General features: G+C 37.1%; 10 protein-coding genes across 13 annotated transcripts; 2 read left to right on the forward strand and 8 right to left on the reverse strand.

Annotated features, from left to right (window-relative positions):
- Nucleotides 1–2,818: 2,818 nt before the first annotated feature.
- On the reverse strand, nt 2,819–5,780 carry LOC133796758 (probable serine/threonine-protein kinase At1g01540). The gene is made up of 7 exons (XM_062234405.1): nt 4,947–5,780; nt 4,457–4,561; nt 4,237–4,359; nt 3,979–4,149; nt 3,714–3,843; nt 3,419–3,628; nt 2,819–3,328 (listed from the first exon to the last, which is right to left on the reverse strand). The coding sequence occupies exons 1-7, from the start codon at nt 5,525–5,527 to the stop codon at nt 3,164–3,166; spliced, it is 1,485 nt and encodes a 494-aa protein (XP_062090389.1). The 5' UTR covers nt 5,528–5,780; the 3' UTR covers nt 2,819–3,163.
- Nucleotides 5,781–30,983: 25,203 nt separating this feature from the next.
- Nucleotides 30,984–37,678, reverse strand: LOC133796759 (CAAX prenyl protease 1 homolog). The gene is made up of 14 exons (XM_062234406.1): nt 37,490–37,678; nt 36,520–36,667; nt 36,323–36,407; nt 36,150–36,245; nt 35,730–35,795; nt 35,473–35,571; nt 35,138–35,251; nt 34,921–35,031; nt 34,279–34,341; nt 33,748–33,840; nt 33,045–33,158; nt 31,898–31,969; nt 31,742–31,807; nt 30,984–31,475 (listed from the first exon to the last, which is right to left on the reverse strand). The coding sequence occupies exons 1-14, from the start codon at nt 37,518–37,520 to the stop codon at nt 31,359–31,361; spliced, it is 1,275 nt and encodes a 424-aa protein (XP_062090390.1). The 5' UTR covers nt 37,521–37,678; the 3' UTR covers nt 30,984–31,358.
- Nucleotides 37,679–38,534: 856 nt separating this feature from the next.
- LOC133796761 (uncharacterized) lies at nt 38,535–41,255 on the reverse strand. Its single transcript, XM_062234409.1, has 5 exons — nt 40,848–41,255; nt 39,972–40,126; nt 39,733–39,799; nt 38,903–38,954; nt 38,535–38,830 (listed from the first exon to the last, which is right to left on the reverse strand). Exons 1-5 carry the CDS (start codon nt 41,188–41,190, stop codon nt 38,758–38,760), a joined length of 690 nt encoding a protein of 229 aa, XP_062090393.1. The 5' UTR covers nt 41,191–41,255; the 3' UTR covers nt 38,535–38,757.
- Nucleotides 41,256–41,466: 211 nt separating this feature from the next.
- LOC133796760 (sphingoid long-chain bases kinase 2, mitochondrial) lies at nt 41,467–44,667 on the reverse strand. The gene is made up of 12 exons (XM_062234407.1): nt 44,282–44,667; nt 44,118–44,194; nt 43,633–43,686; nt 43,468–43,527; nt 43,302–43,379; nt 43,102–43,148; nt 42,949–42,989; nt 42,713–42,797; nt 42,497–42,611; nt 42,264–42,386; nt 42,042–42,142; nt 41,467–41,917 (listed from the first exon to the last, which is right to left on the reverse strand). Exons 1-12 carry the CDS (start codon nt 44,469–44,471, stop codon nt 41,788–41,790), a joined length of 1,101 nt encoding a protein of 366 aa, XP_062090391.1. The 5' UTR covers nt 44,472–44,667; the 3' UTR covers nt 41,467–41,787.
- Nucleotides 44,668–47,460: 2,793 nt separating this feature from the next.
- LOC133796762 (large ribosomal subunit protein uL5c) lies at nt 47,461–49,939 on the reverse strand. Its single transcript, XM_062234410.1, has 3 exons — nt 49,624–49,939; nt 48,798–48,998; nt 47,461–47,967 (listed from the first exon to the last, which is right to left on the reverse strand). The coding sequence occupies exons 1-3, from the start codon at nt 49,882–49,884 to the stop codon at nt 47,626–47,628; spliced, it is 804 nt and encodes a 267-aa protein (XP_062090394.1). The 5' UTR covers nt 49,885–49,939; the 3' UTR covers nt 47,461–47,625.
- Nucleotides 49,940–101,675: 51,736 nt separating this feature from the next.
- LOC133796763 (uncharacterized) lies at nt 101,676–109,325 on the forward strand. Of its 3 annotated transcripts, none has more exons than XM_062234411.1 (10): nt 101,676–102,591; nt 102,707–102,805; nt 102,927–103,165; nt 104,410–104,603; nt 104,807–104,915; nt 105,039–105,337; nt 105,931–106,356; nt 106,946–107,027; nt 107,134–108,681; nt 108,843–109,325. In XM_062234411.1, exons 1-10 carry the CDS (start codon nt 102,521–102,523, stop codon nt 109,028–109,030), a joined length of 3,255 nt encoding a protein of 1,084 aa, XP_062090395.1. In that variant the 5' UTR covers nt 101,676–102,520; the 3' UTR covers nt 109,031–109,325. The 3 variants fall into 3 exon arrangements, with proteins under 3 accessions (XP_062090395.1, XP_062090397.1, XP_062090396.1); XM_062234413.1 differs by having other exon boundaries at nt 101,677–102,591; nt 106,012–106,356; XM_062234412.1 differs by having other exon boundaries at nt 101,677–102,591; nt 102,963–103,165.
- Nucleotides 109,326–111,767: 2,442 nt separating this feature from the next.
- LOC133795258 (protein REVEILLE 3-like) lies at nt 111,768–116,407 on the reverse strand. The gene is made up of 9 exons (XM_062232713.1): nt 116,238–116,407; nt 115,676–115,733; nt 115,373–115,496; nt 115,169–115,300; nt 114,973–115,059; nt 113,281–113,388; nt 112,955–113,073; nt 112,795–112,842; nt 111,768–112,478 (listed from the first exon to the last, which is right to left on the reverse strand). Exons 1-9 carry the CDS (start codon nt 116,405–116,407, stop codon nt 112,368–112,370), a joined length of 957 nt encoding a protein of 318 aa, XP_062088697.1. The 3' UTR covers nt 111,768–112,367.
- Nucleotides 116,408–116,579: 172 nt separating this feature from the next.
- LOC133796764 (uncharacterized) lies at nt 116,580–120,629 on the forward strand. The gene is made up of 6 exons (XM_062234414.1): nt 116,580–116,747; nt 116,876–116,984; nt 117,108–117,406; nt 118,000–118,273; nt 118,380–119,927; nt 120,089–120,629. Exons 4-6 carry the CDS (start codon nt 118,195–118,197, stop codon nt 120,445–120,447), a joined length of 1,986 nt encoding a protein of 661 aa, XP_062090398.1. The 5' UTR covers nt 116,580–116,747; nt 116,876–116,984; nt 117,108–117,406; nt 118,000–118,194; the 3' UTR covers nt 120,448–120,629.
- A 716-nt stretch (nt 120,630–121,345) lies between these two features.
- Nucleotides 121,346–125,310, reverse strand: LOC133793676 (protein REVEILLE 4-like). Of its 2 annotated transcripts, XM_062230975.1 has the most exons (9): nt 124,757–125,308; nt 124,245–124,302; nt 123,929–124,052; nt 123,725–123,856; nt 123,524–123,622; nt 122,526–122,633; nt 122,295–122,410; nt 122,116–122,175; nt 121,346–121,869 (listed from the first exon to the last, which is right to left on the reverse strand). In XM_062230975.1, exons 1-9 carry the CDS (start codon nt 124,951–124,953, stop codon nt 121,786–121,788), a joined length of 978 nt encoding a protein of 325 aa, XP_062086959.1. In that variant the 5' UTR covers nt 124,954–125,308; the 3' UTR covers nt 121,346–121,785. The 2 variants fall into 2 exon arrangements, with proteins under 2 accessions (XP_062086959.1, XP_062086960.1); XM_062230976.1 differs by lacking the exon at nt 122,526–122,633 and having other exon boundaries at nt 124,757–125,310.
- Nucleotides 125,311–136,137: 10,827 nt separating this feature from the next.
- On the reverse strand, nt 136,138–140,585 carry LOC133796765 (C-terminal binding protein AN). Its single transcript, XM_062234415.1, has 7 exons — nt 139,683–140,585; nt 138,987–139,155; nt 138,758–138,888; nt 137,657–138,448; nt 137,467–137,514; nt 137,207–137,320; nt 136,138–136,507 (listed from the first exon to the last, which is right to left on the reverse strand). The coding sequence occupies exons 1-7, from the start codon at nt 140,289–140,291 to the stop codon at nt 136,433–136,435; spliced, it is 1,938 nt and encodes a 645-aa protein (XP_062090399.1). The 5' UTR covers nt 140,292–140,585; the 3' UTR covers nt 136,138–136,432.
- Nucleotides 140,586–143,802: the final 3,217 nt, after the last annotated feature.

Here is a 143,802-nt window from a genome sequence, read left to right on the forward strand (position 1 = left end):
ATAAAAATTAAATTATATATAATTTATGATTTTTTGTAAGGGTTCACATCATTTTGAACATTGTATTTTAGCCGATTACTCGTTGGGGTCTTTATTTTTAAAAATTAACTTGTGGACCTCAAGTTTTGTCAAGATGTTAAAAATAGGAATAGATAGATTGGTTATCTGAACACTATACTTTGGCCGATTACTTGTTTTGACTTTTTATTTTTAAAAATTAACTTTTGGACTATGTATTTATTTAAAGTGTTAAAAATTATTTATAGAAAATAAACTATATATACCCACCATTTTGGACTTTGTATTCTAGTCGATTACCGGTTTGGACCCTTTATTTTTTAAAATTAACTCGTGGACCTTGTGTTTTATCAAAATGTTGATTACTCGTTTGGATAATTTTTTATATACCGCTTCAAAGATGTTATTTTATTAGTATATTATGTAGTATATATTTGTAGTTTTTTGTTTTATTTTATTTTTTGTTAGTTTATTAGGTATTTAATTAAAAAAATATCTTATTTAAATATCTAAAAAATAAAGTTTAAATAATTATTAATAAAAATAAATAAAAAATTAGATTAAAGGAGAAAATAGAAAAAGTAGTTTGGAACAATTTTAGAATGACACATCATCTCCTTATTAATAAAAATGAATAAAAAAATTAGATTTAAGGAGAAAATAGAAAAAATAGTTTGGAGTAATTTTAGAGTGCCACATCATCTCCTTGAAGCCATCATTTATATATATAGATATAGTTTATTAGGTATTTAATTAAAAAAATATCTTATTTAAATATCTAAAAAATAAAGTTTAAATAATTATTAATAAAAATAAATAAAAAATTAGATTAAAGGAGAAAATAGAAAAAGTAGTTTGGAACAATTTTAGAATGACACATCATCTCCTTATTAATAAAAATGAATAAAAAAATTAGATTTAAGGAGAAAATAGAAAAAATAATTTGGAGTAATTTTAGAGTGCCACATCATCTCCTTGAATCCCTCCTTTATATATATAGATAGATTATGTGCCTAAAATAGAATCGTGGCCTATCAATAAAGTAAAAATGCGTATTTTATTCTAAACTCTCCCTAACAAATAAATTGTAAATTTTTTAATATTCCACCGTCTTTCTAATAATAACATTTTGAGGTATAAAATAAACCAATAAACCAACAATGTATTAAATTTACAAAAAGGGGTTATAAAGAATACTAAAAGTGTATTTAGTTAGCATTAAATCATCACATGCATGCTAACTCCAAAAAAAAAAAAAAAAGTTAAACAAGGGAACTCAATCATGAACAGTTGAACACTAGAGAATGCTAAAGAAATTCTCTATTGTACTCTTTTTCATTTGTAAATAACATATGAATATTATTAAATTTTTTATATTTTCATATTTTTTTAAATTATAAGTAGAATTTAGATATCATTTATTAATTAAAGAAACTAGAAAAATAAATGTAATATAGAGTATATTTAACATCTCATTTCAACACTATTATTTGATAATTGAAAATTAAAAAAGTTTGGTTTCTGACAGGATAATAAAATAAATCTTAAATGTAACCAAACCAATTAATACAATTTTTAAACTTACAAGTAATTACAGATCACAGAGCTGGAAGATTCCAACATTGAACTTGCACCTACCAATAGAATTGAACCAATAAAGTTTATTTATTTTTATTAAAAATAACAATAATAATAATAAATAAATAAATAAAATTCCCAAACCAAGTTAAGAGATGACAAAAGTCAATCAATAGACAAATGTATTAATGGTTAATGTTTTCATTAATGGTTGTTTTTAGGGAAGTGGGTTCCGTATGGAATAAAATACAACTATGAATTAAAAAGTCTAAAACCACCTTTTTTTTTAATAAATTTATTTTAACGTGTTTTCTTTTATTTACAATCTCTTCTGCCCTTATAAGAACTAAGCGGCCACTACTTTCAAGAAAGAAAATCCAAAAACAAGTTCCACTTGAGCAACTTTCCCTTTAAACAAGCAAACAAAGAATAAAGAAAACAAAAGCTTTCATCGCTATTATCCAGCATTTTTATTATTATTATTCTCTATATTTAGCCAAATAGAAGATAGATTAAAAGTAATAATAATGGCCAGTTGTTATATAAATATATATATATATATATAGATATACTATAATTACATATGTGGACAAGCTTTCTAAAAGGGTTGCTTGATCGCAGAGCTAAGGCATAGAAAAGAGAAGAAAAAAACGTTTGGAAAATGGAAGACTGGTTCAGAAGAATGTGACCAAATGACCAAGTAATCACTTACCCCAAGTTTTTAATGTTGCAGGCTGGTGCAAAAGAACAAAAAAGACCATCCCAACAAAGCAATGATGGCCTGCTTACTGTTGAAAACTTGTCCATGACAAAATTTTAACAATAAATGAAACCCCCAAAATAAGAAAAAGAAAAAGAATAAAGGAAAAAACAAAGGCATGTTATGTCATTGATGGAAAACCAACACCATGCCCACATTTCCAATATAGATATGGTTTTTCCCATCTTGCTGGTCCTACCAGGGGAAGGAAAAACAACATGAATAAGTAAATTTGCAGCAGCATAGCTTTCAATAGATTAGCTGGTAACTTGGTCCATACCAAGAAACAATCCAAATTTTGAAGTTGGCTTTGATGTTGATGCCCATCCCAGTGCTTATCAAAAGTAGCTGGTAAAATTGGGTCCACCACCCATAATTCCAACTGGTTTTGGGGCTGGCAATGATTGTGACAGAAAGTGGGAAGCTTATGAATGACAATTTAAGATGGGGAGATACATAAGATAAGAGAGATTTGGCTCTTATAATGTGGATATTTGGAAAGAATGTATATTTGAAGTAACACTAACCATATTATGTTTTACAAGCAAAAAAAAAAAAATCAATGAACCTATGATATCTATAACAATGATGAAAAAATATTTTGTCCCAAATGTACAGATGCATCACAATCTGATGCAGGGCACATCTGAAAAGGTATAGAGGAAGAAGCTTAAGCATACAACAGATACAGATTTTGTTGTTTTTCTTGTGCGAGCGAAGGTGCAGCAAAAAAATCTTGTTGGGAAAAGAAATCGAGCTTCAAAAAACGAGGATCTTATCTGTTAGTCACCTAATCTTCCAGCAGAGTTATCTCCACCTTGTTGGCTGGTGATGAATCCTGCCACTATCACCTTCACTTGTTGTATCAGAAGTCTCTCCACCCAATTGCTTATCACCTATCTTAGCACCAGCACGACTTTCTTGTTGGGGATCGCGATTTGATTGAGCAATATCTCTCCCAGTACGGCGATCCTGCATATTGAGAACAAAAAATGGATCAAGGAACTCGCTTTGCAAATAATAAAACAAATGAATTAGAAATCACTAGGACATAAGACATACATCTCGAAAGAGCAAGTCATCTGCCTCAAGCATGTGGATAACATGTCCCATCTTTGGCCTTTTTGTTGCATCAGGATCAACACATTTAAGGGCAACAAGAAGAACACGTTTGAGTGCTTTGGAAGTTGGCATCTCAGGCAACTTGGGATCAACTACTTGCTCAGATTTTCGATTCCCGACCATAGTTTTCAACCATTCAACCATATTCACCTGCAAATATAGATTCATATTCAGCATATACTTGGCCGCAGAAAAGCAAAATACAAGGTACAAACAAATAATAATCAACACTAACCTCCCCTTGCTGTCGACTATAATCAACGGGGTTTCTTCCAGTAATTAGCTCCATGATGAGAATTCCAAAGCTATAAATATCGCTCTTCTCATTCAGCATTCCAGTGCAGGCATATTCTGGTGCAACATAACTAGAGAAAAATGCCAAATGAGAGCTTTCTTCAGAATCTTAATAACAACGCAAGTACTAAATTCTTACATAAATAACTCTCATCAACAGATTACCAAGGGAGAGAAACAAAGGATATCAAGAAGATGAAACTAACCCAAAAGTTCCCATAACACGAGTTGTGACATAGCTTGTATCGGAACACAAGAGCTTTGCAAGACCGAAATCGGACACCTTAGCATTCCATTGTCGATCAATTAGTATGTTGCTAGACTTCACATCACGGTGGACAACCTTTGGTTCAAGACCCTCATGAAGATAGGCCAAACTACACAATGAAAAAATGCAATTCAGAAAGACTTTGACACACATAAACTAAGGTGAAAATCATACGGAAAATAATTGATCGCAGTACCCTTTTGCTGTTCCCAGTAAGATGTTCATTCGGATCTCCCATGTTAGTGGACTGACTTCACCGACATCCCCATGGAGCCATTGATCCAGATTACCATTGTCAACATACTCATACACAAGCATTCTAATAAACAAAACAAGGTAAATTAATGAAATCTCTTGACTGAACAAAACCCGAAAAACCACAGCATTAATTCAGATATGAAGAAATATATAAGTACCTGTAAGCACCCTCAACACAGTATCCAAGTAACCTCACTAGGTTTTTGTGTCTTACACGCCCAATTACTTCAACCTCCACCTTAAATTCCTTCTCAGCTTGACCCCTAACAATTGAACAGTTTCGTGAGAAAGCCTGTTAGCCAATATGTATACACGGAAATAATAATTAAACATTAAAAAAAAAAATTGGGTTATAAACGAGCAAAGAGCCTTGATGAACAGTAGAAGAAATGAAAAAGGAGGACACGAAGGTGTGTAGAAGAAGGGAACAAGTGCTTAATTACGAATAAAAAGAAAAAGATGTTCTTTCTCAGGGAAAAAAATTGAGTTCACCGAAAAATGCAATCAAACAAATTTATGAAAAACAAATAGAAAATTTAAGATTAGAAAGAGACCTGCTTTTCTTATGCTTTCTCAACAATCAGATAGAGCATTTTCTTTTCCCACAGTCCAAACACTAACTCACCCATAGAAAAATAAAATGAGTACCTATTATTCAAGAGGTTCTTGACTGCGATTCTGGTACCATCGCCAAGAATACCACTGTAGACAATCCCATACCCACCTTCTCCAATCACATTCTCCGGAGACAACCCATTGGTGGCGGCTTCAAGCTCTCTCAGAGTATACCATCTTCCCCACCCAAGATGCGAAACCTCAGGACCTACGTTACCGCTTCCAAACGACGTCGTATCACCTCCACTCATCATCGTTCCCCTGCTCTCCCCACTGGATGCCCGATCCGAGAACACGACGACCCTGTGGTCGGGTTTGCCGATTTCGACATGGATTTCAGGCTGCGGATGGTGGTGAACGATCTCCTGTATCTCCTTGGAGATCACTGGGGTTTGTACATCAATGGCGGCGGCCATGGTTGAGGTGGGCTTGGTCGAAGATTTGGACTTGTGCTTGGTCCGATGGCGAGAAGTGATGCAGATTGAGAGGAGGAAGAGTGTGATGACTATGAGTGAACCCACGAGGATTCCGATGACGACCCAGAGCCGGAGCCCGAATATGGAGGTGGGCTTGGAGAGCTCGGAGTTCACAAACGCAGCGTCGTAGATTGACATCGTTATCTTATCTGGGTTTCCTTTTTTGTTGTCGTTTTTTATGGGTTTTAAGAGGCGTCTTTTTGGGGTGGAGTGAGGTCGGCGAGGTGAGTTTTGAGGGGCATTGGCTTCGCCGGAAAATTCCAAGAAATGGGTTTCTTCTCTTGGGGATTATCGAACTCTCCGGCGACCAGAGAAAGGGTATAGAGATAGAGTGATAAAGAGAGACTTTTTAAAAACTTGAATGGATTCTTACAGTGGCAGCAGTACCAGTTGAGCTGTCTATCTCTGTATTTTTTGGAGGCTTTTTAAAATAATACCCTCAAGATAATATTTAATGACATTTATGTCCTCTCTTTCTCAATGCTATATGAATGAGTATAAATATAATACTATAGAATATAAAGATTATACTTTTGAATTTTTGACCCTCCCCTCTCTTTTTGGGGTGAATAAAATACTAGTACATTATACACTGATTACTTAGTTGTAGTTGTAGTTGTAGTTGTAGTTGTAGTTGTAGAGTAGGGTTTATTATAATAATAATAATAATGATTTAATATAAGAAAGACAATTGCTTGTAGACAGCAATCGATTGTGGGGATCGGTTTCACAACCATTGGTGATAATGGTGCTGTCTATACAATATTTCTATTCTTTCTATATTTGATTTGATTGTGTAGTTAATGAGATAAACAAGAATTAGTAATATAAGAAACAAATCATGGAAAATATTTAGTGGGAGTGATATTAGAAATAATCATGGATTTGACCGTGCAATTACACTTGATCAAGATTATAGACTTAAATACAGTATTTCATAAAGCAAGTTTTTTATTTTATTATTATATATAAATATATAGGTAGTGATTAACAATTACGGTGCAATTTTTTTAATCTTTGTCACTTTGATATAATCTCAATTATTTTTATATCATGGTGTATATTATAACTATTTAGATTATTTTATAAATTTTCAAGAAATTTTAAAATAAGTTATAATACCGAAAATAAAATTTAAACTATTTGTTGCACAGGTGTAAAATTTTGACTTTATAAATTATTCATAATTTAATAAAAATTTACAGGATACCCTAAATAATTACAATGTATATTATCATATAAAAAAATTATAAGTATATCTATCCAAGTATCGAAATAGAAAAATAATTTACGTAAAAAAGAAATAGATATCTTATAATCGTTCCTGTACAAATGTGAAATATGTGAAATATTGATGGTTAGAGCACTCCCATCCGGTGTTCTACTTCAACTTTTAAAATACCTCTAAAAAACACACATTTTTCTATTTTACCTCTAAGTTTTACATTTTACCATACATCAGATTCTCTATTTTTTTTCTCTATATCATTTAAATATTATGTTTTCAAACATTTTTTATTCATTTCAAATATTTTTTATAACTATCAATAATATCCTAATATATTTTAATATTATAATATTGGGTTAAAGGATGAATAGTATACATTAAATATAGCTTGGTACTGTAGCTTTATGTAAAAATATTTGTAAAATACATCATTCAATGTATACACATTTTTGTTAGTTTTAGTTATTTTTTACATATTTTGGTAATATAACTCACTCAATGTGGGTGTTCTTAGAAGTTAGAACTTACATGGCCGGCATTTAGTGAGCCATGGCATGAGGCCAAGAATGAGTGAGTGTTCTGGTTTGCTGGCAAAGCCCCAACCATTTAACACCACACCAACCAAAAGCTCTTTCTCTTAATGTTATTTTTCTCCCATTTTTGTTTGACTCCTTATTGTGCAAGATAGATTCCTTTCGAAATGATTTTTAGTAAATAATAAAAAAATCTATATCTAATCGTTTTTTTTTAATAAAATTACTACCACGATATTCAACACTAAAAAAAAGAACATTTTATTCCAATAGAAAACATTTTGGTTCCTTTTTTTCATTACTTTGGTCTATTTTAAGTTTCAGTGCTCCACTACTGATTCTGAAGCTTCTAAAAATATCAAAACCTTTAATCATGAAATTTAAAATTGAAAATGTCAATTAGTTAGATTCTTTTGCAAAATAGACAATTTTTAGTAACTTTTAGCATTTACAAATGTTAATTTCTCAGTATTTAATTTATTAGACTGTTGTTGACCTTTTATATAGAAAGTGAAAAGCTTTGGTCTTAAATATCGGCTGTGCTGGCTCCAACTGAGCAGTGCAAGTGCCACATGGCCAGCCAAGTGGCCAACGCTTAGGCATTCAATAATGTGCACTCGAAACCATCTAAATCCAATATCAATATCAATATGAATGGGATGGGATGGGATGAGACTTTAATGTATAATAACTCACTAAACTTAAACCCATTCACTCACTCCTCTAACCAACCAATCATTTTTTTATGTACTTAATAATATTCACACTTATACACGCATTGCCTATTTAGTAGTTGTTGTATTCTTTATTACACACATACAGATTTATAATTTTTGTGTAGTTTTTTTTTCCTATGATAAAGTTTATTTGACATGCAGAGTCAATCATGTGTTTGCTTGCGTGAATAGAAAGTGAAAGTAAAACCGTGTAAGTTTAGTTTTTTTTTTTGAAAAGTTAATTAAATCAGCAAATATACTCTAAATAGAAAGTTAGTGATGAATACTTTAATTGGTAAACTGTCTAAAAATGTGAAGAAAAAAATTACAAAGTTGTGTGGTGTGTATTTATATTTTCATTTTAACAACATTTTTTTTTCTTTTGGTGTTTTTGTCCATTGAAAGAAATAAAAGTCGGATTATATGATATGGGAGTAATGATACGTGTAGTGTACATTACACATAATGTATCACTTTATTATAAAATAGCATGTCTCAATTTAAATAAAGTTTAATGATATATACACTCAAAACATGCACTTAAATATTATACTCAGTGACATATTAATTCAACTTAATTAATTATATTTATCAAATCTGAAATTCCCTATTATAAAATACATTAGTATATGATTTAAGTACATATTTTAGAAATTGAGTGTACTAATTATTATTATTAAGTAAATATGATTAGTTGACAAAAATTATCACTTCACATTATGTGTAACTTTTTAATATTTATGTCCATATTTAAGATATTTTGGTGATATCACTCGTCACATGGCTATTACAGTAAGCATTGATGAAAATAGTTGGGTTAAAGACACATAAGATGGAAGGTGGGTCCACCACATCTTAGCCTGGGATTACTGATGGGTCCCATCCCAGGAATTACATATTTGCATCACGAGATAACAGTGATCAAAGAAAGTGTTGACCGTTGATCACAATCATTTTATAAAATTAAATTATATTCCCTAATAATAAGTGAGAAGATAATCCTAATTTGTAATTTGTCAAAGCAGTTAAGTTTTCTTGTTTGGTGGTCCGTGGGTAGGAACGAACAGGAGTGAGGTGTGCATATGATTTTAGATTATGTAATGATTCATTTGGAATATTGCATATTAATCTAAATTGAAACCTGACAATACTTTATTATTCTTAATAATAATAATAATAATACTGAAAATGTACATTGAAATTGAATCCCTTCCCTTCCCTTCACATGACTCAAAATTTGATATGATTTGATTTGTACATCATCAATTGGATATTTGTTATTAATATTACGAGGGTGCTATATGGACATTGTTTCAACCATTTGGACAGACATCATTTCTACAAATGACACGTGGACAGTACTACAATAAAATAAATATTATTTTATTAGGGAAATTTTACACTATGCATCATAACATATTTAAATTTTTTAACATGCTATCATAAAAATTCTCCCCATAATGTGCCCCCTCCCTTATTTTTGACAAAAATACCCTCCTCATTCAAATTTAAAACTTCACACATCTTTCTCTCTATCTCTTTCTCTCATCCATCATTTACAGCCATTTTTTCATAGCTGCTCGGATCTGGAACGGATTGGAAGTTTCTTGGCGTTTTTTAAGAGAAAAAATCATGGGTAAGTATCATTTCATTAATCTACTTGTGAATATGAAATGCCATGGTTAAATATTAGATTCAAACTGTTCTACAGTTGAGTTTTGATTTTTTTCTGCAATTTTTGAACTGTTCTTCGGATCTGCGATTATGTGGGAGCCATTCCAAAATCGATGGTACATCGATGCCATTTCGATGGTACATCGATGGAATGTCGATGCTGAGGCAAACTTCTAATTTAGATGTTATTTTCGATGTAATATCGATGGTATATCGATGTTGAATCGATGTCATATATGTTGATTTGGTTCAGCATCGATATACCATCGAAATGGAATCGCGTACAGATGGCAACCATCAGCATCGATGATACATCGATGGCATTTCGATGGTACATCGATGCCATTTCAATGGTACATCGATAGAATGTCGATGCTGAGGCGAACATCTAATTTAGATGTTATTTTCGATGTAATATCGATGGTGTATCGATGTTAAATCGATGCCATACATGTTGACTTGGTTTAGCATCGATATGGCATCGATATACCATCGAAATGGAATCACGTACAGATGGCAACCATCAGCATCGATTATGCATCGAAATGTCATCGATGTGGCATCGATGTTGAACTGCAATACAGATTTTCATAGACATCAATTCATCATCGATTCTTTATCGATTACACTTTATTTTCATAATTTTCTTATGTTTTTTTTTTTTTTGTAAATTTGCAGGCTCCAGAGTTAATATAATTGTTTCTTACAACGGTGTTTGGGAACAAAAAGCAGAAAAATAGAATTTCAAAGCTGGTTTGAACACTATAATACATGTACCAATTGATGTTGGTTACATAGAATTATTGGAGAAGTTGTATTCAAAGTTGAAAGTGGATAGGTCATTGTTTGACTTAAAGTTGGAAGTGTTGTTTACATGCAATGATTTTTGCGTAGATCCCATTGAAATCACAAATGATGAAGGAGTTAGTGCTCTTATTCTTGAAAATTCGAAGTCCTTAAAACATCGGGTTCCTTTATGCGTTAGTTCGGTTGCAAAGAACATTGCTCTTATTGATCCATCTCCTAGAGCGAGTGTTAATATGGAAAATCATAATCAATCCTGCACGGCTGTTCCACAAACATCTCCTGGGCCAAGTGTATGCATGGGAGGTCCTAGTCATAATGAAACTTTTTTTCCCCCAACAAATCTCCCGCATTGTAATGCCCCAAATTCTCCGTTGTGTTTAACGGCGTGAACAGTAGGCCGGGAGGGCCATACTTGCTTAATTATGTTATTAATTGATTAAATGCATGTATATGCTGATTGTATTATGATATGATGTGAAATGCATGCATATGTGTCCATATTTCTTATTACAGGGGTGTGATGGTAATTTGGCCCGTTGAGGGTAAATTGATTATTTGTTCGCATGTTGGTGATATAATTTGAGACCACGTTATGATGTGGGTTTGTTCGAGCCATTTGGCATGAGACGATCAAGGAATGTTTAATGTCGGTTTGGTCATAACGGGTTTAAGCTCGGAGCTCGGGGTGAGTCTCGGGGTGCTTTTAATGATTAGAGTGTTACCGGGCATTAAAGGGTAACGGGAGGTGAAATATTGATGTTTGAGAATTTTGAGATTAGCGGGAATTGGGAAGCGTTAGTTATGATTAACGGGATTAGTGGAAAGTGTCAAAATTGCCCTTGAGTTGGTTTTAGAAGCTTTAAAGGACCTAGGGGTATAATGGTCATTTGGGATTTGGATATATATGATGTTAAGATGGCTGTAAAACAGAACCAAAAACAAAGTTCCCTTCTTCTCCTTCCCGTACATTCATCTCCATAGTTTATCTTCTTTGGAATTTTGAGCTCAAGTGTGGAGCTAAGCTAGGAAATCAAGGGGCTAAGGTTGTGGATTTAGTTCAGCCATTGGAGAGGGTTTAATACCAAGTTTGAGGTAAGCTTTGATCATTACTTTTCTGGTTTTGCCCTGTTTTAATGATAAGTTTCAGCTTGTGTTTTTATGGAGGATTGTTGGAATTGATGGAGGTTTTAGGGGGTTTGTCTTGGGTTATGATGAGGGAGAGTTATGAGTGTTGTTTAGGGGTTTAAATGGGTATTTGAAAGAGGTTTGGGTGGTGTTTAAATTGGGTTTGAAGGGTTGGTTCGAAGAGAAACACAAGGGAAGAAAAACAAGGGTTTTGGCTGAACTGGAGCTTGCGCCGCGGCATGGCAGGGGTGAGCCGCGGCCCTTGGGGGCTGCTAGGTTTAGGCGCCTCTGTCTGAGGGGCAGGCCGCGGCATGGCCAGGGAGGGCCGCGACCCTTAAGGCATTTTTGGGCAAAGTGAGCTTTTTGGCTTGGGGATTCAAACCTAAGGCCTCGGGATTGAACCTACTACCTGGTTGAGTAGTGTTTGAGGTCCCAGAGGTTAGGTTTTGGTTTGGGAACCTTTTATTATTCATTTTATTGATGGAATCCCATAATTTTGTTATGACCAGGTAACCGCTAAAAGACCAAAAGGTTGATCGTTCTCAAGGTTGTTCTTGTATTCATTCTTGCTCGAACCCGAGGTAAGAAAACTGCACCCTGTGTATGTGTGACATGCATGGATATTTGTGAGGCATGTTGATTATATAAATATGGACAGGGACTGAATACAGAATCGACAAAAGTGTTAGTATCAGCTGTGAGGCTGTGACTTATTTGTCAGGCTCGGCAGTGTTACTGGACACAGGTCAGGAAGCGCTGATTTATTTGTCAGAACGACTTTAGCGTGAGTCACGCAAGCCAACAGAGATTAGATCTAATCGACTACTAGCATTGAATGGCTCAAGGAGCATTAATGCCTGACCGACCCTGAGGGTCGATGAACAAACAAAGCCTGGAGGCTAGTGGCTTACCTAGCAGCCACTCTCCCGCTACAAAAGAGAGCTTGGAGGCTAGTGGCTTACTTAACAGCCACTCTCCCGCTAAAAACCATGTGTTATTCATTTGTTTGAAAGCTTTATGCTCAGTGTGATTATAATGATAATCATTTGATAATGTTTATGAAAAATATTATGTTTTCTTGCTGGGCTTTGGCTCTTGGGTGCTATGTGGTGCAGGTAAAGGAAAAGAAAAGCTCACCTAGCCTTGAGTGGAGAGCTGATGTGGTGATGTGTACATATGCGGTCACTTAACCACCACGGCCAAGGAGTTCTCAGAGGAACTAGGGGGTTTACCCTATTTTTGCCGCTTAGGTCGGCGGGATTGTAAATTTAAAACTGTAATGGCCATTTTGAACTGAGAACTAACTGTAAATGTTTTGTTTAGCTCTGCAGAGAAGTTTGTAATAAAATCTCCATTTCCTTTTTATTGATTTTATACCTTAACCCATTAATTACACTTAGAGCACGTTTTTTACCAAAGGACTCAGGTAACGAGTCAAATTTCTGGTCCACCGTTCACCGTAACTGTTCTGGGGTAGCCAGGGCGTTACACGCATGATGATGGATATGAGTATGAGTATGAACCTTATGTCAATGACGATCTAGTTGCCCATTTTGGTGATGATGATGAAAGAGTTGAGGGGTGCAGTAGTTCTGATGATAACTCAGAGGATCGGTTGTCGATGCTACATGTGGTTCAAGTAGATAATTTAAATGTACGGCCATTGCCAAGACGTCAAGAAAGCCAAGGACGGAGGACTGCTGGCTCAGAGAGCAGTTGTCCAACTACACAAGATGATGGAAATAGATGGAGTTCTCCAGTGTATACTGCTGAAGATATCCCATGCCCCTCATATGTTATCCCCACGTTATCTGGGGTGAGTTGTGGAGTAATAGAAGTTGGGAAGGTTTTTGAGAACAAGTTAGAGTTGAAGACGAAGGCACACTTGTATGCAATGAAGTAGAACTTCGAGTTTGTGGTGAAGAAGTCAGGAACTGAAGTTTGATATATCACTTACAAGGATCCTGATTGTGGGTGGAGATTGAGGGGGAAGAGAATTCCTAAATTTGATATGTTCGAGATAACTCGTTTCACCAACAAACACACTTGCTCACTTGACCTCCGACATAAAGGCCATCGCCAAGCTGCACCTTGGGTTATTGGTCATTGCATAAAGAAAAAATATCAGACTGGATCGAATGCATACATGGCAAACAACATAAGAGAGGAAATTATGATTATGGCATTGAGTTGTCATATGGAAAAGCTTGGAGATACCAAGAGAAGGCTCTTTCTTATGTTAGAGGGACACTAGAAGCATCCTACCAGAAGTTACCATCGTACCTGTTCATGCTTCAACAGAAAAATCCCGGGACGTTGACTGATTTTGTCACTGAGGAAGATCGATTCAAATATTGCTTTTTCTCATTCGGAGTTAGTAGAAGAGGGTTTCGTACATGTCGTCCTGTGTTATGTGTGGGCGGCATTTTTTAAAGACAAAATATGGTGGGCAGATGTTATGTGCAGTCGCGCTGGATGCAAATAACTATCTATATCCAGTTGCATTTGGTATTGTGGATAGTGAGAATCATGATTCTTGGAAGTATTTCATGTCAAAGCTAAAGGAAGCGATTGGGGAAGTCGAAGACCTGGCGTTTGTATTTGACAGGCATGCAAGTATTACATGTGCCTTGGAAACTATTTTCCCCGATGCCTATCACAGTGCTTGCTACTACCACATTAGTATGAATGTGGTTGCTAAATTCAAGACTGATCATTGTCATGTGTTGATGTATAATGCGGCATATGCTTTTAGGAAATCCGAGTTCCACGCTAACTTCGAAAAAATCAAATCAAAAGACCCAGCCATTGCTCAATACCTAGAAGGCATGGGTTTTGATAAGTGGTCCCGTGCTTACTTTCCTGGAAATAGGTATGTCATTGTGAATTGTATTTTAATTTATGAAATCTTCTAAATGTATGTTACTATTAAATGTTAGTTTTCATGGATACTAGGTATAATATAATGACAAGCAATTACGCTGAAAGTTTCAACAATAAGACCCGGGACGCTAGGAGCTTTCCAATAACTACATTCGTCGAATTTATTCGCTTCACACTACAGTCCTGGTTCTGTGATAGGAGAGAAACTAGCGAGAAGACAACTACAACTCTTGCACTGAACTATGACAAAAATTTGGTGGATGTGGCTGAGAAAGCTCGATTCTTGATTCCTTATGCAATAGGGAGGCATGAGTTCCATGTGTTAGATGGTGAGCTGAATGGTGAAGTCGACCTCCTGAATAAGACATGAACATGAGGCGTGTTTCAGATTATTGGTATCCCATGTGCTCATACACTATCTGGATCCCTTAAGCGAGGGGTGAACTTTTATTCGTTGTGTTCAGATTACTATAAAATTGAGACATGGAGGTCCTCTTACACATAATTTATATATCCTACTGGTAATGAGGAAGAGTGGATTGTTCCACATGACATTATGACAATAAAAGTGAGAACACCTGCGCAGAAAAACCTGGTTGGTCGTCCAAAGAAGAAACAAGGTAGGCCTAAGACGAAACGTCATCCTTCCAATGGAGATAAATTGGTTGTACAACGCAAGTGCATCACTTTTGGAGGTCTAGGCCATAATAGGGCAACTTGTAAAGTTCGTGTTTGAAATTTATGGCATCAATGTTAAACTTTTTATTTGGCTACTAATGGTCTTTGTTAATCTTTTTATTTGTGTATTAATGGACTTTGTTACTCTTTTTATTTGTGTATTAATGGACTTTGTTACTCGAAATGACATTTTTATATACAAAACTAAGGAGAAATATACTATTGTGTGTCATCGAAATCAAAATAAACGTTCTAACATCAAGGGTACACATTCTCATAAAAAATGTCGATGCATAATTTATCCCTGAAGTACTGAATGTTGTCCTCGATGGCATATGATAAGGGAATGTCTCTAAGAATAAACTCCAAGTGTTTGATGGCGAATACGCCGCAATCTCCGCTGAAACCAAGAAATCTTGATTGTGAGTGTATTGAAATTAAAGGAGAACAGTGTTATGAAAATATGAATTTAGTATGTCTACCTGGTTCTAGACTGTGGGAAAATATCAGTGGACATGCACCGCCAATCAAAGTTTGGAACGGTGATCTTCGGTCTAGCTATTTTCAACTTGGGGTGTCCTTTAAATATACCAGAAGCGTTGAGTAAAGATGGAAGCATCCTAGTCCAAGGCTCGATCAACTCAGACAACTTATTATGGCTAAAGTTGGAATGATCTGAGTCAAATACAATGATCATCCAATCAGCGAAATTTACTTCGCAAAGGACCTAGTGCCAATTTTCCAAGCACCAGTGGAAGTAGACCTCGTTGCAATCACCCCAAGGCTTCTTGTAGTTTTTGGCTTCTCCTTTCAAGAAATTAAGAATGTCCGAGTCCCATTGATAAGTCTTGCCATTTTTCTTGAATTCCTCATATCTAGCAGGAATATATTATGCAAATGATGAATCAAGTACGGTGGCTTTCACGGGGTACGTCTTCGGCAACTCAAAAAGACATCTCCGTATAAGATAATTCGCAGCGTCGAGATGCTGCAAATAAATAGAGTAGCGTTAAGGAAGAGTGGATTGTTAAAATGAGATAAATGTTCTAACAAACATAAGAGACTTACAGTTTATGCCAACCATTCTTTTGCCACCTTCAACTTCAAAAACCAAACAGGGGTCCCATCACAACATTCCAACTTCCTCGGTCTGCTGTTGTCAATCTCACCGAGTACCCATCGGTTAAAAGTTGTCAACATATCTTGATCCAACACCTTTAAAGGAAGGATCGTAACTGGGTCCTTGAACTTTGGTTGCTTGGCTGCTGGAGTATAGTCCGCATACCTTAATGGTCTCTGTCTAGTGCGCTTACCTGTAAAGGAGCAATTAGTATCTAATCTCTTTAAAACATGTAAAAACTCATGGATTAGTTCTACCTAAGACCGTCTGCACAGTCTGAGAAGGTGTGGCTTCTCCAACAGAAGGCTTGTAACATGTGGGGAGAATGCCGTACTCTACATCCTCTGTTGGAGTAGGTGTAGGAGTAGGTATACCACCTAGTGTTGCCAACTTCTCTAATATGACTTATTGATTTTTAAAGACGATACCTAGAGTGGCCTTAACCTCGTCCACTGCACCTGATAGTTTGGCCATCTCACCCAACACCTCCTCATAAGCCCCAGGAGCAGGTGCAGAAGTAGGTTCTATACTAGTATCTGGAGCAATCTCTGTTGGGGCATCATCCACAAATATGCCAGCCTCCACGGCTATCTCAGTCACCGCAGCAGCCTCTGCCTCAGGATCGTAAGGTCTTCCATCCTTTAGTGCATGCTGGATCATATTCTGCAGCATCGCATACCTAGGAGCATCCCTGTAATGCCCCGGATTTCCTAATATGGTTTAATGGCCGGGTTAGTAGGCCGGGAGGGCCATAACTGTTTAATTATGTCATTAAATGTGTTTATGCATGTATATGTGAATTATATTATGATATGATGTTATACGCGTGCATGTGGGTCCATATTTAAATAATTATGCTATTCTGATAATTTGGCCCATTAAGGGTGAAAATGTGTATTTGGGTGCATAACTTGATTTGTGAATGAGATCCCATTATTATGGAGATATATTCGAGCTATTCGGCATGAGACGGTCATATATGATGGATTAGCAGTTTTGTCATAACGGGGTCAATTTTGGGGTAATAGAAATGCTTATTTGATGAAAAATTGGGAATATTTGAGATCAGGGTGAAATTTCGGAGGTTTTGACTATAATGTCCCCGGGGGTGTTTTTGGGACTCCGAGCACTAGGTTTTATTTGAGGTTACTTAAGCTTGAGGTAGCTGTCAGATAGATCGTACGATAAGAAAACCTCTCGTTCTTCCTTTTGATAGCCTGTTTTACCGTTTGAGCATTTTCGGAGATATCTCGAGTTCTAGGAGTCGGAATCAAGCAAGGATTGAGGCGTAGTGATCCTAGAAAATATTATAAGCTTCTTAACCGAAGGATTTGACGGAAAACAACCCAATCGAAGGTAATCGAGGTTTAAGTTTTGAGTTTTTCCGGGTTTCTAAGCTTTGAATTGATTTTGTGAATTGTTGAGTTTCCGATTCGTTTGAACCTTGGGTTTTGAGGGTTTTGATGCATGGGGAAGCTTGGGAACTTTGTTTTGATGATTGGCGAATGTTTAGGTATGATTTTGGAGGCTTTGGAGTGATAAAATCACGTTTGGGAATGACCCAGGGTGGAGAGCCGCGGCCCTTCTTTGAAGAAGCAGGTGGAGGCTTTGTGCTTGCTGGGCGCCGCGGCCCTTGCCTCTGGGAACCCTGGGGGCCACGGCCCAAGGTGCTAGGGCCACAGCCCTTGCCCTGTTTTCGCCCCGTTTGCTCGTTTTGACCCCGGGAACTTAGTTATAGGCCTCGGGAGTGTTCCTACTACTTTGATTAGTTGGGATTGATCTTTCGGAGGCTAGATATTGGTGTGGGAACCTATGTTGATCATTATTATTAATGATGTCTCATGTTTGGTTTAATTAGGTGACCGCTAAAGGACTAAAGGTTGATCGTTCTCACGGGTCGTTCTTTTAATCTTTCTAGCTCGACTCTAAGGTAAGAAAACAGTGTATGAATACAGTTGCACCCTGTATAGGTATAAGGCATGCATGGTTTGATATTGAGGCATGTTGGTTGATATATGTGGACATGGATTGCATATTAAATGCTAGTGAACGCTGATTACCTGTTTGAGACACTGACTAGTCAGGGACCGACTCTAAATTCGATGATCACGCATTGAATGGCTCTATGGCATTAATGCGGGACCGACCCTAAGGTCAAAGAACTTATAAGCGCTTGCCTGGTCTACGACCAGATGACTATAGCCAAGGTGTATGACCCCGGTGACCGTTTGTCACATGGCTAGGGGACGTTGTCCATAGCTTCAACTCTAGAGTCGAGAGGAAGGTTATGTTGGTGACCAATCACCATGCACCTGTCCTGAGCAAACTTATGAAAGAATCACTTACCCGTTAAGGCCTGGTGACCCTATCGTCACATGGCTAGAGGGAGCGATGCTCATTATTGTGACTTTTGTCTATTGTCACCTATTCGCCTGGACTGATAGTCCCGAATGGTTATTATGATCGTTGTTGATATTATATCATGTCTTATTGTGTTTTCTTGCTGGGCCTTGGCTCATGGGTGCTATTTTGTAACGCCCCAAACTCCAGGGACCGTTACGGTGTGCCTTGTAAACAGTGCTAAACTCGCTAACCGAGTCATTTGGCCAAAATCGTGAACTAAGTATGATTAGCGGTTTAGGGATTAAACATTTTGGTTAAGATGTAACGTTTCACTAGAACGTTTAATATATACATTGGGATCCCGAAAATATAAATTTCAGAGTTTATTACAGAAAATATTTACAACAGGCCGTTCTAAGCGGCAAAACAGGGTTCAACCCTAGTTCCACTTTAAACCTCGGCCGTGGCGGTCGAGCAGCTGCATATGTACACGTCATCACCTAAGCTCTCCAACTCAAGGATGGTCCAGCTTCCTCTTGCCTTTACCTGCACCACATAGCACCCGTGAGTCGAAGCCCAGCAAGAAAACATAACACTACACATAAGCATTATCAAATGATTATCATTATAATCACACGGAGCATAAAGCTTCCAAACCAACGAGTGAACATCACATGATTCAAGAGGGAGAGTGGCTGTTAAGTAAGCCACTAGCCTCCAAGCTCTCTTTTCTAGCGGGAGAGTGGCTGTTAAGTAAGCCACTAGCCTCCAAGCTCTCTTTTATAGCGGGAGAGTGGCTGTTAAGTGAGCCACTAGCCTCCAAGCTCTGGTTTCTAGCAAGAGAGTGGCTGATAGGTAAGCCACTAGCCTTCAAGCTCTGTTTGTTCATCGACCCTCAGGGTCGGTCAGGCATTAATACTCCTTGAGTCATTCAATGCTAGTAGTCGATTAGATCTAATCTCTGTTGGCTTGCGTGATTCACGCTAAGGCCGTTCTGACAAATAAATCAGCGCTACCTGACCTGTGTCCAGTATCACTGCCGAACCTGACAAGTAAGTCACAGCTTCACAGCTGATACTAACACTTTTGTCGATTCTGACTGAAGGGTCAGTGCATACACAAGTAAGCAATGCTTTCAACATATATCATATGTCAGTTATCCAAGAATAGGGCATTCAACTACTAAACAGTTGCTAGCATAATCGTGATCATGCACAAACTCAGAGTATAACCATACTTTCATGGCTGAGTTTCCTTACCTCAAGCTTGGTTTTCAACCCCCTTCAATGGCTGAGTCAAGTCCCTAAGCCCAAACCTTGGTTTCCTAGCTTGTTCCCTCAAGTTGGCTCTCAAAATTCCAAAGGGAGAAGGAAGAGAAATGGTACACGGTGAGGGAGAGAGATAAGGATAAAGATGCTCTATTTTTTTTCTTTAAACGACTCCACAACCTTCTAAAACTCAAAAGCTGAAACCAATCCTTAAGGTCAAAAGACCAAAATGCCCCTAGGCCAATTTAAAAGCTTCTAAACATTCCCAAGGGTAAATCCGTCATTTCCAACCTATACCGTTAATCATAATTAACGCTCTCCAATACCCGCTAATCTCAACATTCTCAAATACCAATAAATCACATCCCATTACCCTTTAATTCCCGGTAATGCTCTAATCATTAAATTCACCCCGAGCCTCGAACTTAAACCCGTTATGACTAGACCGAACACTTACTTTCCCATGATCGTCTCACGTCGAAAGGCTCGAACCAATCCACATATAATGTGGTAAAATTATAATTCACCCATATGCATAAAATTACACAATCACGCCCCCAGCGGCCAAATTACCAAAATGCTCTTGCATATAAAATATGAGCCCATATGCATGCATTCACCATCATATAATAATATAATTCACATAAACATACATATACTCATTAAATATCATAATAAATCAATTATGGCCCTCCCGACCTCCTAATCAAGGTCCTAGACCTTATTAGGGAATTTGGGGCATTACATATGTGGTGCAGGTAAAGGAAAAAAGAAGCTTAACCAACCCTGAGTGGAGAGCTTGGGCGATGTTGTGTACATACAGGGCCGCTTGACTGCCACGGTCAAGGTGTTCTCAGAGGGACTAGGGGTTTACCCTGTTTTTGCCGCTTAGGCCGGCGGGGATTGTAAATTTGAAACTGTAGCGACTCTTTTGTATTGTGGATGTCTCATAAACATTTTAAAAGGCTCATGAGCAGTTTATTTACGTAATGAAATGTACCCTTTCCTTTTTACTGATTTTTCACCTTAACCTGATAATAGCACTTAGATCACGTTTTAACCAAAGGACTCGAGTAGCGAGTCAAATTTCTGGTTCACTGTTCACCGTAACTGTTATGGGGTAACCAGGGCATTACAATCCCCCTCTGTCCTCTGATATATGACATCGAAGAAGTCTCGCTCATTTGGTTGAGGCCTTAGGATAGAAATGCATGACAACTGTAATGGAAACAAAACAATCAAATTAGAAACGACATAAGTTGATTAGTATAATTCAAAAGTTCTTGAATTATTTAAATTTAATATAACTTACATGTCTCCTCGCAAGTACATCCTTCAAATGCAAATGCTTCGGCTGGCCTATGCTCTCCCACTGTAGAATCCTAGGGAACTTGAATCCACAGGGCTTGGCGTGTTCCTTCTGTAAATCAAGAATCGTCTCGTATGCCCAATATTGCAAGGCTGGTGGATACCCCTTGCAAGTGTACTTTGCCTCCACCTTAACACCCTTAGAAGACTTCACCTCAGTGATCTTCTTCACCTTCTTACCTGGTATTGTAGCACCAATCGATTTCATATCTCTATTGAATTTTTTCACAATTGTATCGAATGAAAGGGATCCCCACGGATACTTCACAAAATAATCTAAATCCTCGACCATCAACAATGAATCTCGCCAAATAGCATTTTCGTTCTTAGCGCCCAATAATATCCCCTCCACAAAGTAAACTAAATCGAGCTTGTACAAATCATCAGGTACATCGCACATACTAAAAGCTCGTTCCAACATACTGAACCGAATGTCTTTCTCGGGCTCCACACTAAAATATGTAGAGGAAGTAATGTGAGGTTGAATGTCAACGGCAAATGGTGGACAGGAGTAGCTCAGGCCGGTGATAATGGCAAACTCGTGCACCCCAAACTTATATAGGGCCCATCAAGAAGTGCATCTCATCGCCACGCGGAGACTTGACCTTCCGCAAAAGCAATGTGTGCACCAATTCCCCAGAGAACAAAAAGGCTGGGTGTAACGCCCTGGCTACCCCAGAACAGTTACGGTGAACGATGGACCGGAAATTTGACTCATTGCCTGAGTCCTTTGGTCAAAAACGTGCTCTAAGTGTAATTAACGGGTTAAGGCATAAAACCAATAAAAAGGAAATGGAGATTTTTATTACAAACTGCTCTGCAGAGCTAAACAAAACATTTACAAGTGGTTCTCAGTACAAAATGGTCATTACAGTTTTAAATTTACAACCCCGCCGACCTAAGCGGCAAAAATAGGGTAAACCCCCTAGTTCCTCTGAGAACACCCTGACCGTGGCAGTCAAGCGGCTGCATATGTACACACCATCACATCAGCTCTCCACTCAAGGCTAGGTGAGCTTTTCTTTTCCTTTACCTGCACCACATAGCACCCATGAGCCAAGGCCCAGCAAGAAAACATAACACTTTACATAAACATTATCAAATGATTATCGTTATAATCACACTGAACATAAATCTTTCAACAAGAAAATGAATCATCACATGATTTTAGCGGGAGAGTGGCTGCTGAGTAAGCCACTAGCCTCCAAGCTCTGTTTGTTCATCGACCCTCAGGGTCGGTCAGGCATTAATGCTCCTTGAATCATTCAATGCTAATAATCGATTAGATCCAATCTTACTGACTTGCGTGACACACGCCAAAGCCGTCCTGACTAATAAGTCAGCTCATCGTGACCAATGCCCAATACCACTGCCGAACTTGACTAATAAGTCACAGCTTCACAGTGATACTAGCACTCTTGTCAAACCTGACTAATAAGTCAGTGCCATGCACAAATGAGCAACATATGCTAAGCATTCCATATATAATCCATGTCCATATTCTCACATTCAACATGCCTCAGGAATATCCACGCATGTCACACTTGGGGTGCAGTTTTCTTACCTCTGGTCCGAGCAAGAACAAATAAAAGAATGACCCTGAGAACGATCAACCTTTTGGTCCTTTAGCGGTTACCTGGTCATAACCAAATCATGGGATTCCATCAATAAAATGAATAATAAAAGGTTCCCAAACCAAAACCTAACCTCCGGGACCCCAAACACTACTCAACGGGGTAGTAGGTTCAATCCCGAGGCCTTAGGCTTGCATCCCCGAGCCAAAACACTCTCTTTGGCCAAAAATCCCCTAAGGGCCGCGGCCCTCCTTGGCCATGCCGCGGCCCGCCCCTTAAACAGAGGCGGCCAAACCCAGCAGCTCCCAAGGGCCGCGGCACACCCTGGCCATGCCGCGGCGCAACGCCCATTTCAGCCAAAACCCCTGTTTTCTTCCTCTACGATTTCACTTAGAACCAACCCTTCAAACCCAACCTAGACACCACCCAAACCTCTCTCAAACACCGATTAACACCACTAAACAACACTCAAAACTCTCCCTCATCATAACCCAAGGAAAACACCTCAAGAACTCCCTTTAATTCCAATTTTCCACACCTAACTCAAGAGCTGAAAACCAAAATTGAAAACAGAGCAAAACCAGTAGGAATAAGGATCAAAGCTTACCTTAAACTTAGTATAGAACCCTCTCCAATGGCTGAACCAAAACCACAACCTTAGCCCCTTGATTTCCTGGCTTAGCTCCACACTTAAGCTCAAAATTCCAAAGAAGAGAACTATGGAGAAGATTGTACGGGAAGGAGAAGATGAATCAAACTTTGTTTTCCCAGCCATTCATACATCATATATATCCTAACACAAATGACCATTATACCCCTAGGTATAATAAAGCTCCTAAAGTCAACTCAAGGGCATTTTTGACATTTTCCACCTACACCGTTAATGATAATTAACGCTTCCCAATTCCCGCTAATCTCAAAATTCTCAAACACCAATATTTCACATCCCGTTACCCTTTAATGCCCGGTAACACTCTAATCATTAAAACACCCCGAGACTCACCCCGAGCCTCGAGCTTAAGCCTGTTATGACCAAACCGACATTTAACATTTCCTTGATCGTCTCATGCCAAATGGCTCGAACAAACCCACATCATAATGTGGTCTCAAATTATATCACCAACATGTGAATAAATAATCAATTTACCCTCAACGGGCCAAATTACCATCACATCCCTGTATAAAGAAATATGGACTCACATGCATGCATTTCACATCATATCATAATATAATCAATACATACATGCCTTTTATCAATTAATAACATATTTAAGCAAGTACGGCCCTCCCGGCCTACTGTTCATGCCGCTAAATACATCGGAGAATTCGGGGCATTACACTGGGGCTGTGAAGAATGGTCCAAAAATAGACTCATTCACCCTCCCCAACAATCCATGCTCCTCAAATCTTTTCTTTAATTTTGTTAACCTCACGGAACCCCTATAGGTCATACGACCGACATAATGATCCTCTATAGGGATCTCAAGTGGTGAGATACGTTTGGGTGGCATCTGCAAAATATCCAAAAAAAAAAAGAAAATGAGTTGAATTCACAAAAAATACTCAATCTGTTGTTGTCATCGAAATACTATCGATATACCATCGAAATAGCATCGATGGTGCATGGAATAAACATATAAAGTCATCGACATAGCATCGAATAACCATCGATGCATCACCATAAAATTAATGTGCTCGAACAACCGTCGATATACCATCGAAACAACATCGAATAAACATATAAAGCCATTGACATCGCATCGACATAGCATCGAATAACCATCGATGCATCACCATCAAATCAATGTGCTCAAACAACCATCGATATACCATCGAAATAGCATCGATGGAGCATCGAATAAACATATAAAGCCATCAACATCGTATCGACATAGCATCGAATAACCATCGATGCATCACTATCAAATTAACGTGCTTGAACAACCATCGATATACCATCGAAATCGTATCGATGGAGCATCGAATAAATATATAAAGCCATCGACATCGCATCGAATACCTATCGATGCATCACCATCAAATTAATGTGCTCGAACAACCATCAATATACCATTGAAATAACATCGATGGAGCATCGAATAAACATATAAAAACCATTGAAATCGCACCGACATAGCATCGATATACCATCGATTGCGCATCGATGGACTATCGCCTTCATTTACTGGTCCATCGAAATATTATCGATGGAGCATCAATTGCGCATCGATGAACAACTTTTCAATATTTTAAAAATCTGCACATGCACTATATGTCATCGAATTACCATCGATGAAGCATTGAAATGACATCGATGTGGAATCGAATGAACATCGACCCACAAATTTTTTGCAGAATTTAAACATAATCTTCCAAAATGATGCACATAGAATCAAACCCATTTTAAGCTACATTTTTGCAAAATAAAGATTAACAATCAAACCCATTTCATTGATTTGTACATTACGATTCAATTTTTTTTTTTAAAAAAAACCACATGACAACTGTCTTACCTTACCGTGGCCGGTGATGGAGAAGAAGGTGGCAACGGTGGCAGTCTTAGCTACATCACAGTAATACCTCTCATTAAACAGCTGCCTAAATTCTTTCCAGTCCATCACAGCTGTATCTCGTGTCTGGGATACTACCTCCCACCATGTCCGGGCATCATCCCGCAGCACACATGTAGCACAGATCACTCTATCGTGACCCACTAGTCCCATACCATCAAGAATGGAGCTGATCATACCCATCCATTGCTCAGCTCTGAATGGATCTAGGTCTCCCTCAAAAATTGGAGGATAAAACTTCAGGAATCTTCCACAGAGAAATTCCCATCTATTCTCAACCCTAGGTTGAGCTGAAATTGATGCCACCTCTGACATAGCAAAGGAAGAGGTACTCCCCGACAGACTCCGCTGTTGCTTCAAATACCCAATCTCTTCTTCCTGCCTCTGCAATCTTAATTGCAAATCTGTAAGCGTCCGCTGAACATTCAAAGATGCAGACGAAGAACTGATACCCTGGCTGTAACTTCCAGCCCCTGTATAACTATCACCAGGCCTCATAATCTGCCTTGAACAAACCTGCTGATTCAATCTGCAGTCAATAACTTGACCTATTAGTCACAATAACCATATCAAGGGCTTTCTCCCACGGAATAATCCTTACCACACCATAATCATAAACCACTTGTAGTGCTACAACATGCCATGGCATTCATACATTATTCATAATCCCTGCTCTTCCAACACTCAAACCATGCTTCTGACCCCAGCATGCAAATAACACAATTATATATATATATTCACAGAGCAGGTAACCATATGATCACAGTCATATATATATATTCATGGAGCATATAATCACATAGTCAAGAGCCAGGCTCTATCAGAATCTCATGCTCCCTAATACAATATGCAGGTAAAGCATTCACATTTTATTCAAACAACTATACACATAGCTACAGAAATAGTTACCATTCCTTGAGTGAAGCTATCTTCAGTGATGAGTGTACATGCCCAGCTTGTCTTCAGGAACCATAAACCTTGGCTTGCTCTGATACCAAGTTGTAACGCCCCAAACTCCAGGGACCGTTACAGTGTGCCTTGTAAACAGTGCTAAACTCGCTAATCGAGTCATTTGGCCAAAATCGTGAACTAAGTGTAATTAGCGGTTTAGGGATTAAAAACTTTGGTTAGGATGTAACGTTTCACTAGAACGTTTAATTTAAACTTTGGGATCCCGAAAATATAATTTCAGAGTTTATTACAGAAAATATTTACAACAGGCCGTTCTAAGCGGCAAAACAGGGTTCAACCCTAGTTCCACTTTAAACCTCGGCCGTGGCGGACGAGCAGCTGCATATGTACATGTCATCACCTAAGCTCTCCAACTCAAGGATGGTCCAACTTCCTCTTGCCTTTACCTGCACCACGTAGTACCCGTGAGCCGAAGCCCAGCAAGAAAACATAATATATCATGATATAATATCAACAATAACCAAAATAACCAATCAGAACCAACAGTCCATACAGATGGGTGACAATAGCCAAAAGTCACAATAATGAACATCGCTCCTTCTAGCCATGTGACGATAGGGTCACCAGGGCTCAACTGATAAGGGATTCTTTCATATGCTTGGTTAGGACAGGTGCAAGGTAATTAGTCACCAACATAACCTTCCTCACGACCCTAGAGTCGAAACTATGGACAACGTCCCTTAGCCATGTGACAAACAGTCACCGGGGTCATATACCTTGGCTATAGTCATCTGGTCGTAGACCAGGCAAGCGCTTATAAGTTCTTCGACCTTAGGGTCGGTCCCGCATTAACGCCATGGAGCTATTCAATGCGTGATCATCGACCTTAGGGTCGGTCTGGCATTAGTGCCTTAGAACCACTCAATTCACGATTCTCGACTTTAGAGTCGGTCCAGCATTAATGCCATGGAGCCATTCAATGCTTGATTCATCGACCTTAGGGTCGGTCTAGCATTAATTCCATAGAGCCATTCAATGCGTGATTCTCGACTTTAGAGTCGGTCCCTGACTAGTCATTGTCATTCACAAATAAGTCATGCCGCCAATCATATATCACATGTTCCATATCCATAAACAAGGTATTCAGCATGCTTATTAAACAGGTACTAGTACAATTAGGACCATGCATAAACACATAGGCTCAAGCTCTGGACGATATCATACTCAGTATACAAAGCATGTCCTAATCACATGTTTCTCATGCATCATATGCAATATCCAGCCATCCAACATGCACCAATAACAGCCATGCATGTCACGTTTAATAGTCAACCAACATGCATCAAGAATAGCCATGCATGTCATATATAATAATCAACTAACATGCATCATAATAACCATGCATGTCACATATACACAGGGTGCAGTTTTCTTACTTCCGGTTCGAGTAGAGGTTAAAACAAGAACAACCCTTGAGAACGATCGATCCTTAATCCTTTAGCGATCACCTAGTCATAAACAAAACAATCTCCAATTAATGAAAATTACCAAAGATAGGGTCTTAACCTAAACCCCACTCTCGGGACCTCAAAACATGCCCATACGGTGAGTAGATTCGATCCCGGGCCTTAAGGATTGAAACCCCAAGCCAAAAGCCCTTAAAAACACCCAAAACAGGGTTAAGAGGAAACAGGGGAGCGCTACAGCGCTGCCCTTCTAGCGCCCCAGCGCTCAAGGCAGAAACACAAACCGCCCAACCTCCCTGCAGGTAGCGCTATAGCGCCCTACACTGGGCGCTGTAGCGCTACCTTCAGCCAGCCAAATCCCAGTTTTTCCTTCCTTCGATTTTACCATTTCTAACCCAAACCAAAAGCTTCCAAACGTCAAATTAACTCCCAAATGAACCCAAATACCATCTCCACATGTCCTAAGGACCACAACCCCAAGAACCCTAGCCAAAACTCCAACCAATTCCCAAGTTTCCAACCCAAAAACCAGCTGAAACTTAACTTATAAAACAGAGTAAAACTAAGAGTTCTAGTGGCTAGAAACTCACCTTAATCTTGGCAACACACCCTCTTCAATGGTGGAGCACAACCCTAGCTTGGCTAAGCTTGGTTCCTTGGCTCGATTCCTCAAACTGAGCTCGAAAATCCAAAGAGAAAAGAGTAAGAAAATCTATCGGGAGAGAAGAAGGAGAGACTCTGTTTTCCCCCTGTATTTCCACAGCCTTCCAACACTTAAAAGCTGATATAAATCCTTAGGGTCAAAAGACCATAATGCCCCTAAGCCAAATAAACCCCTTTAAAAGCTTCCAAGGGTAAAATCGTCATTTCCCGCCTATCTCGTTAATTATAATTAACGCTCTCCAATTCCCACTATTCCCGATATTCTCAAACACCAATAAGCCATATCCCATTACCCTTTAATTCCCGGTAATGCTCTAATCATTAAATTCACCCCGAGACTCACCCAGAGCCCCGAACTTAAACCCGTTATGACTAGACCGAACACTTACATCTCATGTCGATAGCTCGAACCAATCCACCTTATAGTGTGGCTATATTAATTAATCACAATCATGCACCCAAAATATACAATTACGCCCACAGTGGCCAAATTACCAAGATACCCTCACAATAATAAATTCTCCCATATGCATGCATCCACCATCATATAATAATATAATTCACGTAAACATGCATATAATCATTAAATACTATAACAAATCAATTATGGCCCTCCCGGCCTCCTAATCAAGGTCCTAAACCTTATTAGGAAATTTTGGGCATTACAGTCTGCTCGGTTGAGAGAAAATAATGAGAGAGAAATGAGAGTTTGGCTGGGAAGAGAGAATGTGAAGGGTCTGCTCGGTTAATGGTATGGGTGTTTTTGTCCAAAAATTTAAAAATGGCATATGTTTGGGAGAGTATGTTATGTTGGTATTTAAAAAAAAATAAGTATGTTATTGAATATACAGTGTAAATTTTTCCTTTTATTATTAATATTAAATAACTCATATATATTTTATATAAATATACAATGTTTCTTTTTTAAAAGAACACACAATGTAATAAATTTTTCTTGTGTGCTCGTAAGTTTTTTTTTTTTAGATTTATAGTTTTTAATTAATAAAACCAAATAACATAAGTTAACACATACAATAGCAAATTTTAATAGATTACACCTTAAGCATTAAAATTTGTATTACTTCTTAAAATAAATTTGTATTGAAATTTGTCATTTTATAAGTAAATGACTGAACCAACACTTAAGTCAATGAAGTAGTTATGACATTTGAGAACGTAATAGTCAATTAACATAATTAGTTGTGATTTCGAGGAATTAATCCCACACAATTGTACTTAATTTATGAGAAAATAATAATTTTTTTAGAGTAAAATATATAAAAAAAAGTGAGAAAAATTTATTTTAAAAAATCTAATTTTAATACTTGAGCTATAATTTTTTTAGGGTAAAATATATGAAAAAAAGAGAGAGAAAATTATTATTTTATTTTAAGAAATCTAATTTTAATACTTGAGCTGTAATCTATTAAAATTTGATATTGTATAAGTTAACTTATGATGCATTACATTGTGTGTGTTTTTTAAAAGATTGTATATACATGAGTTCCTTAATATTAATAAAAATATGGGCTTTGTTTTGTTATATAATTTATTTTAATGTTTAAGGTATAATATATTAAAATGTGCTATTGTATGTGTTAATTTATGTTATTTGGTTTTATTAATTAAAAACTATAAATCTAAAAAAAAAAAAAAAAACTCATAGGCACACAAGAAAAAAATTGTGTGTTCTTTTAAAAAAAATTGTATATTTATATAAAATATATGAGTTATTTAATATTAATAATAAAATGGTATTTGTTTTATTGTAGTGCTCCCCACATGTCATCTATAGAGATGATGTCTATCCAAATGGTTGATATAATGTCTGTAATTACACACACTAGTAGTTTTTTGTCACACATGTTTATGTGAATATTTAATCCAAAGATTTTAATTTAATTTAGTTTAAAGTTTAATTTAGTTTAGAAATATTGATTTCAGTTTCTTTAAGAATTATATTTGGATTTTCTTGATTTTTTATATATAAGATTTTATATAACTTAATAAATTTAAAAATAGTTTTTATAAATTTTTATTTTTAAAATTATTTTTTCTAATTTAAAATAAATTAATTAATAAAAAATTAATTTTAAATATTTTTTAAATTACCAGCAAACCATTACTATTTTGAACAATTTTGAACAGAATAAGTAAAAATCTATAAATACTATAGTGTGATATTTTTGACAAACAAAAAGATTCGGATAGCAAAAATGTACAAGTGTTATATTCACTCTTAAAAAACAGTGTCATCGTATAATGTTTGAGTGAACGATACAAGTGCATGTATCATTATTATTCAGTAGAATACTTCAGGGTTATATAACTTTTAAACATTTCAAAATGACTCATTAAATGCTGTCATAAAATTTGTAACAGATAGTTACATTGCTTGCAAGTGTTTTTTGGGGGGCCACAAATCTTATGTCCATTTTACTAAAATATAAAAAATCCACAACAAAGGCTCCTGCTTGGGGCCCACACAAGGCCCGACCCACTCTTTCATAAGCTCTGGCAGTGTCTTAGAGTGGTGAGTGGTGACCATCGACCAACCACAATTTTCAGTAAATTTATTACTTAATGTGCTCCCTAATTGATTTCATGTCAATATGTACATTATTGCAAGGCACAACTTGGGGTGAAAAGAAAACTACTACTACGCATAGGTGAAAATACTTCCAACTTTCCAAAGTACATTATAGCATTTAGATTATATAAAATTCTCCACAAAAAGAAACTACCATACATATAGCTGAAAGCTATCAGAACAAGGATAACTATGCTCAAAGTCACTCAGAATGTTAGTTCATTCATGCATACATGACAATTTATAATTATGACTAAACAACTTCTCCTCCCCTATTTCTTTTTCTCTCACTTGTTTTGCTCATTTTCTCGGTGCTTGGTTCACTTTTAACCAGTGTGTTGTTATAGTAATGATACTTGAAAGATGTGTGAGCCCCATAAGATAAAGCTAGTGATTTCGAAGGGTTCAGAATAACCAAGCTGTTTCTGCCGTTATCCAAAGGTTACCCACATTAGTTTGACTTCTTATCTGGTTCGTCAAGAGCAGCCAACCTTTCAACAAGTGGGGGATGAGAATAGTGATAAGCTGAGTACCAAGGATCGGTATTCATGGCTGACAGATTCTCTTCCTGTAAAACCAAGACATCTATTTAGTGTTGCAATTACTTTCCCACGATACACCCACAACCTTTTATATACAACGACAAAGTAAATAAATAAAATGTTTGGATTTAAATAATGTAACAGGATTTAAATACAAGCAGGTAGCAAAGCTCACTTTTGGGACATCAACACTTCCTAAACTATTTGAACCAATAACTTACCTAGTGTAAAGCCAGAATCTACTAATGGAAATTTAAAATATATTTGTTAATGATAGATCCAACAATAATACCTGTAGTTTGACAAGAGCAGCCCGAAGTGAGGAAGTGTATTCAAGCTTCTTAGCAAAGGCATCAGCCTGCAAACAATGGTAGTAGACAATATCATTAAAAAGAAGAAGAGAGAAAAAAAAGCACACTGACATTGTAGTCTTCTCACAAGAACTCACCTGAAATTCAAAAGATCGGCTGACAAGGTTAAGACCAAAACTAACTAGGTGCTGGAGAGGGATTACAGTGTGCTGCCAGAAACAAAGCAAGAAAAGATAAGTTGGCATAACTTTTTTATATCTAAATAAAGGAAATTGAAATTGCAATTTCGTTAACTTAAAGATCAACGATTGTGTTGAAGGGGGGAAGAAGTTTCAAGAATAAGTAGCTCAGCGTGTGGCAATAGCTTTTTACTTCATTATATATAGCTGGAAATGAATTAAGCAAGGGCAACACATCATGTGCTAGTGAATATGAAAAATTTCTATGATATCAAACTAATGCACTTCTATTTCTAATGCTAATGCACAATGAGGAATTCCAAGACAAATATGCCCACACCATATGCAGAACCTTTAATAAACCCACAGATATTTCACCATTTTCCTTCAACAAGGTAATTGGATTAACCCCATAATAAGCCCCCAATACATAACACTTATTCTTGAAGAAATAAAGCAAATAAAGTAGAGGGTAATTCTATAATTCTAGGTTATTATTATGTTATGTTACTTAATAGCTGATTCTAATCTCTCTCTATATATAGTGCCTCTTGGGTAGGAATGCCCGGAATTGGGATCCTTTGGGATTGGGTTTTGGGAGAGCCGAAGGTCTCTCGAATCATCTTCACTCTTGTATTCTAATTCTCTTTATCAATAATATTGTATTCAGCTCTATGGGTTTATCTCTTTCTATCTTCTCCACTTAATCAATTTCTGTCTCTTAATGTCTACAAGAATCTGTTCTTAATTTCCTAGGGAGATTTTGGGTCTAATCACCCCACCATCTCCTTGTTCATACTTTTGAGTTCAGCGATGGCATAAATTTAATATGGAATGGCAATGGCATATCAATAAAAGGTAGATAAACAAAACATCTTCTCTGCTAAGGCATTAAAAATTGCATAGTAAGATCTATTCTCACACAAGTACATAAAAACTACACCAAAGTAGTACAGTATATATGCATACCATAAATTAACAGTAAAAGACAAGAAATCTAAAAATCAATGAGTTACTCATATAAGTCATAATCCTTCAAGGCAGGAAATTTTTTTTCCTTGCTTCATTCACAGACTACAGTAGCTACTCTTTTATACGCAAGTACCTGAAATATTATAAGTCCAATAAGTACTGGCTGTGTATCAAACCCGAAACTCCGGAACAGGTCACTTGAGTTCCTCACAAGTGTATATCCTCCAAATTGCAAAAGAGTAAGAATCTGCATCACAAGAATACAAATAAATGATAAACAAAGAGTACTTGGTAATACACTATTCATATAGGGTCTGTCATCAGTTCTGACAAACAAAAAAAGAAAAAGGAAAATGTGAATGCGAATGTAAATGTAAATGCCACTTTAAGAGTCAAAAGAACATTTTGAAACCCTGTAATTATATTAGCTAAATTAAAAGAAACTGTCATAATAAGGTCCTGGCGGTAAAAGTTGCATGTCAAGTCAACAAAAACAAAATCTAATTAATAGGCGAATTACACCTGCTCAATTTTTCTAGCTCATACTTTTAAATTCTTTCCCTACTTGCAAGTTTTAAGTACAACTCCAAGAACCCAGGTTACCCAACTACAAACTACATCCTCGTGTTTCCTCTTAAGACAACCATTTAAATCACAATACTGAACATTACATCATACATCCACAAATGGCTAAAAGTAAGTCGCAGCACAAAATTCTTACTCTAAAATTACATTTTAATAACAGATATGGTACAGATACACTATTATATTACCGCATAGAGAAGGCTGTATGTTTGTTAGAGATGTAAAATTTGCAAAAGAAAGTTGCACCATACCTGCACAGCTATAAACGAGTACATTGTGTGATTAAGTTTCCAATGCCCTAGTTCATGAGCAATAACAGCTACAATTTCTTTGTCGTCTTTGCACTACAAGAAGAAAAACATTGCCAGGTACCAATTGTCACTAATATGTAATGACAGCAGACGAGAAGACAAACTACAAAACAAGTTCATAAACATACATAAGAGTTGTAGTAACACTGGGAAATACAGAATAGTACAAGTAATTCATCCAAAATTAACAAGATACCCCCACGATGAAAATGTCTCAATTATTTGGTATAACATACAAGATTCCATATCACATGTTTATGACTAAATAAAGGTCAAATTAAAAACTGCCAAATTGTTAGGATATTTCATTGTTGGGAACAGTCTTCTGGATTTTATAGAAAACACATAGCACGAAAGAGAAAATTTACATAGCTCAAACATACACAACAAAAAATACCAGTAATGTAGTGGTCCTTCGTTAAATTAACAACCTCAGAACTTGAGAAACTAAAAAAAGCAATACATACTCACCTGTTGAATCAGTGTATCATAGAGAACAATTCTCTTGTTGTTAAAGAATCCGTACATATAGGCCTGCATCAAACATGAATCAGCAACAAAGAAACTATCAAAATCAAAGAAATTGGGTAATCCCAATCCAAATCTTACTGAAATTTTTTATTGGGCATCAGAAGAAAGCCATGAACTACAAAACAATATCATCCTAAATTAACATCACTATCTTACTAGCCAGCATTTGTCAGGGTAACAGCACCGTACTTAAAACATGAGAATTCACATATTTTGCATTCACCATTTTTGAGCTCCTCATTGCATTCAATAATAATTAACAAAAATTACCTTGTGTTCATTTTAGATGAAAATGATTAAAAAACAATAAACTTTGGGCCTGGTTGGGAGGGCTTCTCAAAGTTAAATTTTGGTTTTCAGCTTTTTAAAAGCTATTTTTAGGCTTGATTGGGTTTCCTCAAAATTTGAGCTTTTATTTTAAAAAAGCTCTTCCAGCTGAAGCCACAAGGAGTAGTTTTGTAAAAAAGTGCTTCTAAGAAGCTAAAACTTAAAAGCCATAAGCTAGGCCAACCAAGCCCTTTGTTCGGTGTATAAGTCATAGATATCAAAACCCAATAAAATGTAGAAAAAGCTAAAACTCACATTGCTATGACTTGACCTTGTGGAACCATCTACGACAAACAACTTCTTCAATGGAAAATTGAGAGATGCAGCAAGTTTTTCTATTTTTTCCCTGAGACCACCTTCTGGAAGCTATCATCATATAACATGACCGACAAAAATAAAAATCAAAACCAAATTAAAATTAAAATTGAAGCATGAATAAATTTAATGGATGACAATATTTCTGGATACTCACAGGAGTGAACTTGTTAAAAAGTGGGGCTATGAGAATTGGGTAGAGTGTCATCATCACAATTGACAGAATGAACATAAAGGCCCAGAGATATATGGCCAAGTATGGACCTCCTTTCTGCAATTACACATAGTAACATAAATTTTCACAATTTCAAGAGAGGAGGTGAAGCAACATAGACACCAGACAGCCAAGGGTACTCAAGCAAAATGCAAAATAGAGGACATTAGTAGTTTATAAACAATACGTGGCACTTACCTAGTCATCCTTTGTTCCTTTATGGTTATATCAATAATTTCAGCCTTGTTTCTTAGATAAATAAATTAAATGAACCTTACCTGAACTATAAAAATGATTGCAGACACAATAGGAGGACCCAGAATGACGGCAAGACAAATTCCTTTGATTAAGTCTCTAAAGAATAACCAAACTGTTTGCTGGGGAAAAAAATTAAAATATATGTGTGTGTGTTAGAAAGCAATGACAGTAAGATACACTACTAAAAGGAAACAAGAAAAAAAAAATCTGGAATAGTACAAAATCAGTAAAGTAAACCACATATAAAACGAAAGAAAATCAGAGCAGGAAACCAAACCTTATTAAAACCATGACGGGCCTCAATCACAAAAGTGGAATAAAGGGAAAATGGCAAATCAGTGATCTGCATATACATTCCAAAGAACAAACAGTCAGTACTTTCATAAACTCAGAAGTAGAGCCTAATGCATTATAAGACTTCAACTTCCACCATAAAAGTATCCTTAAGGAGATTAGAAATTAGATGAACATTTTATAAAATACACCAAGAAATCAGTATGCAATTCTGATTTTGGTTATTTTTACATTACATACAGCACTAATCGCCACAACACTCTATCAAGTACACTAACAATAGTAGCTTCCACGCATGCAATTCAGTCATCTGAAAGCTACTTATTTGACAGCATGAAGAACAAAATATACATATCAATGTGAGTGTATTCTTAGAGAGTGAAATGAAGAAATCAAGTCCCACCTGTGACCAAAACATAACACCAGCTAAAAATGCAAGAGTGTGCAGTATCTCATTCTCTGCATTCAGACCAGCTAACACCACAAAATCTCCTGATTTCTGCAGTTGAAAAGTAAGATCAAACATCGATAACACAACAGCAAAGGAAAGGGCTATACCAAAAGTCCATCACTAACCTTCCAAAACCAAGGCAATACCCCAAAGTACAAAATTGCAGAATCCATTAGGATGGTCACAAACTCATGGACAAAATGGAAGTGGCTGAAAGTGAATAAGATTCATCAGAGAAGACCAGTAATGTGAACATGCATATAAAGCCATATGACCATATACCACACTCACGCTGAGAATAAAAAACTACTGCACAACATACCTTTTATCAAGACTATAGGCTCGAGACTTTTCAAATTTCTCTTGGCTGATTAAGCCTTCCAAGGTTTTTGGAAGAACTGGCAGTTTTAGTGCTGCATGTTGCCGCAAATCCAAATATGATTCGAAGAAGTACATTAATATCATAAACCCTGAAAACAAATTAGGAGAAACAGGAAGAAAAAAAATGATGAGAAAAATAGGAAAGAAAGAACCAAAAACCACTAATTAGCATGGAAATAATTGCCATTTCAAAATAAGTGTAATACAAGACCTCATGGTAGCTGCCAAACTGTCCCAAAATTAAAACCATGAACAAGTACTTGTAATTTATACGTTCCTCCCAGAAAACTCCAATAAACATTATGAGAACCGAAATTCCTTACGCATTGTACTTCTTTATTACCATTTACTTGATACGACCATAAGGCTCATTAAAATACTAACGGAAATAGAAACAGGTTAATTCAACTGACAAAGAATACAACCCAGATCCCTAAAATTAAAACCTCACCAAAAAAAAGAGAGCTAAATGTTACTAGTCCGTCATTGCCTTGAGAATAATAAGAGACGCTAAAAAAATTATAAAGTTGATGTTCTTCCTCATTACCTAAGCAACCAATCGAAGATTTTCTGATGCGATGCCCATACGATCAACCCATAATATAAATTTAGGACTGTCAAAAGAAACCCTAACTTCTTCATATTACTAGGTGAGTATCTTAACCTAAAAGAAAGAAAAGCGCAAAGAAACACACTCGCAAACGAGGCCAACTAAGTTAGAAAAAGAAAACGAAAAAATCGCATAATCGAATAACTGAGAAGAGGAGGAAGAAGATGAAAACGTAGCTGGTACTCTCAAATGCCGCCGACAATCATTAAAAAAATGAAGATTTCATGAAAATTTTCATACACGCATGATATTATATATGCAGATTATATGAAAAAAGAGAAAGTAGAAGAAAAAGTAGTACCAACGACAGCTTCCATGTAAGGAATCGCCATGGCTGAACCCTAATGCGCAGAGTTGCAGAGCGAGAAAGAAATAACAAATGGATTTTGTTTTTCCGTTCTCTTGCAGAAATGCAAAGTTCGATATTTTGTTTCTCTTTCCTAAGTAATGTTTTCATTTTTATTTTTATTTTATAAATAAATTAAGTGATAATAGCGAAAGTTGCCCTGTTTTACCTAAATTATCGTCTTTCATTTTTAAAAATTGTACAATATACCCTAAAAACTCAATCTATGTCAATTTAGACCCGAGGCGAAAATTAATTAAAATTAAACTTATAAAAAATCAAGACGTTGTAAAAAATACCTCTCACCTAAATTTAGAATATGAAATTGTATAGTATTAAAGAATATAGTTATAAACGAATGAAGTGTATTTTGTTCATGAATTAAAAATCTCACAGAACATATTAAAATATTTATTTAATTTTGTATAAATTATTATTAGTATTACCCATAATCTAATTAGGTTAGGACGCTCAGTGGTCTTAAGACTCGACCTAATTTTGGGGAAATTTTATCTGTTGACTGAGTATTCAAACCCAGTACCGGACAAAAAGGGCAACATTTTAAGATATCTTGTTTGGTTTGTAAGTCACAAGAACCCAAAATGGAATTTAAGCCCTCATTCAGAATATAAATTCTTTCCTTTTACTTATATTTGAAGAGGCAAATTTGGTTAAGCAATCATATTGACTGGGAATAATAGGCCATTCAAATATTCTTTTTCATTATTATTATTAAGAAAAAATAGAAGTTAACGTAATTAACAAATTAAGAAAAAATCTATTAGGTGAACATAATTTAGAGTAAAAAGTATTGATAGATTAGGTTAAGATTGATTGAATAAGCAAAAGTAGAGTTTCATACAAACCAACTAGATTATTTAAGAGTGAAAATGATTGCCAACTTTTCTCTAAACAATGCTACAGATGTTGTTTTAAGCCAATCATTCACTTCTTGGTGTAATATTTTCATGCCAACCACCAATCTATGAGAAGAGAGACCTATCTAAAAACATGTATATGAAAATGAAATATGTAACTAATTACAGGTAAAGACACCAAAACTGGAATAGAGAGAATTGAGATGCTCAACTCAAAATGCATAATATTCATAATGTACATGATTCTTGATTTGGACATATATCTTTATCTCTCTGAAACTTCAATTAGCTTACCTATAAGGTTCGCCAACAAGTTTCTTCAGTCACCTGTTATCTTATCTTAACTCACAACCTCCTGCTAGGTCTAAAAATTTGCTTCAGCAATACCATTTTGGGAACATTCCAATGCTCCACATGCCTGACAAAAAATTTCACATAAGAGTTTTTCATAGTATATGACTTTGTCCAGGGGGAACAATGAAGTAATTACCTGCATACTTTTCCAGACTGTGGATCAAAAAAATACTCTGTGTAACCGCTTGCTGCAATATAGATTGGTTAGTCAAATAAATAAAGAAAACATTAAACAAAGATTATTTTTCTACTGTTTTATTATATATATAGGAAAATTTTATAATAGGATTACTAGTTTAGCCCATATCGGTAAGAGTGTTTCTGTTTTTGGGACGTAGAGAAATTATATACCAATTTTTTTATATGACGTTGTACATTGTAGTTATAGCACACATCTCATCACTTGTTAAAAAATTCTGAATAATTTATGAAACCCAAAACATAATTCAAATAGTCAATTGCACGCATGTCTTTTTTTTATATACTTGTACATCTAACAATTTTGAATTCTTATTTTTGGCATTGTAAAGTATTTAAAAAATTTTTACACCGTCAAATAAAAAATGTTAGATTACAATTTATCTGCATGCCAAAAACAAAGACACGTCTACCTAAACTGGCACACCTACTATAGAATTTTCCCTAACGCATGTGCGTGTATGTTTTGACTCGAACAATGAGATCAAGCTTTTCTGTATTTTGTCATGGCAAACAAATCCCATAACAATAAACCCCTACTCACAAAGATCAACGATGAAAAATTAGAAGGTTCTTGCAAGAAATAAGAACACGTTTCATAATTTCTCTTCTCTAATACAATGGAAAAATCAACTGACATTAGCTTCCTAAACTCAAAAACAATGCCCACATTGATTGATAATTGATAATTGTTACTAAACCATTTCTTTCTCTCTTTTTTAACCAATTGAAGAAGGAAGACAATGCACGTGAGAATATAAGACTTGCCAGAAAGAATGGGCTTCCATGGAAATGATAGCACACAGCTAAATCTCCAGTGACCAATTCCCTTATCCTGTGTCAAAAAAGGTTTTACATCATACATAAGTCCGTAGAAGTTCAAACGGTTTCTTCAGTTATGTATTGTGTTGAAGAGAATCATTAAATTCTAAGTTATCCGACCAAGCTAACTAAAGAAATGGTAGTTTATGAGAAGAGGCTAAGAGATTATTATAAAGTTTGAACACCTCAAAGTCCTCCCACTTCATAAGCTTCATCTTCGACCTCTCAAGAAGGGACCCAAAGTTCGTACAGTTCCTTTTAAAACGACGAAGTCCTTTGAAGGAGCTTGCAGGGTCGGCGAATTCACAGTCCTCTTCATAAGCATCAAGTGTAAGGTTACCTAAATGTCAAGTTTCATCAAAACTGAATTTAAGCAATAATTACTCGTATAACTAAATGAAATAAAACTGAAACCCAGAGATGATAGTATCACAATTATAGTCCAAAATTTATATACCAGAAGAACATGTTTAAGCAAAATGCTCATTTAGGTTATAAAAAACTCGGTATAAAGTAAGACAAACACTGATTATTCTTACACCTTCATCAAACAACAGAAACCCAGATTGTATGTCATCACTAGCATAGTCCAACGCTCCATCTTAAAACGATAATGTTTCCGCAAAATTCCCAAATAGGTCTTCTAAAACCGGTATGAAGTACGACAAACACTGAGCTAAACAGCTTATTATTCATTCAATTATATCAAAGCCACTGATACCCACAGATAAAGAGATGTTGATTATCATATAGTAAAAAAATTCTATTTCAGAAGCAACATGTTTCAGCAAAATTCACATATGGGTTACTCGAAAGCGTGGAATAAAGTTATACAAACATTGAACTGATGCACAAATGATAAGATATTACACGATAAGTTTTTCGTTAGAAGATATATGCTCTATCAAAATTCAAATGGGTTTTCGAAAACCTGGGCGGAAGTAAAAGAACAACCAAACCAAAAGCACTGACCATTCATCTAATAACATTGCCAAAGTTCACAAGCAACATCAAAAATAAGATATTTATAACGAAAAGTCTCGAATATGTTGTCGAGAAACCTGTGACAAAGTAGGATCTTTCGAAGTCATCTTTGATGGCTTTCACAATCACGGCCCGGTCGACCAATCCCGACGCATCTCTGGCGAGCTCAAGAGCCACTTCACCAGCTTCGGCGTTGATTGGCGATCGGAAGAAGGAAGTGGCGATTCCCAAAAGCTCGGAGGCATTCCAAGCTACCTTAAGCAAAGCATTTTCAGGCTCGGTCGCCGAATTGCTTGGTGGGTTCTCCCCGGCGCAGCGAGTTCTTAGAAAACTCCGGCGAGGATTTGGTTGGCGAATCAAGGAATAGTTCAGGGAATTGAGATGGGAGACGGTCGAAGAAAATGAAAAAATGGCTGCCATTTTTGGAGAATTGAGAGTAGTCGAACAGGAGCTTTTGTTCCGCGGGTATATTTAATATATCTCACCCTCTCAGTAAACGGTAGCCAATAAAAAACACATTATTAATTTTAAAACAAAAGAAAAAAAATTGAAGTGATTATATAGTTTTTTTTTCAGCAGAAGTAATTACAGTTTATTACACTTAAAATTGGAAAGCTTTTCTCATTCATTTTTTTGAGAAAAATACTAGACTTTTTTTTATATTTTTTATTGAAAGGAAAATTAATAACATAAAAATTAATGAATGGAATAATCCTCTATCTTTTCCTGTGTTCTTATTAAAAAGAAATGAAGAAAATGTGCTAACAAAAAGCTCAAACCCTGAAGGAAAATGCTTAAAGATCATAAAAATGCTCTAAGCATTTCTTTTTTCATCCAAGAACAACTCATTTCTTTTCCCATAAACAAATATGCACAACAGTCCCAAGAAGTCTAAAACTATCCATATCTTCTTCTCTCCCAAACGATGGTTCCATTGCTCTGTTTAGGTCCTTCCACACTACTCATTCATATGGGATGCAAACCACCTCTGAGAAACTACTAGTTCTTAATTTAACCTCAGCATATCATCTCGATAGCAGCTGGTATTATGCAAAACTTCCTAGGCAGGAACCCGAGATGTTCCCCATCGGACTGAACAAATATGCTGCAACTTCCTGAAATATCTTCCACTTCAATGGAGTGAACCCTGCACCACATAACAGGATGTGTAAAGATAAAAACACACAAGATCAAAAACCGAATAGCTATGCACAGTTAGTATCATTACAGTTACTGCATAGGAGAGCTTCATTCAAGAATATAGGAGGTACCTTATTGAAGAAACGTTTGTTACTGATAAATGTGTGCCATTGTATAGCTTATGTAGTTTGAGAACAAAGTCATACCACTTGAAGTCCTGAAGAATCACTACCTGCAAGCAAAATGGACTCCAAATTTCAAATGTTTTATATAAACTTTTAACTGAGCAACAAATAAGGTCGATTTTTTTTTCTTTTTGAGAAAGAGAAAAAAAAAGAGTAACATTTATCTACCTCAAAATCTCCACTAGATGGATCAGCATTTGGTGTAATTTTCATGCCACCACCAAAATACTTCGCATTACCAATGCAAAGGGCTGTCACTAGGGGATATGTTTGCCACTCACCTTCATTAACCTACAAATAATGCTAGAATGTAAGCAATGTGATGCTGACTAATAGTAGGGTATGAACTACAAATGTAGAAAAGAAATGAAGCTTTTCTGGGACTCGTGAAACATGCCAACCTTGATTCTGAGGTCCTGATTACTGTGCCCAATAAAGGCTTGCAAAGCACCAATAACATAGCACAATTTTCCAAATTTCTTGTATCTTGAGGCAAAAAATCCTGCTTTTGCACTCCTTCACATTTCAAAATACATGAAAAGAAATTACAATTAGTTAATAAGATTAGCATTAGTTATTGTTGAGAATCAACCATACTATTTTCTGTGGAACCTTACAAATGAATATCAGCAACATTCAAGAAGTAATGTGATTCTCCTTTTTCTCCATCAATGACACCAATATCTACTTTTGATCGGTGTCCTACAGAAAGGTGATAAAAAGCATCACATTAGTAGTCACACGACAAAGTAAATGTGATATACAGAAAGGACCAACTCTGAAAACACTTTTGCTCTTAAGTGAAAAATGAATGACACAAGGGAAAACAGAAAAGTAAGAGAAGAAATAGAACCTCTATATATACGTTCAATGGCTTCAACAGGATTGTTTTGCCTTTGAAAAAATGTAATCAGTTAATCATCTTAACAGCTAATTATTGAACTTTGGCAAAGTAAACAGATACTAGTGATATTAAATGAAAGCAGCTTGAAATGCATGAACTTACCAGCTAAGTGTTCTGGCAAAATCAGAACCTGTACCCAAGGGAATCAGCTGCAGAAGGTAAAGAATTATATCATATGCTCCCTCTTGAATTTCATAGATCAGTCAAATTATCAGTTAATGTCACTGGTGACTAATGCTGCAGTTGAGAAGGAACATAAAACCTAATATGATGTAAAAATCTCCCTATCGTAAAGCACTTACACCAAGTGCAGTTGAATGTGTGGCTTCTCTGTCATGATTAGTGACAGCTTTTCCAGCCCAGAAGAATCCATTAACAACCTGCATTATACCAAAAAAAAAAAATAACAATAGATAAAAAAAATAAGGATGACTGATGCAAAAGAGCTTGATGCGAATCTGGTTGTACCTCATGAAGAGTTCCATCTCCTCCAACTGCGATTACAGCATCTGCACCTTCCCTAATAGCCTGCACATAAAGTATGAAACTCATATGAGAGCCAATCTTTTGGAAGTGATCCAAGATTTTTTTTTTTTTGCTCAATCTCAAACAATAAAACTCTTGAATTCCTACCTCCCTTGTTATGTCAATTGCATGAGAAGGACCTGAAGTCAATGATTCACATATCTGCCAACAATTTAGAAGATTGTTTTCAATAAATGAAGACAGTTTAGCATAAATAAGTAATAAAATAAAAAAGATATACCACACAGCAGATACTGAAGAAGAAAACGAGTCCAAGCTCAACCTATTTAGTTGTTGGTTATAAATGATATCCGATTCACTATAGACTATAAGTTCCAAGAACAATAATTTAGCAAGAACCCATAACCAACAAATCCAAAACAATGTTAGGTAAGATTATATAATAAACTAATGCATCCAAGACCAATTGATAACAAAAACTATAATTAACATATATAGTTGCTAGAGTCCATAATCATAGCCACACACAAAAAAAAAAAAATCGAACTCGTTGCTAATGAGAACTAGATATTGCCTCTAACTTCATACTTCAACGATAAATTTAAAACAAACAAATGAGGGGGAAAACGCACATTACAATTTGAACCGAGTCGAGACCTTAGATATGGAAGCAGCTTTTTCCATTCCTTCCCTGTCCTGCCATTTGCACCTGTTCCAAATTCCATATAAGAAACCAGTAAAAACTCGAACCTCCATGAGAGAGAAGATAGAGAGGGAGAGTGAGAGAGAGAGAGACCTCGAGGATTAACGATGAAAACAAGGTCGCGGCGGCGAGAAAAGGAGGACCCACTTCCTAAAATGGAGCGTTCAGTAGAGAGATCCGGGATGGCGGGTTGCTCTGCGTTGATTAGGCAAGATTTGGCCATTGAAACCCCAACTCCTTGCACTCCTCCACCTCCCAATGCTATCTGATAGAAACCCATCATCTTATTCTTCTTTTAGATTTCTGGGTCACTTTAGGAATTTTGAGATTCTCTCAGATGATAATCAAATTCAAAGGTGAGAAAGTGTAATATGATTATTATTATTATTATTGGTTCTATTCTAAATCTAATCGAAGTGTAAGTGAAGCCTCTTGAATCCTGTCTTCTTTCATAAAAATGAGTTAGTTAATTACCTGTCATTTCGTCAAATATTAGATTTGAGAAAAGAACGAGGGTTTTTGCAATGCATTAACTTCGATCAAAATAATGAGATTTTTGTTGGGAAAATAATGAGATTTAAGCAAATACCAATTACAATTATTTATTATTATACAACAGTGTAATTCACTACATATTTAAAAAAAAATCGTTTATAGTTTTAAAAAAATAAGATAATTTAAAAAAAAATTAAAAAAAACTAGTAAACCAATAATACATTAAATACACACAAGCGTTTATTTAGTTTAATTTATAGAATTTATTAATTATTAGTTTTATTTATAGAATTTATTAATTATTTTTATTAAATTTATATTAATGTTATATAAATTTTAAAATAAATATCATATTTTAATTAAATAATTTATTTATTTTTATTTACGTTTATGTTTGTTAATTTAGGAGTGACAACAATATATTATATATTATATATTGAATGTAACATTAAATATTATAAGTGGATTTTAAATTTAAGTTTATTGCTAGTTTATTTTAAAAAAGTAATTTGTTGCTAATTCACATTAGATTATAATATTATTCCAATAAATGAGGTTAAGTTTAATTAAATTTTATTTAAGTTATAAAATTTATAATTTTATTATTTTTAAATAGTTATCATTGTAAAATATCTCGAAAATATCATATTTTAATTTGTTTAATTATTTATTATTTTTGAATGATTATCATTGTAAAATATCTTTAAAATATTATATTCTATTTTATTTTATTTTATTTTATTTAAGTTTAAGTATTTACAAACTACCCTTAAATATAAAAATATTATGTTAAATATAAAAATATTTCCTTAAAGTTAACATTAAAAAAATAAAAAATTGTTAAAATAAAAAATTTCCATTATCTATATATTTATTATATAAAAGAGATAAAGTTACGATGATTCTAATTTTTAAATTGAATATTTTTTTCTATTTTACTTTTAGAAAAAATACCTATAAATTTTAATATAATCAAATATTAAAAAATTCTAAATGACAACTATGAATTTAAAAATTTGTTGATCAAATTTTAATTATTTTATTTAAAAAATTAAAAGTCAATAAAAAGTTATATATAAATATGTATTATTTGATCAGTGGCTAGAAGAATTAAAATAAGAGAAATTTACATAATACACTTAATTTCACTAAAAAAATCCTATTTTTAAAAACTTAAGGTTGTGCTTAAGATATTTTTCTTAAAAAAAAATCGTATTTTTGAAAACTTAAGGTAGTGTTTTTGTTTAAAAAATATCAAGGTCTGTAAGAAAATAAATAAACATAAAAAATATATATCTATGATAAAACTCCTAAAAAAATTATAGTAAAAAATAAGAAAATATATATATTTATATCTTATTATACTATTACATATATTGTTTGGATAAACAAAATATGTTAAATGACAAAATGAATAATTAATAAAAAAAATATTACATTTAAGCACATAAATATTTTTTTATTGTAGTTTTGAAAATATAATTGATTGAGTAATTTAAATTTGTGATGAGAAATTATTAGTCATTTGTTACTTTTTTTTTTAATTTATTTACTTTGTTTAGATTATTTTTTTCTTCAATTTAATATTTTTTAGATGACTTTATTAATTTTTGTTTTTTAAATATTACTTTATTTAGATGATTTTTAAAACTAATGGTATCAGAAAACAATACAAAAAGTATTAAATCTAATTGAGAATAATAATTTTCATTAAACGCGAATTTATAATTTATAAAGAAATAATATTCCCCTCTCTTAAATTAACTATTTGTGTTTGATTATTTATATATATTATATACAATCTATAAACTAACTTCAAGGCACCTGCCATGTATAATAGAATGAAAGTACTTAAAAAAAATAAGGGTACGTTGGGGTCTAATTATTAGACCGTGTAATTACATAGGTAGTAATTATATATTTGAGTAATTATACTATATTTTAAAATGCAAGTTATGTTTAGATGTTAAGTGGTAATTACTTATGAATTTCTATTGTTATATTTGGCAAAACAAGTTGTAATTACACAATATAATTACACCAAATTCTCATGGGGCTATGAGAATTATAACGTATAATTGGTACTCCCAATTACCTCTAATTACATATGTAATTATATGGTGAGACAAACACACCAAATTGAGTAATTACTTGGAATTACACTCAATTTCAATTATAAAATGGTTTTCTATACACACCCTAAATGAAAATTGCATTTTGATTGTTAATTTGGCTAGTATAAAAAACACAATTAAAGTTTATATTATTTTCGTAGCCATCTTGTAGACTCATTAATGTAAATTGTTGGGTTGTATAATGTAGCTGTAAATTGTTTGACTTTTAGTACAGAATAATATTGTTGGATGTTATTTTGTAGATTTTCATTTTAAAGTTTGGTGGAGATTATTATTCATGGGTGGTAAAATTACACTTGGGTTATTTTATAATTTATACTTAACGTTGAACTAACTAATTACAAAATTATCTTAAAAATTATTAAATAATAAATCCTGAAAATATCATTTAGAATAGAATGTTGAAATAAGATTTTTAAATCTAGTGTCAAATAAAATCATTGATAATAACGGAGGTTGTTTGGTTCGAGGTGTAAAAATGTTTTCTTTATAGCCAAAGCCACCATACCAATGGAAAAATAAATAAATAAATCCTTAATTTATGTACCCATTAAAATGCAAATGCATATAGGCTTACTCAAAATGACGTAAATTATATAATTTTCCAAATAATTTTATGCAAAAAAGAATTGGTCTAACAAATAACAGAAAGCAATTACAACATTTAACATTAGCAACAACGGCATAATTTACACAACCAAAGCCATATTTTTTCTTTAACCCATGTGCTCAGTTGGTGGCATAAACAAGGAAAAGAGAATAGAAAACAGAGCAAATACACTAACAAATGTTGTGGAATCCTTGTTTTCATTTCCGGGCTCTTCCTCTAGATTTGGAATCGAAGTGGTGAGCCCTGAGCTTCTTCTTGCGCACCAATGTTGTGGTACCTCCACCCTCTCTGAAGGGCATCCCCATGAGAGCTAATAGTCTTTGGCCTTCTTTATCTGTTTTAGCAGTTGTGACAATGCAAACATCCATTCCCATGGGCTTACCAAGGGCATCAAACCTGATCTCCGGGAACACACTCTGTTCACGAATTCCGACAGAGTAATTCCCATGTCCATCAAAACTATTTGCATTCACACCCTGAAAATCCCTTGTCCTAGGAAATGCCAAGTTAACAAGGCGATCGAGGAATGAGTACATCACCTTCAAAATTTGAGAAGAAGCAATGAGTTACGGCATAAGATTCATTTTGTTATGCTTTAACTGAAATGATATTGAAAGTAATAGCAGAATGAAACACTTTCTAGTTTCTTGAATATAACTTTACAAAAGCTTCACATGACTCGAAATGAGATGCGCGATGCATATAAACTAATTGGTTAAGCCCAGGCTCCGCAGCAAAGTAGTCATTACAACTTTCTTCCCATTTCCATTTTTTTCATTTTGACCACAACACTAGTGTGATCCTATTGAGCTAGTAGTGTCATACAACCACATAATCAGCTAGAGTTCCATTTAAGAAAATAAAAAATCCTCCCCTTCCAACTAAAGAAGATAGATGGTGAAATAAATGATTAATCAACAATGAAAGTTCAGAACCATTTAATTTTTTCATGATGAAATAATATCTTAAGTAATTTTAGACACTTGGAAGACTCTGCCATGAAAGGAAAACGAAAAAACTATCAAGCTCCTCATGTTGACACCATTTATGATTGTCCACTGACTTGTAACCAACGAACTGTTACCAAAAACATAATTTTACTGCAAATGAAAGTATAAAATGGTTATTGTATAAAGCTAGCAAAGAGAATTCCAAGTTACTAAACATTTCTAGTACTAGCGACCCTGACATTTTCTTCCGGTACAACATCAGGGTATCCCTTCAATAATGAAATGCAAAAGAAATGGATGCTTATGATAGATAAAACAAGTCAAGTTGTTTCTGACAGACAACAATAAGAATCAACAAGAATGAGCAAAGAAATCACTGTCAAACTAAAATTCAATACTTGAACAGACAAAATGCTCACATTTCCTCTAAGTGTGACAGCAATCCCTAGCGGTTGACCTTCTCTGATCTTGAAGGTGGCAATGGAATTCCTTGCTCGTGTCCTTACAGGTCTCTGCCCAGTAATGAGTGCCATATCATTCATTGCTGCATCGAGCCCTTTTGCATTTTGCTGAGCATCTCCAATACCAGAGTTCACCACAATCTTCTCTACCTTTGGAACCTACACAGTTCCCGTACCAAACATTTGTGGGGAACAAAGGAAAAAAATTGCTAAAAATAACAAGAATGGTATAGCAGGCATTATATCTAGAGGAAACCTAAACAAATAGGCTTCTTTTACTTGAATAAGCTCAACTGTTTAGTATTCGATTTTTCTTAGCAACCAAACAAAAACCCAAAAACCATAATTCAGTAAACAATCAAACTCTCTCTCTCTCTCTCTCTCTCTCTCTCTTCTCTAAAGGAGAAGAAAAATAAAAATAAAAAGTTATACACAAAATACGCCATTTTGAAAGTCACTTCTTGTATAAACCTGTCTTTCAGACCACACCATACTCCAGTTGACGACGCTAACACCCTACACTCAACCACGCATAATATACTATTTCACAAAATAAACTTCTTTTTTTGTTTCAAATTGATATAGCAAATAATAAAATCAAATAGTTAGTCTCCTAATTTTCGTCCAAAATAAGCTAACCAAAAATGCACCCAAATAATCATGTCTACAAAAGGGTCCTATTTTTTTCTTTTTTCCAACCCAAATGCAAAAATGAAGGACGCCATTGCACAAAGAATCACAAGAACAAACAAATTAACATCAAGATAATATATGTTCGTTTCACCTCGAGGATGTTCTTGTAGGAAAACTCTTCCATGAGCAGAGGAACAATTTTCTCGAGGTAAGTGTTTTTGAGCCGTTGGACCTTCTCATACTCAGACTTCTCCACCAACACAGGTCTCGCCATGGCTCTGACCGAGACAATCCCGCATCCATTTCCGATGTTCCCGTGAGGGATTCGTGCAGAAAACAATGGAGGTTGAATGGCCGGGAACTGGCCGTGAAACGACGACGTACTGGACCCTAAGAGCGAAGGGGACGCCATGTAAATGAAGCTTCGTTATCTATTTTTCTCACTATATGAATTTGAGAGGCTTTTGCAGTGTAGAGATGGGTTTAGCGAGAAAGCTGGGGAAAGAGCCTAGAATTCAACTTTATTTACTATAATGCCAATACCAGTGTTCTCTTGATTGGTTTTTTCGTAGATAATTTTAAGCTCGGGGGTAGATATTTGTGGTTATCTTCGCAAATGAAATGGGATAAGATATTGGGCCTTCTCGATGAATTTAATAGAAACAAAATTTTACTACTTTTTTTCACTTATTTTTCTCCATTTCTATTTTAAAAAATATTAGGAAATTTTACCGTGCACCCAAAAAAGGGTGTATCGGTGCACTTGGCAAGGGATTATTTATTTATAATCCTAATTATTTTATATTTTTAGTCTCTCTCTCTTGGATTTGAAGGATTTAGTCCTTTATCTATTTTTAGTCATTGGATCCATGATGGATGGTAGGATTATAGTGTTAGGTTGAGGATGTGTTAAAATACACATATACCTCTTGATAACCTCTTGATAACCCATTGACAACTCTTAGGAACTGACTACCGTTTCCACTCTTAATTTTTTTTATGATTTTTTTAATTGAAAACAAAGAACAGTCGTTCTTCCCCTCTGAATATACCTCGGTCTATCTCTCCCTCCCCATTGTTTTTTTTAGTCGGAGTTTTGTGTTAAAATTGTTGAATAGTAGGTGGATTGATGCGTTTAATTGATGGTGGAGGTTGAGTGAACTAATTTTCATTTTGAATGTCGTGGGTTTCCTTCATTCTTTTCCTCTGTTTTTTCGTACATTGTCCAGGAACGAAGCTACCTTGTTTTCCATCTGTGGTTGCATTTGTCTTACATTTGTTCTTCTTATTTTTCCCATTTTGTGCCCTAATTTTGTTTGTCTTCTCATATTTTAAATTTCGTCATATAGAATTTCTGTTTTGCTTACTAAATTTGGTGGATGCAGATCATTTGTTTCTTGTTTTGTTCCATTGATTTTAATTCATTCTCTTGCTCATTCTCACTCCCATCAAGCAACACACCCACTCAGAGGTATTTGATCGTCCCAATAGGTGGTCCATGACAGAGGTACTCTTCCCTACTTCCACCCGTTCTTCTAAAGTCGTGGAGAGGTAATCTCTCTCTATATTTCCTTTTTTTTATGGATTCAGTTAGAGCACCAAATGTTTGATGCAATGCCTATTTGCCTATTTTTATATTTTATTTTGTCTATGTAAATGAAGAATGAATTGAATCTCTATGTTGTAATTTTGAGACTAATACATGCATTTTGGCTGGAGTGATGTTTTAAGCCATATATTTTCCATTGACTTTGTTTTTTTTTTTTTTGAAGAAAAAGTTGTTTTGCAGTAGCAGTAGCAGTAGTAGTAGTAGCAGCCTATGATGAATTCAGACCCTGATGAGAGAAGTAGTTCCTCTGACTCTCGAGGACCACCGGCACCACCGGCCCCCAGGGACGACGAGGACATGTACTTGTAGAGTCCCAGAATTTACTTAGTAGTAGTAGTAGTAGTAGTAGCTAGTAGTAGTTATAGTATGTTCATTACTATGGATTTTGCTTTAAGCCGGGACTTAGTTGGAAACTCATAGCAACAATTATGGATTTTATATGTTTAACCTATAGTTTAAGAATATTAATTATAACATAAGGTTTGATTAATATAGCTGATTATAAAGATGTTATTTATTATACTATAAGGTTTAGATAGAATTAATAAGAACATGACACTTGTCGTGCATGTTTATTTAAGGATTTAATTACAGTTTAAATAAAAGAAAGTTCGAGAAAGCTCTAGAATCTTCCAAGACCATTAGGAGCGTGACATTTGTTACAATCTTGTTTATTTGTGGATTATGTTGTTATTTAGATAATTAAATAGATTTTTTCGTAACTTTAGGATACTGTAACTTCCGACCTATTTTTGACCCAGTTATGTTATGAATTTCGAAAAATAGTATTTCTAGAAAGTTGTAGATAATTGAATTAGCTTTCTAACGGTATAAAGATGGTCTAAATCGGAGTCCTACAACTCCAGTTATGTTGATTTTACTACAAGTGAGTTTAGAGTTATGAGATTTAGAAAGTTAGAATAGGATTCTATTTTATTTAAATAAAATACAGATCTAGAAACTCTATAACCTTCCAGAACCACTAAGAGCATGACACTTGTCATAATCATGTTTATTTAAGGATTTAAGTATTTTTTTAATAGGATAATTTCACTCCTCAAACTCTATAAATAGGACCGAGTACCCAGCCCTTCCTCTCATTCTTCAAGCTGTGATCAAAGACTCCAAGGTGCTAGTGAGACCATAGAGTGATATACACTTGGGTTGGGAAAAAACTTTGCCATTCTTAAGCTTTATGAAATACTCGGGAAGTGAAGATTAGTATGTTTCGGTATTGAAGTTAGATCAATCCATAAGGTCAACTAAGGTACTCTTATTCTTTAAGTTCAATCCCTTAAAACTCTTTAGTTTCTTTAGTCCTTTTATTCGGATCCTAACTTGTGATATTGGTTTTGATTAGGCTCTTGAAACTTAAAGATCTTTCTTGGTAAGTTTTGTCTTGAAGGTTTAGTTTCCACATTTATTCTTTACTCTTTAGAAATACTCACAATTTTTATTGTTGGTTTTAGGAGTGTTCCAAGTCCCGCATTTGTTCTCATATCCCGGTTTTGGTAAGGAAAATAAGATAGTTTCTATATGCTTATGTGTATGTTTATGTATAATATGTTTATGCTATAGTACGCTATGTTATGTTTATCTGGGGCTCATAGTTGCTTAGTGCCTTGGTGTTTATCATTTTTATGTTTATAGTTATGATTTACCCTACCTCAAATATTAGACAGGGGACCTAGATGGATTATCATATACTATCATGTGATCTACCCTACCTCAGATATTAGACAGGGGACCTAGATGCGTTATCATATACTATCATGTGATCTAACCTACCTCAGATATTAGATAGAGGACGTAGATGGTTTATCACATGTCTTAATGGTCATTAATAGTGTAGTCCTATATGGTATACGTCTTTATAGTCATATGTTCATATGTTTATGTTTATGTTTATGATATATGTTTTTATAGTCATATGTTTTTAGTGTATGCTTATGATTTATTATGTATGTTTTAGATAGTATTATGTTTTATAGTATATGATGTAGTTTTATGCTCATGTATGTGATGTATGTTTTTAGTAGGTTTTCCTTGCTGGGCATTAAGCTCATTCCTTTATTTTTAGTGTGATGCAGGAAATTAAATATGGAGAGCGGAAGGATTCTTGGAAGCTTGGCATGTGTGTTGAGGATGAACGGATTGAGTGGATTGCATGTCGATCGAGGATGATGTTTATTTTAGTCTTTTAAATTATGTTTTGATGTAATTCCGCAATTAGTATTTAAAGTTTATGTTTTTTTTGTTTTATCAAACAATGTTTTTACGTTTTAAATAATGGGTACCCATACCATATTTTACATTCTATTTTGTAATATTTACTTTGGAATTTTAATAAAGTTATTATTATTTCTTATGTATGTTTTCTTCAAAGTAGCACTAAGTCTAGTAGTTTTAATAGTCCAAGGTCTTAGAAATAGTTGGGTTATTACAATACTACAACCCTGAATGATATGTCCCTATTGTGGAGCTTGAAAACCGTCAGCTGCGAAAGCAGTTGGCGGAGGCCAAGAAACGTAACGAGGAGCTAGCCAGACTGGCTGCCGAGGCGCAGGCGGCTCAGTCTCCGCCTCCGCCTGAGGCCCAAGCTCCACCTCCACGAGATGTTCATTTTCCACCACGCAGGCCTCGTGGGCGACCTCGCAAAAACGCTGCCACACGAAGAATGGAACCTCCGCCACCTACAGAACAGCCTGCTCCCTCAAGGCCCCAGAGAAGTACCCGGGCTGGAGCTCCTGCCAACTCAACTGCTGAGGTTGATAACTCTATAAAATAGAGTTATTTTACCACTTTTTATGTGCTAATTGTTGCTTAATCCTTGAGTTTTTAATTGATTTATCAAGTTTTTAAGTGATTTTGAATTTATTAGGTTAATTTTGATTTTTATATATTTTTATGTGTTTTTATAGTATATTATTGAAAAATGTTATAGTTTAATTATTTAAAAATAATATTGTTAAGTTAGGAATAAAAATATGTAATTTTGAGCTTAAATGTTTAAGTAAATTAAATTTTAATTAATATTTTCATTGAACTTTTGTTGTATATTTCATTATTGAAAATATTTAGTTTTAATTTAATTTATGTTTGTTTTATAGGGAATTTTTTGTATGATATTTGCTCTTGAAAAGCAAGAAGAATGGTGAAAAAAATGGCATTTCTACAAAGGGAAAGCAAGGAAAGTGGTATTTCTCCATGCCCAAGCAAGGCCCACTGCTCAGGCTCGCCAGTTGCCTCTGCCTTCAGCAAGTCCAGCAGGCCCAACACCAACGCCAGCTGTCCACCCATTTGCATCAACCTGAATCCCTCTTCATCAGCAACGCCAGCTTCAGCCCCAAGTCAAATGCCACCTCACATTCAGCAATCCCACTCCAAGCACTCTCCAGTGGCTCTTCAACATATAGCATGCTCCTCATCACGCTTGGCACTCACCTGAAGCAATTAATCCAAGGCCCAATGCCAATTTTCTCCCAATCCATTCGGGCCCAATCACACAGCCCACAACAGCTGCCAATTTGCACCCCATGCCAGCCTAGACCAAGCTGCCAATAGCCACCAAAAGGCCAAAAACCACATTTTTATTCCCAATATTTTTCACTCAAATATCAATTCACTTTTCTCTATTTTTCTCACCTAAATAAACATTCCTAATTCATTTTTTTTACCCTAGCTTTTCACTAATATTTTACCCAACCAAACATTTCATCTTTCCAATACTTTTACACTTACTCTATTTATCCTACCACTTCCTAACACAATTAAATTAATCAATTTATTTATTTTAATTTGATTAATTTAATCTCCATATTTTGCCTATAAATAGAGTCTTGTAAGACCATTTGGGGAGCTCTTCTTCTTCATCTTTTCAACATCTTCTACACATATTTTTCTCTCTTCTTTTCACTATTTTCTCTACCATTTTCATCTTTTGAAGAGCATGTCAAGTATGTTATTTTGTAATTTTTATTTCAATCTAGTTATGAGCTTCTAATCTTTTTCAAAGGTTATTAAGATGATGATGAAGCAAAATGTAACTAGATAGTATTTTTTGTTGTATGTTGATTTCCCATTTGTACAACATTATTTATGGATTTTTCTATCAAAGGTATGCATTTTTCATCTAGTGTTGATTGTTAAAGCATATTACACTTAGTTCTTCATTATGCAAAAATATGATATTCTTTGATTAAATGTTTTTCATTAAATTGTTCACATCTAATTCTTAGAGCATAAATATCATATTTTGCCTAAACATAATCTCTTTGATTTTTTGTAGTTTCATTAGGTTGTAACACAACTAATGCTTAGAAATTATATCTTATATAAGTGAAGAAAAATCCTACTTTTTTTAAAGTAACTTGTGCTTGAATAGAAAATATATTTAAAAAAAATATATAGTGTGATTTATTTCAACTATATTTAAACTTGGGAATCAATATACTTATAAATACTATTGAACTTGCATTTTGTGGATTCTAATATCTTAATAATCTTATTTTACATATCTCATTTGAAAACAATTTTTCTATTTAATCATTAATCTTTTTATTACTTGTCTTTTATTTTTCTAAAACAAAATCTCATCAAATATTTGGAACTAGGTTAGAATACTCTTGCTTTGTTTGAAATAGTTTCTTTTGATGTTAGTCAACTCCCATGGGTTCGACCTCGTACTTACATGAACATTATATTCCGAAACGATTCGTGCACTTGCGAGTTTAAATATTAAAACACCCTCTTTTGGGATCAACAGAGGTACCGGCTGAGATTGGGAATAACCAAGCCCCCACGGAAGCTCGGACCCAAAATCCTGGTAACACGCAGAATGCTCCTGAACCAGCACAGGCAATGTAATGACCCAAATTTGCTAATAAGGCTTAGGGCCTTGATTAGCGTTCCTGGAGGGCAATAAGTGAATTATGATTATAATATGTGAATATGTGATAGAGATGCATGTTTAGTTTAATTAAATATGCATGTGGGCCCTGTTTGGATATTAGGGGCATGCTTGTAATTTTAGCTCGTTGAGGGCATAAATGTGATAAATAAGATAAATGTGTTATATATGTGTAGCACGATCCGAGACAGTCCTAGGGGGCCGTTAACGTGAAAGTCACAATGGGGTTGAGAATCCGACTCAGGGTGAGTTGAGGGGTATTCCGGTTATTAGATGTTTTATGGGATTATCGAGTTATGGAAATAAGTATTTGGAGATATATTTGAGGTTAGAATGTTTAGGAGGGAATATTGGGGAAAATTTACCATTTTTCCCTCGGGGACGTTTTTGGTACCCCGAGCCTTAAAGTAACCTTAAAGCTTAAGTTAAATAAAACGAAAGAAAGGGAAACACTCAGAAACTTGTAGAAACCGACCCAAGAATTTCCTCTTCTCTCTCTTTATTTTCTCTAAGGCATATCAAAGGAAAATTGTGGTGGAAGCTAATCAAAATAAGGAATTGGGCTGGGAAATCTTGGGAGCTAGAAGCTTGAGGCTTAAGGACCAAATTTAGAGACTTAACTCAGCTCAAGGTAAGCTTTGCTCTTGGTTTATCACACTGGTTTTAAGCTGAATATTAAAGTGTTGCATGTGTTTTGGGTGATGGATCATTCTATGAGTTTGATGAGGTTTTGAGCTAGGTTTTGCTGCTGAAACTGTTTTAGGACTTCTGTGATTAATGGTTTGTATTATTGGGTTGATTTTGGGATAAATTGGTTGGGTTTTCGTGCCATTAATGGAGGATTTTTCTGGGTTCGAAGGGTCGGGCCGCGGCATTGTTCTTGTTGAGCTGCGGCCCTTTGAAGCATTTTGGTGGCCTGGAAGAAGGGCCGGCCGCGGCGCGCCTGCCCTGATTTGGGGTGGGTCGCGGCATGGCCTCGTGGGGCCGCAACTCTTAGTGTAATTTTGAGCTTTAAAGTGTGTTTAGGCTTGGGAACTCAAAGGTTAAGGCTCGGGATGGATTTTATCACCCGAATTGATAGAATTCAAGGTCCCGGAGATTAGAATTATGGCTTCAAGTTATTTAATGGATTAGAACTTAATGGATGAATATTTTTAATGCGTTGTGACTAGGGTTTCGGCGAGGCTCGGATTAGGGGACTGTGCTCGGGACATCGGTGCTTGGAAAGCTCGGGACACAGGAAATAAAACTACTATTCCCATAGAGCTTGTATACAGGGTAGGGCCCTATATGATTGTGTTGCAGGGCGCAGCCCTTTGATTGAGTTTATTCATGTTCAGTATTTGCTTTATTATGCTATGTACACATGTGTGTTAATGTTCGGCAAGAGCCGGGAACGGTGCAGGCCGAGAACGGCAAGGGGTCGGGAACGGCGTTAAGCACGTGGAGTGCAAGGTCGAGTGCGACAAAGGGCCGGGAGCAGCATTTAGCATGTGGAGTGCGAGTTGCCAGGGTCAGACCCTAAAGGATACCTGGGATATCCTTACGGTGTGGACCGTGAACCCAGGGCCCGGTAAAGCACCTGGGTCGACATGGTTGTATGTGTATTACCTATTGATGGCTTGTTTATATGCTCAGTGTTTGATATGCATATGTTATCTGCTTGTGAGAGTTTTCTTGCTGGGCTTTGGCTCACGGGTGCTCTGTGGTGCAGGTAAGGGCAAAGGAAAAGTCAACCAACCATGAGTACAGAGAGCGTGAAGCGAAGCATACATGTTTGGCCTACCTGGCTACCATGGCCAGGGGTATTTTGGGAGATGATTGTACTAAACCTAGATTTTGTCGTCTAGTCGACTCTGCTTGTATTTATGTGTAGTAAACATTTCTAGACAGTGTTTTGGGATCCCAAATGTTAAACACTTTATGATTTTCAGTAAATGGAACTATTTTCAAAGTTTATGACTCTGTTTATGAGTTAATTACACTTTTGACTTAAAGCCTCGATTAGCGAGTTAAATGCACGTTTTAAACTCACCTAGTAACGGCTCTAAGGAGGTAGAGCGTTATAGGTAAACTCGGGACTTTCTAGGACCCACAATGGATGGCAACCACCATCACCCATAAGGCACCCACCGTCGCCAATAAGGTATCTCTCACCAACTTGGAGAAACACGCAACCGACTCAGGGTGATGGGGAAAGGCGAGCTGGGCGAAAACATGGGAATAGGGAGACCACTAGGGAGCATAGAGGTACCCAACCCACGAGAAGCCAAATGTCTCGGTCTCACACTATTGAGACAAGACAACCTGAAAGGAACCCATCTCGAAACAACCGTGCAACGAGCCATATCAGTGAAGGCTCAGGAGATACTAGATCGGTCAGTATGTATGACCGGGGACGCCGAAATACTGGGAATCAGAGGGATTACCCAGATTTACGGGAACACCTGAACCAGAATTGGGGTAATGACAACCCCTCGAACCCAGATCTGAGGGATCACCTCAATGGACGCAAAAATCCTATGCGGAGGCGCGAAGCTGGAATTGTGATCAACGATAACCAGTTTCAAGTCAGACCCCCCGTGGATCCAGTCCAAGAAAGGATCAAATAACTGGAAAGAGCGTTCAGGCTTTTACAGAATGAACGAGGTTGGGATTGGGACGAAGAGTTCGACGAGGAACTCAAGCCCTTCGCCCTCCATATGTCCAACACCCCGTTTCCTCAAGGATTCCAAAGTCCTCATCTCCCACCATTTGATGGGAATTTTGATCCATACAGTCACTTGAGTACGTTCAATACAATCATGAGAGCGAGTAACGTGGGCTACGAGCTCAGATGCATGCTGTTTCCAGCCTTGCTCACAGGACCAGCAAAAAACTGGTTTGAAAAATATAAGAGGCATTCAATTGCTTCTTGGGATCAGTTATCTAGAGATTTCAAGAAGAAATTCAGAGCCATGATTGGAATAAGGCTCGAGGCGTCTACCTTGACCAATATCCGACAGCAGCCGAATGAAACATTGAAAAGTTACCTTACAAGGTTCAATTTGGAAGTCGCCCGATCTCGTGACGTGGATGATAGCGGTCATCTGATGGCTGTCCGAGCTGGGGTAATGCGTGGAAGCCCTCTCTGGGAAGATATGCAGAGGAAACCCGTGAGGCCCTTAATCAAGTTCAATCGACGAGCTCAGAGGTTTGTTAATGTAGAAGAGGTGAGGTCAGCATTGAATATGACCTCTCAGCCCGTAACTACAACAACAAACGTAAACTCTGCTTCGACCTCGGCGGACCCTACGACCTCGAAACCCCTTGTAGATAACCCTTCTAAAAGAAAGCAGAATGAAGGGAATAATCCCGAGGCAAAAGGGGGAAAGAAGAAGAAAGGGGAAAGATATTTCTCCGTGTACAAAGTGTATACCGAGCTGAATGAGTCTCGGGAGAATATCTACCTAGCTAATGAAAACCAGGTCATTTTCAGGCGTCCAGACCCCATGAGGAACCAGAAAGCAAAGAAAGATTCTAGTAAATACTGCAGATTCCATAGAGATATCGAACATACAACTGATGAATGCAGGCAACTAAAAGACGAGATTGAAGGCCTGATCTCGAGAAGATATTTCAGGCAATATGTAAGAAACCAAAATCCCAATCAGGCTTCTACCAATCAGAGGGCAGCTGCACCACCGCCTGCCCAAAACAATAACTCCCGAGCAAGGGAGGTCGAGCGACCCCCTTCGATTGATGGAGAAGATGTTTTAACCATCTTGGGGGGACCTCATTTCGTAGGATCGGGCAGGAACGCCCAAAAACGATACGTGAATGAGCTGAAAACTGGTGACGGGTCCCCTTACGAACCCGAACCCAGGGCTCCGAAACACCAGAGGGTTGAATCTCAACCTATAACCTTTGCTGAGGATGGCGCTTCTCATGTGCAGTTTTCTCACAATGACCCGCTGGTCATCACCCTTCAACTCGCAAATAAGAGGGTTCACTGAGTCCTAGTTGATAATGGGAGCTCAGTGAATATCCTCTATAAGGCCATTCTCCCCTATGGAACAGCTTAAGAAAGAATAGGGTGAAGAGTACTCAAGAATTCCTTGATTAAGCAGACTAGTACATTAAGCTCGAGGATGCAATTGCCAACGAAGAAAAATTGCCTGCGAAAGACAAGGGACCAAAGGAAGATCCCACTAAAGCCGCCAACGGGTCGGATAAACATAATGGCAAAGGCAAAGGCAACGGGAACGGGAACGGTAAAAATGGTGGGAAAAGGGAAAACACTGAGCCGTCGATGTCCAAGAATAAATGCCCTAAGGGCAACAGGTACGAGCCAAGGTTCACCAACTATACGACCCTTGTCGAGAGCAAAGCGAAGGTGTACCAGGCGACTAGTGCCAATGTCCCTTACAAGCGACCAGCGCCAATAAGGAAGGATATCTCCAAGAGGGATACAACGAAATTTTGTCGTTTCCACAACAACTATGGGCATGAAACCAATGAGTGTAACCAGTTGAAGGATGAGATTGAGTTCCTTATCAGACAAGGACACCTGAGGAGATACGTACGAACCACGGGAGGTTCTCAGTGAGAGGCTCAAGGAGGCAAGGAGCAGGCGCCTATATGCCAACACTCGACACCTTTACAACCAGCTCCTGTGGTAGGTACGTTGCTAACCATCTGTGGCGGCCCACACTTTGCAGTAGAGAGTGGGAAGGCTAGAGAGCGATACGCTCGGACCTTACGCCACGACCAGGACGTCGAGATGCTAAATGTGGAGAAGCGAACTCCCAAGAAGGCTCGAACAGAGGAAGAATTAATAACTTTCTCTGAGTTTGATGCTCAACATGTCAGATTTCCTTATGCGGACCCCTTGGTCGTGTACGTCTAGATAGCCAACATGATAGTCAAAAGGGTGATAGCTGACACTGTAGCACCCACATTATTTTGATATAATATAGCCAATAATCACATGACTGCATTGCATTACATATCATACAATATGTATAATTTGAGCATATGCATATTCTTATAAGTGTTTTCATGTATAAGTATAAAAGTTGTGTATGTGATGTCTATATGTATGCTCAATATTATTAACCTTGTGGCATTTGAGTTGTCTTTTATGGGTGTTTGATGTGCTCAAGATATAAGAAAGTATGAAAAATATGGACAAGGCATGGAATTAAGTGATGAAAGTGAGATATAGAAGGCAAAATAGGTTAAGTAGTGAAAAATAGTACAATGTCGATTACTAGTATTTCGGTGTAAAATTGAGTATTTATGGATTTACCAAATGTAATCGAGGTATGATTAAGGTCTCATTGATGATGTAAAAATGGTTTTAGAACCATTAGATCAATTCTTGATGGGAGGTATACATAATCAGTGGTATTGATGCAATGTCAAAACGAGCTTAGCATAAGTGCGCTACGCTCGATCGGGTAAGCATAACTATTGGGTATGAAGTCATATGGACCTAAGGTTTGGTGTGAGTGTTTTACACATAAGGATAATAGGCCTAGCAGATGATTAAGTTGAAATTATTGAAGTGATAAGGTTTTCATAAGTCAAAAGGTGAAATGATGAGATGAAAGGTGTCAAATTTTGATACAATAAGGCTAAATCATTGAAAATAAAGAATTTTCATCAACCTTATCACTTTGCACGACCATTACTCTGAAAAACAGAGAGAAAAGAAAACCAAAAACCATTTCTTGGCTTGTTTGAAGAAATTCTAAGGAGATCCAAGTGAAATCAAAGTCAAAGAAATGGATTAAGCTTAGTTCTAGCCTTTTTATGGTAAGTTCTTGTACTTGGAAGTTAAACTATGTTTTTGAATTTTTCTGAGAGCTTATCTATGGTGTTTTATCTCTTGTTAAGATATTTCTTGGTGGTTTCCAAGTGGTTTGAGGTTTAGAAAAGCTAGAAGAGATTGTTTTCGCCGAAAAGTTGCTCGGTAAGTGAAATTTTGTGTTTTATGAGGTTTTTGGGGTTCTTGGAGTACAAACTGATTTTTGGTTATTTGATTGAGTTTATAAGAGAGTATATATGTTTATAAATGTTTGAATAGATGTGGATACTCATTTAATTTGGGTGATAATCTAGGAGATAAGAATTTTATCAAAATCGGTATATGATAACTTTATGATGAATCATGTTGGTATTTGGGATACGTGGTTATGGCAGGTTATTTGATGTTGATTATTGGTTGATTTTGATATTTGAGGATAGCTAAAATTAAGGGGAAACTATAATGCCACAAATTTCCTAATAAGGTTTAGGACCTTGATTAGGAGGCCGGGAGGGCCATACTTGATTTATTATAGTATTTAATGATTATATGCATGTTTACATGTATTATATTATTATATGATGGTGAATGCATGCATATGGGTTCATATGTTAAATATGAGGGTAATTTGGTAATTTGGCCACTGTGGGCGTAATTGTATATGTTGGGTGCATATTGTAATTTGTGAATGAGATTTCATTATTATGGAGATATATTCGAGCTATGCGGCATGAGACGATCTTAGATTATGAGTTAGCGGTTTTGTCATAACGAGGTCAAATTTGGGGTAATAGAAATGTTTACTTAGTGATAGATTGGGAATATTTGAGATCAGGATGGAATTCTGGAAGTTTTGACTATAGTATCCCCGGGGGTGTTTTCGGGACCCCGAGCACTAGGTTTTATTTGAGGTTACTTAAGCTTGAAGTAGCTTCCCAGATAAGAACGTACGTTAGAAACCTCTCGTTCTCTCTCAAAACAGTCTGTTATACCTGTTGACTGCGTTTTTAGCCAACGACGTGAGAAGGTCAAATACGACAAGCCTTCAAGAGAAATAAAAACGACACAGACGGTTTAAACAAGAAAAGTAAATAACACAGGAGATTTTTATAGTGGTTCAGCCCCGATTGTCGGTAATAGCCTAATCCACTTAGAGTTGTGATTTATAGATCCGTACTCAAGATCAGATGGACTGAGCCAACTGAGTTTCTTCAATACAGATTGTGAAAATACAAGAGTTCTCTCAAATATCAGCACTTTCTCTCTCTAGAATACTCAGACCCAATTTTCTCTCTCTAGAAAGAAGAAGCAGAAGAAGCCCCTCTCTCATCCCATAAGCCCTCTATTTATAGGCCTGGGATACTCGACTGATATCCCCTTTAGATAGGGATATTTTATTATTCATCTTATATTTAAATTACAAAAAATATATAAAATACAACAGATTCCTCAATTTGAGTGAGGAATGAGAGATTCCCGGGTGTTTAGACCAATTCTTGCTGAAGTCGTTCCTGGGATTTTGACATAGTCTCACATGCATGTTGATTACTCCTTCAAGCTTTCCTTGGACCAAAGGTCATGTAAGCTTGGCTCTCCTCGGACCAAGGTGGTCCGAGCTAACTCCCTTGGCACCTCACCTCGGGTAAGTCTGAGCTTACCTCCTCCAATCAAGGTCCGATCGGACCTTGTGGCCTTCTCCTCGGACCAAGGTGGTCCGAGCCAACCCCATTGGAATCTCACCTTGGAGAAGTGCGAGGCACTCTCCTTTAGTATCTCCCAACTATGTCCGATCGGACATTGTGTAGGCTCTCCTTGTCAAAATCTAAGTCTCCATTCTTAACTTGCATGGGACTCCTCCTCCTTAGCTACTTACCTTGGACACGTTTGAGCCAACACTTAGGAAACCTTGGGAGGCTTACCTCGGACACACCCTTGGGGTCTCCTAGGACCACATCCTCCTTGGGGTCTCCTAGGACCACTTTCTCCTTGGGGTCTCCTAAGACCACTTTCTTGAGTTCTCCTCGGACCTCATCCTTGGGTTCTCCTAGGATCACTCTCTTGGGACCGCCTAGGATGCATTCTCCTTAGCCTCCTTGGACCGAGGTGCACTTGGCTTGGTTATGACATCTTTCAAGCAGTCCAAATTCTTCGTCAGTCTACCGGGTCACTTTATCACAACTCTGAGGAGTCAACGTATTTATTGACTATTAATGTGTCCTTTACTGACCATGCACTGCCACTTGTCACATTTATTGCCACGTCCTTGATCTCCAATTTTTGGGTATAATAATACCGTTTGAGCATTTTTGAGGAAATCTTGAGTTCTAGGAGTCGGAATCAAGCGAGAGTCGAGGCATAGCGATCCTAGGGAAGATTAGAAGCTTCTTAACCGAAGGATTTGACAGAAAACAACCCAATCAAAGGTAATCTAAGTTTGAAGTTTGAAGTTTTTAAAGTTTTTAAGCTTAGAATTGGACTTTGTGAATTGTTGAGTTTTTGGTTAGTTTGAACCTTGGGTTTTGAGGGTTTTGGAGTATTGGGAAGCTTGGGAACTTTGATTTGATGATTGGGGAATGTTTGGGTATTTTTTTGGAGGATTTGGAGTGCTTAAAATACGTTTGGGAATGGCCCAGGGTTGGGGGCCGCGGCCCTGTTCTTGAGCGTCGCGACCCTAGTTCGACGAAGCAGGTGTCAGGAAATTGGCCTTGCTGGGCGCCGCGGCCCTTGATGGAGGGGGCTGCGGCCCTTGCCTCAGAGAACCCTGGGGGCCGCGGCCCAAGGTGCTAGGGTCGCAGCCCTTGCCTTGTTTTCACCCCATTTGCTCATTTTGACCCCGGGAACTTAGCTATGGGCCTCGGGAGTGTCCCTACTACTTGGATTAGTTTGGATTGATCTCTTGGAGGCTAGATATTGGTTTGAAAACCTTTGATTATCATGTTATTGATGGTGTTCCATATTTGGTTATGATTAGGTGACCGCTAAGGGCTAAAAGGTTGATCGTTCTCAAGGGTCGTTCTTATATTGGTTCTAGCTCGAATCTGAGGTAAGAAAATTGCACCCTGTGTATATGTGACATGCATGGCTGTTATTGATGCATGTTGGTTGATTATTGGGTATGACATGCATGGCTATTCTTGATGCATGTGGGTTGATTATTAAGCGTGACATGCATGGCTGTTATTGGTGCATGTTGGGTTACTGGATATATTGCATATGATGCATGAGAAACTTGTGGTTGGGACATGCTTTATATACTGGGTATGATATTGTTCAGAGCTTGTGCCTCTGTGGTTGGGCATGGTCCTAATTGTACTAGTATCTGTTTAGTAAGCATGATGAACACCTTGTTTACGAGTATTGGACAGGTGGTATATAATTGGTGGCATGACTTACTTGTGTATGGCACTGACTAGTCAGGGACCGACCCTAAGGTCGAGAATTATGCATTTAATGGCTCTATGGCATTAATGCTAGACCGACCCTAAGGTCGAGAATCACGCATTGAATAGCTCTATGGTATTAATGCTAGACCGACTCTAAAGTCGATGATCACGCACTAAATAGCTCCATGGCATTAATGCGGGACCGACCCTAAGGTTGAAGAACTTATAAGCGCTTGCCTGGTCTATGACCGGATGTTTATAGCCAAGGTATATGACTCCGGTGACTATTTGTCACATGGCTAGGGGACGCTGTCCATAGCACGACTCTAGAGTCGGGAGGAAGGTTATGTTAGTGACCATTCACCATGCACCTGTCCTGATCAAACTTATGAAAGAATCATTTATCAGTTAAGCCCTGGTGACCCTATCGTCACATGGCTAGAGGGAGCTAAGCTCATTATTGTGACTTTTGGCTATTGTCACCTATTTGCTTGGACTGATAGTCCTGAATGGTTATTATGATTGTTGTTTATATTATATCATGCTTTATTGTGTTTTCTTGCTGGGCTTTGGCTCACGGGTGCTACGTGGTGCAGGTAAAGGCAAGAGGAAGCTGGACCATCCTTGAGTTGGAGAGCTTAGGTGATGATGTGTACATATGCAGCTGCTTGTCCACCACGGCCGAGGTTTAAAGTGGAACTAGGGTTAAACCCTGTTTTGCAGCTTAGAACGGCCTGTTGTAAATATTTTCTGTAATAGACTCTGAAATTATATTTTCGGGATCCCAATGTATATATTAAACATTCTAGTGAAACGTTACATCTTAACCAAAGTGTTTAATCCCTTAACCACTAATCATACTTAGTTACACGTTTTTGGCCAAATGACTCGATTAGCGAGTTTAGCACTGTTTACAAGGCACACCGTAACGGTCCCTGGAGTTGGGGCGTTACAGAAACTCTGTCAAAATTTCTCCAAATGTCTAAGATAAATTTAACACTCGATCTAGGTGGTTTAAGGCATTTTAGGCAAGAATTGGATATGAAATTTGATATGATGTTTTATGGGTATTTTTAAATGAGAGTTCAATGTATTACTGCCATCATTATGATGAGAAATCCATGCCATTGTCAGGATAAGCACATCAACACCTAAGACACCACTTGTTACACGGTGAATTATATTTTGGACAGAAGGTAAGTAAAGTACTCAACTACAACACAAGAATTACATGTTATGTGAAAGTATGCATTATATGAATAGTTTGTGAGTAAGTGGTATTAACATACATTGACACTTCACCATAAATTTGTATGCATGGCATAATAGTGATATGGTAAATTATTATATGATATAAGACCATGCATGATATTATGATGATTAATCATATGATGCCTTTGCAAGTTTTGTGCAACATAAAAGAAATTTGTAATAAGAAGTTTAAGTTCAGTGCCACTGTTTTGAAAAGGCAAATGAAAGTGTTAATAAGTGTAAACGGAGGCCTATAGTAGGCTTATAGTGGCTGCCCAATAATTTGGGCTAGGTTTTAGTGAACCAATTATATTGTTTGCCATATTTCCGTTTTTATTTCTCCTCCATATGAGTTATTGTTATATGTATTGACACCATAGTGTGTGGCCGCCTTAACTCTTGAGCCCGACGTGGCAACGATGGAATAAGGTTTTTAATGTGCCCTACTGTGGTGATGGCTAGCCGGAGGAGAACCCATGGGATTTTATATTATATGTGTAACAAGCCCTACAGGCATTGACCAATTCAAACAGTGTGCACAATATTAAGGGGCCCAAAATTTAAAAAGAAGTTGTGTATGTCCATTGATATTGGGTAATCATTAGCATTGCATGCATTACTTTGCTTACTGAGCTTTAGGCTCACAGTTGTCTTGTGTTGCAGGTAGAGAAAGAAATGTGTGAATGACATGAGGAGAACTGAAGCATGGTCCTGACCTTGATTTGTACATATGAACACATCGACCTTTTGTGGGTTATTTCAGTTATCAGTGAGATGTTTGTAATAAGGTGTGAAGTTATGTTTTGAAAATAAATTGGGTTATTTAATACTTATGCATAATATGTTTGAGACATACTTTATGTTTAATGTAAATAATGTGAAATAAGTTTTCAAGTTTAAAAAAAAAAAAATGTCTAGACTTCCGCAGTAATAAATTATGATATAGTTTTAAAACGTAACACCTCAAATATGGTTTTAACTAAAATAAGTGAGGGTGTTACAGACACAGGGAACTCAGTATATATCTTGTACAAGTCTTCATTAGAGATAATGAAGTTGTCAATGAAGGAGCTAGAGCCATGCAACCAAACCATTTATGGTTTTTCTGGCGAAGGGCTCGCGCCAACAGGGTCAATTAGGCTTCCGGTTATAGCAAAAACTGCACCTGCGAACAGGATCTATTATCATTTTTTGCATGTCCCCGGAAATTTAGAGTGGGTGCAAATTCTCCCAATTTATGTGTACGAGCATTTCATTTTTTTTGCCCACAGCTATACTTTTATAGTAGTTGATTGTCCTTCCGCATACAATACTATAATTGGAAGACCTATTCTAGTCGACCTGCGAGTTGTAACCTTGGTGTAGCGTTCCAAGATTACTAATAAGGCTTGTGGCCTTGATTAGCGTGCCTGAAAGACAATAATTGATTTAATATGTTAATGTATGAATTTGATGAGTATGTGATTAGAAATGCATGTTTAGGTGAATTAAATATCCATGTGGGCCCCATTTGGTTATTAGGGGAGTGTTTGTGATTTTAGCCCGTTGAGGGCATAAATGTAATAAATGTGATTATTATGATATATTTGTGATGCACGATCCGAGACAGTCCTAGGGAGCAGTTTAGCTAGAAAGTCACAACGGGGTCAAATACTCGGCTCGAGAGGAGTCTATGGATATTTTGGGAACGTAAGATGTGTTCGGAGTTTAGCGAGTAACGGGTAGTAATTTAGTAATGGTTTGGATATGTCGGGATTAAATGGGGATTTATAAGACTACTCGGGGACCTAACGGGGTATGAAAAATGACTGAAATTCCCTTAATGTCATTAAAGGGTTAAGGTTAGGCTTGGGGGCAATTGAGTCTTTTTAGCTAATGGTTATATACTTACAAGCTTAGGAACTTACTGGAATTCAGAAAAGATAGGCATAACTTAGTTTTGGCTTCCCTTTCTCTCTCCACTGATTCTCTCTTTCTCTCTTGGGGTGTTGAAGCTTTGGAGAAAACTTTGAGGACTTGGGCTAAGGACTTGGTGGATTGGAAGCTCAAAAACTCAGGGAATTCGTTTAGAGTCTGAATTAAGAATAGAGGTAAGGGATTTCTGCTTAATTCTTCTTGCTTTGTTGGAATTTTGAAGGTTGGAACTTAGATAATTGAGCTTGGCTTGTAGTAGGACTTTGGTTGGTTTCTCTAAGTTTATGTGTTGCGTAAAGTGTATTAGGATGATTTTGGGACCCAATTATGTTGCTGGGGTGTGTTTAGATTGATTTCAGGGAAGTTAGTTCGTAAAGTTTGCATGGGAATTCTAGGTTTCGGGCTCGCGCCACGGCCCACTTGAGTTTATAGGCTAGTGGGGCTTCGAGGAATTTTCCAGGCACTGGGGCCCTAGGCTATCAGATGGGAGGCATTTTGCCTCAGTTTTGGGGTGCGCCGCGACGCTTAAGGGAGGCTGAGTCGCGACCCAAAAGCATAATTTTGGCTTTTTGAGGGTTTTTAGCTTGGGAACCTGAACGTTAGGGCTCGGGAAGGTTTCTACCACTCGGTTTGGTAGAAACCAAGGTCCCAGAGGCTAGAGTTATGTCTCGAAATTAATTAATGGATTAGAACTTAATGGATGGATGTTATTGGTACGTTGTGACTAGGTTTTCAGCGAGGCTCGGACTAGGGGACTGTGCTCAGGACATCGGTGCTTGGAAAGCTCGGGACAGAGGTAAGAAAACTGTTGTACCCACAGAGCAGGGCGAGACCCTATAGTTTATGTTGCAGGGCACGACCCTATATGATTGTGTTGTAAGGCGCAACCCATTGATTATGTTTATACGTGTCTAAGTATTTGTTTAATTATGATATGTATGCATATATGTGAATGAACGGCAAGAGCCGGGAACGGCGAGGGCCGGGAACGGTAAAGGCCAATAACGGTAAGGCCGAGTACGGCAAGGGGCCGTGAGCAGCGTTAAGCACGCGGAGTGTGAGTTGCCAGGGTGAGACCCTATAGGATACCTGAGATAACCTTACAATGTAGACCGTGAACCCAGGGCCTGGTAAAGCGCCTGGGACGGCATGGCCGTATGTGTTTAGCATGTTGGCAGTTTGTTTATATGTTGATTGATGATTATGCATATGTTATTTCCTTGTGAGGGTTTTCTTGCTAGGCTTTGGCTCACGAGTGCTCTATGGTGCAGGTAAGGGCAAGGGGAAAGTCGACCAACCATGAGTACGGAGAGCGTGAAGCGACACGTACATGTTTGGCCTGCGTGGCTGCCACGACTAGGGGTATTTTTTGGGAGATGCTTGTATTAAACCTAATTTTGTCGTTTAGTTGACTGATTATATTTTTGAGTTGTAAATATTTCTAAAACAATATTTTTGGGATCCCAAATGTTAAACGCTTCATAATTTTCAACGAATGGAAATATGTTCAAATTACATGACTTTTATTACCATTTAGCTACACGTTTAACCTAAAACATCGATTAACGAGTTAATTGCACATTTTAAACTCACTTAGTAACATCTCTAAGGAAGTAGGGCGTTACAACTTGGTATCAGAGCGAGCCAAGGTTTATGGTTCCTGAAGATTGATCGAACACGCTCGCTGTCAGTGACAAGCTCGACTCAGGGTTGGTTGGTGATGATTGACTTATATGCTTGAATATATGTTTAAATGCCCTGTTTGCCTGATTATTTTATATAGAGCATGATGAATGAGTTAACATATGCATGTGTTGACCCAAGATTTGGCCAACTGACACGGAGTCGAAACGTGATTGATATGAACGAATGTATAGAGAAGAACGAAATGACAAAAGTAAAGAAAAAATAGCAATTTATAGTGGTTCGGCCCCAAGATCCGGTAATGACCTACTTCCACTTAGACTGATATTGATATAAGAATCAGAAGGGTGATCAAAGAACCAAGGTTCAATGAGTTTCACTAACCTCTGAAGAACAATACAAGTTTACTTGGAGAATTACTATAGTTTCGGATGATTCAAAAGCCAAAAGTCCCTTCCTTTGAGCTATCTCTTGCTATTTATAGGCTCAAGGAGGGTTACAAAAGATTGTTACAGATATTCTTTCCTGAATAATCGGATACCCAGAAGATTGTATGAGATAAATTCGGGATTCATAAAGATCTTCCCATAAATGTTGCCTTGTATACGGAACCATCGACCAGACTGATCGCGAGTAAGATGGGATTACCCTACTTCTACGGTGTCTTCTGGTCGATGCTCTAGCAAACGCTTCCTGATGTCAGCCACGTGTCCAGAGATTACTGGCCACGTCACCAATGCTAATTTATTGGATAACATTTGCCCCCCAAAGTTTATTTACTACGAACAGTAAATAAACTTTTGGACGAACGACTCTTCGGTAACCCCACCTAACGTGTCAGAATCCTTCGTGTGTTCTTGAAAAAAGCAACCCACTTCTGTCTAATCATGTCTTTTCGGTTCCCCAGAAACGATTTCGACGGCCATCCCGTTTCCCCATACTTCGAAAAAGGAAGACAAATAATTACACTTTTTTAATATCAGAAACAAACTTATATAAGACTGTCGAAGCCTCTCCTTTCTTTTTACGCACGTCATTCTCTTTGCAGAAAACCCTAAAAACCAGAGCTTTAAACTTCTCCGGAGACCGTTTTCTTGCGCTTCCAAGACTCAGACCGTGGGCTCCTTAATCTCCGAAGACCTTTCTTCCACCTCTACGATCATTCTTCTCGGTAAGTTTTCGAAATCCCATGCTTCTAGTTTCTCGTGGTGCATGTTTCTGATGGTGTACTGTTTAAATTTTTCCGTTTCTGGTTTAAGGTGCTGGTAGAAAGAATGTTTTGTAGGCACAGTAGAGTTACGAGTTAGTTTAAAATCCAGGATCATGCTTTTTAGGACGTAAAATCAAAGTAAAATTTCGATTTTCAAGCTAGTTGAAAAAGCTTTTCCAGAAAAACTTTTTACTTTCACCCTTTGATCCATTTTTCAAACTGTTCGTGTAAAAAGATTTAACTTCTTGTTAGAATGCTGTTGTATAAAAGCCTAACTTTTATACTCGACCAACGTTATTCTAAAAAGCCTTTTTTTAAAAGTTCCACATCCTCACCTCCCCATTCTTCTGTTTGCAGATTTTAATGCCAGATTTGTGGGGAGGTGAAAGACCCATCGACAACGACCTTCTTGCCCAGCTGCTCGAGGGAGAAGAACAACCAGCTGATCGCGTCCACGAGATTCCTTTCTCGCGGTCCTCTTCCAGACCCCAACCTTCCTCTCCAATGGCTCGCTCCAAGTCTTCTGGTAAGAAAAGACCTGAGTCTGGAAGCAACCCAAATTCTCCTGTCCAGCCTGATTCGCAGGCTCGGGCTCCCTCAACCAGTGGTCGAGAAAATCTCGCTCCTGACCCTAATATCCAAATTAGGGCTCGCCCTCGTCATCGGAATCCGCCTGATGTCGTGTGGTATACTTCCCCAGCCAGTTCAGTGACCCCTCGAATGGTCGCTAACTGCTTCAGAAAATTCCCCCTTACGGGGGTAACCATTATACGTCCTACCGAAGACCAGAGGGCTAACCTCCCAGTAGGTGCAAACAGCGCTTGGTCCTGGTATCACCTTGAGGCGGGAGCTTACCTCCCTCTTCATCCCTTTTTTGTGGGGGTGGCCAACTATTTTGGTGTCGCCCCCTTCCAAATAACTCCAAACGGATATAGGATGCTGACCGCACTTCATATTCTGTATAAACTTAACAAATGGCCAGAACCTTCGCCCCACGAGGTCAACTATCTCTTCGACCTTAAGTCTAACCCACAGCACAACGAGACGGGCTTCTTCCACTTCTGCCACCAGGAGACCGGCCGGACTTTCTTGAGTGGCACTACCCATATATCCAACGTGGGGCTCTACAATAAGGAGTATTTCCTTACTCCAGACATAACCAGCAACAACTTGGCCTTTGCCCGAGGAGGTAGGAGCTTGTCCTTGATTGGTCGATACTTTTAACCTAAAGTGTTTCCTTTTATTTTTCTTAAACTTTAATCTGTTTTTCAGGCCCTTGGTTACGTCCGACCACAACACCAGACATGGTGTTGAGGTCCAACACTCTGCCCAGGATGTCTGATGCAGCAAAAAGTGTCAAGACCCTGATAACTGAGAAAAACTTGAGGTTGTCTGGCCTCCTGGATCCTCGCCATGAAAATAGAGGGTCCGTGGTGGACGAAGCCATTACCGAGGGGGTTCCCGAGCAGCAACCTCCTGTGCCTCCTCCTCAAAGGAGGCCTACGGGGGTTACAATCAGGGAACCCACGGGCAGCCCTTCCGCAGAAAGGCCTTCTGCTCCCCAAGGCAAGGGGAAACAAAAGGCCAAAGAGCCTATTGTTGACTTGGGAGAATCCTCCGACGATAATGGTAAAGTTATTTCGCTTTTAAATGGTTTGCCAATTCCCTGTCACTTGTTTGACGGGATGGTAACTTTACATATGCTCCAAATCTAGGGCCAGACTTCTTCATGCCAGATAATGAGTATATGACTAATAGAGTCAATAGTGTAGCGATCAGTAGTTGTAGCTCGGGTATTTACTTTGTTACCTCCTTTCAGTTGTCTAACATACTTTCACCTGCTTCCTTTTTGATTAACTTGCTATGTTTATCTGCATGCAGATATGTCAACTCCCAACATCTTTGACATGTACCAGGCCGAGGATGAAGAGGAGGTTCCTCAACTCCAACGGAAGCCTAAGAAGAGAACTGGTGAATCCAGCCGCGACTCTCCAGCCAAGAAGGGTCGAACAGATGGCCTTCCCCAGGACTTGCCAACTAGGCAAAGTCTTGCGCAAACAGGGCAAACTTCTACCCCTCCTTCAGTTCCTTCCGAGCAGCAAAATGCTACTGCCCTGCCGAATCCTCCAACCGTACCTGCCAGAGAGCAGCTTTCTCATGAAGAAGCTCATGGGGCCAGACTCATGAGCCGTGCCATTCGATCTGCCAGGGACCGCCTCGATCGCATCGGCAAAGGCGACCATGTTAAGGCCGCAATGGTCCAAGCTGAAGAGCTGCCATTCGACCAGATCCTGAACAGGGCTCTGAATGAAATTTCCAGCGTAAGTACTTCTTTATTTTTCAAGCTTTAGTTTTTTAGTCCTCATGATAAGTTCTAACTCCTTTTTTTCTTTATTTACAGGCCTTGCTGTCTGCCACTACTGCTCGTACCCGAGCCCAGGCTTACCTCGAGCAGGTCGAGGCGAAAGCCATCGAGAGGTATCAGGTGAAGGCGGCCGAGGAGCTTTCGGCTGCTGAGGCCAAGCATGCCAAGGAGTTGGAGGCAGTGGTCCGAGAGAGGGATGCGGCGGTGACTAAGCTGTCGGAGGCTGAAGCTGCGAAGGACGCAGCAGTCAAGTTGAGGCAGGAGTACCGAGATTTCAACAAAGCCCATCTTCGCGAAATCAAGCATCTGGGGGAGGTGCTCAAGTCTAAGGATGAGGCTATTGTCACCCTCGGGGGCAAGGTGAAGCAGTTGGAGCTTGACAACTCCAAGAATCTGGAAAAGTGCAAAAGGACCACACTCCGATGTTTCTACAATTTCTGGAAGCATAATCAGGGTGCTGACTTTAGCTACCTTTCAGAGGAAGTCAGAACTGCGGAGTTGGCTCGATGCGCTGCCCAATTGGCCGAAGAGGAGGCAAGAGCTGCAACCCCTGCCACTCCAAGCGTTGCTAGTGTAGAAGAAGAAGTTGTCAAGGACGCGACTAACCAGGATGCTGCCCAGGACCCTCCGGCTCCGAATGCCTCTTGAATTCTTTCCTTCTTTCCTTTTCACGACCCACGGGTCGTGATGTAAAAACAATATTTTTGTTTTAAACTTTGCTGCACGGGCAGTAAATCTTTTACTTGAACAGTTACATCCAAGCAGCGACGCTTGCGGTGTAAAAGCTTTAATCTTGATGCTATAACATTTTTACTTATTATAACATTTGTCCGAATGACCGAATTTAGCATAGTACTTTGGCATGATTTAACAAAACCTAAATTTTGAAAAATACTCTAAGTACTGTAGCATGCTTTCACTTATTTTGTTCATGTGTTTACATACCTTGAGAGTATGCTTTGCTATAGATGTGCCTTATATGCCCCCCAAGTGATCGAGGAGCTTTTAGGTCCTTGGTCACTTGTCTTGACCATTGTAATGCCCCGGATTCCCTATTGTGGTTTAGCGGCTGAATTAGTAGGCCGGGAGGGCCATAATTGCTTAATTATGCTGTTAAACGTGTTTATGTACGTTTATGAGAATTATATTATAATATAATGTTAATTGTATGCATGTCGGTGATATATGTTGAGACCACATTATGATGTGGGTTTGTTCGAGCTGTTCGACATGAGACGATCGTAGATTATTGATTAGCGGTTTAATCACAGCGGGTTTAAGTGCCGGGACTTGGTTTGAGTCTCGGGGTGATTTTGATGATTAGAGCGTTACCGGGAGATAAAGGGTAGCGGGATGTGAATTATTGGTGTTTGAGATTATTGAGAATAACGGGAATTGGAGAGCGTTAATTATGATTAACGAGTTAGGAGGAAAGTACCAAAAATGCCCTTGGGAGTCTTTAGAAACCATTAAATGACCTAGGGGTAAAATGGTCATTTCACCCCTAGGATAGATATAACCTTACTTAGCTGAAAAAGGTGATGGAAAAACAGAGCATCTTTGAGAGTTCTCCCGTACCTTCTTTTTCTCTCTGTTCTTTGTGGTTTTTGAGCCAACTTTGAGGATTCTAGCTTGGGAAGCAAGCCTTGGGAGTTTGGGAGTGTGTTCCATCATTGAAGAGCTTCATAAGCCAAGCTTTGGGTAAGTTTTTAACCATAGTTTCTCTGGTTTGCTCTGTTTTAGTTTTGTTTTGCAGCTGAAGTGTTTTGGGTGAATTCATGGGTTTTTTTGGGAGTTTTGGCTAGGGTTCCCATGCTTGTGATGTTTGGGATGTGTTGGGATGGTTTTTGGGTTCACTTGGCATCAAGAATAGGCTTTGGAAGCTTGGGAATCGAGTTAGAATCGAAGGAGATGAAGAAAGTCGGTTCAGGGGTGTTCTGGGCTGGAGGTAGCGCTACAGCGCCCACCCTAGGGCGCTATAGCGCTCCTCAGGAGGGTTTCTGGCACTTGGGCGGTTCTGAGTATAGCGCTGTAGCGCTAGGGGTTGAGCGCTGTAGCGCTACCCTGTTCCTTCCAAACCCCGTTTTGAGTGTTTTTAAGGGTTTTTGACTTGGGGTTTCAATCCTTAAGGCCCGGGATCGATTCTACTCACCGTGTGGGCATGTTTCGAGGTCCCGAGGATGGTGCTTAGGTTAAGACCCTATTATTGTGGATTCTCATTAATGGAGGTTATAATTGGTTGTGATTAGGTAACCGCTAAGGAACTAAAAGACCGATCGTTCTCAGGGGTCGTCTTTATCATACTTCTCGCTCGAACTTGAGGTAAGAAAACAGTGTATGGACACAGTTGCACCTTGTACATGTATATGACATGCATGGTTTGATATTGAGGCATGTTGTTTGTTATATGTGAACGTGGATTGCATATCAAATGCTAATGATTGCTAATCACTTGTTTAAGACACTGACTAGTTAGGGACCGACTCTAAAGTCGATGATCACGCATTGAGTGGCTCTATGGCATTAATGCGGGACCGACCTAAGGTCGAAGAAACTTACAAGCGCTTGCCTGGTCTACGACCAGATGACTATAGCCAAGGTATATGACCCCGGTGACCGTTTGTCACGTGGCTAAGGGACGTTGACCATAGTTTCGACTCTAGAGTCGTGAGGAAGGTTATGTTGGTGACCAATCACCATGCACCTGTCCTGAACATGCTTATGAAAGAAATCACTTATCAGTTAAGCCCTGGTGACCCTATCGTCACATGGCTAGAAGGAGCGATGCTCATTACTGTGACTTTTGGCTATTGTCACCTAATTGTTGGACTGGTAGTCCTGGATGATTATTATGATCGTTGTTGATATTATACCGTATCTTATTGTGTTTTCTTGCTGGGCCTTGGCTCATGGGTGCTACGTGGTGCAGGTAAAGGAAAGGAAAAGCTTGGCCAGCCTTGAGTGGAGAGCTTGGGCGATGTAATGTACATACAGGGCCGCTTGACCGCCACGATCGAGGAGTTCTCAGAGGAACTAGGGGTTTACCCTATTTTTGCCGCTTAGGCCGGCGGAGTTTGTAAATCTGAAACTGTAACGACTCTTTTGTAATACGAACTACTTGTAAACATTTTAAAAGGCTCATGAGCAGTTTATTTACTTAATGAAATGTACCCTTTCCTTTTACTGGTTTTCCACCTTAACCTGATAATAACACTTAGATCACGTTTTTAGCCAAAGGACTCGGGTAGCGAGTCAAATTTCCGGTTCACCGTTCTCCGGAACTGTTCTGGGGTAGCCAGGGCGTTACAACCATGGCCTGTTCGAACATTCTTGTTCGGTGTTAAAAAATAATACTTGTAATACAACAAAACAACACACGTAATGAACAAATACTTGCAAATGTAAATTCACAAAGGTTGGCAAGAATGACTGGCTGCGCACAATCTCTTATAATCTCGTATTAAAAATGGACTAAACATGTCTTTACGAGTGATTCTATAATAGAACCTTACATATACGAGCAGTTAGCCATACAGCGTGGCTAACCCTCTTTGCAAAACTTGTAAAAAAAGTTGAATTTTTTTTTTACACAAGCCAGTCCTTTAAAAAGGATTGTTTATTGATAATACTTGCGCAGGTGTTCTCCATTCCAATAGCGTGGAACGAGATCTCCGTTTAAGCGTGTAAGTTTATATGTGCCTGGGTGAAGGACTTCTTCAATCTGGTAAGGTCCTTCCCAATTAGGCCCGAGCACTCTAGCAGTGGGGTCGCGGGTATTTAAGAAAACTCGTCATAGGACTAAGTCTCCGACGTTGAATTTTCTTTCTTTAACTTTGGAGTTAAAGTACCGGGCGACTTTTTGCTGGTAAGCAGCAACTCGGAGTTGAGATTTCTCTCGTATTTCGTCGATTGTGTCTAGTGATTTCATCATTAACTGGCTGTTCTGATCATGGTCGTAAGTTAAGCGCCGATGTGAGGGGGGATCTAACTCTACGGGCAACATGGCCTCATACCCATAGGCCAAGGAAAATGGGGTATGGCCCGTCGCTGTTCGGTGGGATGTTCTATACGACCATAGGACTTCAGGCAGCTGTTCTGGCCACGCTCCTTTAGCTTCTTCGAGTCTTTTCTTCAGGGTGTCTTTGAGAGTTTTGTTCACGGCTTCGACTTGCCCATTCGCTTGGGGGTGTGCGACTCAAGAAAAGCTTTTAACAACCCCATGCCTTTCGCAGAAATCGGTGAATAAGTCGCTGTCAAACTGGGTCCCGTTGTCTGAAACTATCTTTCTGGGCAGACCATACCGGCATATAATGTTCTTGATGACGAAGTCAAGAACCTTCTTGGTCGTAATGGTTGCAAGTGGTTCAGCTTCGGCCCATTTGGTGAAGTAATCAACTGCCACAACTGCGTACTTTACTCCTCCTTTCCCTGTGGGCAGGGATCCAATCAAATCTATCCCCCATACTGCGAAAGGCCACGGGCTTTGCATCTGCTTTAGTTCATTTGGAGCTGCTCGTGGAATCTTGGAGAACCTTCGACATTTGTCGCATCTTCATACATACTCTATCGAATCCTCGTTCATTGTTGGCCAGAAGTAACCTTGCCTTAGAATCTTCTTTGCCAAACTTTGCCCCCCAGCGTGATCCCCACAGAAGCCTCCGTGCACCTCCCTCATCAGTTCCTTAGCTTTTTCTGGTGTAATGCACCTAAGCAGTGGCATCGAATATCCTCTTCGATACATAACACCATTGACCAGTATGTACCTAGCGGCTCGCCTCTGCAGAGTTCTAGCTTTGTTTCTATCTGCTGGCAGTGTACCATTCGTCAGATACTCCAAGTAAGGCACCATCCATGTATCTCCTAGGCGAATCTCCATATTGTCTTCGGCTGTTTCTATGCTCGGCTTATTCAGTCTTTCTACCGGAACTATGTTCAAGGTGTCTACATCCTTCGCGCTTGCGAGTTTAACTAAGGCGTCTATATTTGAATTTTGGTCTCGCAGAATTTGTTGGAGGGTGTATTTTGTAAACTGGGCCAGCAAATCTTTCGTTTTATTCAGGTAGGCCATCATCTTTAAGCCTCGCGCTTGATATTCTCCCAGGACTTGATTCACGATTAGCTATGAATCACTATAGATATCAAGCTTCTTTATGCTCATATCTTTGGCCATTCTTAATCCAGCGAGGAGTGCTTCGTATTCTGCTTCATTATTTGACGCGGTGAAGTCGAACCTGATTGCGCAGTGAAATCGATGCCCTTTCGGTGTTATCAATATCACTCCCGCTCCTGCGTGGGATTCGTTGGATGAACCATCTGTGAATAGCTTCCACGAAGGAGTTTTTTCTTGAGGCATGGGCGCTTCAGGCTGTTCACACTGCTCACTGTTTGGGAGTTCGGTGAATTCCGCAACAAGATCGGCTAGGACTTGTCCCTTTATTGCAGCTCGCGATGCATAAGTTATATCGAACTGCCCTAGTTTGACTGCCCATTTTAACAATCGCCCAGCCGCCTCAGGTTTTTGGAGGACTTGCCGAAGGGGCTGGTCGGTTAGAACTGTGATAGGATGGGCTTGGAAGTAAGGACGCAACTTCCTGGATGCTAGTATTAAGTAATATGCTAACCTTTTGATCGGCGGATATCTCAATTCTGCTCCGATTAGCCTTTTGCTGACATAATAGACTGCTTTCTGTACGCCTTCTTCCTCTCGTACTAGTACCGCACTAGCAGTAACTTCAGTAATTGCCAGATAAATAGACAAAGTTTCTCCTTCAATAGGTTTTGACAGAATGGGAGGTTGCGCCATATGAGCTTTCAAAGCCTGGAATGCTTGCTCGTAGTCTCCCGTCCATTCAAACTTCTTATTGCCCCTGAGTAGATTGAAGAAAGGGACACATTTGTCAGTTGATTTGGAGATGAATCTACTCAGAGCAGCGATCCTTCCGGTCAAACTTTGTACATCCTTGATCTTCTCCGGCGACTTCATGTCGATCAGGGCTTTTATCTTGTCGGGGTTGGCTTCGATTCCTCTTAAATTTACTATAAACCCCAAAAACTTCCCTGATCCGACTCCAAAGGAACATTTGAGGGGATTCAACTTCATCTGGTACTTATTTAACACATTAAAGCACTCTTGTAGATCCCTCACGTGTCCTTCTGCCTTCTTAGACTTTACCAGCATGTCATCCACATATACCTCCATGTTTACACCGATCAGCTCTTTAAACATGTGGTTGACTAACCGTTGGTAAGTCGCACCTGCGTTTTTCAGTCTGAAGGGCATGACTTTGTAACAGTATAAGCCCGTATCGGTCCGAAAGCTGGTGTGATCCTCGTCAGGGGATGCATGCTAATTTGGTTGTAGCCTGAATATGCATCCATGAACGAAAGGATCTCATGTCCTGCAGTCGCATCGACCAGCTGATCGATCCTTGGGAGTGGGAAGCAGTCTTTTGGGCAGGCTTTATTGAGGTCTGTAAAATCCACACAGGTCCGCCATTTGTCGTTTGGCTTGGGGACCAGCACCGGATTCGAGACCCACGACGGATAGAATGCCACCCTGATAAACCCATTCTCCTTAAGTCTTTCGACTTCTTCTTTCAAGGCTCTTGATCTATCTTTATCGAGCAACCTTCTTTTTTGTTGCACGAGTGGAAAATTTTTGTCTATGTTCAAGACATGGCTGATTACCGCAGGATCTATTCCCACCATGTCTTTATGCGACCAGGAGAAAACTTCCTGGTTCCTTCGCAAGAATTCCACCAATGCATGCTTCGTGGTAGGCTCTAAATTTTTCCTAACCTTCACGACTCTGGTCGGGTCTTTTTTGTCGAGTTGGACCTCCTCCAGGTCCTCGATGGGTCCAACATTCTCTTCAAAATCCCCAAAGCGAGGATCCAAATCTCCATCCTCACTTTGGGCACACCCTATTTGGTGACTTCACCACCTGATTGGGCTTGCGTATCTATTGCCATCTGCAATCGGTCTGGGGTAGTGCTCCTTGACGTTCCACTTTTTGCCTTTGTGATTGAGGCGTTGTAGCACTCCCTGGCTTCCCTTTGGTTTCCTAAAACGCGTCCTACCCCGCGTCCGTTGGGAACTTCATGGCTAGGTGCCACATAAAGATGACGACCCGTATATCAACCAGTATGGGCCTCCCGATAACGGCGTTGTACGCCGAAGGACAATCGACCACTACAAAGGTGGCGAGTAATGTCCTTGTTGCAGGCGCTGTACCCGTCGTTACTGGAAGTTTGATCATTCCGGCTGGGGCGAGTCCTTCTCCAGAGAAGCCATATATCATTTGATTGCAGGGTTCCAAGTCCTTTACGGACAATTTCATGCGTTCCAGTGTTGACTTATACAGGATGTTCACTGAACTTCCTGTATCTACTAGTACCCTGTTTACCATCATGTTAGCCATCTGGATGTCCATGACCAGCGGATCGGAATGTGGGAACCGGACGTGCTGGGCATCGCCATCAGAGAAGGTTATCTCTCCTTCCTCTGACCGGGCCTTTTTTGGTGCACGGTCCTCCACAGTCATCATCTCGATGTCCTGGTCGTGGCGCAGAGTCCGAGCATATCGTTCTCTGGCCTTTCCACTATTTCCCGCGAGGTGCGGGCCTCCACAGATGGTTAAGAGTGTTCCAGCCACGGGGGCAGGCTGTAATGGTGGCGAGCGTTGGCGTGTGGACGCCTGCTCGTTGCCTCCTGGAGCTTCTCGTTGGGAATTTCCCGAGTCCCGGACGTACCTTCTCAAGTGTCCTTGTCTAATAAAGAACTTGATTTCGTCCTTTAACTGGTTGCATTTGTTAGTGTCATGTCCGTAGTCGTTATGGTAACGACAGAACTTGGTTGTGTCTCTTTTCGAAATGTCCTTTCAAATGGGTCCAGGTTTCTTGTAAGGCACACTAGAGCTTGTGGCCTGGTAAACCTCTCCCCGAGACTCAACGAGGGCAGTGTAATTAGTGAACCTAGGTTCATAATGATTACCCTTGGCTTGTTTGTTGTCGGAGGTGGAAGGCTCGTTATACGACCATTTCCCACCATTCTTGCCATTACCGTTGCCATTTCCGTTACCTTTGCCGTTGCCGTTAGGTTTAGAACCATTGGCGGCTTTGGCGGGTTCGGTGGATTTCTTACCCTTGTTCGAGGATTTTCCATCATCAGCAATGGCGTCTTCGAGCTTGATGTAACGATCAGCTCGGTTCAAGAACTCCTGGGTTGTTTTAACTCCTTCCTTTCGGAGACTTTTCCAGAGGGGAGAGCAACGTTTTACCCCTGCGGTAATGGCCATCATCTTGCCTTCGTCTCCTACTATTTTTGCTCCAGCTGCCGCTCGCATAAAGCGCTGGACGTAATCCTTCACTGACTCTTCATCCTGCTGGCGAATCTCGACTAGCTGGTTTGCTTCGGTTGGGTGCACACGACCCGCATAGAACTGTCCGTAGAACTCCCTTACGAACATTTCCCAGAAAACTATGCTTGCAGGCGGGAACTTAAAGAACCACTCTTGCGCTGCTTCAGAAAGTGTTGCAGGGAAAATCCTGCACCGAGCATCTTCGGACACTTTCTGAATGTCCATCTGAATTTCAAACTTATTCACATGCAAGACTGGGTCTCCATATCCATCAAAGTTTAGGAGTGTTGGCATCTTGAACTTGCTGGGAGTTTCAGCATTAGCTATTCTTTGGACGAAAGGAGTGCCTTTCCTCCTATCGTGGTCGATGTAAGAAGTCCTTCCTCCGACCAGCTGTTGCACCGCCTGGTTGAGTGCGTCTATCTGGGCTTGCACTGTGGTAGGAATCGCGGTGGCCTCTGTTGCTGGGGGGATGTTCTCGCTGTGCCTCTCGCGACGATCATTGAGTACATCTCTCAGGTCCTCTTCTCTCCTTCGCCGCTCGCTACCACCGAGCCTGTTGAAGACATTGTTTTGTCTGGGCTGCCCCCCAGCATCCTGTCCGTTTGGTTGGTCATCTTGAGGTACTTGGCTCCTGCTTTTACCTCTTTCTCCATTTCTCCCACCGGCATTTCCCTTGCCTGAATCAGCCTCATTGTATCCGTGGCCATCTTTGAACCTTGACTGGCTATGGTGAGATCGGCTGTTCCCCCGATGCCCGTTCCTGGCTGAACCATCCCGAATGTTAGAGGGTGGTCTGCGCTGGTCGTGGTGTCCCCGTGCACCATCGTGCCGTGGGGGCCCCCAGACAGCAGAACCTAACTCTGAGTCTCTCCTGTTGCCAGGAGGGTACCGGCCTCAGTTCGGTAGGTTCGGCCCATCATCCCCATGGCGTCTAGGGCTACGAGGCCGATGCTCGGCCCAATTCTGCCTGTGTTGCGGGGGATTATATCGAGCAGCTTGGGATGGTGGCTGCGCCTCAGGATCCTGTGGGACATCGTCATGGGGCATTTGAGGCTGCTCGGGCCTTTGCGGACTTGAAGGCTGAATCGGTGGGCTCGGATTAGGACCTCTCTGGGTTGGCCCATTCACTGGTTGGTCAGGCTGCGAGGCAGGTGCAGCTTGATTTCTTGCCAATAGCAAGGCTGCCTCCAGTGCTGCCATGGCTTCGCTCTGGCGGCGATCCACCTCCGCCTGTCTTTCGCTCAATTCCGCGCGCTGCCTTTCTATCTCCTGCTGCTGCCGTGCCATAACTTCAGCGGCAGTCTCCTGACTGGCTCTTAGATTAGCCAGCTCTTCTTGCAACGCGCCCAGAGTACTCTTCAGCGTCGCATCATCCATCTCCTCCTCTTCAAAGTCCAGTTGAGGCTCATCCTCCGCCATGCTCGCAGGGGGAGGAGGAGGTGGCGGGTTAGATTGTGCAGCGGCGGTCGCCTGCCCAGTTTTCCTTCCTGCTTTCGCCATTGGTTTTCTTAACAGCAATAAGTCAATCTCTCAATGAAAGCACCAGAATGTTGACCCAAGATTTGGCCAACTGACACGGAGTCGAAACGTGATTGATATGAACGAATGTATAGAGAAGAACGAAATGACAAAAGTAAAGAAAACACAACAATTTATAGTGGTTTGGCCCCAAGATCCGGTAATGACCTACTTCCACTTAGACTGATATTGATATAAGAATCAGAAGGGTGATCAAAGAACCAGGGTTCAATGAGTTTCACTAACCTCTGAAGAACAATACAAGTTTACTTGGAGAATTACTATAGTTTCGGATGATTCAAAAGCAAAAAGTCCCTTCCTTTGAGCTATCTCTTGCTATTTATAGGCTCAAGGAGGGTTACAAAAGATTGTTACAGATATTCTTTCCTGAATAATCGGATACCCAGAAGATTGTATGAGATAAATTCGGGATTCATAAAGATCTTCCCATAAATGTTGCCTTGTATACAGAACCATCGACCAGACTGATCGCGGGTAAGACGGGATTACCCTACTTCTACGGTGTCTTCTGGTTGATGCTCTCCCAGACGCATCCTAATGTCAGCCACGTGTCCAGAGATTACTGGCCACGTCACCAATGCTAATTTATTGGATAACAGCATGATGTCAGGGCATGGCCCGTTGAGTGTTATATTCTATTTGTATGTTATGTGGATTGTTGTTATGGTTGACTGATGTGAATTGGGAGGTGGTTTTGGATGTTGTTATCATGCCTGATTAGCGGCGTCATTGATTACGGGCATATTATTGAAATGCCTCGACAATCATCGAGGCTCTGCGACAGTATGGTCGAGGATGACAACCATGGTCAGGACCCTCCACCTACCCCACAGAATTGGCAACAGATGTTTGCCGAAATGGAAGCGAGACTGCAACGAACTGATGAAGAACTTCGACAATTGAGGCAGTAGGCCCCACCTCAGGCCACTGGGTTGTCAGTTCAGCAAGCTATGGCGCCAGTGCCAGTTCAGCCTGTTATGGAGAACAGGTGGGAACCTTTGTATGAGAGGTTGAGGAAGCATCATCCTCCCACCTTCGAGGGTGGACCAGACCCACTGTGGGCAGAGCAGTGGATGAATATGATTTCCTCCATCTTGGATTTTATGAGGGTAGTGGGGAAAGAGAGGGTAGCTTGTGCCAGCTACATGTTCAGAGAAGATGCACGCATTTGGTGGGATGTAGTGACTCAGAGAAGAAATGTGGCAGTTATGACTTGGGAAGAGTTCAGAAACATCTTTAACGAGAAATACTACAGTGTTGCAGTCTGAGCAGCGAAGGTTGACGAGTTCATCAACCTGAGTCAGAACTGGTTGACAGTTATAGAGTACGCCTTGAGATTTGACCGGTTGGCGAAGTTTGCGCCCGATTTAGTGCCGACTGATGCGGCAAGAAGGGATAGATTCATACGGGGGTTGAATGTTATGATCGCCCATGATGTGAAGATTACTTTGGATCCAGATATTACCACATACGCTCAGGTGGTGGACAAGGCCCTTACGGCTGAGGGGGCTAAGGATCAGATATGGAGAGAGAGCGCTGTCAGGCGCGATGCTAGGAGGGCGGTGCCTCCTTTTACTGGATCCAGTCGGGGTAGTGGCCCCATTAAGCAGAAGAGAAAGGCCCCAGATTCTTTTGTTCCTCCTAGCTCTGATAGGAGGGCACGGGGTGCATTGGGTGGCCGTCAGGGCGGGGGTGACAACTGGAGGAGTTTTCCAGTGTGTCCTCTGTGCAGGCGACGACATCAGGGAGAGTGTATGACCAGGACCTGCTTTATCTGTGGAAGTGCCAATTATCTGAAGAAGGATTGTCCACAAGCTAGGGAAGAGGAGCCGAAGCAAGGCGATAGTCTCGCTCCTGCCAGAGTGCTCACCTTGACTCAGACTGAGGCGGAGGCTAGCCCCTCAATTGTGAAAGGTCATATTTCTAGTGTTGGTTCTTCTTATACTGCATTGATTGATTGAGGAGTTACCCATTCATTTGTGTCTGCTAGAGTGATAGATCAGCTGTGTAGACCTAGTGGTGGGTATACTTGGGGTTTTCAGACTTTGTTTCCAACATGGGAACTGGTAGTCTCTAGGAGATGGATTAGAGCATCGCCAGTAAAGATAGATGGTAGGGAGTTTTCTGTTGATCTGATTGAGTTGGAGATGGATGACTTCGATATGATTCTAGGAATGGATTGGTTATCGAAGTATGAGGCGACAATTGACTACAAGCGCAAGATGGTGACTTTTGAACCAGAAGGGGAGGTACCCTTTGTGTTTATGGGGACAGTTAGTGGACCGCGGGTACCTATGATTTCAGCACTGAAGGATAGAAACCTGATGCAGGAAGGTTGCATAGGATTCCTAGAAAAACATTGTGGATACCTATAGGGTTGTGTCGGTTGGACCTGGTGAGACCAAATTGGTGTGTGAGTTTCCAAACTTATTTCCTTGGCTTGAAACTGCTTGAAGAAGCAAAAGGGGCATGGCCAGAACAGTTGCCTGAAGTCCTTTGGTCATGTAGAACATCCCATCAAACAACAACATGCCATACTCCATTTTCCTTGGCTTATGGATATGAAGCTATGTTGCCTGTTGAATTAGATCTGCAATCACATCGGCGGATGGCATACGATCAAGACACTAATAGCCAGTTATTGATGGAGTCTTTGGATTTGGTCGGTGAAAGGCGCGAGCAAGCCCAACTCCTAGTAGTAGCTTACCAACAAAAGGTCGCTCGATATTTCAACTCTAAAGTACGTGAAAGAAAATTTAATGTGGGAGATCTGGTACTAAGAAGAGTTTTCCTTAACACCCGCGATCAAGCTGCTGGAGTACTTGGACCCAACTGGGAAGGACCATATCAAATTGAAGAAGTCCTCCATCCAGGCACTTATAAACTTGCTTGCTTAAATGGAGATCTCATTCCTCGCTATTGGAATGGAGAACACCTGCGCAAGTACTATCAATAAACAATTCTTCTTAAAGAATTAGCTTGTATTAAATTTACTTTTTACAAGTTTATGAACAAGGGTTAGTCAACCATGTGACTGATCACTTATAAGTGTAATATCATATTCTGATCACTCGTATAGACACGATTGTCCATCTATTACGAGAAATAAAGGGACTATGCGCAGCCAGTCAATCTTGCCAATTATTGTATTCATTACAAGTATTTGCTCATTACGTGTGTTGTTTTGCTATATTATCATTTTTCATATATCTTTATTACGAGCAGTAATGTTCGAACAGGTCTTGGTCAAGGCAAGTGGTCGAGGACCTAAAGCTCCTTAATCACTTGGGGGGCATATAAGGTATCTAGTAAGCAAAGCATGTCGATAAGCATATGTAAACACATGAGCAAAATAAGTGAAAGCATGCTACGGTACTTAGAGTATTTTTCAAAATTTTGTTTAAATTTTGTTAAATCAAACCAAAGTGCTATGCTAAGTTCGATCATGCGAACAAATGTTATAATAAAATAAAAATATTATAATGTAAAAAGAGAAATCCTTTACACCGCGAGCAGTTACTGCTCGGACGTAATTGTATGTTAAAAGGAAAAGTTGCCCATGCAGCAATAAAAATATATATTGTCTCGACACTGCGAACCGAGGTTCGTGTGTCCTAAATTACAAAGTTAAATAAAAACTGCAAAAATTATGAAGCAGGAGGGTCTTGAGGAGTTTACTGGTCGACGGAGGCCCCAATTTCCTCTTCCACGCCATCAATGCCCGTACCCAAGGAGATTTCAGGGGAGGCTGGGATTTTCGCTCTCTCCTTTTCTTCAAGGTGAGTAAGGCACCTATTTATTTCAGATTGCCTTATGCGTTTGGAGAGACAACTGAAGTCTGCCTCGCGGTTATGCTTCCAGAACGCGTAGAAGCAGTTGAAGGTGGCACCCTTGTACCTCTCCAAGTTGCTGGTATTGGTCTCCTCGAGCTCTTCAATGCGCTCCTCCAACCCCTCAGTCTCCTTTCTGCTGATGACCAAATCATCTTGAAGCTTAGAGGGTTCCTTGAAATTAAGAAAAGAAGCCTCCTTGTACTTCTCTTTAGTTTCGATTGCTTTGAACAAAGTAGCCTGGTGCTGTTTCAGCTATTCGGCCAGCTTAGCCTTCTGTTCGAGCAGCTCAGGATTTTTCTTCTCGGTTGCCTCGAGTTGCTCGGTGTATTTTGCCTCAGCCATCTTAAGCTCCTCAGCGTGTCTGGCCTCGGACGCTTTAAGTTCCTCAACGTGTCTGTCCTCGGACGCCTTAAGCTGCTCGCCAATTCTCTTCTCATATTGAGTAGTCAGGGCTCCTAAGCGACGTCAGTTGGCGGTCATAGTTAGCATTCCCTGCAATCAGAGAAAAAGATAAACTGATGGCGGAAAATGACAAGATAAACAAATGAACCTCAACAAGAAATGACAACTTACGCTGGATATTTCATTCATTGCACGGTTAATTATCTGGTCGACCTCCATGGAGTCGGTATCGATGATGGCTTCTCGGCTGCGTCGATGCCTCGATAGTTTAGTCATCCTCTCCTTGGCCGAGCTGAGCACGATGCTCATCAATGCGTCTCCTGTTTGATCAGGAGGTTTCTAGTCGGCAGGTGCTGGAGGAGGTGTCTGGTCGGCAGGTGCTGGAGGAGGGGTCTGATCGATGAGGGCTGGGGGAGACGTCTGGCCGAGAGGGGCCGGAGGAGGTGTGGTTTCCCGAGAAGGAACTGGCACTGGAGGATCCCCGGTCCGAGCTTTTCTCGTCGGAGGGTTCTTGATGCTTTCACCTCAGTGCTGCCTACTCCCTTTTTTCTTGCTCGAAGGAGCAGCGAGTACAGGTTTGCTGTAAAGCTCGAATAGATCTTCAGTCGACATGGCTGCAAAATAGAGGCGAACAATCAGGTAATATAGATGGAGGTATCTACTAAATCAAGAAAATAAGATCAAGGAAATTATAAGTAAAATACTTGAGCTACAACTACTAGTCGCTATACTATTTATTGTACTACTGCTACACTCACTTACTGCCTTGAAGAAATCTGAATTTAAATTAGGCGTGTATTTAAAGTTGTCGTCCTCGTCAAATAAGTGACAGAGAATGGGAAAATTGTCTCAGAGTGAGAATTCAGTACCGTTCTCATCTAAAGATTCAAGAATAAATTTGGGGCCCTCGAAACCTTCTGTGTACCCTTTCCTGAAGGAGCAGGGGCAGTTGCTGCTCGAGGGGTGCTGGAGGGATCCCTGATAGTCATTCCCGTTATCCTCCTCCTCGGAGGTTGTGACACATCGTGGTGTTATTCGAGATCTTCTCCACCGGTAGCACTCCCCACAGTTGTTTCTCTCACATCCTGGTGAGGGGCCAGAAGGCCAACCAGCCTTAGATTATTCTCCATGACCAGCTCTTTGACACTTTTTCTATGTCGGTCATGCTGCCAGGGAAGCTGCTCGTATCTCCATTTCTGGAGTGGGAGCTGGTCGGCGCCATGGATATGAAGAATGCCAAAGTTTTAAGGAACATGTGGAAAAGCTAAAGGAAATTAAGCGAGCAGTGAATAAAATAATTTACCTCATTCGGTGAAGGCCAGATTGTTGGCGACCAGGTCTGGTGTTAAAAAGTACTCCTGGAAGTACTTCCCCACGTTGGACTTATGGGTGATCTCACTCAAGAAAGTGCGAGCAGATTCCTGGTGGTAAAAGTGGAAGAACCCCGTGTTGTTGTGATTGGGGTTGGACTTGAGATCAAATAAGTAATTGATCTCGTGTGGCATAGGAATGGGCCACTTCTTATGGTTGTACAGGATATAGAGAGTAGAGAGCACTCTATATCCATTTGGGGTGATTTGGAAGGGGGTGACCTCGACACCCCCTGAAAAAATGGATGAAGAGGCAAGGTTGCCCCTGCCTTAATATAATATATCGACCAGGTGCTGAAGGCGCCCCCAGGCAGGTTTGCCCGCTGGTCGATGGTAGGCTTGATTAGGGTTATCCCAGGAAGTCCATACTTCTTGAGATAATTCCCTACCATCCTAGTTGTGATGTTACTAGGAGGTACAATGTACCATTCGACTTCAAGTCGAAGGACGTCTTGAGGTTGGGCCTTTGTTTGGATTTCTGGCTGAGGAGTGTTTTCGGCTTGTGTGTTGGTCGAAGGATTTTCAGCCCGAGGAGCAGGCTGTTTGGCAGGATGAGAGGTTGTTTTCATTTTCCTTTGAGTAGTGGGTTTTACTCGACCCATGTTCGATGGACTGATTGAAGGTCTATTAGAAGGGTTATGAGAAAAAGGAATCTACAGGCATCGTGAAAGGGTAACATGATATGGAAATTTTATAGAGATGGCCTGAGATGAAGAGGCATTTACTGAGGCATGTGTAAAGCTCTTACCTGTTAGTAGGTCGAGACAAAATATCAGGAAATAGCAAGGCCATTACAGCCTTTGGGTATTTCATAGTGGGAATAAGGGAGCATCGCGGTGAGTTTCGCGGTGGGATTCCCAGGTTGATGGATCGGTATGAATTGACATTAAGTCGTTGTGGACTGGTAGTCCAAGTGAGTTATTTTATCAGCAAGAGTAAGTGAATAGTATGGCTGATCAATGTCTGAGTCTCTTTGTGAGAGGGACAGAGAGCCTTCGTGAACTCAAGGTCTATCATATCAGATAAAGACTTTATTGTGACTTCCAGGTTCTGGAAGGAGTAGAAAGGTGATGAGTATATAAATGGAACTCAGTATAGGTTATTACTCTCAGACTGGTGGTAAATCAGAGAGAGAGGGTTATCCAATTATTATTGGAGGAACATCTTATAAGATGAGTGAGGAAATATATATATGTCTGGATCCTGAGGTGGTTCAGGGGATTTATGAGACTGCTGGAGCTTGAATTTTGGTTGCTCATTCCTCAGAATAGAGGGAAAGTATTACTGAACTGGGAAGTATGAATGTGGAATTCCAAGTAGGAGAATGTGTTTTCTCTAAGGTATCACTATGGGGAAGAAGTGGGGAAACCCCAGTTCAAGTTAAGCCCTAGTTTGTTTCAGCAGTTGGATCCTGGTTGGGTCAGAGTAGGGTGACTCCGAATCAGTTTTACTTTCGGCATTGGCAGTTGTATACAGTGAGTTATATGCTTCTATGCAATGAGCATGGGCCGAAGGAACTTATGAATTGAGTTATGAGAATCTGAAGGTTAGGTTAAGTATTCCGGTAAGGAATAACCAGTTCAGATTGTGACATAAGTAATGAGATTCTGTTGAGCAGAATGTACCTCGGGTTAAGGTAAGGCTATTGAAATACTGAAGTCAAGGAATGGCTTAAGGAATTTGTGACAAGTGAGTGGAATTCTGGTTCCAATCTGTTGAGTAAATTTCGAGGACGAAATTTCTGTAAGGAGGGGATGGTTGTAATGCCCCAAATTTCCTAATAAGGTTTAGGACCTTGATTAGGAGGCCGGGAGGGCCATAATTGATTTATTATAATATTTAACGATTATATGCATGTTTACGTGAATTATATTATTATATGATGGTGAATGCATGCATATGGGAGAATTTATTATTATAAGGGTATTTTGGTAATTTGGCCATTGTGGGCGTAATTGTATATTTTGGGTGCGTGATTGTGATTAATTAATATAGCCACATTATAAGGTGGATTGGTTCGAGCTTTTCGACATGAGACGATCATGGGATGTAAGTGTTCGGTCTAGTCATAACGGGTTTAAGTTCGGGGCTCGGGGTGAGTCTCGAGGTGAATTTAATGATTAGAGCATTACTAGGAATTAAAGGGTAATGGGATATGATTTATTGGTATTTGGGAATATTGAGAATAGCGGGAATTGGAGAGCGTTAATTATAGTTAACGAGATAGACGGGAAATGATGGTTTTACCCTCGGAAGCCTTTAGAGGGATTTATTTGGCCTAGGGGCATTATGGTCTTTTGACCTTAAGGATTTATATCAGTTTTAGGGGGTTTGGAAGGCTGTGGAAACAGAACTAAAACAGAGCTCATCCTCATCACTTCTCTTTCTCTCTCGTGCAAGTCTTCCTTCATTCTTTTCTTTGGATTTTGAGAGCCACCTTGAGGAGTTAAGCTTGGAGATCAAAGGGGGAAGCTAAGGAACTTGTCACAGCCATTTAAGGGATTCAAAACCGTGTTTGAGGTTAGTTCCAGTTATGAATTTAATGGTGTGCTCTGTTTTTAAGTTAAGTTTTTAGTTTCTAAAGTTTTGAAGCTTAGAATTGGACTTTGGCAATTGTTGAGTTTTTGGTTGGTTTGAGCTTCAGGTTTTGGTGGTTTTGGACCATTGGGAAGTTTGGTAACTTTGATTTGGTGATTTGGAGATGTTTAGATGGGTTTTTGGAAGGTTTTAGAAGTGGAAAAACGAAGAAAAATGGCTGGTGCGAAGTTGGGCCGCGGACCTGTTCTTAGGCGCCGCGGCCCTAGCTTGAGGAAGGTGGAGGAGGCTCTGTCAGGGGGGCGGGCCGCGGCATGGTCCATGTAGGGCCGCAGCCCTTAAGGGAAAAATTGCCCAAAAGTGTGTTTTTGTGATGGAAACTTAACTCTAAGGGCCTAGGATCGATCCTACTACTTAGTTGAGTGGGATTCGATGTTCCGGAGGCTTGGGTTGGGTTTGGAAGTATTTAATTACTCATTTTGATGAGGTTTTATATTTGGTTATGACTAGGTGACCGCTAAGGGCTTAAAGGTTGATCGTTCTCAAGGGTCGTTCTTTTAATCGTTCTAGCTCGAATCTGAGGTAAGAAAACTGCACCCTGTGTATATGAGACATGCATGGCTATTATTGGTGTATGTCGGTTGATTATTATGTATGACATGCATGGTTATTATGATGCATGTTGGTTGATTATTATGTATAACATGCATGGCTATTCTTGATGCATGTTGGCTGACTATTAAACGTGACATGCATGGCTGTTATTGGTGCATGTTAGATTGCTGGATTTATTGCATATGATGCATGAGAAACATGTGATTGGGACATGCTTTATATACTGGGTATGATATCGTTCAGAGCTTGAGCCTCTGTGTTTGTGCATGGTCCTAGTTGTACTAATACCTGTTTAGTAAGCATGCTGAATACCTTGTTTATGGATATGGAACATGTGATATATGATTGGCGGCATGACTTACTTGTGTATGACACTGACTAGTCAGGGACCGACTCTAAAGTCGAGAATCACGCATTGAATAGCTCTATGGAATTAATGCTAGATCGACCCTAAGGTCGATGAATCATGCATTGAATGTGTAATGCCCCAAATTTCCTAATAAGGTTTAGGACCTTGATTAGGAGGCCGGGAGGGCCATAATTGATTTATTATAGTATTTAATGATTATATGCATATTTACGTGAATTATATTATTATATGATGGTAAATTCATGCATATGGGAGAATTTATTATTGTGAGGGTATTTTGGTAATTTGGCCTGTTGAGGGCATATTTGTAAATTGGGTGCATAATGTAATTTGTGAGTGAGATTTTATTATTATGGAGATATATTCGAGCTATTCGACATGAGACGGTCATATATAATGGATTAGCGGTTTTGTCATAACGGGGTCAATTTCGGGGTAATAGAAATGTTTATTTGGTGATGGATTGGGAGTATTTGAGATCAGGATGAAATTCTGGAAGTTTTGACTATAGTATCCCCGGGGGTGTTTTCGGGACCCCGAGCACTAGGTTTTATTTGAGGTTACTTAAGCTTGAAGTAGCTTATCAGATAAGAACGTACGTTAGAAACCTCTCGTTCTCTCTCAAAGACGGTCTGTTTTACCGTTTGAGCGTTTTCGAAGATATCTTGAGTTCTAGGAGTCGGAATCAAGCGAGGGTCGAGGCATAGCGATCCTAGGAAAGAATAGAAGCTTCTTAGCCGAGGGATTTGACGGAAAACAACCCAATCAAAGGTAATTGAAGTTTAAGTTTTGAGTTATTTCGAGTTTCTAAGCTTTGAATTGATTTTGTGAATCGTTGAGTTTTCGGTTTGCTTGAACCTTGGGTTTTGAGGGTTTTTAGGTATTCGGAAGCTTGGGAACTTTGCTTTGATGATTGTGGAATGTTTAGGTGTGTTTTTGGGGACTTTGAAGTGTTGGAAACACGTTGGAGAATGGTTCTGGGTTGGGCGCCGCGGCCCTGTTCTTGGGCGCCGCGGCCCTAGCACGAGTTAGCAGGTGGCCTTTCTGTTTTGCTGGGCGCCGCAGCCCTTGTGTGGGGCGCCGCGGCGCTTGCCTCTGGAAATTCTGGGGGCCACGGCCCAAGGTGCTAGGGCCACAGCCCTTGCCCTGTTTTCACCCCGTTTGCTCGTTTTGACCTCGGGAACTTAGCTATGAGCCTCGGGAGTGTCCCTACTACTTGGATTAGTTTGGATTGATCTCTTGGAGGCTAGATATTGGTTTGGAAACCTTTGGGTTATCATGTTATTGATGGTGTTCCATGTTTGGTTATGATTAAGTGACCGCTAAGGGCTTAAAGGTTGACCGTTCTCAAGGGTCGTTCTTATATTGGTTCTAGCTCGGATTTGAGGTAAGAAAACTGCACCCTGTGTATATGTGACATGCATGGCTATTATGATGCATGTTGGTTGATTACTGGGTATGACATGCGTGGTTATTATTGATGCATGTCTGTTGATTATTATGTATGACATGCATGGCTATTCTTGATGCATGTAGGCTGACTATTAAACGTGACATGCATGGCTGTTAATGGTGCATGTTGATTGTTGAATATATTGCATATGATGCATAAGAAACATGTGATTAGGACATGCTTGTATACTGGGTGTGATATCGTTCAGAGCTTGAGCCTCTGTGTTAATGCATAGTCCTAATTGTACTAATATCTGTTAAGTAAGCATGCTGAATACCTTGTTTATGGATATTGGACATGTGATATATGTTTGGTGGCATGGCTTACCTGTGTATGGCGCTGACTTATTAGTCAGAATCGACAATGGTGTCAGATCCGTCTGTGAAGCTGTGACTTATTAGTTAAGTTCACCACGGGCTGAGCACTGGTCGTGTTTTACCGACCTAAGGGTCAGAGGTGGCAGTGCGTTCTGAACGCCGGGCCAAATAAAGATTAGATCTAATCGAGGCCGGCATTGAATGACTCATATGGAGTATTAGTGCTGGACCGACCGGAAGGTCAATGAGAACTATAAGCGCTTGCCTGGTCTACGACCAGATGACTATAGCCAAGGTATATGACCCCGGTGACTGTTTGTCACATGGCTAAGGGACGTTGTCCATAGTTTCGACTCTAGAGTCGTGAGGAAGGTTATGTTGGTGACTAATCACCTTGCACCTGTCCTAATCAAACTTATGAGAGAATCACTTATCAGTTAAGCCCTGGTGACCCTATCGTCACATGGCTAGAGGGAGCGATGCTCGTTATTGTGACTTTTGGCTATTGTCACCTATCTGTATGGACCGTTGGTTCTGAATGGTTACTTTGGTTATTGTTGATATTATATCATGATGTATTATGTTTTCTTGCTGGGCTTCGGTTCACGGGTGCTACGTGGTGCAGGTAAAGGCAAAAGGAAGCTGGACCATCCTTGAGTTGGAGAGCTTAGGTGATGATGTGTACATATGCAGCTGCTCGTCCGCCACGGCCGAGGTTTAAAGTTGAACTAGGGTTGAACCCTGTTTTGCCGCTTAGAACGGCCTGCTGTAAATATTTTCTGTAATAGACTCTGAAATTATATTTTCGGGATCCCAATGTATATATTAAACGTTCTAGTGAAACGTTACATCTTCACCAAAATGTTTAGACCCTAAACCGCTAATCATACTTAGTTACACGTTTTGGCCAAATGACTCGATTAGCGTGTTTAGCACTGTTTACAAGGCACACCGTAAAGGTCCCTGGAGTTTGGGGCGTTACAGAATGGCTCTATGGCATTAATGCTGGACCGACTCTAAAGTCGAGAATTGTGCATTGAGTGGCTCTAAGGCACTAATGCCAGACCGACCCTAAAGTCGATGATCACGTATTGAATAGCTCCATGGCGTTAATGCGGGACCGACCCTAAGGTCGAAGAACTTATAAGCGCTTGCCTGGTCTATGACCAGATGTTTATAGCCAAGGTATATGACCCCGGTGACTGTTTGTCACATGGCTAAGGGACGTTGTCCATAGTTTTGACTCTAGAGTCGTGAGGAAGGTTATGTTGGTGACTAATCACCTTGCACACGTCCTAATCAAACTTAAGAAAGAATCACTTATCGGTTAAGCCCTGGTGACCCTATCGTCACATGGCTAGAAGGAGCGATGCTCATTATTGTGACTTTTGGCTATTGTCACCTATTTGCTTGGACTGATAGTCCTGAATGGTTATTATGATCGTTGTTGATATTATATCATGCTTTATTGTGTTTTCTTGCTGGGCTTTGGCTCACGGGTGCTACATGGTGCAGGTAAAGGCAAGAGGAAGCTGGACCATCCTTGAGTTGAAGAGCTTAGGTGATGACGTGTACATATGCAGCTGCTCGTCCTCCACGGCCGAGGTTTAAAGTGGAACTAGGGTTGAACCCTGTTTTGCCGCTTAGAACGGCCTGTTGTAAATATTTTATGTAATAGACTCTGAAACTTTATTTTCGGGATCCCAATGTATATATTAAACGTTCTAGTGAAACGTTACATCTTAACGAAAGTTTTTAATCCCTAAACTGCTAATCATACTTAGTTCGCGATTTTGGCCAAATGACTCGATTAGCGAGTTTAGCACTGTTTGCAAGGCACACTGTAACGATCCCTGGAGTTGGGGCGTTACAATATATCGGTGGTTAGCTTTTGATTAGGTGAAACTTCACTTGGAATCTTTTTTTTGATGATCCTTTACACAGGATATTAGGACATAGATAGGGTAGTTGAATATGATATTGGAAAAGCTATGCTTCCAATTTATATTTTATTTTTTCTTATGTAATTGGTAAGACTTTGAACAATTATGAATGGAAATATAAAAGTTTATAACTTGTTCTTTGAATTAGCTTTAAAAATTGTTATTGTTGTAATAATTTATTCATTAAATTAAGGGACATTAAGGCTCTCAAATCGGTGAAAGACATATTTATTTAGTTTTATTTAATATTAATATTTTATTTAAATTTATATTAATACATATTATATATCTAGTCATGTATTATATATTTGTTACACCCAAATTTCGAGAATATAAAGTTTTTGATCTCAAAAGTTAGGCTCGAAATAAGCCAAATCGTCATAGTCAGCTTTAATGAAAATATCAAAGACAGTCTCGCTAAGTAGTAAATGCGACAATATCGGAATTGGTGAGCTCGAAAACTATATGGTCTCGAAGGAGTTCCGAGGTTATAAGTCAGGCTTGAAGTCACAGTGACAATGGTTCAACATTTGTATACATTTCTTGATTCATTTCCTGCCATCAGACAAGACAGTTTGAGCTCAGGGATTGTGAGATCGAAGAAGATGATCTCGACAACGTTGCTTGTTGGGAACCAAGGTGAGATGAGATGTCAGGCTCGTGATGAGTGAACAACCTCAAAGGCGTGTGAGTCTGGTGTTCAAGCTCGTAAGCTGTGTGTGAACATGTTTATTGTTATAGAATCCCTATGTTTAAGGGATTAGATGTAATCTGTCATTAAATCTCAAATATCATGGGATTTATATGCGTACATAATAACCATACGCATTTATTTCAATTGATTTGTTCCATAACTCCCCGAAATCTATGGGAAGATATTCTGTAAACCACTCTATAAATAGAGTGGAACAATTCATTTGTAGAGGAGGGATTTATATTGGGAAGACTCTGTAAAATTGCTTCCAGAAAGCTTTGGGAGAATTCTATAAAGTAAATAACATAGACTCGTGGACTGGAAGATTTTAACTGCTGAACTACGTAAAAATTGTGTCTATATTGTTTGTTTCCTCTCGTATTTTTTGTTTAATTGCTCTTCATTTCTAAGTTGACGAAAAACGGCGTCAATAATATTGGGAAGACTCTGTAAAATTGCTTCCAGAAAGCTTTGGGAGAATTCTATAAAGTAAATAACATAGACTCGTGGACTGGAAGATTTTAACTGTTGAACTACGTAAAAATTGTGTCTATATTGTTTGTTTCCTCTCGTATTTTTTGTTTAATTGCTCTTCATTTTTAAGTTGACGAAAAACGGCGTCAACAATATTATTATAATGATATTTTATAACATTTGAATATATATTAATATAATTATTAAATATCCAATTTTGTATTATATATTATTATAATAATGATATTTTATAACATTTAAATTAATATAATTAATAAATATTTATTTTTAATTAGTTTTAAAGTTATATTCTATTAAATGTTTGTAATATTTTGTTAAAACTAGCAAAAAAAGACCATTAAAACCAATAAAAGCTGTTAAATACATTTTTTTTTATATAGAATATATATATATATGTTATCCCCATTTTCTGCATGGGCTCTGGGCCTTCGTCCTGGCCCACTATCAGGGGCCAGGTCAGCACGCGGGCCCGGCCCAAGGCCTCTTGGTATGTAGAGTGCCCAAGGGGAAGGGTATGGACCGGGGATTCATGTCTGGGACCATTGGAGGGGTCCGGAATGTCCCTTCGGGTCCGTCCTCCGCAACGATAGTCCGGGCGGCGTACAGGGCGTTCGAATAGCCGCGGCCTGCGCGTCCCGATCCCGGACCCCTGGCACTGTCCGGGCTAAGGGTAAACGAAGCGGGACAAATGTAAATGGACCCGGATCACCTCGCCCCCGGTTGAAGAGGCCAGGTGTCCAGGATCCTGACGCCGCCTCGCTCCACGTGGGCGTTGTCCCCCACTTTTCACCTGCAGAAAAGACCACCTCGGGATTGCACGCCGATGTGTCAGGACTGCGCAGCTAAGTACTCTGACTGGTCTTGTCTCCTGAATCTGCCTCGTGACTCGAGGTGATCAGACCAAAAGCGCCGTTTTGTCGGGCGAGACGTAGTTCTAAGGTCAACCTATTGGGCCTTAGCTGGTTTGGACTCCATGTATTTTGTATCTTTTTGTATTGGGCCTCCACTAGAAAGGCCACTTATATCCATTTCCCCGATGGGTCTGGGTCGGATCTGGCCCAGACCCGGTATTCCCATACGTCTATAAATATAAGCTACAGAACAGTGTAAAAATGGGTCTCCTTTCACGAAAAAGACAGGAACTCTGTCAAAATATAGAGAGAAAACTCCATTGTCAAAAGCTCTCTAAGCTCTAATACAAATGACTCGTGGACTAAGGCTCATTAACGCCCCAACCACGTAAAAATCCTGTTTGCATTTTCGAAATCTTTTTTTTTTAAGCTCTCTTATCTTTCATAATTATAGTTGCCGAAAAACTCGGTTAACAATATATATTATGGGAAAATCTATAGTAGGGGTGCTAGTTTAGCCCATACCAGTAAGGTATTTTTTTTTAGTATATATAAAAATTATAACCTATTTTTTTATGTGATGATGTATATTGTAATTATAGTAGGGACCCTACCGGTTTTCAACAAATTCTAAAAACGTTACAATGGCGAAAACTAGAGTTCAAAATAGTTAGTTGCATGCATATATAAAAAAAAACAAGTGTGCAATTGATTGTTTGAACTATGTTTTAGGCTTCGTAAATTATTCAAAAAATTTAAGAAGCTGGTGAGATGCGTGCTATAACTACAATGTACAACATCATATAAAAAAATTGGGTTATGATTTCTCTACATGCCGGAAACAGAAATACCCCTACCAATAGGGCTAAATTGACACCCCACTATAGAATTTCCCATTATATTTATTGAAATTTTATTTTCCGCCTAGAAGTAACGTTTATTTTTTTTTTGTGGGGATGTTAATGTTTATTTAGCAGAAAATATTATTAAGGACTAACATGATCCAAAAATTAAAGGTTAGGGTTTGATTGCTAGAAAAAAGTTAGGAATCTAAATGTCTGATTGGTATAGTATCTAAATCATATTTTACCATTTTTAAAACTTGAAAATAGCGGGAACTACAAGAATAACTAATTGGTAAGATGATTTTGAAAATGAAATTTAAATAATTATTCTAATTTTGTGTTCTAAAATAAAAAACAAGAAAATCACGTTTTCTCGATTCCAAATTATTGTATCCTAAAATCATATAAATCTATCACTTTTTTATATTTTCAAATCCCATACCAATCACATATTCAATTTAAAAAAAATAAAAAACAGTTTTCAGATACTGAACTAATCACATTTTAAAAAATATGCTTTTAGATTATAAATTCAGATTTTTATTTCAGAAACACAATTTTTGAAAATACAGTTTTACAACCACGAACCAATCAGGTCCTAATTGATTCATAGGGAAAATAATGAAATTAGAGATAAAAAAATCCATTAATTTGAAATTCCTCTCCTTAAATACTTAATTTACTTAAAAAGTATTTAGTTAAAGTTTAATTTACTCATCTTTCCTTTTCTTTCTCATCAAAGCGGCGTTTCTATTTAAAAAAAAAAAAAAATCATGAAACGTCGTAAAACAAACAAAGTTACATTTGGGTGAGTGTGGGCTGACGCTCTATATATATTTTTTCATATAAACTTGTATGAAGTTAAATATATATTCTTTTATTATATAAACATTCTTTGTTATTTTTTTTAATTTTATAATTGCCTTATCTAATTTAAACTCCTTCTAAACGGAAACATTCTTGTCATACATTTTTATTTATTTCCTTTATAAAAGTCAAATGCTATATAAAAAATACGGAGATAATGTAAATTTTTAATTTTAGCGGTTTGTTTTGTTAATTTTTTAACGTAATATTTTAAATTTTTAACGAAATATACTTTTAAAGCTAACTAAAATAGATATATTTTTAATTATATTAATACAAATTCAAATATTATAAAATATAATATTTAATATAAAACTACATATATAATAATTATACTAATATAATTTTAAATTTAAATTCAAATATTATAAAATATTATTATTATAATAATATATAATACAATACTAGAAATTTAATAATTATATTAATATAAATTTAAATGTTATAAAATATTATTATGATAATAACATATAATCATAATTTTTTACTAATTATATTAATATAAATTCAAATATTATAAATATTATTATTATAATAATATTAATAATATTTAATACTAAATATTTAATATTTATATTAATATAAATTTAAATATTATAAAATAATAATATATAATACATACTCTTAATTTTTATTAAAAAAATTATCAATGTTTAAAAAGTTTATCATATTATATATATATATAAAATTATAAAGTTTTGATTTAATTTTTCTTATCTCATTTTTTTTATATATAATATTATTTATTTATTTGAAATTTATATAAAAATAATACAAATTTAATAAATATAATCAATATAAAACTAAATAAATTTTCTTTACATGTTGCTGTTGCTGCTTGTATCTAATACAAATTCTATTTGTGAAAGCTTCTAATTTTGTTTATATTTAAAAGTAGACAATAAGTAAAATGTTTAGCGTACTCTTTAATGTTTGGATAGATTTTTTTTTTCAAAAAATAGATAGTTCTTTCTAATGTGTTTAAATAATCAATAAACAATATATTTCACGATTATATCATGAATTATAAAAATTATTCTAATTTATAAAATGATGAGACTTTTTGAAAATATCTTTTAAAGAAAAAACTTTTAATTTTATCTACACTTGTAAAACATTTTGTAAAATTTCAAAATCCAATTTAAGGTCATGAAACGGGTCATAGCCTTAAATTATCATTAGTCTATTCTCATGAACCAAACTTAATTGCTATATTAAAATAATAAAAATGGACACATTTTTGTTTCTAAAATTCCAATTTTATATGACACGATTACATGAACACATTATATTTACAACCCAAGAATATATAGACATCTAATTAATTAAAAAAATTATTTCTAATATTTTTTTCAAAATTTTTTTTTGACATTTTTTATTTAAATATTTATTATTTATATGTATTTTTTAGAATATGAAATTTAAAAAAAAAACAAATGTAAGCCTAAGTTAAAAAAATATGTAATATATATTAATTTTTAATAAAAATATATAATATATATTAATTTATAATAAAAATAGGGTGTACTAATATAATGATCCTAAAAATATTTTTGTTACTGTAATTATTCTTAGTTTCAAGGTCTGATTGTAATATTAAAGAAAATTATAGGCTTCAGTATAATATCTATTTTCTGCGTGAAGATGGAGATTGATTAGAGAAACTATTTTCCGGAAGTAGCAGAGAGACCCCTTTTTGGCCTTTGCCTGTTTGTTTGCCACTATTTCTCTTTCTCTCTCTAATCGATCGCATGGTGAAGAAGCTTCAGAGATCGTTAACCTAAATTTTTCCAGTGACTTTATCTCCATCTCTCTCTATTTGGATCCAGTTAGTCTTTTTCAGAGCTTATAGAAGAACCCGAAAGGGAGAACGAGTAAACCCTAGAATTTTTCTTTGGTTTTAACAGGATTCTTATTAGGGAGCTTAGATTTTGTGGGCATTCGGCTATGATTGTTTGATTTCTTGGCGTAGAAAAATATTGATTCCGTAGATGTACATAAAGATGTGCTTTGTAGTTTGAATTGGGGAATTTAATTTTTCTCTTTCTTTTTTCTTGAAATTAGTGGCTTCTGAAAGTTTGGATTAGCTGGATCGGGAAATGGAATTTGCTTGACATTTAGGGTTTTGAGAATTTGCGGGGTTGGATTTTTGGTGATTTGGTTCGATTGGGATTGGGGAATCTGTTTGGACGAGCTGTTGTTATGAATATCTTTCGGGGTTAAATTCCGTTGTTTCGTTTATTGAAAATGCTTTTACTGGGTTAGGAACTGGAATAGCTCTGAGTACATATATATGTATTGGAGCTCTTTTTTGACAAAGGTCTTTGGATTGACTCATGTGCTATAGGTTTTGGTTTTTGCATCATCGATTTGGCTTGAACTATAGCTTATTGTAACGAAAGGTGGGTTTTGTGGTTGAGAGAACAGAGAATAGGTTAGTCAACTGTAGTAGGATTATTGTTTGCAAGAAGGTTTTGCAAAATGAGCTTAGAAAATGAAGACCTACACTTACCAGATCAGCCTCCTACTGAAATGATAGATGAAATTCAAAAGTAATTTGCTTGTTTTATGCATTTTTTTTTATTTTATATTTTGGTGGTTGGCTTAGTTTGTAGATAATTGGATATCAATATTGAATATTTTGTTTTTGGTGCTTGAATATTCCAGGAAGTTAAAGATCTCATACACGAGAGATTTTCTGTTGTCCTTAAGTGATTTAGATGTTTGCAAGAAGTTACCAAGTGGGTTCGACCGGTCACTTTTAAGGTAAGATCTCTCTTCTAGTGATTTGTAATCTCCATATGCTTAGATTGTTTTCCTTCATGTAGTTTGGATTGGGTGTTGTATGGTTTTGGCTCTTTTTTTTTTTATTGGTTGGTGAACCAAGTTATACCTTGCGGTCCAAATGCGTGTCCTCTGTCAGTGAATTGGAGGATGCTTCCCTTGACCGGCAAAGAACTGCTGGTGGACTATCACTGAATAGTTTCAGGCGTAATGAGTATGGGTCATCCCCACCCACTAGAGGTGATTCAACTGGCTATAATCGGGGAGTTCAGGGAAGATGGGAAAGTCGTTCCTCTGGACGAAGTGACAAAGATGGTGACTCACAATCTGATTGGGATTCAGGTGAAATTTAAATTAATTAATTTGTATTTACAGTGATAGAATTCTTCCATGCGCATGTGCACTATTTCAAGATAATTATCTACGCGTCTTAAGTTCTTAATTATTCCTATAAAAGTTCCTCATAGGTTTTTTTGGTATTAGAGATATTTGCCTGTAATGCTACATTTGGTGGTCAGTGTATTGTTATTGTGCTTAGAATTACAACAATACAACCAAGAAAGGTTTTAGCTGTTTTAAAGAATCATGTGTTAATTTTGGTTGCCAACTTAAATCCGGTCGAGTGAGCTGTTGACATTTGATAAAATATTAACCAACTATGCTAGAGTGTTGCTTTTTGTCCTTTTATTTATCTGTTTATTAATGTGAAAGAAAAAGGCTAGAGTTTTAATTGTGATCATTGTTCTATGTACTATGCTTATGCTGTAACTACCAGTTAAATAAAATATAATACTTTTTGTAGCATAAGTAATATTTTAAAAGGCTCAGAAAGGTACCAAGGTGTAATGCATAAGGCACTTGTGCTCCTCTACGTAGACTTAGTAACAGTAACTAAATAAAACTTGTGATAATTTAACATTTCTTAATTGTAGCGTGTTATTCTTTTCCGCACTTGTACTATTTTTACCCATTAAAACAAGTTTAATTTCTTATCCCCACCCCCACAAAAAAAAAAAAACTGTGAATTTGTGAAGTCTACAGTCTTTAAGAAGTTTGAATAGTGTAAGAAACCATAACTAGCTTGAGTTAAAAAATTATAGGGATAGAATATAGTGATACTTGTGGGCCTTTAACCTCTCCAAACCCCAACACAGCCACTTCTATAGTTGCTGCCTATTTTTTTTTTCTAAAGTAAATTGATCCCATGACTTATTTTTGGTGTAGAATGAAATAAGATAGATATGCACATAACAATGCCCAATTTTGATTGGGGCATACATGTAAAGCTCATGCCTCATAAGCCCTTAGGAAAAAATTCCATATGGCGTGCCCCTTATAGATTTGAGGCTTAAGCCTCTCCTTGCACATTTGAGGTACGCCTCAAGGCTAGCCTGAATAATGGCATTTAGAAAACAATGAACATAAGGCTTCTCACTTTCATTATTGTGTGGTATAATAACTAGTAGTATATTATTGTGATTTGGAAGTGATTGATTTGATAAAATTAACTTTGTACTGTTTCTATAGGGCAATTGATCCATGAAATTTTATGCTCAATCTGTTGCATTTATCTTATTGTTACGTAGAATCTGGAAAGCGATACGGCAACCAATCCAGGCGGCCGTGGCAGGTACCTGAGCATGATGGACTTCTAGGAAGTGGTTCCTTTCCAAGACCATCTGGATATGCTGCAGGAGCATCAGCACCCAAGGTTAGACAGAATGAAAGCTACCAGCATAACAGAACTACTGAACCATACCAACCTCCCCGTCCGTACAAGGTTTGTTTACTATTCGTGACTTAAATTTGTTAGAAAATTCTGACAAGGAAGTTTTCCAATTTCAAACTATTATTGCTCTTGCTATTGATTATTTTGTTTATATTTTTCAATTTCTTAGTCTGTTTGAATCTTTTTTTTATTCCGAATAGTCAACCACGGTGTCATTCATGACAAATAGTAACTTTTGATCTAATTATCTTCAGGCTGTACCTCACTTGCGTAGGGAGGGTAATGACTCATTGAATGATGAAACATTTGGTTCTTCTGACTCTACAAGTGAAGATAGAGCAGAAGAGGAAAGAAAGAGAAGAGGTATATGTTCTTTGATCCTAGAGTTTTCCTGTAAACATCAGTTTCATGTACTTTTCCATTTGGCCCTTAATAGTTTTGCCCCCAATTGAAGTTGAATTTGACATGTTACAACTTATCCCTCAGCTTCTTTTGAAATAATGAGGAAGGAACAACATAAATCATTGCAAGAGAAACAAAAGTTTAATATAGATAAGAGTAGAGTTGATTTTGACATTTCTACCCTGCGGGAGGAATCCAAAGAAGAGAGGAAAAGCAGTGGATCAGATGAGGTTGCAATACCTCTGGGTTCAGATAATGATTCTGAAAAATCATCTGTTCTTTCACAAACTCCTGCATCCAGACCACTTGTGCCCCCAGGTTTTAAGAGTACAGTTATAGATAAAAGTCTCGGATCAAAATCTAACCATGCCCATGCAGCAGTGGTAAGTTGTGAATCTGTAAGTTGGTAGTCATGGATGTTTCTTTTTGTTTCAAATGTTTATTGAAAATACTACTGCCTTTTAGTTTTTGCTTCTTATACATAGTTGAAATATTCTGCAAATCTGGTTTGTTGTCTTGAAATTATTAGGAAGTGAATTCTTGTAGGCCTTAGATTTGTAAGGAGTCGTGCTGCTATTTTTTCTGACATTATATATTAGATGATTGATTCATATGCATATATGTGTGTGCGTGCATCTTTTTACATGTCATCAAGGATATTGATTCTGGCAATCTTTTTGAACCATAAGAAATTTGGAAAGGCATCCATGAGGGTAGATTGAGTGGTCTGTCTTGTTGTTTGTTTATGGGTTTGATTGCTCAGCAGACCTACTCATAATATGCTAGAAGTTCCTGACTGCCAACTCCCAAAGATTGTGGGGCTTGTAATCAACCAATGTTAAATGAGATAATAGCATTAGGACGGTCACTCGTTGGAGTTTTTGGCTCTTGTATGTGGCGTTGGGTTTGTTATAAAAAAATCATTATTCTTTTTTACAATTAAATCTTTCTTTTGCTTCCTGTCATATCTCTGTAGTTTGGAAATTCTGAACGCGAGGATAGTCTTTTGCGTGGCAAAAGCAACTCTTCTGCTAATGCAGCTTCTAATGACCAACAGGAGAAACAGATAGTTAAAGAAATTGGTTCGAGGAAGCAGCAATATGAAAGTATAAGCAATCGTGGCTCAATTGATAATCATAGTGGAAAGGATCTAGACTTATCATCTGCTCTAGATGTTTCAGATAAATCATTTGGCACTGATAGCATACTGTACAACAAAACTAATATTACACAAGCCTTTGAAGATTCAACAATTAGCGAGCCTGTAGAGCTTAATGCTGAGAAGGTAACTGTGCCTTCAATTTTGGGCGAGTCTAGTCAGAATCCTTCTACTTCAATCCTGGATAAGCTTTTCGGCAGTGCATTAACGTTAAGTGTTGCTGGCTCTTCTAGTTCCCTTGAGGTATTTGCAATATTTAATGGCATTCTTTATATCCATTGTATTTCCACTTTTTCTTAGCTTGTGAAATTTCTATGATATTTTAATAAATCCTGTTTTATCAAAGGACCCACAATTTCAATGGTGGTAGTTTATTTTAAATTGGTCTGAATTTTATTTCTCGCATCCATTGTCTCTGATATATGAATTGTCTTCACGTATTAGGTTCTTAAACATTTTCCAAAACACCCATAGATAAAGTGTGAAATTGAATTTTCCATTTTGGTGCTACATATTCGGTTTTCTAGTTTGCATTTCCATTGATTTGAAGAATCATTTTATTGGATTATTTACAATTGAAAATCCTACTTAATTTTGCCTTATTCATTGCTTTTTCTTGTGTAATATTTTTAGAATTCATATTTTTGATACGCATCAAATATGTGTAGATATATATGTATATATATATGTATACCCATTTTTTTATTTGGTTTAGGAAAGCATTCAAAGATATTTGAGATTGACTTGTGTCTTTTGCTTCTATGGTACATCTCCGAATACTAGTTTGCTCATTGGTTTGAGATTGACCCGTGTTTTTTTGCTTCCATGGTAGCATCATGATAATTCAGTAGATGAGACACAGAGCCCAGACTCTGTACAATCTTCCAAGTTTGCTCATTGGTTTCATGAAGAAGGTTAGTTGCAATTAATGTTTGGGAGTCTAGTTTCAATGCCCTCTAACTTCAATTGTTTGTACATTGAGTAATTAAATATATCCTATATTCTTTCCAAATTATGCAGAAAGGAAACCTAGCAACAATCAGTCAACTGGACAGCCAAATAACTTGCTCTCATTGATAGTTGGCAGTGAAAAAGATGGATCCCGAGTATCTGGGAACACGAGTGACAATATTCTACCTAATCTTCCCTTCCAAAACTCTGAAATATCAGAGAAACTTATGACCTCAGATGTGGGATCTGCCACAGTCGGTAGTATCGATCAGTTGTACAAGAATAATAAATCACAGCCAGTTTCTGCAGTTCTTACGTGTGAAGATCTTGAACAGTCGATTCTGTCAGGAATTGGTGACAATAGTTCAATCATACAACCACCTGTTCAAAGCCGCAGGGACCCCGATGGGAAGACTAAGCAGCCAAAAGTTAATACTGATGATCTTGCATCCCAGCACCTCCTTTCATTATTACAAAAGGGGACTAGCCTGAAAGAAATGGAATCATCCTCCAATCTAGACAAGTCGTCTTCTGACAGTTTTTATGATGACAAAGACCCAAGTATTGGCAGTGCACTTCTCAATTCCAGAGAGGGTAAAGTCGAAAATGTTTCTGACTCAGCAAAGTCTTTAACTCTTGAAACACTATTTGGGTCTGCTTTTATGAAGGAGTTGCAATCAGTTGGAGCTCCAGTCTCCATCCAAAGGGGTCCAGTTGGATCTTTGAAAAATGATGTCTCTGATCCCCATAGACTTCCTTTTCCTGTTGTAGATAATTTCCTCCCATCTTCAAATGACATAGGATTTAGCACCACTGTTCATGATATCAGTGGTTTGACAGCAAATAAAAGGAAGCAAACCAAGTTCGATAACATTGAAGAGCAGTGGTTAAGCTTTGATAACTCCCAAGCGGAACAAAATACATCACATCTTCGTACTAACTTAGGGTCTAAGGTTGTTGGATTTAATGTGCCTGCTGGTGTTGCGCTTCCTGAAGAGGATAGCTTGATTACAGCGAGTGTTCCTCTGAATGTTGAAAACTTTATGCCGTCTGGGAATACAGTTAAAACTGAGATGCTCTCATCTGCAAATCCACAAGTCGACTTTGTTGAAAAGTTGGCATCCTTCAATTCCTCCTTTGGAGATGAAAGATCTATTAGGGGAGGTCAAGAACCACCTTTCCTTCGTGGTCCTTACGATAGGACAGAGTCCAGTAATCCTTACCAGAATCTTAATGTTCAACCATCTTTTCCTCAGCTCCATCAACAATTGAATAACATGGGGCCTTTGTTCCATCATTTAGATTCACATCCTGTTAATGTTGGTTCCCAGATGAAGTTTATGGGTCCAGAAGCTGCCACTCATCATGATCCTGCGCCAAATCACCAAATTCCTGTGAATATGCTTCGTCCTTCTTTCCATCACTCTGGCCCTGGACTATCTGGGTTTGATCAACCCATTCCTCACCCTCTGTTGCAGCAGATGCACATGGCAGGCAGTTTTTCACCTAACCTTCTGCAAGGATTACACAGGGGTCCATCACTGCCTACACATCCGAACCGAAGTGCTCCTATGCCTGCTCACCCAAACTTCGGTAGTGTTGGCATGCCACAACCAGGTAGAACCCGGGCAATGCTAATTTTGTGTTCACTTGCTGATTCTATTGTCACCTTTTCCTTCTAAAGTTTCTTTTAAATGATCAAGTTGTGCTTTCAAAGATGAGGCTGTTGATAAGTTGTGTGTCTAAGCTCTTGTTTTTGTCATTGTTGTACTCTACAGCACCTGATATTGGCAGTGGAAGCAACCATCCAGAGGCATTTCAAAGGCTTATCGAAATGGAGCTCAGGTCAAATTCAAAGCAGATTCATCCCTTTGCTACAGGTGGTGGGGGTCCTGGTCCTGGTCCTGGTGGACACAGTCACGGGATGTATGGTCATGAGCTGGACATGGGTTTTGGGTTTAGATAGTAGATATAAACGCCTGTGTACATCACTGTATTCATTGTCTTTTGCTCAGATCTGCAACTCTCATCGTGGAAAATGGTCTTTCTTTATCCTTCCCTTTTTCCTCCATTCCCTCTTATTCTCACCTTTCATTCCCTCTTATTCTCACCTTTCATTCCCTCTTATTCTCACCTTTCCTTTTGGTTGGGATGGAGAAAAGATAAATGGTGTTTCACTTTTAGCAGGACTGGACGGCGTCAGTGTATGAATTTTTCTTGCAATTGCCATTTACTTGAATGCCTAGCTTTTGAAACCCAAATGATTTTATATGTGCACGAATAATCATTCATACACAACCGCTGGGATCATAATTATGTATATAGGAATGTTATTTATTGTATTTGCCAAAAATTATTATATTTTTATACCAAAAAATTCATAAAGTAGCTTAATGGTCCAAGTTCGAAATTGTGCTGATCTATTTTAATAATTGAAGAGTTAAATTTAGTGGATAGAAGGTCTTCAATTTTTTTGTTCATTTATTGAAGTGTATATAATGATAACAGCGTTTTGCACAAAGAATCGATTCTCAATCTATTAAAATAATTGGCTATTGATTGATTAGTGAGAACCAATAGCCAGTCCATGAACATGCAACACAAACCGTCTTTTTCGGCATATAAAAATAATAGGTAAATAAACAGCGAAAGTATTGTGCTAAGGCTGTAAATATTATCTTTGACATGTTGGTAAAGGAAATTAAATTTTGGCTCCTTTAATTTAAACTCAATAAAAATTTAACTTAGTTTCCAAGAAAATTAAAAAGAATTATTTATTATTTTAAATAGTAAAACAACACCTTGTGTTTTTAATCAAAAGAAAATTTTGATTGACGGAAATTATTATTTATTTTTTATTAACTTGCAATAATGAACATTTTCTTTCCATTTTGTTTACCATAGTAAGCAGATTATTTATTAGGTACCCCTCCAAATCTAAGAAACAGAATCAGAGAAACTTTTCTTAATTTTCAAATAAGTTTCCAGTTACCAAAGAAATGAAAATGGGTATATAAATGTGAATTTATACATATATATTTATTATTGTTAATTTTTTTTTGCAATTATATACATAATTATATTTATAACTATTTGGAAGAGAATTTTAAAGAGGAAATTACATTTTATATGAGATTTTTAATAGTGTGCAAAAATATGGCTTTTTTCTATGGCTTTTTTTAAGAATTTTCACTTTTATGAGTTTATTTTCCCATATTTTTGTATAAAAGTTGGTTTATGCCATAATTTTACTCTTAATCAAATTTGGAAATGTATGTTTGTAATTTGATTATTATTTTTTTAGGTTATTTGTTTTTTATATTGTTTTTATATTAAATTTTTCTTTGGTTGTTTTGCAAATTTTTTTTTTGTAATTTGAATTGTTTTTAAAATTATTATTTATTTATTATAAACATGTTTTTTTTTAAGATTGTACGTTTTTTTTTTCAAATCCTGGGTAGGGTAATCAGTTACTTGATTGATCTTAAAAAAAAATCCTAGAGCTAGGTTAAATAACATGCACTAGGAGGGGTAACCAGTTATCCTGAGATGAGTAACTTTCTGCCATAAGAGGGGTGACGAGTTACTCATATTAAATATGAAAAGAAACATCAAATTTGAAGGAAAAAATGGAAGAACACTTCATTAAAAAAGGAAGAAGAAGTAACTATAATTTTAGTAACATAAAAAACTAGTTACCATAAAGAAACCATGAATATACACACACCAGAACGTGAAAGTAACCAGTTACCCTCAGAAATATACACACAAAGAATGTGAAGGTAACCAGTTACCCATTCACGTTTTCATATTTTTATTAGTTTTCTTTCCAAATTTTGGTATTCCTATAAGTGTTACAGTAAAAAGAAAATGCTGAAAAAATTGATTTGAATTTTTTTTTACATATAGTAGAAAAAACTATAAAAAAATTACAATAATAAAAGATAATAAATAAAAAAAATAGTAGAATAATTATGTAATGTTAAAATATACGTGTGAAAAAAATGAAAAAAAAAAGAAATAGAATGAGAAAAGAATAAGTACAAAAATGAAAAAAAAAACAAAAGAAATGATGAATGAAAAAAAATAGATGAATAAATAAGAATGAAAAGAAGAAGACGAAAAATAATGGAAAAATGAAAAGAAAAAAAAATATGAATGAAAAAATTGGTAGAAAAAAAAGCTCATATGTGTGAAAAAAGAAAAAAAAAATGAAAGGAGAAAATAATAAATACAAAAATAAAGAAAAAATAGAATGAAAAGAAACTAAAAAAATATGAAAAAAAAATTACAAATGAAAGAAAAAAATAGATAAATAAATAAAAATGAAAAAAAGAAGAAGAAGAATGAAAAAATGGAAAGAAAAAAATTTGTAGAAAAAAAAAATGAAAAAATGGAAGAAAAAACAAGTAAGGAAAAAAAAAAAAAATTGATGGAAAAAAAATTTACCAAAATTAAAGAAAACATACCGCCTCGTCCCGGACCATCGCAAGAAAAACTATAACCAAAATCATTTTTATCTGGCATTAACTTGGAACCACGTGCATCTAAAGCCCCTTTTACTAAGATCAATGTAGTTGTATGTAAACCTAGAGCAATAGCATGATGAACCAAGAAGTCCCCAGGTCCTATTGTTAAGAATAGTGAATTACTATTTTCATTAACAGCATTTAACCAACCAAGCATGATAAAAAAAATGTGACATTTTCATATTTTAGTTAGCTACTAATTGTGTTTTTCATACTTTAACTTTTTCTTTAATAATTTTCTCATACAAATTAAGAAAAAGTATATCTCCCATATATTTGCACATGGTATAAAAGCCATATTTTTTAAAAATTCTCAATTTTAAATACGATGTATGTCCATTGTACAGCAACTTCAAGATGAAAGTAATCCCAGGTGGACACACAACATCAAAGACCCAAAAATTATTTTTATTTTTGTATTTTTTTTCTGACTTAATGCAATCCACACAGAACAACTTCTGATGTCACTCACTTACAGTAGCAAAACATTAAAGCAAATACTACAAATTATAAACAGTCAAACACTAAATTCCTCTCAAACTCCATACAAGATAGCCTCTGAAACAAAACAAAACTAGAAGTTAACTTGTACTCTCTAAATACTAACCCCTAAATTCCTTCTTCAAATAAAATGAAGGTGAGATCTTGACAAGCTTTCACTTCAGAGAGACGTGGGACTAAGACTAATTTTCCACGTGGTCATCTATGCATTTAGACAATATATACATAGTGCCAATAGACAATTGTTATCAAACTCTCACCGGCAGATAAAACTTATAGAATGACACCATTATCGTATATTGATATGGATGAGAAGTTGTTTGGGCAGGCAGATGACATCATCACCTTCTCCTCGTTGAGATTATTGGATGAAAGGAACTTATACTGCATTTAATTCATAAGTAATGAGAAACCCCAAAAGTTTTATAATAAATTTATACCACAATAACATCAAAGCTATAATCTAGCCAAGGGTGAGAAACATGAAATATGCCAAAAAAAAAAAAGGCATACCCCAATCACAGAACATTTAAAGTTTGATGGCATATTATCGAACAATGGTAACTATGTATACATATGTGGTTTGACAATGAAGTGAAATTGAAAAAAGCTAGAATCAGCAAGAAGTAAGATGTGTAGTCGACATATTAGCTTATTACACCTTAAGAGTGAACTATTAGTGCGAAGAAGAAAAACTTACAAGTTCTAACACTGGACTTTTTAAATTATTTGATAGATTATTTATCGCCTGGAGAAAAAAAAGAGAATTAGTTGGATAGAAAGACCTGAAAATTCTATTTTTTATTAAAAAATGAATTTAAAAGAACAGCATAACCAGAATTAAAAAGAAAAAGAAATACTGCTTCAAAATTTATGGGATCCATTTGTCTCAGTCTCTGAGAGTGGCCACCAACTGCATAAGGGTCAAAGACATTGCCAATGAAATTATAAAATTGACAAAGATCTGGCTCTGGCACAACTGCAATCATTAGTTGAAGTTAGTTACCAATTAAAGTTCTAAAACTTTCAATAAATGAGTGAACGATAACAAGTAAAAGTAGAATTTATCTTCTCTAGATTGAAAAATTCATCCTCTCTAGATTGAAAATTCCCCATAAAAAATCATAGCTAATGAATTAGTTGATAAGTATAAAAGAAAATATTTTATTTTGGTAGGATCAGTTACCTTTTATTCCCTGTGAGTAGTAGGCCCCATGATTATTTATTTCACTAGATGACATACTTATTAGAGAGCTTTCAATTTCAGTAATATCATAGCGACTGTTATTCGCAACTGCATATATATATATTTAGATGAGACTAATTATTGGGAAAATAGTATATATAGCATAAATAATAGATGTCCACATAACAAAATTTTCTAAAACTTTTGATCTCATACAAATATACATAATAGTAATGGCATAAGAAGTTTATACTTGATTAGGAAATCATTATCAAATGATTCAATTAAGATCTCATCAACTGAATGATGGGCACTAACACGGTAGATAATAGAATCAATCTATAAAATTTAGTGACTAATTTGTCAAATAGTACGTATTACTACACAATTGTCTAGAAATAATCCTTATCTACAATGTTCTTTTTGTAATTATTAGGAGACAAAGTTGGACGAGTATTATATAATTGAAGTTTTTTAAAGACAATCAAATCAAATTCTGATGCCACTGAAAGATACTACAAGAGAGAAATGCTCATATATGCACCTTAGAACAAGAATTTTGTACCTAACGTCTACGACAGGTATCAGAGAAATACGAAAATTGTTTTCAATAGTTTGGTCATATGCTTCCCAACCTAAACGTAGGTCTGAATATGATCTCTCTGTAGTTTTTACTACTTACTAGATAAAATATTAGTAAATGGATAGAAAATATCACAGGTGGAATGGTTCAAACAATGAAAGGGAAGCAACATAAGTTGAAAACATTTATAAAGAAATGATGTAATAATATTTAAATGAACTAAAGGACAAGTTCAGTTTCCAAAGTTTAGCAAGCATAGCTTGAAAGTAACTGCATGCAATGCATGTTATTCGTACTTATGATGTATCCTAGATACAAGCAAATGGAATATGCGTTTCCTTAATTTTATTTTTAAAATTTATTAATTATTTTTATTAAATTTATATTAATATCATATAAATTTTGAAATAAATATTATATTTTAATTAAATAATTTATTTAATTTTGTTTATGTTTGTTCTAGTTTTTGAATTTGGGAGTGACAACAAGAGATTATATATTATATGTTTAATGTAATATTAAATATTATATGTGGATTTTAAATTTAAGTTTATTGCTAGTTTGTTAAAAAAAGCAATTTGTTACTAATTCACAGTATATTATATTATATATTTAATATGTTATTATTAAATTAAATTTAAATTTTATTTAAGTTATAAAAAGTATGATTTTATTATTTTTAAATAATTATCATTGTAAAATATCTCAAAAATATCATATTTTAATTTGTTTAATTATTTATTATTTTAAAATAATTATCATGGTAAAATATCTCAAAAATATCTTATTTTAGTTTGTTTAATTATTTATTATTTTTAAATAATTATTATTGTAAAATATCTCAAAATATCCTATTTTAATTATTTATTTTATTTTATTTAAGTTTAGGTGTTTACAAACTATGGTTAAATATAAAAATATTCTGTTAAAATTAATCTTAAAAAAAAATAAAAACCCGTTAAAACTAAAAATTTCTGTTATATATATATAAATATAAATATAAATATAGAAAAGATATATGTGTTATAACTCGACTTCAACATGAAAGTATTTATCTTGACTACAAATTATATTTCTCAGCAGTAAAAGTAAATATATATATTTTTTACCTCTCATTGCCTCAGGATAATTTATTTCACTACTATAGCTGTAGCCACTGTTATTTGCAAATGCAGAGGAAAATAACCTCTCATCATCTGAAAAACAATTAAGTAAAAAAAACATTTATAGAAAAATGGAGAAACAAATTAAAATAGACTAAAAGACAAATTTAGTTTGCAAAGCTTAACAAGAAGAGCTTGAAACCTTTTTCCATTTGTGCAAAATTGATTGGCAGTACAGAACTACAGCTCCAAGGAGCCAATGGAGCACTGGTAATGGGATTTTCACATGTCGTTGGAGCCCCAATGACTGCAGTGACATGAGCAACATTTGGAGCTGAAATACAAACTTATTAGTAAAGGGTACTAAAAAAGAAGAAAGAACCAAAATAAATGTAAATATTCACACCATTATTAGGGGCTTTATGTGGGTAAGGATGAGCAGCCTTCTTCTTTGGTCGAGGAGGAGGTACAAGTTCGCTTTTCCCACTTTTTAGAATTTTTTGAAAGTACTTCTGTGCATGGCTACGTATCTGTCAAAAGTCATATTTCAGATTATACAAGAGCAAATTCATGTAATACAAATGTAGCTTACTCAATGTCAATCTGATGACAAGCTTACAAAAAAATAAGCATAGGATATTAACTTTGCTTTAAATTTTTCTAGTGAAACCACCGAGAACGATAAACTGAAAGATGGTAAAATTAATACCTGAATGATAGTTTTTGAACCAATGAATGCTTCAATCTTCTTCCAGTCACGATTAAATCTGAATAAGTATAAAAAAAACATACTAAAGCCTTAATCAGAGAATTTTAGTTTATTTATTTTTTATTGAGCATGATTCAAAATCTCCCAAACCACAATATTATATTATTTAATTTTTATTGTGCTTGATTCAGATTCTCCAAAACCACAGTATTAGATTATTTAATTTTTATAAGGCGTGATTTAAATTCTCCAAAAATACTAAATTGCTCTTTGAACCAGGGAGCCGAAATTCAAAAAGATTTCATCGAATGCAAACATACACATGCCCAAGAACATCTCTTTTCTTGCAAATTCATATGAAAATTCAAACTCGATATAATTCCATAGCAACAAATATTTATGAGCGAGAAAATCAAAACAATAAATTAAAAATCCCAAAACGAACACCAAAAAAAAAAAAGAAGAAAATCTCTTCTTTAATTTTCTTGCACAGAGTCCATTCATTTAAAAACAAATGCATAATTCAACAATCAATCAAACATTATTAGCAAGGCACACTTACAATTGAACACCTTCAACAAACTTTTCATGCTCCTGCTCCGTCCAGCTCTGCCTCGTCTTGGTAATCGTATAGGTTTTTCGGATCTTCTTATTAGGAGGGACCCCGAGCGACGTCGTATTAGCAGCAGCAGTAGCAGTGGACGACGGTGTGGAATTCGCCGGCAATGGCATCGAACTGGTCCCGGGCAAGCCCATACACATATTCACTGGTTCAAGGTAGTAAAACCCGTGAGGTGGGTTTCGATTCAGAGACACTACAGACTCTACTCAATAACTCAGTACCAAAACACACATCACAAAAAAAAAAAATTGTTTTCAATAAATATTTGTTTGGGAATGTTCTGACTTTGAAAATTAGTTTAAATATTTATTTTTTAAAATGTTTGTTACGGAATCCTCGTTTTATTTTCTAAAAATTCGGTTTAAAACTTGCCGCAAAATTCGAGTAAAGAGAGTATTATACCAGCTTAACAGAACTACCGAACCATACCATCCTCCCCGTCCGTACAAGGTCTGTTTATTGATTATTTTGTTTATATTTTTCAATTTCTTAATCTGTTTGAATCTTTTTTTTATTCTGAATAGTCAGCCACGGTGTCATTCATGACAAATAGTAACTTTCGATCTAATTATCTTCAGGCTGTACCTCACTTGCGTAGGGAGGGTAATGACTCATTGAATGATGAAACATTTGGTTCTTCTGACTCTACAAGTGAAGATAGAGCAGAAGAGGAAAGAAAGAGAAGAGGTATATGTTCTTTGATCCTAGAGTTTTCCTGTAAACATCAGTTTCATGTACTTTTCCATTTGGCCCTTAATAGTTTTGCCCCCAATTGAAGTTGAATTTGACATGTTACAACTTATCCCTCAGCTTCTTTTGAAATAATGAGGAAGGAACAACATAAATCATTGCAAGAGAAACAAAAGTTTAATATAGATAAGAGTAGAGTTGATTTTGACATTTCTACCCTGCGGGAGGAATCCAAAGAAGAGAGGAAAAGCAGTGGATCAGATGAGGTTTCAATACCTCTGGGTTCAGATAATGATTCTGAAAAATCATCTGTTCTTTCACAAACTCCTGCATCCAGACCACTTGTGCCTCCAGGTTTTAAGAGTACAGTTATAGATAAAAGTCTCGGATCAAAATATAACCATGCCCATGCAGCAGTGGTAAGTTGTGAATCTGTAAGTTGGTAGTCATGGATGTTTCCTTTTGTTTCAAATGTTTATTGAAAATACTACTGCCTTTTAGTTTTTGCTTCTTATACATAATTGAAATATTCTGCAAATCTGGTTTGTTGTCTTGAAATTATTAGGAAGTGAATTCTTGTAGGCCTTAGATTTGTAAGGAGTCGTGCTGCTATTTTTTCTGACATTATATATTAGATGATTGATTCATATGCATATATGTGTGTGCGTGAATCTTTTTACATGTCATTAAGGATACTGATTCCAATAATCTTTTTGAACCATAAGAAATTTGGAAAGGCATCCATGAGGGTAGATTGAGTGGTCTGTCTTGTTGTTTGTTTATGGGTTTGATTGCTCATCAGACCTACTCATAATATGCTAGAAGTTCCTGACTGCCAACTCCCAAAGATTGTGGGGCTTGTAATCAACCAATGTTAAATGAGATAATAGCATTAGGACGGTCCCTCGTTGGAATTTTTGGCTCTTGCATGTGGTGTTGAGTTTGTTATAAAAAAATCATTATTCTTTTTTACAATTAAATCTTTCTTTTGCTTCCTGTCATATCTCTGTAGGTTGGAAATTCTGAACGCGAGGATAGTCTTTTGCGTGGCAAAAGCAACTCTTCTGCTAATGCAACTTCTAATGACCAACAGGAGAAACAGATATTAAAGAAATTGGTTCGAGGAAGCAGCAATATGAAAGTATAAGCAATCGTGGCTCAATTGATAATCATAGTGGAAAGGGTCTAGACTTATCATCTGCTCTAGATGTTTCAGATAAATCATTTGGCACCGAGCCCAGACTCTGTACAATCTTCCAAGTTTGCTCATTGGTTTCATGAAGAAGGTTAGTTGCAATTAATGTTTGGGAGTCTAGTTTCAATGCCCTCTAACTTCAATTGTTTGTACATTGAGTAATTAAATATATCCTATATTCTTTCCAAATTATGCAGAAAGGAAACCTAGCAACAATCAGTCAACTGGACAGCCAAATAACTTGCTCTCATTGATAGTTGGCAGTGAAAAAGATGGATCCCGAGTATCTGGGAACACGAGTGACAATATTCTACCTAATCTTCCCTTCCAAAACTCTGAAATATCAGAGAAACTTATGACCTCAGATGTGGGATCTGCCACAGTCGGTAGTATCGATCAGTTGTACAAGAATAATAAATCACAGCCAGTTTCTGCAGTTCTTACGTGTGAAGATCTTGAACAGTCGATTCTGTCAGGAATTGGTGACAATAGTTCAATCATACAACCACCTGTTCAAAGCCGCAGGGACCCCGATGGGAAGACTAAGCAGCCAAAAGTTAATACTGATGATCTTGCATCCCAGCACCTCCTTTCATTATTACAAAAGGGGACTAGCCTGAAAGAAATGGAATCATCCTCCAATCTAGACAAGTCGTCTTCTGACAGTTTTTATGATGACAAAGACCCAAGTATTGGCAGTGCACTTCTCAATTCCAGAGAGGGTAAAGTCGAAAATGTTTCTGACTCAGCAAAGTCTTTAACTCTTGAAACACTATTTGGGTCTGCTTTTATGAAGGAGTTGCAATCAGTTGGAGCTCCAGTCTCCATCCAAAGGGGTCCAGTTGGATCTTTGAAAAATGATGTCTCTGATCCCCATAGACTTCCTTTTCCTGTTGTAGATAATTTCCTCCCATCTTCAAATGACATAGGATTTAGCACCACTGTTCATGATATCAGTGGTTTGACAGCAAATAAAAGGAAGCAAACCAAGTTCGATAACATTGAAGAGCAGTGGTTAAGCTTTGATAACTCCCAAGCGGAACAAAATACATCACATCTTCGTACTAACTTAGGGTCTAAGGTTGTTGGATTTAATGTGCCTGCTGGTGTTGCGCTTCCTGAAGAGGATAGCTTGATTACAGCGAGTGTTCCTCTGAATGTTGAAAACTTTATGCCGTCTGGGAATACAGTTAAAACTGAGATGCTCTCATCTGCAAATCCACAAGTCGACTTTGTTGAAAAGTTGGCATCCTTCAATTCCTCCTTTGGAGATGAAAGATCTATTAGGGGAGGTCAAGAACCACCTTTCCTTCGTGGTCCTTACGATAGGACAGAGTCCAGTAATCCTTACCAGAATCTTAATGTTCAACCATCTTTTCCTCAGCTCCATCAACAATTGAATAACATGGGGCCTTTGTTCCATCATTTAGATTCACATCCTGTTAATGTTGGTTCCCAGATGAAGTTTATGGGTCCAGAAGCTGCCACTCATCATGATCCTGCGCCAAATCACCAAATTCCTGTGAATATGCTTCGTCCTTCTTTCCATCACTCTGGCCCTGGACTATCTGGGTTTGATCAACCCATTCCTCACCCTCTGTTGCAGCAGATGCACATGGCAGGCAGTTTTCCACCTAACCTTCTGCAAGGATTACACAGGGGTCCATCACTGCCTACACATCCGAACCGAAGTGCTCCTATGCCTGCTCACCCAAACTTCGGTAGTGTTGGCATGCCACAACCAGGTAGAACCCGGGCAATGCTAATTTTGTGTTCACTTGCTGATTCTATTGTCACCTTTTCCTTCTAAAGTTTCTTTTAAATGATCAAGTTGTGCTTTCAAAGATGAGGCTGTTGATAAGTTGTGTGTCTAAGCTCTTGTTTTTGTCATTGTTGTACTCTACAGCACCTGATATTGGCAGTGGAGCAACCATCCAGAGGCATTTCAAAGGCTTATCGAAATGGAGTTCAGGTCAAATTCAAAGCAGATTCACCCCTTTGCTACAGGTGGTGGGGGTCCTGGTCCTGGTCCTGGTGGACACAGTCACGGGATGTATGGTCATGAGCTGGACATGGGTTTTGGGTTTAGATAGTAGATATAAACGCCTGTGTACATCACTGTATTCATTGTCTTTTGCTCAGATCTGCAACTCTCATCGTGGAAAATGGTCTTTCTTTGTCCTTCCCTTTTTCCTCCATTCCCTCTTATTCTCACCTTTCCTTTTGGTTGGGATGGAGAAAAGGTATAATGGTGTTTCACTTTAAGCAGGACTGGACGGCGTCAGTGTATGAATTTTTCTTGCAATTGCCATTTACTTGAATGCCTAGCTTTTGAAACCCAAATGATATTATATGTGCACGAATAATCATTCATACACAACCGCTGGAATCATAATTATGTATATAGGAATGTTATTTATTGTATTTGCCAAAAATTATTATATTTTTATACCAAAAAATTCCCAAAGTAGCTTAATAAGTTCGAAATTGTGCTGATCTATTTTAATAATTGAAGAGTTAAATTTAGTGGATAGAAGTTCTTCAATTTCTTTGTTCATTTATTGAAGTGTATATAATGATAACAGCGTTTTGCACAAAGAATCGGTTCTCAATCTGTTAAAATAATTGGCTATTGATTGATTCGTGAGAACCAATAGCCAGTCCATGAACATACAACACAAACCGTCTTTTTCGTCATATAATAATAATAAGTAAATAAATAGCGAAAGTATTGTGCTAAGGCTGTAAATATAATTATTTATTATTTTAAATAGTAAAATAACACTGTTTTAATCAAAAGAAAATTTTGATTGACGGAAATTATTATTTATTTTTTATTAACTTGTAATAATGAATATTTTCTTTCCATTTTGTTTACCATAGTAGGCAGATTATTTATTAGGCACCCCTCCAAATCTAAGAAACAAAATCAGAGAAGCTTTTCTTAATTTTCAAATAAGTTTCCAGTTACCAAAGAAATGAAAATTGGTATATGAATGTGAATTTATACATATATATTTATTATTGTTAATTTTTTTTGCAATTATACACATAATTATATTTATAACTATTTGGAAGAGAATTTTAAATATGATGTATGCCCATTGTACAACTTCAAGATGAAAGTAATCCCAGGTGGACACACAATCAAATGCATCAAAGACCCAAAAATTATTTTTATTTTTGTATTTTTTTTCTGGCTTAATGCAATCCACACAAAACAACTTCTGATGTCACTCACTTACAGTAGCAAAATATTAAAGCAAATACTGCAAATTGTAAACAGCCAAACACTATACAAGATAGCCTCTGAAACAAAACTAAACTAGAAGTTAACTTGTACTGTCTAAATACTAACCCCTAAATTCCTTCTTCCTAAGAAATAAAATGGCCGGTCATATTTACATATCCAAAAATGAAGGTGAAGTCTTGACAAGCTTTCACTTCAGAGAGACGTGGACTAAGACTAATATGCATTGCATTGAGACAATACATACATAGTCCCAAGAGACAATTGTTATCAAACTCTCACCGGCAGATAAAACTTATAGAATGACACCATTATCGTTGACTGTCGTCTTCCTAAGCAGATAGAATGGCATTCTATGATATGGATGAGAAGTTGTTTGGGCAGGCAGATGGCATCACCTTCTCCTCGTTGAGATTATTGGATGAAAGGAACTTATACTGCATTTAATTCATAAGTAATGAGAAACCCCAAAAGTTTTATAATAAATTTATACCACAATAACATCAAAGCTATAATCTAGCCAAGGGTGAGAAACATGAAATATGCCAAAAAAAAAAAAAGGCATACCCCAATTACAGAACGTTTAAAAGTTTTAAGGCATATTATCGAACAATGGTAATTATGTATACATGTGTGGTTTGACAATGAAGTGAAATTGAAGAAAGTGAAGAAGAAAAACTTACAAGTTCCTCTACCATCGGACTTTTTAAATTATTTGATAAATTAGTCATCATCCACAATGCCTAGAGAAAAAAGAGAAAATTAGTTGTAGAGAATAAATGGGCGGATAGAAAGACCTGGAAATTCTATTTTTGATTAAAAAATGAATTTAAAAGAAAGATAATTTATTAAAAAGACATACTGATTTAAAATTTAGGGGATCCATTTGTCTCCGTTTCTGAGAGTGGCCAACTTCATAAGGGTCAAAGATATTCCCAATGAAATTATACAATTGAGAAATGTCTGGCTCTGGCACAACTGTAATCATTAGTTGAAGTTAGTTACCAATTAAAGTTATAAAAAAATTTCCCATAGCTAATGAATTAGTTGATATGTATAAACGAAAATATTTTATTTTAGTAGGATTAGTTACCTTTTATTCCCTGTGAGTAGTAGGCCCCAGGATTATATATTTCACTAGATGGCACACTCCTTAGAGAGCTTTCAGTTTCAGTAACATCATAGCGACTGTTATTTGCAACTGCATATATATATTTAGATGAGACTAATTATTGGGAAAATAGTATATGTAGCAGAAATAATACAGGTCCACATAACAAAATTTTCTAAAACTTTTGATCTCATACAAAAGTACATAATAGTAATGGCATAAGAAGTTTATACTTGATTAGGAAATCATTATCAAATGATTCAATTAAGATCTCATCAACTGAATGATGGGCACTAACACGGTAGATAATAGGATCAATCTATAAAATTTAGTGACTAATTTGTCAAATAGTACGTATTACTACACAATTGTCTAGAAATAATCCTTATCTACAATGTTCTTTTTGTAATTATTAGGAGACAAAGTTGGACGAGTATTATATAATTGAAGTTTTTTAAAGACAATCAAATCAAATTCTGATGCCACTGAAAGATACTGCAAGAGAAATGCTCATATATGCACCTTAGAGCAAGAATTTTGTACCTAATTAAGGTCTACGACAGCTATCAGAGAAATACGAAAATTGTTTTCAATAGTTTGGTCATATGCTTCCCAACCTAAACGTATGTCTGAATATGATCTCTCTGTAGTTTTTACTACTTACTAGATAAAATATTGGTAAATTGATAGAAAATATCACAGGTGGAACGGTTCAAACAATGAAAGGGAAGCAACATAAGTTGAAAACATTTATAAAGAAATGATGTAATAATATTTAAATGAACTAAAGGACAAGTTCAGTTTCCAAAGTTTAGCAAGCATAGCTTGAAAGTAACTGCATGCAATGCATGTTATTCATACTTATGATGTATATATATGTGTTATAACTTGAAGTATTTATCTTTGGCTATAAATTATATTTCTCAGCAGTAAAAGTAAATATATATATTTATATACTTTTTTTTAGTAAAATCAGTTACCTCTCATTGCCTGAGTGTAGATAGGATCATTTATTTCACTACTATAGCCACTGTTATTTGCAATTGTAGGGATTGTAGGGACAAATAACCTCCCATCATCTGAAAAATAATTAAGTTAAAAAAACATTTATAGAAAAATAGAGAAACAAATTAAAATGGGACAAATTTAGTTTGCAAAGCTTAGCAAGAAGAGCTTGAAACCTTTTTCTATTTGTGCAAAATTGATTGGCAGTACAGAACTACATCTCCAAGGAGCCAATGGAGGATCGGTAATGGGATTTACACATGTCGTTGGAGCCCCAATGACTGCAGTGACATGAGCAACATTTGGAGCTGAAATACAAACTTATTAGTAAAGGGTACTAAAAAAGAAGAAAGAACCAAAATAAATGTAAATATACACACCATTATTAGGGGCTTTATGTGGGTAAGGATGAGCAGCCTTCTTCTTTGGTCGAGGAGGAGGTACAAGTTCGCTTTTCCCACTTTTCAGAATTTTCTCAAAATACTTCTGTGCATGACTACGGATCTGTCAAAAGTCATATCTCGGATTATACAAGAGTAAATTCACGTAATACAAATGTAGCTTACTCAATGTAAATCTGATGACAAGCTTACTCAAAAATAGGCATAGGACATTAACTTTGTTTTAAATTTTTCTAGTGAAGCCACTGAGAACAATAAACTATCAGGTAAACTCAAAGAATGGTAAGATGAATACCTGAATGACAGTTTTTGAACCAATAAATGCTTCAATCTTTTTCCAGTCGCGATTAAATCTGAATTAGTATACAAGAAAAACATACAAAAGTCTTAATCAGAAGAATTTTAGTTTATTTATTTTTTTATTGAGCGTGATTCAGATTCTCCAAAATCACAATATAATATATTTTTTTTTTTATGAAGCGTGATTCAGGTTCGCCAAAAAATACTAAATTGATCTTTCAATAAGGGAGCCAAAATTCAATAAGATTTCATCGAATGCAAACATACGCATGCCCAAGAACATCTCTTTTCTTGCAAATTCATATGAAAATTCAAACTTGATATAATTCCATAGCAACAAATATTTATGAGCAAGAGAATCAAAACAATAAATTAAAATCCCAAAACGAACACCAAAAAAAAGAAGAAGAAAATCTCTTCTTTAATTTTCTTGCACAGAATTCATTCATTTAAAGACAAATGCATAATTAAACAATCAATCAAACATTATTAGCAAGGCATACTTACAATTGAACACCTTCAACAAACTTTTCATGCTCCTGCTCCGTCCAGCTCTGCCTCGTCTTGGTAATCGTATAGGTTTTTCGGATCTTCTTATTCGGAGGGACCCCGAGCAACGTCGTATTAGCAGCAGCAGCAGTAGACGACGGTGTGGAATTCGCCGGCGGCGGCATCGAACTGGTCCCGGGCAAGCCCATACACATATTCACTGGTTCAGGGTAGTAAAACCCGTGAGGTGGGTTTCGAATCACACACACTATAGGCTCTACTCAATAACTCAGAACCAAAACACACATCACAAAATGCTCAACTTCTGCCTCAAGAAGAAGCATACATTGTTGGAAGTGATGGGAATCGTCAACCGCTGCTTTTGTCAGAGTACAACCAGATATGTCTCTCTTTTTATATTTGGAGCAAATTTTATAACAATTAATATGTTTCGTTGTGTTTGAGTAAAAGATTTCCTTCAATCCGACTCAAAGATTTCCCCAAAGATCTCTCCTAAACCAATATCACATAAAAAAGTTGAGAAACTTTTTTCCAGCAATTGTTATAGCATTTTCTAATGGTAGTTGTTTTGATCACACCTTCTTAGGATACGTTTTTCGGTTTTCATTTATTTTATTTTCTTCTAACTGTTTATAGTTAGTTATTTTCAGATAATTTTACGAAATAATCATTTACAGTTATATTATTCTTCGTGATATTTTACTTGGTAGTTATTTCAACTTTTTATTGTTAAATATATATTACATATTATTATTTTTAATATTTTTTTTTAAATTTAGAATTTTACTTTATCACACCTTCTTAGGATACGTTTTTCGATTTTTATTTTACTGATAATACCCTTTTGCGTTTTTTATTTGGTATATCTTTTCTTCTTCATTTACTAACTGCTACTCTTGTTGGTATTTTGAGTAAATGATGATATGAGACTATTGATAATCTTGATGGCTAATACTGCTAGATTTATTCATATGGGTGGTCTTGAACATATTAGACAGTTCAATATTTTATTTGAGTTTGTTTCAAGAACCGTTTATCTCATTAGATTTAATAGTGACCATTTAACTCTCAATTTAAGGGATGATATTATTCCCTTCTATGATTATCTTTGTTTATTGGTGGTTTATCAGTTGATATATTTGGTTTGGTCAAATCTTTCCTCTGTGTAGTTTATATAATTATCTTTATGCTAATAATGATCTTTTATTTGATAAAATATATTAGTCAAACTTTTTTTAGAATTAAATTTAATTTGTTAATTCATTTTTTACTATTATTTGTCATGATTATACTTACCATGCTTTCTTTTGCACCCCATCAAAATGATTTTATTCATCTCCTCTGTCCTGGCTGCTGGGCATGGCCTATTAGCCATTTCAGTTTTTGAAATTTTAAAATTTACTTAAGACCAGACTTTTCTTAAATTGTGTTTGCATTTTATATATAAATTTATCTTTACATATATACACCAGTTTTGCCACAATAACAATGATGAATTTCTTGATGTTTATAATTATCTTACTGCTGTAATTTTCTTTGGTAATAATGTTTAATTCATTTTTGTCAAAAACATTCATCAATTTCATTCCTTACAATATATAGTTTATTATTATTATTATTTTATTTTTTGAAATAAAAATTTGTATGTCTTTGCAATATCCTATTGTAATTTTAATTTAGGGATAGCGGTTATGATTCAGTTATTGAGTATTATCATTGTTAATTATTAATAAATATATTTTATAAAGTTTATTTATTATTATTATTTTTTTTTTGTAAATTGTTCTGTTCTGCCAAGGTAATTTTTTATATTCATAAGTTAATTCTTTATTTTATTCCGAAGTATCTTTTTGTTTATGAATATTTCTGATCTTTTTAATTTAAATGCCAAACTAATTAATTTGTAGTTTTGGTCATATTCTCAAATTTCCAATTATATTACATATTTTTACATTGCTGATTGTGTGCAGTGGTTTGACATTGGTTTGGTTTTGTACAATATTTACTTAATTGCCGCTCATATTAAGCTATTCAAGGTGTTATGGGTTTGGTTTAGGAAAGCATTCAAAGATATTTGAGATTGACTTGTGTCTTTTGCTTCTATGGTTGCACTCCGAATACTAGTTTGCTCATTGGTTTGAGATTGACCCGTGTTTTTTTGCTTCTATGGTAGCATCATGATAATTCAGTAGATGAAATTTTGGCTCCTTTAATTTAAACTCAATAAAAATTTAACTTAGTTTCCAAGAAAGTTAAAAAGAATTATTTATTATTTTAAATAGTAAAACAACACCTTGTGTTTTTAATCAAAAGAAAATTTTGATTGACGGAAATTATTATTTATTTTTTATTAACTTGTAATAATTAACATTTTCTTTCTAAAGCGATCGGCAAATAAAGTTGCTCATAATCTTGCTAGAGCGGCTTGTTTTAAAACTGGTTGTACTATTAGTAGGAGTGATGTTCCTACTGATTGTTTGTCCTTGTTATTGAAGGATATCGTTTAATGAAGATTGAAATTACTTATTCAAAAAAAAAAAAACATTTTCTTTCCATTTTGTTTACCATAGTAAGCAGATTATTTATTAGGCACCCCTCCAAATCTAAGAAACATAATCATAGAAACTTTTCTTAATTTTCAAATAAGTTTCCAGTTACCAAAGAAATGAAAATGGGTATATGAATGTGAATTTATACATATATATTTATTATTGTAAATTTTTTTTTTTGCAATTATATATACATAATTATATTTATAACTATTTGGAAGAGAATTTTAAATATGATGTATGTCTATTGTACAGCAACTTCAAGATGAAAGTAATCCCAGGTGGACACACAATCAAATGCATCAAAGACCCAAAAATGATTTTTATTTTTGTGTTAGTGCTCATCATTCAGTTGATGAGATCTTAATTTTTTCTGACATGTTATTACTGTTCATGAGCATATTGAGTTTTCTTGCTGGGCTTCGACTCACGGGTGTTATGTGGTGCAGGTAAAGGCTAAAGAAAATTGGACCATCCTTGAGTTGGAGAGCTTAGGTGACGAGGTATACATATGCGGCTGCTCGACCGCCACGGCCGAGGGTTGAAAGAGAACTAGGGTTAAATCCTGTTTTGCCGCTTAGATCGGTTGGTTGTAATTATTTTATTGTAATAAACATTTAAATTATATTTTGGGATCCCAATGTTTACAGTAAACGTTTTAGTGAAACGTTATATCTTAACCAAATTTTTTAATCCCTAAACTGCTAATCATACTTAGTTACATGATTATGGCCAAATGACTCGATTAGCGAGTTTAACACTATTTAAAAAGCACACCGTAACGGTCCCTGGAGTTTAGGGCGTTGCAATGGCCCTATGTGATTGAATTGCAGGGCGTAGCCCTATTGTTTATGTTTAGTATATGCTTAAATATTAGTTGATATTATGCTATGTAGTGCATATTTGTGAATGAACGGCGAAGGCCAAGAACGACGGGAAGCCGAGTATGGCAAGGGGTGAGAATGACATTGAGCACGCGAAGTGCAAAGCTGAGAACAGCAAGGGGCCGGGAACGGTGTTGAGCACGCGGAGTGCGAGTTGTTAGGGCGAGACCCTCCTAGGGTGTTGGAGTCATCCTCTCGGTGAAGACCGCGAACCCAGGGCCTGGTAAAGCACCTGGGACGGCATGGCCACTATGTGTTTATCCTGTTGGCTATTTTGTTATATGCTGATTGATAGATATGTGTAACGACCCAAAAATTACTAATAAGGCTTAAAGGCCTTGATTAGTATGTCGGGAGGACATAATTGGTTTATGTGTGAATTAAAAGATTTAATGCATGATTCCGTGATAAGCATGCTTATATGATTATATGAATATATGAAATGCATGTCTAAGAGTATTAGTATGCATGTAGGCCCTGTTTAGCTGAAATGGGCATATTTGTAATTTTAGCCCGTTAAGGGCATAAATGTGATTATATGTTATAATTGTGAAGACCACATTATTATGTTGATATATTTGCCGCGTGCGGCTTGAGGCGATCCTAGGGAGCTAGTTAGCAGGAAAGTCACAATGGGACCCAATACTTGACTCGGGACGAGTCAAGGGGTATTTTGGGTATTATACAGTTGTTTGAGTTATCAGGTTATGGAAATAAATAATTGGAGATTTATTTGAGGTTAGGAAGCTTAGGAGGGAATACTGGGGAAAATTTACCATTTTTCCATCGGGGACGTTTTTGGTACCCCGAGCTTTGGGATTAATTTAATTAACTAAGGATAGATCAAACAAAACTAAGGAGAACAGTGGAAACACCTAAACCGACCCTTCTCTCTTCTATCTCTCTTTCTCTCAAGGAAATCACTGAAACCAAAGGGAGATTTGGCTGGGAACTCAGGGATTTGAGTTGGAACTTTGGAGATTAGCTCAAGTGTTAGCTAAAGGATTCAATCAGGAATTGAGGTAAGTCTTGAATTACATTCTTGGTCATTAAATTATGTAGTTTTGGGCTGGGTTCCAAGTGTTTTTTTGGGTTCTTGATAGTGAAGATTGATTTGAAGCTAAGGTTTTGGGAATTAGCTCAGCAGCTACTGGGTGGACTTGTTCTTCAGTGAAGGTAAGCTTTTAATTATAGTTTAGCATCTGAATTTTGGGAATTTCTGTCTGTTCTAAGAGGTTTATGAACTTTTGGGTTTCAAGGATTGAAGTGGGATTTTGATGAGTTTCTAAACTAGGCTTTGTTGGGTTTTGCTGCTAGGAATATGTTAGAGTGTTTGTGATAATTAATTTGTGTCATTGGGATGGATTTGGGTTGATTTGAGTGAGGTTTGATTGTTAGAAATGGTGAGTTTTTTGGGTTCGAAAGGGGCGGGCCACGACTTGATCTTGGTGTGTCGTGGCCCTCTAGATCAGATGGGGAGCTAAAGAGAAGGGCGGGCCACGACATGGGGAGTGCTGGGCTGCGGCCCGTGTCTGCTGTCTGGGGAGGTTGGGCCTCTGGATGGGGGCGGGCCGCAGCATAGAGGCCTTAGGGTCGCGGCTCTTAAGGGTATTTTTGGCTTTAAGGAGGTTTTAGGTGTGGGACCCTAACCTGGGGTGCTCGGGATCGATTCCACTACTGTGCTTGGTGGAATCCGATGTCCCGAAGGCTAGAACTTGGACCGAAAACCTTTATTCAATTATTATTGATGGAATCCCTTAACTTGGTTGTGACTAGGTGTACGCTAGGGCTCTGGAAAGGGATCGTGCTCAAGGGTAAACTCTCGTAAGCAAAACATCCGGAGTTAAAGGTAAGAAAAATGCACCCAGTTGTGAGTTTATGACGGGACTAAGTGTTCCCTATTATTGTATGCATTATGTAAGGTGGTATTATGCCTTGTGAATGTAAAACAAAGGGCCTAAGAGTGCTGGAGTTTATATTGGCGCACAGGGCGTGGCTCAGCCACTAGTAGCTGAGGACAACTTATTATTCACTGAGCTCGGTTTAAGCGGATCGGAGTCAGTGGGGTAAACAAAGGGTGCGACCTAAGGGCGTTGACCCTAGTTATTGTACGATTTGGTTGTTGTTGTTAATTGACGAATATGATATGTTGTAGATCTGAGTATTAGTTTGTGGATTTGCTGGTTTAGTCTGCTGATTATGTGAATATTATGGACTGCTGAATATATGATCATGCTTAAAGAATTATTTGGTTATTGTCATTGTTTGTGCTATGATGTTATGGTTTTCTTGTTGGGCCTTGGCTCACGGGTGCTACGTGGTGCAGGTAAAGGCAATGGGAAGCTTGATCAGCCCTGATTTGGAGAGCTCTAGAGACAGAATGTATATAGTCAGCTGCTCGGCCGCCACGGTCATGGGTTGGACAGAAACGAGAGAACCTTAAAAGTCTGTTTTTCCCCTAGAGTGGCTAGTAGTTGTATTGATAACTCTATAAAATAGAGTTATTTTACCAATTTTTATGTGCTAATTGTTGCTTAATTCTTGAGTTTTTAATTGATTTATTAAGTTTTTAAGTAATTTTGAATTTATTAGGTTTATTTTAATTTTATAGATTTTTGTGTATTTTTATTGTTATATTATTGTAAAATGTTATGGCTTAATTATTTAAAATTAATATTGTTAAGTTAGGAGTAAAAAGATGCAATTTTGAGCTTAAATGTTTAAATAAATTAAATTTTAATTAATATTTTCATTGAACTTTTGTTGTATATTTAATTATTGAAAATATTTAGTTTTAATTTAATTTATGTTTGTTTGATAGGGAATTTTTTTTGTATGATATTTGCTCTTGAAAAACAAGAAGAATGGTGAAAAAAAAAATGATATTTTTGTAAAAGAAAAGCAAGGAAGTGGCATTTTCCTCCAGGCCCAAGCCAGGCCCAATGCCCCTGCCCCAGCAGCGTCTCAGCCAACACATGCTCCTGAAGCTCACCTCCTGCCTTCAGCGCCTCCTTCCAGCATCGCCACCTGCCAGCCGTACGGACAAGGAGCACTCAGCATCACCAAACCGCCTCTAGTCTTCAGCCTGCTCCCAGCAAGCTACACGGGCCAATCCAACAGACCGTGGGCCTTCTGCTGCAGCTCACTCAAGCCCAGGCCCATTTTCGGTCTCCTCTTCTCTGCAGCCTTCCGAAGCCCAACATCCCATAGCTGCTGCCACTCCACTTCACAGCCATGCAAGCATGCTCCCATGCCAAGACAACCAAACCAATAGCCATAAAAATAAGATCAAAATTCACATTTTTCATTCCCAATATTTTTCACTTAAATATCAACTCACTCTTCCCTATTTTTCTTACCTAAATAAACATTCCTAATTTATTTTTTTTACCCTAGCTTTTCACTAATCTTTTACCCAACCAAACATTTCATTTTTCCAATACTCTTACACTTACTCTATTTATCCTACCACTTCCCAACACAATTAAATTAATCAATTTATTTATTTTAATTTGATTAATTTAATCTCCACATTTTGCCTATAAATAGAGTCTTATAAGACCATTTGAGGGGCTCTTCTTCTTCATCTTTTGAATACCTTCTACACATATTTTCTCTCTTCTTTTCACTAGTTTCTCTCTACCATTTTCATCTTTTGAAGAGCATGTCAAGTATGTTATTTTGTAATTTTTATCTAGTTATGAGCTTCTAATCTTTTTCAAAGGTTATTAAGATGATGATGAAGCAAAATGTAACTAGATAGTATTTTTTGTTGTATGTTGATTTCCCATTTGTACAACATTGTTTATGGATTTTTCTATCAAAGATATGCATTTTTCATCTATTATTGATTGTTAAAGCATATTACACTTAGTTCTTCATTATGCAAAAATATGATATTCTTTGATTAAATATTTTTCATTAAATTGTTCACATCTAATTCTTAGAGCATAAGTATAATATTTTGCCTAAACATAATCTCTTTGATTTTTTGTAGTTTCATTAGGTTGTAACACAACTAATGCTTAGAAATTATATCTTATATAAGTGAAGAAAAATCCTACATTTTTGTATTTATTTCAACTATATCTAAACTTGGGAATCAATATACTTTAAATACTATTGAACTTGCATTTTGTGGATTCTAACATCTTAATAATCTTATTTTACTTATTTGAAAACCATTTGTCTATTTAATCTTAAATCTTTTTATTACTTGTCTTTTATTTTTCTAAAACAAAATCTCATCAAATATTTGGAACTAGGTTAGAATATTATTGCTTTGTTTGAAATAGTTTCTTTTGATGTTAGTCAACTCCCATGGGTTCGACCTCGTACTTACATGAACATTATATTCCGAAACGAATCGTGCACTTGCGAGTTTAAATTTTAAAACATCCTCTTTATGGATCAACATGTATATACATTGGAATTTTGTAAACTGTCCTTTCAACTCTATTTTCTTTTGGGATCCCATGTATGAAATGTTTATTTAAATGAATGGTATCTTTTATGTCCAAAATCTTTCAACCCTAGTTCTGTAATGGTTTTAGTGACACTTTTTTAACTAAATGACTTGATTAGCAAGTCTTGAACCTTTATAAATACACAGTGTAACGGTCTTGGCTACCTAGGGCGTTACAATATGCATATGTTAATTGTTTTGTGTTGAGTTTTCTTGCTGGGCTTCAGCTCACGGGTGCTCTATGGTGCAGGTAAGGGTAAGGGAAATATCGACCAACCATGAGGACGGAGAGCGTGGAGCAACGGGTACATGTTCGGCCTACCTGGCTGCCACGGCCAGGGGTATTTTTGGGAAATGTTATATATTAACTTGAATTCGTCACCTAGTTGACCCTAAATGTATTTTGAGTTGTAAATATTTTCTAAACAGTATTTTGGGATCCCAAATGTTTAACTTTTAATATTTTCAATGAATGATCGCATTTTTATATATATAATGCCTTTAAACGACCTTCAACACAGTTTAGCTACACTTTTAACCTAAATCCTCAATTAGCGAGTGATTAGCACATTTTAAACTCACTTAGTAACGACTCTAAGGAAGTAGGGTGTTACAGCCAAGGTTTCTCAGGAGAACTAAGGTTTAACCCTATTTTTGCCGCTTAGGTCGGCTGGATTGTAACTTTTGAACTATAATGACCATTTTGGGCTGTAAACAACTTTGTAAACATAATTATAAGATCCCATGTACAGTTTAATGTTTTTAATAAAATATCATTTCCTTTTGACTGAGATTTTAACCATGGCCCATTAATCACACTTAGATGCACGTTTATCGCCTAAAGACCCGTTTAGCGAGTTAAGCACTATTTAAAATACACAGTGTGACAGTCTTAGCTATCCAGGGCGTTACATCCATGGTGTAAGCATAAAAGCATGAAGAGGACCGATTACAATCTCAAATTCAAATAATTTTGAATGAAGAAAAGATTCAATAAACCAGAAGAACAATTTGGTCAGAAAAAAAATTCAATAAACCAACCAGAACCTAAAAAAAATCTGAAAAAGAATAACCCAAAACCCAGAAACTCTTCGACTTCGCGAACCAAGGAATCCCGCAAACTGAATCCCCAAAGACATCTTCTCCACCCCTGCGCCTAGTCGGTGGACCATTGAAGCCGAATTGAAACCCAAAAACTCTTCGACTTCGCAAACCTAGCACCCCCAACGACGTTTTCTCATCTTCTCCACCCTTGCGCCTCGTCGGTGGACCATTGAAGCCGGACAAAAACCCAGACACAAGCTTCCTCCCCAACCCAGCTACTAGCCTCTGCGTCTCCAACCTGTCAACATCCCCAGATTCCTCCCCAGCCCAGCCGCAAGCCTTCACCTGAGAAGAAGACGACGATAGATCATATGGGGAAGAAAGAGAAAAAGTATTTCATTTAGGGTTTTGTTCAGATTTATGGTTTTTTTTTTTTTGTATTTTAGTTTAGATATTAAAAAGATTATAAATTAAAATTAAATATATTTTTTAATCTTGTTAAAATATCTTCCTTAATTTTAATTTATCTTTAACAAATTAAAACGATTTTTAATTTTTATTTAGTTTAAATATTTTTTATTAGTTTGTAAACAAAAATATTTATTAAGTTATTTATTTATGTCTTATTTTCACATGTGGCTTTATTTTTTTTTTGACAGGTGGGATGTCATTGCTGACCTGGCGTAAGTGTGAAGTGGTCATGTTGGACAAATTTGAGATATAATGAAGAGAAGTAAATAAGACTTTACATTTGCTAACGGAGTAGTGGTTTGAGAGGTTTTCCCACTAAAAATAAAAAATGGAGAGTTAAGTGAGTGTCAATTAATGCAAACAGTGGGGGGTTTTCACGCCAATTAGCATTATATGATATATTTCCCGCATATATAACTTGGTACATAAAATTGAAAACATGATAGGACTCTTTTTTTCTAGTGAATAAACATTTAAGGGTTGGACACAATTAGAACTAACAACACACTATAATGTGACAATTTCATTGTTAAATTGAAGATACCAAGTGTTGACATTTGGTATATTTATTTAGGCGCCATTTATTTATGAGAATTACTAAGGTGCATTATTAGTGTTCAACACTATAAGGAGGTGTCGTACCGTTGTTGGTGTAATTCAATATCGAGTCCCGCATATTTAAATTTAATGAGTATGATAAAGTATAACTAACCAATGTGTTAATTTCTTATTTTTGTCTTCCTATCATTTTAAAATCTGTCATCAACTAGAAAGAAGCATTTTTCGGTTGGAATAAGTGCAAGAAGCCAATGGTCACTAATGAGTGCCTTTTACTTTGAGTTGAGTGTGGTGTTTATGAGAATGCTTTCAGTGTCATTTCACCAAGTAAAGGAAGCAAAAAAATATTAAGAAGTCAACAAAATTTAAAGCACAACCATTGAATGAACTTTGGGTTGCTTTGCTTGATTGATAAGAAGAGTACTGTTACTAAATCATTCTGATTGTCGTTGATTGGGTTCGATTAAGGACAGTTATGCCATTGCCTTTTGAACCACGTGAATTATGGACCTTATTGGTGGAACTAAAACAATCTTTTTTTTTTTAAGTTAGAAAGAGAGAGAGAAAGATATATGAAGAAATTCGAGTGCGTAACCACAATCATTATAATTTGCCAGTGTTATGTGTTCACAGTATTTTAATTGCCAAGAAGGGGGAAAAATATATAATTTGGGTATTATTGCCATAAGTACCCCTAGTAGCCTTTATAACTGGGCATTGTACCATTCACAGTAGTAAAGGGAAAATGGAGGGCAAAAAAATGTGTCGTTTTAGTAACTAATTTATATCTAACCGAAACAAAAGAGGTAATAAAATAAATATTTTTAGGTTTTGTTTCATTTACATCTATCAGTATCTAACTGAAACAAAAGATGTAATAAAAGAAATAGTTTTAAGCTTTGTTTTGTTTAGATCTTATGATTTTAAATAAGAAAAATTGTGTGGAAAAAAATATGCGAATTTTTTTTTATAAGAAACTTCTTTATAATATTTTTTCTGTTTAAATATATTTATTGTTACAGAATTTATAAAAGTATACTATATTCAAGTCTTATTTTTTAATATTATAATTGTTTTTTTTATTTCTTAATTTTTTTAAAATCCAAATATGAAAAAATATGAAATTCTAATTAATTTTTCCCCCTTAAAGACACAAGATTCAAGATTGTCCATTCTTAAGTTGATCTCAATACTTCCTTTACATTTCTCCAAATAAAAAATACACTTAACTAATCCACAAGTAGAATTTTATTTAAAAGAGAAGAAATACAATTTATCAAGGTTTATCGAATGTATTTACTCATTTCACTCTTTACAAATTCAACAAAGACAATAATTTTCAAAATTTATTAAATGTTTTTGCTTTTTAGTTCTCATTTCCTTTCAGTCAATGTCATTGTTGACAGGTGAACACTAACACACTATTATATAAACAATGGGGAAGTCTGTATCTGTTGTGTAATAATACAGAGTACATTCACTTCATCAGGAGGTTAAATAACCCATCAGGAAAAAAAAAATGTCTTACAGAGCTGATGAAGATAAAAATAGTAAGACAGGAAATGAAAAGGAGAAAATCAGAACAAAGAAATGATTTACAAGTTAAAACTTTCAAGCTGTCTTGAAGTGATACAGACCACAAGAGTTGAAAAACAAAGAAAAGGTTAAAACAAAAATGTCAGGCTTCTCTCACGTTTTGAATCTAATCGAGCCAGCGAGTGACTCCGTCGTCATCGCCTACTGCTGCCAGAATCTCGATGCTTACATCCAAAACAGCCTACAGTTTGCATTGACAATAGAAATCAGAAGGTAAGCATAGTATGGCAAGAATAGAAAACGGGGTAGGAAGATTGGATTCACTATGAATAATTGTAACATCTCTTGTTATAAAGCATCTGTTTGAAAGTGAAAATGGACAATAGACTACATTCTGTCAATTGCCGAACTTTTTAGAATTAGAAAATGTAAAAATCAAAAGAAAAGTAGATCGTAAAATGGAACAGAAACAAGACACAAATTTTAAGCAATTTAATGTATCCTGATGATGAAAATAATGCATCAAGAAAACCCTATAAGCTGTGGTGCAGTTCTAAATTTAAACTATTAGTCCTTGAGAAGATTTCAAGAGGAGCTGTTCCATTTCAGGCATCTAAAACTCACAGTCCCACTTGGAACTGCTCAGTTAACAGTCAGAACAAGCAGATTGAACAATTGAATTCCTGACAAACACGAATGTAAAACCCTAAAGACCTTAGTTCCATGGTTTCAAGAGGAAAATTCAACTATGGTCGATGACACTTCCACAAATATAGGTGCAAAAAGTTTGGAAGAAGGCATCAAAGTGAAAGGTCACAAGGAAATAACTTCAACAATGGTTCATAAACTACCACTCATCAACAATGGTTCGTAAACTACCACTCGTCATAATAGTGAAAGCATAGACAATGAAATTATGAAAAGTCATATCGCAACTTACCATTGGATTTCTACAATTAACCAGTTTGCACTCCTCCAGAGAACCTTCTAACATCCAACTCTCCCAAACATCAAAGCTGTGACTTGCAAACACAAATTCCATTCTTCTATTAATCTGTGAGGTGAAATTAGAAGCTAAGTTAGCTTTGTACCACATGAAAATTGATAATTAACTAGGGCAGGATGTCAGCTTTATAATAAATCATTACATCAGACTCCAAAGTGATTCTTAATAAGAAGCCAACTACAAATTACAATTACCTGCAATAATTTTCCACCAGCGGCAAATGATCGTAACCCAATTGTATCCTACACAAGTACGATTTGTATTATATATCAGAGATGCAGCCGGAGAATGAACAAATCGCAGCCATGCTGACTACATAATAAAAATTAAAAGCAGGCTACAGTTTATACTAAAAGAAGATAGACAAGTTAATACGAGTGAAACCTTGCTTCTGGAAGCAACAAGAAACTGTGCTGCAGGATCCCTTTTTGTTACACCAGACATGGTATCTAAGAACCAACCACCACCTTTAGCTCTTTGTCTGGATACATGGAGAGCAGGACGATCTCTTGCATATAAGGCTACAACATACCCATCTTTCAAAAGTTCAGCTGGTTTTCCACTAAGCCTCTTGATTGATTTTGCAAGCTGGCTAGAAGGTGATTCTTGAATTGATTCTATTGCAGTTTTCCTACTTCTTGAGTCCACCGGAGATGCAAACCGAGAACTAGAACTCAAAGCTTGATCTGTTCCACTCATAGCAGTATCATCATCTCGATGTGAGGTACTCTCCTTTTCTGGGGCAGAAGGATCCTCTGATTTTTGCCAGGACTTTTGTCGTGTGTGCCTCTTTTTGGCTTTCTTCCCAGATCTGCTACGCCTTCCATCAGATCGAGAGGCAGTATTTTGAGACAGTCCTGAACCCTGGGCCTGCACTGTCTCTTTTGGCTCATTAGCTCCTTTGTTAGTGGAGCTTTCTGGAGTTACTGGAATGACATCAGTTAACTGCTCAACAAGCGAGTCCTGTAAAAGACTTCCATCTTTCTTATCATATGCTTCATTTTCAGTGATTTCACTTGTTTCCTCTTCATCGTCCGAAATGGCATTTTTTGGAACAACCCCCTCAAAGAAGAATGTCTGCAATATTGAGATGGCTTTATCCCTAATCTCCATCCAGACTTCTTCACTGTAATCTGCACTTCGAGGAAGTATCAAAACATTGGGCATTTCCTTTACCTGAAGAAATATGTGATTATAGATTAAACTCAATACACTTTTAACCCCATGATACAAAAATCCAAACTTAGAGATCAAGAAATCATAATTGATAATAAAAAAACTTCATATATTCTGGAGGCAACCAAATGAGATATCGACCACGACTGAAACAGGAATGAAAACAAAGAGAGAACTAAGTGGCTATACTTAAACTTAAGACAGTTATTCAACAAATGGGAAATGGGTACAGATAAATAATCGTCTTTAGCTTCTTAGAAGAAAAGATATTAACATAATAAATTCGTAGAGCATTACTAGTCAGCATACCCATGCTTCCATCCACTGAGGCCCTTCAGCCCCATCCAGAGCACAACCAGCAAGGGTTCCATCAATTAAAAGCTGCTTGACAGCACAATCATCTAACAACTGACTGCTACCAGTATTTACAAGAAATGCCCCTGTAGAAGAAGGGGGAAGTTATTCCACTGGAAGAAAAAGAACCATAAAACGTTCAGTTCACATGATCTCCAACAAAATGATCAAAAAACAAATGTACCAGGCTTTATGTGTTGCAAGCATTCAGCATTAATAATCTGAATCGTTTCATTTGTCAAAGCACAGTGAAGAGAAACAAGGTCACTTGCAGCAAGTAAGTCATTAAGAGTATCCATTCTTCGGGCCGCAGATGGAAAGGTTATTTTAGACCTCTTGACACTTCCCGTCCCCTGCGTGAGTGTGTTTAACAAAGAACTTAATTAAAAAACAAAACCAAGTTCAACAAAACGAAATGCACACACCACAGATAGGCAAAACCAAGCAGGTCAGTCTCCATTCAACGAGAAGACATTGATAATCCTCACTAACTCATCATCCAATTGAACTTGAATTTATAGACAAAAAGAGTAAAATTATCTGAAAGTCATTTAGCTTCGAGTCCAACGCATTCAAACTTGGGGCATCATTGATTGGAATGAAAAATTAAACACAAATAAATTGTTCTCTCATTTCTATGCAACATTTTCCATAAACAAGAACGAAATAAATTCTTCTTCATCTCATTGCATATATAAATTATACATCATTCATATAAACACATCTACGCTACTGAACTATGCTGAAAATGAAGCTTATTTGTAGTTAGAAAAAACCAAGCACAATCAGTTTTCATCGGAAAAGTTACAGATACAATAGACTAATAATGAAATTGAAATTGATTTACGGAAGATTAAACAAGAATATTGCAAAATCGTACCTCTGGAGCATCGAAATAAAGCACACTCATCTTGAAAGCCAAGCTCCGAGTAGCAAGAGATCGAGCCGAGGCAGATCTACCAACGATCCCCAAAACGAGGCCACGACACCGCCTCATCCCACGGCAGAGTGGCTGAACCGAGCCGAGCCATCCGGAAGCTGAGAGAGTGTGGCGCGATAGAAGGTGCGTCCGGCGCAGCAAGCCGAGGGCGAGCGCCATGACAGTATCAGCAATCTCCTCGGCGCGGGAAGTGTCGACATGGACGAGCCGGAGTCCGAGGTCGGAGGCAAGGGCAGAATCGACGGAGCGGTCGGCGGAGCCGAGGCATAAGATCACCTGATAAGGACGGAGGCGTCGCTGAGCGGCCCGTGGTAGGTAGGCGAGGGAGTGGAGGAGGACGGCAGCAGCGGACTCGATCTTCCCGTCGGCGAGGCGACTGAGAGGGACGTGTTCGACGGCAGCGACGCCGGCCAAGGACTCATGCTCCAAGGCACAGTCTTCGATGCAATTGAGGGTTACGACCAAGGGAAGAGAAGAAGAGGAAGAAGGCGTAGGGTTGCTACGGTGGTGCATTGCCGCAGGGGATCTGAGCCTGCTGCCGCTGCTCATCGACGTCGTCGTTTTGGGGTCCCTGTAGTGGTTTTTTCCTGGCCGTGTCCCTGGCGTTTTGTTAGAAAATGGGGTGCTAGGGTTTAGCGTTGTAAAATTAAGGATTCTCCCGGGGCTAAATCGGAATTTTGATTGTTTCAACGGCTGGCAGTTGGTTTCCGGTGAGATGTCGTTTTTGGGTTACTACTAGACTAATTACTCACTTACTCGACTAGCGAAATTTCAATTCAAAGGAGCATCTTATCGCCAGGATTCTGCTCTACTAGACTCTGTTTTGGATTTTCAGTCTCTGCCTTTTGCCTTTTGCCTTTTGTAATTTTACCAACAAATGCCCCTCTTGTTGATGTTAATTACGATCATGTCCTATATTTTTGTCTGATTGGGAGTTTCTCTATGCTGCTATGATAGCTACGTCCAATATTTTCAAATTCCCACTAGCGGGTCGGGTAGGGAGTTTAACTTGCACCACCATGACAAAAGGAAGTTTTTAATTTTATTTCTTTATGCTAAATAAATGATAAGGGAGTCCCATACAACGTCTTTGTGTGGATCACTTGTGTATATTCAATTCCCATACAATAGACAGGGAATGAGTTTTCATCCATACAAAGATGGACCTACAAAATCATAAGTCAATACATTAACATTGCATGTTACATGCAAAAGATTTTACCCACTTAAAATTGTGGAAGGATTCTTGATCTAAGCATATATTTTGAGAAATGGAAAATACGAAAGACCTATATATTGCGACAAAAAAATATAATTTATTCATTATAACCATGACCAATGCTGCATGTGGTTACCCGACTGGTTGTGCGAGATCGTTCTAGCATATTAGTGTGTACTATATGAAAATTATGTGAGCACATTCAATAATATATAAGAGCATAAATTATTAAAGTCTAAATTACATCCCATTATATATTCGCACATAACATATTGGCACAAAAACCATTTTTATCATGTTTGTAATTTTTCAGAAAAGGTTTTCATAAAATATTTTAAATGGATACTTGTAATGTCCCAAATAATTAGTGTAAAATGAGAATCACTACCATAATAAAGGATTAATTAACATTTTATTTAAAAAATAAATGTGATTTTTTATAATATTTCGATAATTTCGAGTAAAGGGTTAATCAGGGTCAATTAGAATGATCGATTACAAATTAAAAATGTTCGAGAAGCAAACTCGTGTACAAATCTCCTTAAATAGATGACCAACATAAGCATACAAACTCGTTTACGATATTCAACTTCAAAACTCTTAAAGCAAAAATCGAAAGCTTAGGCAATCAAGCATCCAAATTATGTGGAATAATATAAGTTTTCCTTCAAAAAAGAGTATAGACATACCAACTCTAACAATGGCTAAAAATCAACTATCCTTCAAAGAATTTAGCATAATAACAACACCATAAGATGTAAAAATTGAAAATCTAGTTGCTACTTGTTAAAAAAAATTTCCTTTTAGGTTTATAATCTAGAACTCAAGATTTACTTCAACTCAATATGAAAAATCATGTGTTAACCAATTTACAACTTCTACTCTGAGGAACTAGAAATTAACTAAGAAAATATACATAGCAAATTGAACAAACATGAATTGACCATCCCACTAAAAAAAAGAATCTTCAAAATCCCTTTCGTCCATTCTTGAATTTCGAGATCCCTACAAACTATAATATGGTACTATCAAGTCTTTCTCTAGCTATAGTGTTCATTTGTGCATAGATTTACAAACATAAAACACAGAATGCCCAAAACAAATTATAGAGATAGAAGAAAAACCTAAAACCTTAAATTTGAGTTTTTCCCAAAAACTAGAGCTAGTTTTTTCTATGCATCTAACAAAGAAGAAATAAAGCTTTTTATATAGTCAAATTTGTACAAATCATACCCTAGCAGTCTAACTAAAAAAAAAAAGATACAGACATAACAACAACTTAGAGGAATAAAAACAAACTAACAATATTAATAAAGGATAACAGAATACACGACACACATACACGCATGCACAATTTCAAAAGTAGTAGACATAACTATAAAAGATAATTTTGCCAATACAAAAATACTGGCACTAACAAAAACTACAACATTGATCCATATGCTCCATGAACACCGATGCTAGATGCTAGTGAACCATGAACCAAAGAAGAATCAATATCCACTAAAACAGTGTCGATTCCATATTAGAAGAAGATCTATTCAAACACTATATAAATAAACGTGAATTTTATCAGCTAAACCACTATAATTATAACATTTCTACTTAAATTATCGTTACATTTCTCAAGTGTTCACATATAATTTTTGTTGACCAAAAATATCGTGAACAAGTATGCATGAATCTCAATGAACACAAGAAAGATATTTAGAGAAAATTTACTAACAAATAAAAATAAAATATGAAGACAAGTCACAAAACAATGTGCGTCTTGTTGGGTTTTATGCCCTTATAAAACCATGTCGGACATGCAGCATGTTTTCATATTATCAATAAAAGTAGTAGAAATCATTTAGTTTGACAACCGTGTTGCTTGCTTGTTTTATTACATGATTATTGAAATAATACAAACATTTATAAAATCCCGAACATATGGATAGTTACAATTATAGTGACTAGGTCACAGTGGATTATAGTTGTAATTATATGTTCAAAAGAACGAGTCCTAAGATTAGATCAGTGCATTGGATTTTCACTGATTAGGCAATCTACGATATGATCTACTTACACATTCAGGGTGTGATGTCTTGTCCAAGGCATCGACCAAGTAGATAAGATCGGATGTATTTAGTTACATCGGACTAGGACCGATATTGATTATTGATTGATAAATAAGTATCGTTGTTATCAAATCTAATCAATGTCACAACGTTGACCATATATTAAGCCGATCTTAATTCTGAGTGATAATATTCTGCTAATTATATTATTTAAATCTTTTGACTTGTTCGTTACCAGCTTACCCTACGGTCTAGCCCATACTTACATCTTGGAGATTTATTAGTGTAATTGAGTGGGAGTATTATTCATAGATACGAAATCTATAACTTCTGTATGAGAAGTGAAAATATGATTTCCTTAATTGCTTTGTTCAAAAGGTTAAATGATTGAGATCTCATTTCTGTGATTAAGTTCACGGAAATATCATTTATAAGGAACTTAGTGGGAGTTGAGGATAAAATAATGATGAGGGGTAAAACGGTAATTTGCACCCAGCTCGTTAGTAAGTCATCGATAGAGGATTGACTGATTGTAATGGTTATAACAATGGATAACGTATTTATGGTTTTGAAAATACGTTCTACGAATTCAAGAGTTCAATTCCGAGTCTATAGTGGAGTCACGAGGAATTAATAAGGTAGTGAAATTATTCGTAAATAAATTCACGGTAACTTGTTGGAGCTTGATTTCATGGATCCATGGTCCCCGCATCACCTTTGAGTAAATCATCTAGAATGTCTCAATTAATTGATTTAATTATCAATTAGGATTTTTAAAGTT

The sequence above is a fragment of the Humulus lupulus genome, chromosome 8 (genome assembly GCF_963169125.1).
Source record: "Humulus lupulus chromosome 8, drHumLupu1.1, whole genome shotgun sequence".
NCBI lineage: Eukaryota > Viridiplantae > Streptophyta > Magnoliopsida > Rosales > Cannabaceae > Humulus > Humulus lupulus.

Coding starts and splice junctions, on each gene's coding strand:
- LOC133796758 (XM_062234405.1), bottom strand. CDS start 5,527: ATGTCAATCTACGACGCTGCGTTTGTGAACTCCGAGCTCTCCAAGCCC. Junction 4,360..4,456: donor TGTGTTGAGGGTGCTTACAG/GTACTTATATAT, acceptor TTTGTTTATTAG/AATGCTTGTGTATGAGTATG. Junction 3,629..3,713: donor ATAGTCGACAGCAAGGGGAG/GTTAGTGTTGAT, acceptor CTATATTTGCAG/GTGAATATGGTTGAATGGTT.
- LOC133796759 (XM_062234406.1), bottom strand. CDS start 37,520: ATGGCGATTCCTTACATGGAAGCTGTCGTTG. Junction 35,572..35,729: donor CCCGTCATGGTTTTAATAAG/GTTTGGTTTCCT, acceptor TTTTTTCCCCAG/CAAACAGTTTGGTTATTCTT. Junction 33,159..33,747: donor ACTCGTTTATAGCTGTGCAG/GTATGGTGCAAC, acceptor CTTGTGATGCAG/ATTCTTACTCTTTTGCAATT.
- LOC133796761 (XM_062234409.1), bottom strand. CDS start 41,190: ATGGCAGCCATTTTTTCATTTTCTTCGACCGTCTCCCATCTCAATTCC. Junction 38,955..39,732: donor ATGGAAGCCCATTCTTTCTG/GCAAGTCTTATA, acceptor TCTATATTGCAG/CAAGCGGTTACACAGAGTAT. Junction 38,831..38,902: donor CAGTCTGGAAAAGTATGCAG/GTAATTACTTCA, acceptor ATTTTTTGTCAG/GCATGTGGAGCATTGGAATG.
- LOC133796760 (XM_062234407.1), bottom strand. CDS start 44,471: ATGATGGGTTTCTATCAGATAGCATTGGGAGGTGGAGGAGTGCAAGGA. Junction 44,195..44,281: donor TTTCATCGTTAATCCTCGAG/GTCTCTCTCTCT, acceptor AATTTGGAACAG/GTGCAAATGGCAGGACAGGG. Junction 43,528..43,632: donor CAATTGACATAACAAGGGAG/GTAGGAATTCAA, acceptor CTTTATGTGCAG/GCTATTAGGGAAGGTGCAGA.
- LOC133796762 (XM_062234410.1), bottom strand. CDS start 49,884: ATGGCGTCCCCTTCGCTCTTAGGGTCCAGTACGTCGTCGTTTCACGGC. Junction 48,999..49,623: donor CCTACAAGAACATCCTCGAG/GTGAAACGAACA, acceptor GGAACTGTGTAG/GTTCCAAAGGTAGAGAAGAT. Junction 47,968..48,797: donor CTGTCACACTTAGAGGAAAT/GTGAGCATTTTG, acceptor CAAATTTTGAAG/GTGATGTACTCATTCCTCGA.
- LOC133796763 (XM_062234411.1), top strand. CDS start 102,521: ATGAGCTTAGAAAATGAAGACCTACACTTACCAGATCAGCCTCCTACT. Junction 106,357..106,945: donor GCTCTTCTAGTTCCCTTGAG/GTATTTGCAATA, acceptor CTTCCATGGTAG/CATCATGATAATTCAGTAGA. Junction 108,682..108,842: donor TGTTGGCATGCCACAACCAG/GTAGAACCCGGG, acceptor TGTACTCTACAG/CACCTGATATTGGCAGTGGA.
- LOC133795258 (XM_062232713.1), bottom strand. CDS start 116,407: ATGCCATTGCCGGCGAATTCCACACCGTCGTCCACTGCTACTGCTGCT. Junction 115,734..116,237: donor TTTGTTGAAGGTGTTCAATT/GTAAGTGTGCCT, acceptor ATACTTATTCAG/ATTTAATCGTGACTGGAAGA. Junction 113,074..113,280: donor CTACTCACAGGGAATAAAAG/GTAACTGATCCT, acceptor TAATGATTGCAG/TTGTGCCAGAGCCAGATCTT.
- LOC133796764 (XM_062234414.1), top strand. CDS start 118,195: ATGTTTCAGATAAATCATTTGGCACCGAGCCCAGACTCTGTACAATCT. Junction 118,274..118,379: donor TCATTGGTTTCATGAAGAAG/GTTAGTTGCAAT, acceptor CAAATTATGCAG/AAAGGAAACCTAGCAACAAT. Junction 119,928..120,088: donor TGTTGGCATGCCACAACCAG/GTAGAACCCGGG, acceptor TGTACTCTACAG/CACCTGATATTGGCAGTGGA.
- LOC133793676 (XM_062230975.1), bottom strand. CDS start 124,953: ATGTGTATGGGCTTGCCCGGGACCAGTTCGATGCCGCCGCCGGCGAAT. Junction 123,623..123,724: donor TTTTGCACAAATAGAAAAAG/GTTTCAAGCTCT, acceptor ATTATTTTTCAG/ATGATGGGAGGTTATTTGTC. Junction 122,176..122,294: donor ATCCCCTAAATTTTAAATCA/GTATGTCTTTTT, acceptor TTTTTTCTCTAG/GCATTGTGGATGATGACTAA.
- LOC133796765 (XM_062234415.1), bottom strand. CDS start 140,291: ATGAGCAGCGGCAGCAGGCTCAGATCCCCTGCGGCAATGCACCACCGT. Junction 139,156..139,682: donor TTTATTTCGATGCTCCAGAG/GTACGATTTTGC, acceptor ACACTCACGCAG/GGGACGGGAAGTGTCAAGAG. Junction 137,321..137,466: donor CTGGTGGAAAATTATTGCAG/GTAATTGTAATT, acceptor TTCACCTCACAG/ATTAATAGAAGAATGGAATT.